We start from the raw sequence: 144,179 nt of genomic DNA, 5'->3' as shown, positions 1-144,179 counted from the left end.
AGTGTGTTTACAGAGACTGAAATCAGCAAAAGACAACAGCAAAGCTGATGCTTTAAACACAAAAATAAGGCATCATCATGAACCACTTTTACTCCCAAAAAAGTAAGCAGAGCCACAGCACTTATTTTTATGCTGTTAATCTGGGAATATTATTTATTTAGCTTTAGTTGATACAAATCTGTTCTGCTGAAATGCTAAATTGAGGATTATAGAAGTGGCTGGGAAATTAGATGTCATTATCTTCAGGTCTTGCTCTTTCTGCTCTGCAAGTGCAACCATCTGCAAACAACAGCCCTCTAACAAAGACTCTGATGATGCACACAAACAAGATAGATTAAAAAGTCTGAATGAGTGGATTCTAATGTTTTCTCCCAGGGTAGATCATGAACTGTGTGATCTAATTTTAGTGTAAAGGAATCTTCAGACACTGATGTCACACTGAGTCATCCAACCAAACCACCATGCCATTGTCAGATGATGTTGGTCTGCTTATTTAGCTATCTTCTTTTTATTTTTTTTTTTTGGTAGACATTGAATGCTAGAGCAATTGACATATTTGCTCTGGGTCTATAACAAGCACAAACTTCTGTTTTTACTGTCCTGGTGTGGCAGTATTACTGTGCTGTGAATGATTAATAGGCTAGATATACAAAAGGATATAGGTACCACATGTTTTAGCATTACTGTATGCTAACCTTATGTATGATGGATATTTCTCCCTCCCCAAGCCCAGTAACTGAGTGTTTAGGGCAGGCAAAAAAGGAAAACACAGGCTTAACACTACCAACTGCAGAGCATCTCAGGCACACAATGTTCACTGTCCCAAAGAAAAATGTACCACATGGAAGGAAGGTTTCTCAACTGAGGCATGGCTAGCTCTAGCTGGCCAGTTGAAGAATTGCTGGACCAAAGATGAGACACACTCTGGCTACCCTTTTTGCTGCTCCAAGAACAGTTTGTATGTTTTATGCCATCACTATTGACTTAATTAAAAAAAAAAAAAAAATTCCCTTCAGGCCATCCCTGAAAGAAAGGATTAGCTTCTAGAGCGAATCCTCTTCTAGGAGCTGCACCTAGATGGATTTACTCAGAGGCCTTAAATGAAATTATGTAGTTCCTGCATTGTGGATGACCTTTTTCCTGAAACAACTCATAGCTGTTCAGCCAGTAAAGATGAAGTGATTTGAAAACACAGAACTTTTGCATGTGAAGAGTAATTTAAAAAGAGAAGTATTTCTGCAATTCAAGGGTCTCCAGGTTGAAAATAGAGCTGGATAGGGAATTTTTAGGTGAATTGTTCATCTAAGCACCTGAATTCCATCATAATCCCATTTTGGTCTTTGTAGCCACTGTTTATGTGCGTCCAAATATGTTTCGAATGTGTCTTATGAAACTAGACTAGAAAGCATTCTGAGCACTGGACAGTAAAGGGACACATTTAAAAACATTTAGGGTCCCTTCTATCATGAGACAACATTGGTATATGTCTGCTATTAAACTGTTGTTTGTTCTCAATAATATAATAATTTTTTATCCCCTTCTACAATGTAATCACATGTAACAATATAATCTATTAACTATGTATGTAATTTCAGAATATCTTTCAGTACCTCACAGACACAGATTATGGTACAAGTTTACCATTGAATGATCCCCACAGACTTGAAGTCGGTCCAGCATCCATGTGTAAGACTCCTTATCCAGTCTTTGGATCTTTGCAGATGTTAACCTCATCCTGCTCCCTCTCTCTTGTAGAGAGACAGGAGCAGGACACTCAGTCTCTTGGACATTCAGTCGATACAGTAGCTTGCTCACAGACCCCAGTCTCCTGCAGTGCCTGGCTCCTTGACTGCCAGGCCTTTCAGGTTTGTGCTTTCTCACATCACTGGTTCTTATCCACCTTCCCACCCAATCCAACTTGAAGTTCTCTAGCACTCACACACCGACTCAGAACAGAGAGCACACCCACACCTAAGATCATTAGAAATATGATGTAGTAGGAATACAGGATAAGCCATGGTAATCAAGTGCAGAGTTCAGCTGCCTGTTTTCACTCAACCAGCCCCTTGTATCCCATTTTCTTTCTCTTTTCCCTCTTGATGCCTCCTTTTCCCACCCTTCAGTCCTTCCCCTATATGTCCAATAATAATTTTCACACAATCTCCAAATTATCTTCCCCTTGCATCTCATAATAAATCCTTTATCTACTTAGGCTTTAAATGTTAAAGTCTGCATGGAATTAAGGAGAAAGAATCCTTGAGGTGTCTTGGTGGATGTCACACCAGGGACAACAGTCTAGTTCTCCTTCTGTGGTCTTGGGAGCAGCCAATACAGTATGCTTCACAATCACATTAGATTACTCTTGATTCTCTGCTTAACACTGTTCGTTGAAGCTTAGTGAATTGATAGACTTCATGCACAAAGAAGTTAGTTTCTAGATTTTTTATTTTTTTTTTCAAAAGAAAAAGCTTAACTTCTGGCTGCCATCCTCTGTTGCCATGCTTAGGCTAACACCATGTCAGGGAAGCTGCTCTACTCATACTGGAAGAAGTGTGCAGTTGTGAAGACAGATCAATTACAGATGCAGGGCCCTTTAACCTCATTGATCAAGCCATACTCACCAGTCCAATTAACACAATTTACAACTTTTAGGTCCTTGTACTTCTAATTGCATCTTTCCTCGAGCAACTATTTTCAATTCTTCATCTTTGGATAAAGCAGTTAAATGATATAAGAAGATAGATATTTTTGGGGTCCTATTTTGAAGAAGCTGCCAATAAAGCTGTCTTTAACAGTAGTAGATTGACAACTGTTTGCATTGGCCTTTATTTGACATTGGATAATGCCTGAACAGGAATACCTGGCAGGGTGAGAAACAGGTGCAAGATTTTGGTTATCTATATTTTCACAAGCATGATGTGATCCCAGACTTTTTCAAGACAATATGTTCAGTTGCAGAAGCTCAGAGTGCATAAGGCCTTCTTTTTGATATGTGGTGGTGAGGCGGAGTGGCAAAGACACTGCTTCCTTCTGCACTGTATCTTCTTCAAGTTCCTCAAGAACCTCTGCATGTCTATGGATTTCAAGGCTCAAGAGAGAAGCTTCACAAGGAAACCTCCTCTTAGACACTTCATGGAGTTTGTCATTGTGTAAACCTAATTTATGTAATTGCTTTAATTAAAACTAAAATGATAACACTTGACACTGTCTCACACAGCATCCTCGTAGATAAGCCGAGGAAGTGTGGTCTTGATGATCAGGTAGCGAGATGGATTGTGAACTGGTTGAAAAGAAGTCAGAGAGTTGTGGTCAGTGGGACAGAATCTAGTTGGAGGTCTGTGACTAGTGGAGTCCCTCAGGGATCAGTACTGGGACCAGTACTGTTTACTATTTTCATCAATGACCTGGATGAGAGAACAGAGTGTGCCCTCATCAAAGTTTACAAATATGTTAAGAGCGAGTGTCAGGAGGATGGAGCCAGGCTTTTTTCAGTGATGTCCAGTGATAGGACAAGAGGCAATGGGTGCAAACTGGAGCATAGGAGGTCCCATGTAAATATCAGAAAAAACTTCTTTACTGTGAGAGTGACAGAGCACTGGAACAGGCTGCCCAGAGAGGCTGTGGAATCTGCTTCACTGGAGACATGCAAAACCCATTTGGACAAGTTCCTGTGTTATGTGCTCTAGGTGATCCTGCTCTGGCAGGGGGGTTGGACTAGATGATCTTTCGACGTCCCTTCCAACCCCTAAGATTCTGTGATTCTGTGATAAAGTGGCCATTTGTTAACTTTGGCAGAAAATTGTAAAGAGCCAAAATTTTTGAGAAGGCCATGTTCTGCTCTTTGAACTTTTTAAGTGACTGCTCATTTGCAGTCCACCAGGAGGGACACACACAGTGCAAGTAATAATCAGGTGAGAGTTTGGAAGTTGCTTCTCTAATACACATCTGTGTTTGTTAGATGCCCAGGAGAAACTGATGCTGTATTGCTATGCAGGCTGGATAGGGATTGTTATTCAAACAGAGCAATTAAACTTTCAGTCAGATTTAACTAAACCACCTCTTTATGCAAACAATAGATTTTTCTACAATAAGTAAACCACTCCATGAACTGATATATAGAAATATGTAGTCTGATACTTCACACTTATATAGAATAATTTACCAACTTACAGTAATAAACCACTGCAGTGCTAACAGATGGAAGGGTCATTTGCAGAACAAGAGAAGGCAAAATGACTTAAGAAATGTAAAAAATGATACCAAAACATAAAGAGGAATTTATTTGTCACCTTTTCCTTATGAAGCTACCAGATATTCAACCTTCTTTCTGACTTAGTTGACCCTTCAAAAATGCTGAAGAGGTATTCTTTTTAGTCTGCAATCCATAGCGTATCCAAACTGTGTATAATACCATTAACTATATGTTAACCTGCTGTTACTGTTTTAGTAAGTAACGTCATTGTAATAATGCTTAGCACTGTATAGGTTCAAGCCAGGTAGATCTGCTCTTGACATGCCTTCCTTGTAAGGTGGGTAAGTACTGTTATCCTGGTACCCTTGATGACATAGGTAAGGATTCTGAATCACTTAAGAACCATATTTTGTTTTAAACCTTTTTTTGTTTTTTAACATTGAGGGATGTGTCTTCCTGGTTTACAGTATTAAAAGTTGTGACAGGGATCAGGATCTAACCCCTGAGTGCTGTGAGCAGGGCTACACAGTGAGTCAGTGGAAAAGCTGATTCCCTGACTTCCCTCCCAGGGTTCATCTTGTATTTGCTGATATTCAACAACAAACCAGTTTAATTCCACAATTCTCGCTCTCTAGCTAACAAGATGTCTAAAGTACAGCATCAGTACTTCCCTTTTAGCCCACATTCTACAATGAGTACTAGACCCTGAAAATGAAATAATTGGTAATGATATGCACCTTACAAGAAAATAGACATTTCCTTCAGATTTAATGAGCCACTGAGTAGCTGCAGTAAACAAAAGCAAAAGTGCAGCTGGCAAATATGTGTTGCTCTATGGTTTAGTATAATGGAAAAGAATGACACACACACCTGCTTTGAGCTGTAGGCTTTGTCCAGTAAAGCTTTTGGTACCTCAGCAAGTCTGTTGTGCAGCAGCCTGCTTCTCTTCCGCACATGAGAAGGAAACCTTCCTACTTTGTGCACCTGTGCCCTGAGCAAGCCAAAAGAGGGGCAGACTCAGAAAACAACAACAAAAAAACCCCAACAAAACAATACAAACAAACAAAAAAACAACTCCCAAACATTCCCTGCAGGTTTTTGCTTGCACCCTGATATTTACAAAGTAGTATGCTCTAGTACTAATACTAATATTAAAAAAGTTATCCTCCAAAAGTCTTGTCATTGATTGACCGACATTCATTACTGGTAGATAAGAATGTGTCTACAGAAACAGTTTGAAATACATCTTTGAAATATTTTAATAATCTGTTAATTTTTTCTTTATTGGCCTACTGTGAAAAGAGAGAGCAAAAAGTGTGGGGGCTGCTTTTTTGTGCAGAATTTAGAAATTATTCAATGCCTTCAAGTTTCTTGCATTTCGGTTACACTTTAAGTGTGTCCTCCAGAGTTACCATCACAGAAAGCTATTTGCATTTATACCCTCTGACACCACAGAAACTATCTGATACATATTCTTCTTTCTCCCAGCTGGCTTACATTTATACTCCCTGTGTTTCTTGAAATGTACCATTGTAGGTCTCTAATTTTCATTACAACAGAGGGAAGCTGATCCCTCAAAGTCAGATTCTGCATTTGAGAAAAAGCTGGCAATTGTCACACTTCCTCAGTTCACCAGGTCTTTGGCATGGTGGCAGAGCAATTCTGAGCACTGCCTCTTAAACATACATTATTTCCAGTGTCTCATCAGCTGCATCACACTGAATACAAATTAATGGTAAATGCCAATCAGTGCTGGTTTATGGTTCCCCATGCTGCCATTATTGTCCCTCTGTGCTCTTACTGCTTTTTCATGTCCAACTGTATGCTCACCCACATTTTGCCTCATTCCCTTTGCACAAATGAGTAATGAAGGCATTTCTATTTTTGAATCTGGCAGCTCTGCTACGCACTGACTCTGTAAAAGTTCCATGGGAAAAATCAGAGTGGTTGTGTAAGTCTTTTTTTTTTTCTTCTATTTTTTTTCTTTTTTTTTTTCCTTATGGTTACAATTCTATCTGTGCAATACATAACTAGCTTATCCTATGGACAAAAGCTCATTTATTTATGCAGAGGTAATAGACTGAGTTGATTAAGTTTTGCCCCAGATCTATTAATATTAATTTTATTTAAATTCTCATCAGTTCTCCTCTCTTCAAGGTAAGAGAGTAGAATGAATGATTACTTAAAAGAAAGATATTAAAACAGGTTAGTCAGCAATTGTTCAGAACAAAGCCCTCTCTCAGCTAGACTTGCTCAAAGTCTTTCTATGCAACCATTGTTTGTTAAAAGTGATAAAAAGTAGCTGAGCTAAATTTTATTTCATTCTGAGAACCATATAAATCTTCTTTCATTATACACAATGTGTCTCAGGTAGGAGGCAGGTATATTTAAAAAAACAACAACAAAATGTTGTTTGCTGATTCCTTTTAATACTATTCTTTTAGATATTTGAGTTTACATTCAATGGTACTTACCCAGATCCTTGACAGGCTTACTGAAACTTACGGCCTCCAGTGGACTGAACATCATTACAAAACACAGATAGGTATAGTTGCTCCTTAAGCACTGTGCATGTATCTCCACTGCGAGGCTAAGCTCTGAGGCAACACTTACCTGCAGTTTCACCAGTCATAAAAATCTTTATCATAAAACAGGTCAGACATCTGACAAAAAAAACATTATTTTATTCGGATTTTGATCAGGGTCTGGATCACATATTCATTAATCACCCACCTTTAAGCTACTGAGCTCAGGAAATCTGCACAGAAGTCAAATAAAAAGAGGCAAGAAATCTTCACTTCTGAAGAACTGCTTTCCATAGAAGCAGTAGTTGTTTAAGTCTGGAACTTCTGTAAAGAGGAAGAAAGCATTTCTTGTAATCAAAGGAGCAGTCACAGAGATCTGTTTGTATCCAATCTATCCTTTCTGGGCTCCACTTGCAGAAATATGGTTCAATTGGACAGTGTGTTACGAAGTTTCATTGTTTCCTACAAAGTACAAAATATTCTGTGCAACTCCTTAATCTGCCATTTCTGAAGGTGTGAAGGCTATTCTCAAACCAGTGCTGAGTGTCAGCAGAGTGAATTGGAGTTGCATTAAGAATAGGGAGAACTACTGCTGTTATTGAAAACAAGACCTCGAAAGTGACCCCCAGAAATACAATCACTCCAAGAGCAACTAGTTCAAACAGTATAAAAAGCCAAGGCACATTTTGAGTTGTGACAAATTAAGTTTCTAAGCACCAGGAAAACAGCTTTCCTCAGGAACTGTTCCGGAAAAACTGCAACCAAAGACATCCTCATTTACAATAACTGTTCAGAATGGAACGTATTTAAATTGCCCATACAGCAAATTTGCAGTCCTGGAGCTATACAGAATTATTCAGCCCTTTTTATCTTTAATTTGTTATCTCAAAGGCTTGCCTATTCTATTTTGAAATTATTTTTGCAGCTAAGATGGAAAGAAGCTTGTTGGGCTGAATCTGTAACTCAGATGATTTCTGCATATAAATGTTCACAGTATATTTTTCTGATGCATGCTGCCCTAGCTGTTTCCTGGAACTGTGGCTGGAAACAGCCCTTTTATTGCTCATTTCTCACTGCTAAAACTCAATGAAATTCAATTATCACAAAAACAGTCAGTAGGCTTCAATTTTGCGTGTCCTGTTACTTTTAAAATTTGGAGTGCCTCCCGATTGCCGTCACAGCTATTGCATTGTCTAAATCAATTGCCATGGAATGCTCACTAAATTGAGAAATGTTGTTGTGAATGCATAAGAGGTCTCAAGTATCAACAGAACCAGATACAAACAGGGAGAAAATAAAAGGTAGGGGAATTTTTCATCTGCTACAAAACTTTATTCCTTTCTTTGATTTCCTTTGAGGATTCACCAAGGGACAAATAACACTTCAACCCTTCTGCCTGCATGTTTGTTTCAAAACTTGTTAAGCAGACAGAAGTACTGCTAAAGCAGTGAGTCAAAGACAGACAGTTACAAGTGGAAATTTTATGGCTTCAGGCCTGATAATTCTTTTTCAAACTCAAATACTGTGCTTTTGTTCCAGACTATATTTACACTTCAGGCCAGATTGTCTCTTCCATATTCGGGTGCTTATGGAGAAGCAAAAACTACAAGAGATTGATCATATGCTCAGGGATTATTTCCACTCTATTAAGGGGTTGGGATAGTTGGGCAAAAAAGCTCTGTTCTTTCAATACACATTTATCTAAAGGTAGAGTAAAGCATTTTGCCTCACTGAGAATATTGTGTTTCAGCCTAGCAGCTATGGAAGTGGTCTCTGTTCCTCTGGTTTTATCTGAACAAAGTCCTAAGAGGGCACAAACTCTCTGGCCAAAATCACAAGCTGTTGTTGCCTTTTATCAGCTGTAAGAGCATACAAGGGATTCCAAGAAGCCCGGTGCATTTGAAACTACAATTTTGTTTCCACAGTTATGCACATGCATTACTTTTTCTCAGTCATACAGCAAGTGGAAAATGTATGCACATGCAAATAAGAGAATTTGTTAAAAACTGGAGAAGATGAGGACCTTGTGTATCTTGGAGAGAAACATCCTAAGCTTCTTCTGTACAGCACAGAGGGAAACAAACACGATACCGCTCATCTAAAAGTATAAATCCAGTGTAGGTCAGATGAGTTGTACCCACAGAGGGCTCATTTCTCTCTAGTGACTATAGAGGGCAACTCTTCGACTAGCTCAGAAAAATGAAAAGATGCAATAGCTATGCAGACTGGACAGAAAAACCCAAACAAAAACAACCAAAATTCTCCCACCAATAAACAAAAAACAACAGTGAATTACCTAATTGAAAACTTGTTACACTGGAATTAAGTTGAAATGTTTTACAACATTTCAAGATTGTAGGCTCTTCTTCTATATCCTTCATGTTCAACTGAAAAATTGTTGTTCTTGATTATGAAGTTTTATCATCACATTTAAATGTATAGATCACTGTTGAACTTGTTCCTGTTAAAACTGAGTTAAAACTGAGTATTGCACTTTCTTCTCTGTAAGCAAATCCACAGCTCCACCTCTGAGGAGTATCAGGCCTCATATCCTCACATCTATGAATTCCTAACTAAAAGTTAACTAGTGTTTTTCTTTGGAAAACTCCAGGTCTACCATGAGATAGAGAAAGGACCTGGCTAGGAGGTGTAAGAGTGAATAAATGGTTATATCAGGCAGCAGCCATTTTTCTTCTATAAATTTGGTCATCTAGGTTCCCCAAAAAAGACAGTTCATCCTTTCTCAGTATAATTTCAACAGCTTTGCTGTTCTCTGTCTCGTAGATCAATTTACTTGTGCATGTTCTTTTCTGACATTTTCAGAGTTTAGCACGATTTTCAGTGCAGTTATAGCTGTGGGGTGCTGCAGGCAGGAGCAGAAACAATTGATGGAAGTAAGGGTAAGGACACTCTCCCTTATGTTGTCAACCAGTTGCCTTTAGGTCTGTTGGCTTCGGGAGGATCCTGCCTCACTTAAATTCAGAGGGACATGATTGAAGATGGTAAAAGGGGACAGATGTTGTAGATTGAGAGAGTAAAAAAGGAAGCTGGTAGTGGCAACTGAGGTAGAGGGAGTGTCCTAAAGAAGAGAGATGTGTATCCTGGTTTCTGGATGTGAAGCTGAGGCAGAGATGGATTGAGAAGCTGGAGTGGAAAGGCTGGAGTGATGATGATGTGCGGAAATAACAAAAAAAAAAAAAAAAGAAAAAGGGAGCAGATAGAAATAAAAAGAGGCAAGACATCCTTTGCGAAGAAAAAGAGATTTTAAATGGTTAGATGAGGAGAATGAGAACAGGAGGCCAAGGTGAATAAGTGACATGAGGAGTATCAGAGGCACGGTAGAACATAATGACTTACACTGCAAGAAAATTGAAAGGAAGCTTATGCTGACAAGACCATACTCCCCTGTCAGAGTATGAAGATTACAATAGTAAAGTCTTGCCTTTCCTCTGTTATCAAAACTCCTTATTTTCTAGTTATGGACTTAGAAGTCTGATATAATTCCCTGAGTTGGAAGAAGTATCTTTGCAGTAGATTTAATAATGCTGACCATGCTGGTGAGGAGTTGATATATGATCACACATAAGACATGGCACACATAAAAATCTTTAAAGAACTTTGTTCGCAAAATCAGCTGCTCAGATTTTACTAAATGTCAAGATTGAAATTGCCTGAGAAACTCTCATTATTTTCAATGGACAAGGCAGTCCTTCCTTGATTACTAGTGATTTCTTCCTGCATATTACAGTGTGTTGAGTAGATTTACTGATTTAGTTTAAGGTCATCAGAGAAAAGACTATTGTTTTCTGTAGGATCCCTTCTTCAGAAGATAAAGTATTGGAGTGTGGTAGTTTGTGGATTGGATAAATGGTAAGAGGAAAAGCAAGAATTTAGGCGTCAATTAAAGCAAAGGAATTCTTCCAGGATTACTGGACTCTATCCCTGATTTTGAGGGACAGAATTCCTAAGTCTGGAAAATTAATGTAAACCAAAATTAATCTTGTGTTACAAGAGCCATGTCTCTGCTCTCATTAACCTTATAGTGAGCCTAGTTGGACCAGAGATCAGCAGGTAATCTCACGTAGAGAAGCTAAACCCCTGCTTCATTTCTGCCATGAGACAAAAGAGGGTTTAGGTTATGTGTTATCTGCTTGTGTTAGTGAAATAAAAGCCCACCAGTTTTAGATACAAGGAAGAAATCATTGCAACTGCATAGGTGTTTAGCAGCAGCTTCTAAAAACAGTGGTAAGCCCTGGGGTTGGGAATAGACTCTAAGCTATTTCTGTGAGTACTTGTAAATAACCTTAGTGGGTGTTCACATAATGCCTTGTGTAATCAACTGTGAAGAAGTCTCAAGTTTTTCCTGCCAGGCCTTCTAACTTTACAAAGCTTCAGGTCTGGAGCAGTGTGTATAAACCTTCTTAGCAATCACACAGGGTGACAGATTTTCCCTGACGAGCAGGTGGTGTAATGAGCATCACTGGTCTATCATGTCCCAGAGGATCAAAAGGACAGAGAATCAGCAAAAATGTGCACCATAGAACTTGTGGAGTTTAAAGAGATAGCTACTCTATTTTTGAGAAGCTATATGTGCAAAGCTTATAGGCATGACTCTTATTAAAGCTTTATTTCAATAGACATCTTTCTATCAATTTTCAATCTAAGGAAGCCTAAAAACTGATACTTTCTGCTACCTGCCTTTGCCTCTCCCTCCTTACCCTGTTGCTGTGTCTGCTCCAGATACCCTGGCAGACATGGAGCTGGAACACTGCAAGCCCCTCATTGTACCTGCATGTAGCCCTGGTTCATACCGGTTACAAATGATTTTCACAAAGTCACGACGAAAAGGGCAAGGCTCAGAGTGATGAATGGGAAGATTGTGAAGAAACAGAATTCCTTTAATGAACTACGAGTCTTTCTAGGCCAGTTTTTTCAAATAGGTTTGTGCACTGTTGCATGTACTGGTTGGAAATTGTGACCTAATTAATTTTCACTGTGCCTGACAATGACTGCCTGTGATTACAAGTAGAATAACTCAGAGAGGTGTAGGCCTTTCATGAGTGCATATATGTATAGTCTTTGAATCTCTATGCACGAACCTGGCAACTGAAACTGCCTCGAAGCCTGAGATGTCATGTCATATGTTTGTTTTGTTAAATGTAGTAAACCTGATGGCATACTTGGGAAGTAAAAGTTGTCACATGCTCAAAGTGAGCGCCTTATTTTGTGAGAACATTTCGTATTTCTTTAAAACCAAGTAAGTATTCAAAGGTGAGAGATTACTGCTGTAAAATGATCTGATGTTCATTGGTACTCTGACTAAGGGAAGATGTTTTTCAGGCTGGTTTGTGTCTTTTCAATGATTTTATATCATCAGGTGTTGGAACCTAAAAAGGCAGGCATATGGGGAGAGCATGCCATTAGTATTGCCAAGGGTCTGCACTGGGGCAGCAGCTGAAGAAAAACCTTTCTCTGATCCATGTTGTATCAGCATGCAGTCCTAGGTAGCAATGTGCATACAGCACTTTCTTAGCATCTGCATATGGTCATAAGCTCATGACCTTTCTTTCCAGACACAGATCTAGCCTGTATTATCCCTGCTTGGAATGAAATATTTTTTTTTGTTTTCTCCATATGTTCAAAGACTAAAGCTCTATCCTTTAAATAGCACAGTTACTGTTATCTCTTTGCTAGCAGGTGCAAGAAACACTGGGTCATTATTCTGAACATATCCTCTTTCACCTGCTTTGGGGCATACAGGCATTCTGGCTGTCCCTTACACAGCTGTGTGAAGGATATAGCACAAACTAAGCTATAAGATCCTTTTTCAGTTCCGGACTTTATATGCCTTAGGGAGGATGTACAGGGATAAGAAATGGATATCACCACAAATACATTGCATCTAGACGGGTCAGATACCTTGAAATATTCAACAGATAATTGCTGTCATAAAAATCTGCATCTGCTATGCTACCATATTTCTACAGTTTTACTTGGATTCTTGGGAAAGACAAAGGGACAAAAAATGAAGCGTTTTGATGCAGATTTTGTAAAACTTTGAAAACCACCTCCAGAATGACCACATACAGGTAACAGATTAATAAATTTCTTATTTGGATTAGTATGACTGTTTCTTCTGTAGTCTAGCAAGCTCACTGCTGTAGGCTACACAAGGCTCCTCCCTTCTTTTACTTTAAGAGTTTCCAGTGTTTATGGTCAGCTACAGTAACTGAGATGTAAACGACCCTGAATGATTAGCGGAAGGGTTTTGAAGAGCCCTGGGCAAAGGACCTCCTTTCAGATAAATTAACTTCTAGTATTTACAGGCATGTGGTACCTCGGGAAAGGTCTAGTCTTTTTATCTGGCAGACTGCAGGGCAGCTGAAATGACTCAGACCTCCTTTGTACGACGATAAGTGTCCTGTTGTGCAAAACCAATGAGCTGAAAGGAAGAGAACAAGAAAAGGCTAAGAAACACCACAGAGAAGCTCCATTGTTAACTACTTGTCCAACCAGCATTTGGAAATGGCATCTAGGTAGGAGAGTTATAAACACTATTCAGACTTGAGGATTACATCACCACACACGGCTTTCCTTTGTGTCTCAGCTGCATTTCTCACCTTCGTGGCAATTCAGATCCTATTAGAAGGTGTATTTTGAATGTTATTCCCCTCAGTCAGGGAGTGTCTGCCTTGCTACTTCTTGGACATTTTCAAGATGCAAATGTCAGTACTTACAATGGCATTTTTTTTCTGGTAAATTGTCCTATACAAAGTGCTCTTATGTATCTAAATTACATATGCTTGTAAAGTACTCTTGGAAGGGATTAATTTTATGAATGAAGGATAACGGCATTTATCTTGCACATTATCCCAGGTGTTTATAATGTAACAAGGAAACTGCTGATTGATGTAACTTGTCCTGAAGCAAGACAACTTAGTTATGTAGGTGTCTAGAGCTCAGAAAAATCACAAGAGATCCTAAAACTGCATATTTTGGCTTCAGTTCAATAACAGTAAACATTTTTTTCCTGGCATGAAAAGTGCAAAAAAAAATCTAATTGATGTTATTTATAGGGTATTTTACTTTAAACTTGCCATAGATACATGTCTCTTGTAGTTTATGTGTTGTCTAGTGAAAACTTAATATGTATCTATTTAGTCAGAAGATCGAGAAGTCGACTTCCTTTAGCTATCTAGTGTGGGTAATCAGTAAGGCTGCTAAAGTTACCAGTTTTTTTCTCTACAACAGTGTCACCCAGAAGTGCTAATTCAGGTACAAATTAAAAAAATTTGGAAGTAGACGTATGTGTAGCTTTTGGACCTTTTGGAAGAGGGAAATGGAGAGATAGGTGTCTCATTCCTGATGAGATGTCAAGATTTGTCTTTGTGACCAATCCTGTGCTATCATCTGTCTGTCCCCATCCCATCCAACACAGCAGCTTTCTGATGGCTGATTCCTCCATAGTGTCAGGTACTGAGCTGTTCGGTTTCTCACCTTGTATTTGTAAAAAGATGATGGAATCTTCTTCTGAGCCCAACCCTTTATTTTTCTACTTTATGCTCTACAGATAGATGTTTCAGTATGTACTTGTCCCTCAGTGTCCTCCTCCCTGAAGTTAATAAAAACAGAGATCTCTACTGCAAATTCCACAGGTCTTCAGCAGAAATCTGCAAGATCTCATGCATGATCAGAAAATATTAAGCAAGCATTATATCCCTTGATATCATGAATGCATGTGAGTAATAACTTCTCATAAAGGGAGGAGTGAAGGGGAAATTCAAATGCTAATTGCTCGGTCACAATAATAGAGGACTGAAGTACTACCTGGTTTAGGAGGCAAGAAGGCCTAACTATAGAACCAGGTTAAACTGGCTGGAACTTGCCATGTCAGAGCAGAAACAATTCCATACAAAGGACCATAAACTCCCTTGTGGATAGGATGGGAAAAAAACACATTATTGCCTTGTAATAGTATGATTGCTGCTGGTGTAAGTGTACATAAGATATCAGCTCGTGCCGCATTTTTGCACACTGCCTGTAGAACCATGTGTGATGGTGGGGCTCTGCCTAGTGCATTGCTCATTAAATGTCTTTATACTCAAACATGAATGTGTTTTTAATTTACCTCAGGGGTTGTGACTAAAAAAATCCCCATTTTTTGCAATAATAATAAAAAAACCCACCTCTGTAATATATATTGCTGATTGACCTTGAAGGGAGTCTTTGATAAGCTTTAGAGAGCTCTTTCCTCTGAATGATTATGAGGTACTATCAGTATCAAACTCTTTAAGACCAACATTGTCAAATGGCTGAGTGTCAGCTTTTGGGGCCATATCTCTAGACTCTGAACTCAAAACTGTAATGGGTATGGAAAGGTGTATGGAGAACAGTTTATTGAAAAGCTACACTGAAATTCCCAGCCCTCATGGGACCATTGTCTTTTAACTGTCTTGATTATTCATGATCTGCCCTCATTGCTCTAAGTTTATCTTATTTCTTACGGCAGAAAAGAAATCTGTGTACTCTGTACTGCTGCTTAACACAACGTAGTCTAAGCAATTGTGCCCCGTTCTGCCAGTTTTCTGGAGTACAGACCCAAGAGTGATTGCTGAAAGGAAAACTTCCTGCATCACAGAAAAATCACAGGCCAGGCTCTCAGTCTCAAGATCTAAGTCCTACCCATGATGGCAAATGGAGAATCATGTGCATGGACTGTCATAACTAAAGTGGCTGTATCCCCCTCTTCTACATCGTCCTCCTCTCTGCCTCAATGATTTCCAGATATTTTATCCCCCTTCCTTCCTCATGGAGCCTGTGTTCTGTCAGTGCTGCCAAAAATCAAGTCTGGGACGATTAATCCAAATGTGGCTTGTAACAAGCTACATGCAAGCCTGAAAAGTCTTGCACCCTCAACACACTTGCATGCCCCATTGTCTTTTACAGCTATCCTACCAATCATAAAGTTTGTTCTGGCCACCACCACTTTTCTGAACAGCCATAAAGATTACTGGCAGCTACTGTGCAAGAATATATAGCTACAGAAGCCCCAAACAGAAAAGACATGTACTAGGTTTCAAAATATTCCCTCTGCTGCCCATGCATCCTTCAACTTCCTGCTCTTTTCCTCTCATCCCCATAGTGCAGTACATGAAGGTATTGTCTTACTCTCTTACTTAGCCTCTCGTGAATCTGGTCAGACCACAGCTCTCAGAACCACATAGAAAGTTCACAGCAAACACTCTTGCTCTCTTCTTTTGCCCTACTCGTGTTGTTATGCTCAAGCTCCTTTCATAAACCTTGTAGAAAAACACAGAAGGGACATGCACCTGTGAAGAAACAGAGAGCTAAAAAGACATAGAAAAGGTCTCAGTGACTAGGAAACAATTTTGCAGGCAGGCAGCTGTGATTGGACCTTTCCAAGAGAATACTCTTGCTGCTCTCTCTAAAAATGGCAGAGAGGTTATTTTCCATACTCCATTTCAATGTTCCCAAACCCACTTCCAAAGAATTCTTAGGTTCACCATTGCATAAATTGTAGTAATTCTGAAGAGAGAAGCTTGTTTGTGTTAATAGTCATTCTTCCTAACAGATGCTACCAAGACAAAAGAAACAGTATAATCTTCAGAAGTGCTCTTGATCTTTTAAAGAGTCTTGGAGCACCTTCTTTTCTTCTTCAAATAGCTGGAGTTTAAAGAATATGAAGATGATTCATTCATTGTGTTCAATACGCATATTTGTCTGTGAAAAAACTTGAGCTGGGCCACCTCCAAATTCATCACTGCAACAGGTCCAGCCTTCAGAAAGGAGTATCTTCTAAGGCTACTAGCTCTGTGGACAATTCTGTCTAGTAGTACTGCCTAAATTCCTGGTCAAACAGTCCATTAATTTGATTTAGTGATCAATTTGGAAGGATGTTTCCTTTGACTGGGTTCTCTACTTTTCAGAAAAATTCCTGGCTTCAGAGGGACACCTACCTTAGGGACTCTATGAAATGCATTTTGTGTGTGTATGTGTGTGAGGATTTATTTTAGGCACTGGCTCCTGAGTTTCTGTTTTGGTGGTTTCCCAGTTTCTGAGTATTCCAGGATGAACTAAAGACAGACACTCTTTGCAGTATCTTTGCAGTATCATACATGACTTCTGGAACATTAGATGGAATTAATATCAGGAAAGTACTGTTTGGGGGGTGCTTGCTTTAAGGATCTATTTTTGCCTATAACTTGAATGTATTATAAGAAAAAAAAAAAAAAAAGTGTAATAGAAAAAGAGAACGTGTTCTGCTGCTCCCAGGATAAAGCATATGTTACACAGTGGCAAGTATGTTATCTTTTGACTTGGTTCCTTGGGAAAGTCTTGTGGCTCTGAAAATCACACTGATCTTTTCAGCTCCCCTTGTGATGTAGCAGTCTCTGAGTATTTTGGAGTACTGTCCTCTTCTGCCTTGCCTGTTGATTACTTCAGAGCAGTGGGTGTCTGAATCCTCTAGCCAATAGCACTGAGAGGTATCCACAGAACATTCTAGTAAGCCTTGACAGTGGATTCTTTAGGGGAGCAATGAATATTTTGTTCTTGTGGCACTTGAGTGGAGCAGGTGAATGAGAGCTGACCAGCCTGGCATTTGACTGAAAGACTGATGCAGACAGGCACTGAAAGATATGTAAAAGGCTTCATTTTCCCTTCTTCCTAGCTTGTGCTAATGTGTGCTGGAAAACAACAATTAAAATAGTTTAATATGCCTTTGTTTGGAGAGGGGGAGAGGGCAAGTACACAGGAAATACCTGATAAAGATCACATAAAAAAATAATAATCTAGAAGACTGAAGATTAACAGGGGACCTTATGGGAGTTTATGGGATATCATACTCATCTTCTGCTCTTCTAAAACGTTCTGGGGCTTGCAATAGGGGTATGAAGGATGTGCCCCAGTCCAGATGGGAAGGTCTTTCTAATATCTTGAACTTTATCTGCCACCTTCAACGGGATTTCTAGTAGCCCTGGTACCCTGAGTAAGAAAATGTTCAGTATAAATATGTGTGGGCAACAGGACTGAACCCAAAATTTATAAAAATAAATGTGCCATTACTTTATAGATTATTTAAAAGCATGTGGTTTAGCCATAGTTTTAATAAAAAGTTTTTGTCTCTATATTGTCAAAAGAGAAATGCCTGTTTCTATCCATGTCATGCGCACTAACAACTACATGCATATACTATATAATTTTCTCCCATCTTTTATCCTCCAGCTTTACCTTCAGTGACTGCAAGAAAGTTCTGAGGGCTCAGTGCAAATGAAGTTCATATAAGGTAAGGAATATTTATTCAGTGTTATACTAGTTTCTGAGATGACAGTAATATTGCTTTTCTCCCAGAATCACAGTGTATTCATTGTAGACTGTATCAGAACAGGAATTTCATGAAAAAAATATCACCATCCAACTTTAGCATGCCAGCAGCAATCCCTAGTCTGGACACAGATCAGAGGTTGACACAGTGGTCAGATTCCTCAGATTTTGTACAATTTCTTCAGATGTCTCTTCTGGTGATTTATTTATCCAGATTTATTCTTTGATATAGATTTTTAATTTTAGCACTTTTATAATAGTTCTGATTTCCATGGTTGAAGAGAAACCTTAATTCAAACTATGATTCAATGTTTTTAATTAATTTGCTGGTTCTACCTTTTTGGATTAATTGCCTTGATTGAAGACATATTGCTTGCAAGAATAAAATTTAATTTATTTGCTCATCTTTACACAGTGAGAATCACAGAAGAGAAAGCCCATCCTTTGCAATGACTGCAGTCTGTTTAACTCTTCACAATTTAGCAAGTGGATAGTATTTAAGCAATTTTACATGCCTTCATATCCATGGCTAGTACCACGGTCTAGAGCTTGTAGTCATGATACAAATTCTGACACTGACTTACTTCATGGCCTTGCACAAGTCACTCTGGTTATGGCAGCAGGAGCAGCAGTGTTCCCTGGCTCTGAACCTGCTTGTGTGCACTAGTTATGTTCTGGGTAAAAACTGGGAAAATAGTTACATGTTTCTATCACTCTCATGCAGCCTTTGCTATCCTACACCTCTCTCCCACATGCTACTGGTGTCCCCTGAAAGAAAATTTTGTTAGGCAATCACAAGAAAATTATTGTTGACTGTAATCTTGTCCCTAATGTGAGCATAGTACCAACATCCCAGAAAATGCTGTCATTCACACTTGGGTTTTTTTTTCCAAATACAGCATTAAAATGGAATCAAATCTCTCTCTGTAGAATAGTAATGATCTACCTTGTCAGGGTAACATCTGTTTGTCACAGTTAAGGATTTCTCTTTACATATGTACAACTATATACATCACAGGAACTACTAATTTAACTAATTTGATATTAATTCAATTTTTATCTAAATATCACTAATTTTATGAGATTAAGATTTTTTAAAACATTTTATTCAAAATAATGTGCTAAAATGTTTGCATATTTGTCAAAAAATCTCTATTATAAAGAAAAATTGCAAATTAAAAGTCACATAAAGAAGAAATTCCAAAAGAATAACTTTCTCATCTCTCAAATAAAGGATATATTTTGATCATCTTTTTCCTTTTTGGGTCTCTTAATTACACAGCATGAAGGTAAGGAAAAGACTTTTTAAAAACTAAAAGCTCTTCTTCCATTTCTACTGTTCCACTTTTAAAATATTCCATTTATTGTTAACTTATTTCAGTATTGGATCTCACAATCATAAATAGCCTCTTGTGTTCTGTGTAACAACACAGACATTCCACTTACAAATGAAAGAAAATGTTTATTTTATTTACAACTTACACAGATAAAAATTCCATTTTCTGAACAACATCCTAGAAACTCAATTGTAGACCACAAATTCATGTCCCTTAGTCTAACATATTCATATTCCTCAGGCTAGCAAATTATTTATTTCCCTCTTTTTTTTCTTTTACCTTTTCTTCTCCTTATTGGTATTGTCATCGTTATTCCTTAAATTGCTGGGTGTTGTTGTTGTTGTTAATTGAAATTACCTCGGTATAGTATCATTGTTGTTTTCCATTATTCCTTATCATTATTATTGCTGTTATTGCTCTTTGAACCTCCTGCCCCAAACTGGTTTGTTTATTCCATTAATAAAACGTAGATTCGTAAATTCCAGTTGGGAGTTGGCTGCTTTTATTAGAAGCATGGGTGAGTATCAGACAAGTGTCTCACTCAAAAAGTCAGCGCTGAAGTTCACTGCTCCTCTGTGAGAGGCGAGCGCCGCGCACGGACCTCTGGGCCTATCCCGATAAATTAAAATCTCTCCAAAAAGGGACATAAGTAAGTTGCGGATCGTGACAGAGCCTTCCAGGATTACAGTCTTGTCTTAACCAAGACACAACAGGAGGGTACTGAAATGAAGAAAAATACAATGAGAAGTTGTAATTGTTGTCTTCTTAGGTAGAAAAACCACCCTAAAATGTATTTACTGCACTGGGAGAGGAGAGCTTGTTTGGAAACCTGTGTCCTTTTTAGGTGTTCGTGACTTCTACTCTGGGCTTGCTGATGGTGGTGAAAGTGCTAACCTGATGTCCCATATGGGTTAGCTGCCCTAACAGTGGCCTTCTGCCACTTCAAATAATGAAGCCAAAGTTGGGCTGATTTTACCATTTACCACTCCTGTCTCTTCACATCTATGTTCTAAATATTGCTTACATTTTAAATAAAAATAATTTTCTCAGGGAGGTCAGAGATATCCCTGGAGATATTAAAATAATAGAAAACATACAATATTTCCAGGAAGGCATCCAGCTGGGAGGGGCTTTTGCTTAATACTGAAATAAAGATTAAGAAATACCAGGTTTTGTGTGGAATTGACCTTGGCTAGCTGCTGAACACCCACCAAGATGCTCTATTGCTCCCCCTCCTGAACAGGACACTTGAAGGAAAATATGACCAAAGAAAGGCTCACATGTTGAGATAAGACAAGAAGATCATTCAGCAATTACTTTCACAAGCAAAACAGATGGTTTGGGGAAATTATTTTAATTTGTTGCCAATTAAACAGAGCAGGATAATGAGAAATAAATACAAATCTAAAAAAACCTGCCTTCCTCTCACCCCTCCTTTCTTCTAAGGCTCAATTTTACCAATGAAGTAAAAACCTCAATGAGGTTTGCAGTCAGTTCATTGCTGCAACTCCTTCCTCCTTACACTTTTTCTGTGGTCCATTATGGGGTCACTCCCATTTAAGTTCCTTAAAAACTGCTCCAACATGCATCCTTTCCATGGAGTGCAGCCTTTCATGAACAGACTGCTCCAGTGTAGGTCCACCACAGGGTCCCAAGTCCTTCCTGAAGACCTGCTCCTACATAGGTTCTTCTCCACAGGCCACAGGTCCTGAGGGTCACAGCCTCCTTTGAGTGCATCCACTTGCTCTGGCATGGGGTCCTCCATGGACTGCATGTGGATATCTGCTCCACCATGGGCTGCAAGGGAATTTCTGCTCCAGAGCCTGGAGCACCTCCTCCACGTCCTTTTTCACCTTGATGTCTGCAGAGTTGTTTCTCTCATGTGTTCTCACTCCTCTCTCTCAGCTGCTCTTGCACAGGTTTTTTTAACTCTTTCTTAAATATGTTACCAGGAAGGTGCTACCAGTCTTGCTGATGGACTCAGCTTTGGCCAGCAGTGGACTTGTCTTGGGCCCAGTTGGAATTGGCTCTGTCCAACTTGGAGGCAGCTTCTGGCATCTTCTCACAGAAGCCAACCTGCAGCCACCCCTGCTACCAAAACCCTTGCCATGTAAACCCAATATAACATAGAAAAGTAAATAAAATAGACTTGTTATGAAAAATATGCCATTATATTGATCCTCAGTGTATAAAGCCAGCCAAGCAGCTGCCCATAAGGATGCAAAAACTAGACAGGAAAGGAAGAACACATCAAAAGAGAAAGATATGCCATAAGCTGAGATCAAATGAAGTCAGTCATATGAAAATAAGGAAGGTATAAGGCTGAGCATACTAACACGACATAAAGGAAGACGTTTAGACATAGTAAGTAAAATGATCCAGTGAAGTCACAGAATTTTGTAGATACATCTAAAATTTACCAGTACATATGAAATTGACCTGCAGATGATTGACAACCATCAGGTACACAGAACACACAGAATACAGATACAGGTGTTCTAAACAGAGTACTGGAGGAAAAAAAAAAAAAAGTTTGTATTAATAATTTCATTTGAACAACACTTTGAGAACTTGTGAAGTCAAGTGTCAGAGATTTAGGATGCAAGTGCTTCTAACATTTGTTTGGAGAAAAGACAGGGCGTGAACTTACACAGTCTGAATGTGTTTTTTTGTTGCATTTGTTTTGTTTTGTTGTGGGTTTTTTGTTTGTTTGTTTGTTTTTTGTTTTGTTTTGTTTTGTTTCTGGGGTGTTTTTTGGTTTGGTTTGGTTTTTTAGGGTTTTTTGTGGAGCTTTTTTTTTGGCAAAGCTAATTCAGGTGTCAATACGTTCCCATTTTCTGTGGAGCAGTTTTTGCTGCCATGTTTTTGTTCCTCATGTGCAATATTACTGCTATCTAGAAGTGAGGCTGAAACACAGTTTTTCTGTACTTTTAAGACTTGATGTTGCTTGAAATGTAAAACCTTGTCCAATTGGCCAATCTAAGTTCTGCAAACTAATGTTACGTAGGATAGACATCCAAGATATTGAATATAAGAAATACAAAATTGATTCTGCAGTCTAGGAATGAGTCCATCTATTTTATACTATGAAATATTTTGGGATACTTCTATTATTGCAGTCTTTCTGTAACAGCAAAGTTCATTCTATTCCACTCTGCAGGTCTAAAGTAGCTGGAGTCTCCACTTGTAGAAATCTCAGCAGGAAAGAAAAGGTGAATTAATTCAATTTAATGGAAATAAGATTACATCTTTCATGACACAGATACTTTTAAAAACTTGTCACAGTTCGTGCTGGAAGGTGATGCAGAGATTAATACAATGGGATGCCACATGAGATGCATTCTAAAAAGGAGGTTCTCCTGCACAAAACATCTTTAAAAGCGTGCATTCAAGGAACATTTTGAAATCTCTGTTTTATGACTGCAGAGTTTATTTTAGTTAGAACAAAGGCTTGGGACTTTCTCTGAATCCTTATCTCTTGTGCTGAGTACTGGGCTGCCTGATATAACCTGCATGACGTGTTGTCTGAAGGATAATTGTGTGATTTTTACTGCCATAGTGGATCATAATATGCAGTCAGATTGTTGAGCCTACTTGAAATGATAAATGTGGAGTGTTCTTTGAAGTGCTTCAGCTGGGTTTGTCCCAGTTAACATCACATACTAGATAAACTTTTACAGACTGGTGCAAGTAAACTCAAACTTACAGGCTCTTTAAAAACTATGTTTTAGTGCTTGTGCAGTGTGTTTCAAAAGCCCAAGATGGTCCCTGGGTAATATCACTTTCCCTGAACTTTGCTTTCAGCCTGTTTTCTGAAGTAATTTCCATCAGGATATTCAGATTACACAGCATTAATAAATAAATTTAATTTAACATTAAACTCTACCCTGGTAAAACAGTAATTAAGAAATATGACACTAGTTTGTAATTCTCAGCTTTTCTGCAAGACAGTGTTGACTATTAGTTACCTTTATCTGCTCAATAAGTTAAAATTTCCATAATTTGAAAAAAAAGCTACATATTAAGAAAACTAATATAAACTTTAGGTCTAGGGGAGAAAAAAGACTCTACTGGAAAAGTACAAAAAGTTTACTAAAAACTTTTATTACTGAGGGAAGAGTATATAGTGCAGTACTTCTCTGATAGTTTTACTAAGTGAGCTGTTTCATCTCTGAAGTACTTAATAATTTTTATAGTTTGCAATTTTTTATCAATGTTGATACCTGAAATACTTCTGTCTTTAAATACTCTTTCTATACTCTTAAAATGCCTATGGAAAACTACATTATAATACCCTTGTTTCTGTTAGAGGAAAATTTATGCTTCAAGCGACTTTATGTCTATGTTTGTACTTCAAGGGCAAATGAAGCAATTTTAGCAACATTCCACCTATTTGCTGATAAGTTTGGTATTTTTGAACCCTCTCTGAGTGAAAATTTACAGTCTCACCATTCTTAGCCAGGACTCCTGTTTCAATGCTGTAGATATAATAACTTCAGGTTTTGTATAACCATAATAACAAGAGAGGCCCTATTGTATTTCAGTCTCACACAAAAAAAGACAAATGTGTATAAATATAGCCTAGAACTCTCTGACTAGCTGTTGGTCAAAACTACTCTTAAACATTTACATACATGGAGTTACACTTCCCGATTTTTTAAAAGAGCTCCAAGGTTTCTGTTTTCCATTACAGTATTAGTCAGTTCTAGCAATTAGGAAATCCTTGAACTTCTCTTTCTTTGTTCCCATTAGCAGGGAAGCAAGGTGACGTAAGTCAGGTATTTTATGGGGCATATATATATACTGTTCTTTTTCTGAGAATGGGTATTAATGCTCTTTCCCTCCAAACTTTTGGTTGCAAAGTACAGTATTTTCTTTGCCCATAGTCCAGTCATATCTTCCTTCCACCTTACCACAAGTTCCCAAGTTTGTGTGGGCATGAGTCATTGTCCATAAAGTTGAAGTGTTAGCACAGTCTCTGGTATAATTCTTTCTTAGGACAGGTTGCATTTTAGGCAGATGACAATTTACACCTAATCATTGCATGGTAGGGATGAGACACCATTCCTAAAGTAGTTTGGATGCTAGTTAGAGAGCTTACTGGATGGATGTCAAGTGTGTCAAAAAATAGTGTCTGACCAGTTTTGTTTATGGACACAGATGTATCTTATGAGTCCCAGTGGAGATCACGTCCAATGCAATAATTAGACAGCTGTCCTAGCCTACCAAGCAAAAGACATACAAACACACACACACACACACATATATATATCTGTATGTACACACAGTCTGTAGAGACCTGAGATCAGTCCATAGCTGGGGAAAAAAAACAAACAACAAATAATAATGGAAAAGAACGGAAACAACCAGGATCTTGGAAAAAAAAGCTGGAGATCTGCTTCCTGTTCCGAAGTCTCCAGCTGATAACCAGCATAAGAAGTATGCCTTGGTTTAAGGCATTGCAGACTGTTGAATTAAAGCCTGTTTAATTACAGCTAGTAAATCTGTTCTCTAGCCTTTGTGCCCATGACCATTCTGGCACATAAAACCTAGCATGGGTTAAGAGACTGAGGAACTATTACCTTGCACTACCTCAGCTGCTTCCAAGTAAAATATTTTTAATTTCCCCTCCACCTTCCTTAAAGGAGTTGTGTATCCCATGCTGGTCATTTTTAATAACCGTGTGATTGAGAACAGCAATTAACATGCTCTGATATAAAAATACCTTAAATCCTGGGTAAATCATGGAAACTATTCAACCTCAACCCTCTTTAGTCTAGAGTTTAACTATTTCTTCCATTTTAGGGACTGTTTTCTCATTTGCTATGAAACATATGACTCTTTCTTTTCTGATGCATTCCATAACCTTAGGTGTAAAGCATAGCAAAATTTGTATGTTCTTTAGAGTACAATTTACACTATAAGCTAAAATACACCATGTCTTCTAGAGAAGCATTTTACACTCATTTGTTTTCCAGTTCACTAAATAAATACTTCTGTATCATACAAAAACCCAGTTCTTTTCACTTTAAATGTTAACATATCTAAATGGTGGTATCAAACATCAGTAAAACACTCATAAATTATTTAAAAAATATCTCTCCTTTAAATGTCCTCCTTTCCATTTGCACAGCTAGCAAGGATTGGACACAGTCTCTCCAGTTAACAAAAGTAAGGGGTCTAAATCAGGCTTTGTCCATCCATAATCAGGAGAAAAGCAACTCTAGAGGGTGATTCATTCTCTCCTAAAATAAAGGGGATGAATCACCCTCTGGATCTGCCTTCTTCAGCCTTGATTGCAGAGGGAATCTTGATGACTGCTTTATAAAAAGACATGATTATGCAGTCATTTTAAATTAATATAAATTTAGGTTGTTGTCAAAACTGTGGCCTCACCTTGTTTCATTGTCTCTCCTTATTTCCATATCAGTTTTGGTGCCATGGGAGTGGGAGTTGGCAAATGATTGGTTATAAAACTGGGTATGGATATAGATATGGATATGAAAATTTTTTTTGGACCCAGCTAGATTTCATCCAATTATATTCACTGATTTGACTTCCACTGTGATTGCAAAAACTTAACACCAGCACAAACATTTCCAGGAGCCATAGCTGGCACTGCTGACTTTAAAGTTGCAGAAAAGCGCTGTCTTAGATTAAACTGACTGTGTAACCACAAACTCAGTCATTCAAATTATACACAAATACATTCAGATGGATTGAATCTTTTAATGGAAACAGTTCTGTTGCCTAACACCGGTGCCTAATGCCATATGGGAGCTTTTTTGGTAACTTTAGAAGTTTTCTTTTGATTTAAGATTTAGACCTTCTTTTACTCTTAAAGGTAGAATTTTAGCCATAGCTTCCACCAGGGAATTCATGAGAGGAAAGTGTCCCAAAATCTGTGGACTGTTGAGGTATAGGAAAAGAGCTCTTGCCAATCTGATTTTCTTTTATGTATCCTGCAAGCAATATGTATGTAAAGGCTCCAAAGAACCCCTTCCAGAATAAGCACTGCAGCCCTGGCTCAGGAATCAATTTCTTTACACATCTTCCATGGCTCATGTAAGCTCATGGTTGCATATAATACTTTTCCCTTTTTGATTCAATGAGGCACTTGTTGGGTTTTGTCTTCTGCCTCTTTTGATGATGAAGGATAGCATGTTCATAATGTTTGAAATAAAGTGTATTCTCAAGAGGCAAACTGTAAGAATGGAATTGCCAAAATGGTCACCTGAAATCTCAGCCCGTATCTAAACATATAAATGCAGAGGTCCCTAGCTGGGCTCATTGTTTTCAGGAACTGGGAAAGACAAATTTCAAGAACATTTGACAATTTTTTTCTCAGAATGCAGTTTTTCAATACTACCTGAAACGTGGTATAAATACATTATTTTTTTTTTTCAGGTGAGAGCATTAAAAATGAAACCTCAAGTTAAAATTATATGGGTTCTTTCTCAATATCTTTCTCACACACACAGGCACACAATGGATCAGACTGATTTAATTAAAACTTTTCTGAGAGGTGAAAACCTTACACTAAACTGAATGATGAATACTTTATACTGTAAAAAGTATGAAACTTCAAACATGGCTTTTCTTTCTCTGAGCCAGTTTGAGTCATAGAAACTTAGAAAACCATTTGGCATCTCAATATGTGACCAGGTGGAGGATCTCCAGTGCCACTGTAGCTATGCTACTTGATAAACTGCTGTCTTAAACTGCTGTCTCCTTTGGAAGTGCAAGCTGCAGTGACCAAGGCTCCTAATGCAACAAAAGGTGCTCTATTGGTTGCTCCCACAGAAACCGCTCATAAAAAGAGCATATTTCTATGTAGTACCACTCTTGTTTTTCAGAACAGACAAGCACAGTTATAATACTAAAGCAGAGCTGGAAAGACTTTTTCCTTCATGCAATTAACAGCAGCAAAAGGCCAAATCACTGCACGTGATTCTGGAAAGGAACACCCTTCCTTCTTTCTTCTCCTTAATAGCTCTGTATGCTTTTGTTTTTGGCTCTGTCTGATCTAAAGGGAACGAGTACCAAATAATAGAAACATTCACTGGGGAGCTCAAGGCAACAATCAAACAAGTAAAGCAAGCTTTTGGGCCAGGCTTATAAACAGGACTCATGCACTTCTTTGGTGCCTTATTCTGACACTCACTAGTCACATTCATTCACAAAATGCTGCTCAGGTGCTGTTGAATCTAGCAGAGCATCTAACTTTGTGCTTTTGAAGTTCCCCTAGCATTTACCTTTAGCTGCATAATCACCTAGTGACTAATTGCAGTTTACACCTTTGTTGTTAGAGAATTAAATAAACTAACGTTCCTCTGCTGGTCTCATCTATAAAACAGTCCTCATGTTGTCAGCCAAGATGAATACAGATCCTGTTTATTCCTAGAGCAGAACTGTTTTCTGTAAACTCACAGTAATAGAAATATTATAATGTCGATCTTTTCTCTAGAGACAAAGTTGGGAAAATTCCCTCTTAAAGCTGAAAACTTTAAAAGCAAACTAGCAAAAAAAAAATAACTTCACAAAGAAGAAGAATAGTGTGTTTTGTTTTGTTTTTTAATTAAAACCCAAAAATACATAAAGAATGACAGTAAAAACTGTTTACCTATTGGAAAAAATCATTAACTTCAGTTCAAAAAAATCTTTTCTATATTTTCAAAGATTTTTGGATCAGATAAGAAGAACAACAGAGTAGCAAACCCTCTCTCATCTATTCTTATCTCCATGACAGAGATGCTGATATCTGCTCCATCACATTTTAAAATATTACTAGCAGCAAGAATACAGATAGCAGTCTCAGTTCACATCAGAAGTACATTTTTTTCTGATGGAGCTGTGGAGGTATGCCTTATTCAATGTGGCTTCACTTTTTGAAAAAGGTTGTCTGAAAAGAAAATCCCATCAGAGAATGTTCACCTGGGGAATTCCTTACAGATTTCTTATTGCAAAGCCTTCCTCTTGGGCCTGTGGAAATTATCACACGAGGAGGACAATGTATTGCATGTAAGACCTTTTCCCCTGCTGCCATGGTGTAGTTACTTGTTTAGCAGGTTGTGAGAAGGTCTCTAGGTTTTCTACTCCACTTTGGTGAGACCCCATCTGCAATTCTGTGACCAACTCTCGAGTCCTCAGTGTGGGAAAGACATGGACACATTGGATTGGGTCCAGAAGAGGGCCACAAAAACAGTCAGAGGGCTGGAGCACCTCTCCTGTGAGGAAAGGCTGAGAGAGTTGGGGTTGTTCAGCCTGGGGAAGAGAAGGCTCCAGGCACACCTTATCACAGCTTTCCAGTCCTTAAAGCAGGCTTGTAAGAATCACAGAATCATGGAATGGTTTGGATTGGACCTTAAAACCAGATTGCTCAATGCCCCATCCAATCTGGTCTTGAACACTTCCAGGGTTGGGGCATTCATGACTTCCCTGGGCAACCTGTTCCAGTAAAGAATTTCTTCCTAATGTCTAACCTAAATCTCCCCTCTTTCAGTTTAAAGCCATTACCCCTTGTCCTGTTGCTACAAGCCCTTATAAAAAAGTCCCTCCTGAGCTTTGCTATAGCATGACTTCTTCAGCAAGGACTATAGTGACAGGACAAGGTTTAATGTTTTTAAACTAAAAGAGGGTAGATTTACACTAGATATATGGAAGACTTTTTTCACAATGAGGGTAGTGAAACACTGGCACGCGTTACCAAGAGAGGTGGTAGATGTCTCATCCCTGGAAGAATCCAAGCTCAGGTTGGACGGGGCTCTGAACATCCTGGTCTAATTAAAGATGTCCCTGCTTACTGCAGGGGGAATTGACTAGATGTCCTATAAATGTCTTTTCCAACCCAAACTACTCGATGATTTACAACCTGAACTTTGAAAATTGTTCTGCAAACTTAACCTAAATTTAAGCAAAAAGTGCTCAGGAAAGAGAGAATGACTTCCTACAAATCTGAGAGGTGGCAAAGAAGGGTGTAAAAAATTAATTTCTTGTAGCTTAATTGGCAAATACTGAATATGTATTCTTATTCTGTTCAGAGTTCAGGAGCATGATGAACTAGCACCCTAAATGTAGGTTTTGGGAAAAAAATGCTGAGTAAAGGTTCGATGTTCTAACATTTGTGAGTAATCCCTCAGCAACAGGCTGGGGTGAGCACTGGAAAAGCAAGACACTTCATGGGATCTTCCTGGTCTTTGCCATAGGGAATATTGCTAGATTGTTCTCAGATATGGTAGTTTTGTAAAAAACGTGGTTTTTTAAAAAATTATCTCTGTTTAAGTAATAAGCTCTGGAACAGGGACAATTATTTACATATATTTAGAGTCATCAATTATAAACATAAATATGGATATCATGGAATCACAAGATCACAGAATCGTTCTGTTTGGAAAAGACCTTTAAAATCATTGAAACCAACCACAACCTAACTCTGCCAATCATTAAATTAATGCTACCAGTTCCATTGCTTAAACTATGTTCCTGAGCACCATATGTATAGGTCTCTTAAATACCTCCCCTCAGCCTCCTTTAATCAAGACTAAACAACCTCAGTTCCCTCAGCCACCCTTAATGAGGCTTGTTCTCCAGACCTCTTATTAGCTTCGTTGCCTTTCTCTGGTCATGCTCCAGCACCTCAATGTCCTTTTTGTAGTGAGGGCCCCACAAACTAAACACTGTGCTTGAGGTGTGGACTCACCAGTGCTAAGTACAGGGGGACAATCACTTCCCTAGTCCTGCTGGCCACACTTTTTTCTGATGCAGCTGACATTCTTGGCCATCTGGGCACATTGCTAGCTCATATTCAGATGACTATCCACCAGTAACCCCAGGTCTTTTTCCTTTGGGCAGCTTTCCAGCCACTCTTCCCTAAGTCTGCAGCATTGCATGGGTTTGTTGTGATCCTCGTCCAGGTAAATGACATCCACAGTCCTTACCTCACCTATTAAATGGGTCACCTTGTCGTAGAATGAGATCAGGTTTGTAAAGCAGGACCTGCATTTCATGAACCCATGCTGATGGGGCCTGATCACCTGGTTGTCCTGCATGTGCTGCATGATGGCATTCAAGATGGTCTGCTCCATAATCTTCCCTGGCACCGAGGTCAGACTTACAGGCCTGTAGTTTTCTGGATCTTCTTTTCAACCCTTCTTGTGCTTAGGGTTCACATTTGCCAAACTCCAGTCTACTGAGACCTCTCTGGTTGCCTGGGACTGCTGATAAATTATGGAAAGTGGCTTGATGAGCACTTCTGCCAGCTCCCTCAATATCCTTGGGTATATCCCATCTGGCCCCATAGACTTCTGTGTGTCCAAGTGGTGCAGCAGTTTACTAACCATCTCCTCTTGGATTATAGGGGCTTCAAACTGCTCCATATCCCTATTTTCCAGCTTGGGGGACTGGGTATCCAGAGAACAACCGGTCCTATTACTAAAGACTGAAGCAAAGAAGGTGTTAAGTACCTCAGCCTGCTCCACATCTCTCATCACTATGTCTCCCCCTGCATTCATTAAGGGACAGAGTTTCTCCTTAGTCCTGCTTTTGTTATTAATATATTTATAGAAGATTTCTTGTCGTCTTTGACAGCTGCAGCCAGGTTGATTTCAAGTTGGGCTTTGGCTCTCCCAGCTGTCTCCCTGCATAGTCTCACAACATCCTTGTAGTCATCCTGAGTGGCCTGTCTCCTTTTCCAAAGGCCGTATAGTCTCCTATTTTTTTTTTTTTTTTCCTGAGTAATAGCCAGATGTCTTTATTTAGCCAGGAGTATCTTCTTCTCTACCAACCCCTCTTTCAGCACAAGGGAATAGCTCATTCCTTTAACACTTCCTTCTTGAAGAATGCCCAGCCTTTTTGGACACCTTTGCCCTTCAGGACTACCTCCCAAGGGACTCTGTCAACCAGTCTCTGAAACAGGTCAAAGTTTGCCTGCTGGAAATCCAAGGTGGCAGTTCTGCTGACCCTCCTCCTTATTTTTCCAAGGACAGAGAAATTTGTCATGGTTACTATGCCCAAGACAGCCTCTGACTATCACACTCTCCACAAGCCTATCCCTGCTGACAAACAGCAGGGCACCTTTCCTGGTAGGCTCCCCCACCAGCTGAGTCAGCAAGTTATCCTCCATAGACTCTAGGAATCTCTGGGACTGTTCTCTCTATGCTGTATTATGTTTCCAGCTGACATCTGGGAAGTTGAAGTCCCCAACAAGGACAAGGGCAAGTGATCGAGAGACTCCACTCAGTTGTCTAGAGAATACTTTGTCTCTTCATCCTGGTTAGGTGGTCTATAACAGACTCTCACCACAATATCTGCCTTGTTGGCCTTCCCCCTGATTCTTACCCATAAACATTCATTACTATTGTCAGCATCATTAACTTTGAGGCATTCATAGCACTCCCTAACATACAGGGCATGTCCACCACTCCTCCTTCCTTGCCTATCCCTTCTGAAGAGCTTGTATCCATTGATTACAGTCACGTGAGTCATCCCACCACGTTTCTGTGATGGTGACAATATCATAGTTTTCCTGCTGCACAAGAGTTGATATTATATTTTATTATATTATATTTTATTTATTTATTTTTAATTTAGATGATATCAGAAGTTTTTTCTAGGAAGGTTTTATCTGAAACTACACAGGAAAATAAAGAAAGGATAGTGTTACAAAAATATCTGTTTCCCAGCTGGGTGAAAGATATGGAGAACCAGACTAAGGCTTACATAATTGCAATATCTGAAGACCAAAAATCCTGGCAGGGATATAATAATTATTTTACCCAGAGGCCTTGAGCAGATATGGAAGGCTAAGTTTAGCAGCTATATGCATACAACTTACAGTAGGATCAAGACCTTTAGTGCCAAAATCCAGAGAGCTTCAGCAAAGAGAAAATGTTAATGGCAGAACATTTTTATAAAGCCATCAATACAGGTACAGCCTGTGAGTGCTATAATGCTCCATGTCCATCAATGTTGTGCTTTTTAATAATTTCTTATGGAAAAAAAGGATGCTGGAACTCACTCAAACCACATATAATAATTATTCTGCTTTTAATTTTGTTTGGAAAGTTAATGCATACATTTATGTAAATATCACCTCTTTTTAATTAATTTCACATTTCTTCTTTGAATCTATCCTCCACAGCTACGCTTCTGTTCAGCAGGGCCTACTCACATGTTTCAGGGCTGTCATCAGTTTTTCTAACTAACTGTTACATAGAAAAGATTATATCACTTTAAATTACCTTCCATAAAGTAATTATTTGATAACTGTGAAACAGAAAGAATTATTTCCTTATCTTTGGCTATTCTGGATCTCGGGTATTGTAAAAACAATCTTTGACTATTGTTCACTACTATTTCCAGCCACACATCACTAGGATTTCAACTTCTAGCAGTCACTGCTGGGGTATACAAAGGAAATAATCTGATAGTTAGAGGAAAGAAACCTCTTACAGAAAAGAACGTGTGCTGCCACAACAACATCAGATCCATCTGCTAATCTCACAGTACATGCAGCATAGGAGACAGCTTCCCTGAAGTCTGCAGATGACGGCAAGCTGAGTGGTCTTGTTGACACAAGTGAGTGATGGGATGCCACCCAGGAGGACCTGGACAAGCTCAAGAGTTAGGTTCATGTGAAACTTATGAGTTAGACAAGACCAACTGCAAGGTCCTGCACATGAGTCAGGGCAGCCCCTGGTATCAATACAGGCTAGGGGATGAAGGGATTGAGATCAGCTGGATGATGAAGGACTTGGGGATACTGGTGAGGTTGAAAAGATGGACATGAACCAGCAATGTGCACTTGCAGCCCAGAACACCATGTCCTGGGCTGCATCAAAAGAAGTGTGACCAGGAGGTCAAGGGAGGTGATTCTCCATTATACTCTGGTGACACCCCACCTGCAGTACTGTGCCCAGTTCTGGAGACCTCAGCACAGAAAAGATGAGGACTTGGTGGAACAGGTCCAGAGGAGGGCCACAAAAATGGTCAGAAGGCTGGAGCACCTCTCTTGTGAAGACAGGCTGAGAGAGTTAGGGTTGTACATCCAGGAGACTGGAAGGCTCCAGGAAGACCTTATAGCAGCCTTCCAGTATCTGAAGCAGGCCTATAAGAAAGATGAGAACAAACTTTTTAGCAGGGCCTGTAGTGACAGGGCAAGGATTCATGGTTTTAAACTAAAAGAAGCTACATTCAGACTAGATACAAGGAAGAATTTTTAACAATGACAGTGGTGAAACACTGGCACAGGTTACCCAGCGAGGGAGCAGATGCTTCATGCCTGGAATCATCCAAGGTCAGGTTGGATGGGGATCTGAGAAACCTTATCTAGGTGAAGATATTCCTGCTCACTGCAGGGGGCTGGGTCCCTTCCAACCCAAATCATTTTATAAGTCTATGAAATACGTAAGTCCCCACTACTTTGGTGAAAGAAGACTCTTCAGTAGCTGTCAGTATATCAGATTTTCTGGTGGAAATAGCTAAAATTCCACTGGTGCTGGTAGAACTAAACACAGACCTTTAATACCAGTACAGAGCTCAAAGGATGCTGTCCTTTTAGTTTCCTAACTCATGCATAATTCACTGTGTGGTTTGTAAACCAACCAACTCCTTTTTATACCTATACCAGGAAGTACACATTTGCTTTTTTGTCTTTTTCATTAGTAGTTACGTAACTACTTAAGTAAATATAGGCTAATGTTTATGTGCTAATGCCCTTAGAATAAGTTTGTAATCATTTGGACAATTTGGACAAATTATAAAGAGAAGAGATTTCCAAGACAATCAATTATTTCCTGAAAATTTTGTGAAAAGCTAGGGGATAGTAAAAAAACTCTCCATTCTGTTTTAAGGTATCCAGCAGCAACTGTAATCAGCATGCACAGAGATCTAGTCTAGCTATATAGCATGCTTTATGCCTTTCCCAGAAGGGTGCTTTTGAACTTAGTGAAATACAGAGGAATTTTCTTAAATGGGAAAATCTGAATGACTTATCCATCAGACTAAAAACCCCATATAATGTAATTTAAAAAATATTATTTCATCTGTATTTTGTTTTTCTTTTCCAAGTCAAGAACAATCTCTTCAACTCACATATGTTCCACCCATAAAATTTTTAGAAAATATAAATTACTAAGCTACACTTATATGACTTTTATCATGTGTCCTCAATATGTTTCATAATTGTTCACATCTTTTTGTATTACAACAAGACCAGTGAAATATTTAAAGAATTAGAAAGACAGTATTTCACCCATAAAACAACCAATAAACTTATCTGGCAGCATTATTAGTTAGCTAAAATTTTTAAAATAATATTTTTTTTTCTTTTTTCATCTGGCAGTTTTGGTTTTTGCTGCACTTAATTAATTTCAGCAAATTCTAATCTATCTATCTGTCTATCTATCTATCTATCTATCTATCTATCTATCTATCTATCTATCTATCTATCTATTTATTTATTTAAATAATGAGTCTGCAAGAGCTTTTTTGGCTTCATAGATTCATTAAAGGAAGCATCATATGAACTTTTCCTGTGTTCCATAACTTTCAAGCTGCCACTTTTAAACAGTTTTTTATAAGATCATGCTTTGCAGAATTTGAAGGATTTGAAGGCTTCATAATAAATACCCACAGTTTTATTGGTATTTGATTTTCAAACTTCAGTAATGACACACAGTTCACTTTTTGAAATGTTTAAAATTTTATTGCATAGAATACATATAGTGAAACCTTTTTTTCTGCAGAAAAGAATGACAAGATTATCAGAAACAACTAGAATTTTTAATAGAACTATTTGCTATTTTATCCTTAGTGTATTACTGTTCTTACAATTTTACATATGAAATTGAAATAGAATTCATCCTGGATGGTTACCAAGGGACTCCTTAAGTTGGACAACATGTGAATGTCTTTTCTTGTCCCAGTCCCTATTTGGAATTTAGAATGGTTTATACAGGTGCAGCTTTTGCATGAAAAATCATCCTACAAGACAAGTCTCAAATTCGACTATTTAATATAAATTAATTTGTACCAGATAAAAAAGGACCAGTATATCTGTGATAACAAAAGTCAGGATTTTTTTTTACATTTTGAAAGCAGAACAATCTTTCTTAAATTGAAAAAAAAATGGCAGTGGATGATATGAACACCAAAGACTGAAAACTAAAGTGAACCTGATTTCATCACTGTTTCTTTTTTTACTTTGGCAAACTGTTATTTATTTCCATCATATAAATTTCCTAATTAACTTCCTAATTAACTTTCTCTAAAACTTCATTTATTGCATACCTGAACTACTTCTGAAATTGGGCAATATGGATGAGCATATACTTGGGTGTATGAGTGCCACCTGAGCTCTTAAAGTAGGATTTAAGGGAAAGTTAGATGGCTTAGCCTAAGAAATAAATTCAGAAAGCTTCTGCTTGATGGGCTTTATCAGACTGAAGATGACTGGATTAATATAATTCCCTCTCTTTGAAGTGATACTTAGAGGATTAATTATGAGCCTAGCTTCTTCCTAACTTCCAGCACCATTCAGAAAGAAGTCCTAAACTCTGGAATGTAACATAGCTGTCAGTCTGACCACACCTAATGCAGGTGGGTACCACTACTCTCAGCACAAAGGAAGTTCACCAAAGAGGTATCCATTCCAATAAGGAGGCAAAAAAAGGCACTGATTTCCACCAATGGCCTATTGATTAGAGCACTTTACATGGGAGGGCTCTGTTACCTAAAATCCAGAGTGGAGTCAAACCCAAGCCTGTCATTTACTAGGAGGATGTCTTATCTCAAAGCTGTGCTATAGTGTAGATAAATGTAAAGCTGAGAGCTGGTACTGGGAAAAGCAGTCTGTAATTTAGTGACTAGGACATTCAGAGTCAGAAAGAAGAAAAGGAAAGGGGGCAGCCCAGGAATATATTTTGTACATTCACAAATATTTACTTAATTTAATCAATCATTGTTTGTCCTGAAATACATACCCAGACCAGCAACTAAGTGGAAGGGCACTACATTCTTGCCTTCAGATGGGAGTCCAAGGCACTGGATTATTTACAGAATCACAGAATCATAGAATGGTTCTGGTTGGAAAATACAATTAAGATCATCGAGTCCAACCATAACGTAACTTTATAAACCATTAACCTACTAACCATTAACCTAACTCTACCAAGTCCAGCACTTAAACCATGTCCCTAAGCATCACCTCTACATGGCTTTTCATCCCCTTCAGGCATAGTGATTCCACCATCTCCCTGGGCAGCCTGTGCCAGTGTTTGATAACCCTTTCAGTGAAGTAGTTTCTTCTAATATCCTATCTAAACCTCCCCTGGCACAACTTGAGCCCATTTTCTCTTGTTCTGTTACTTGTTCAGCCTCCTTTCCTCCAGGCTAAACAACACTGAACTATTGAGTCCTAGTCTGTTTTACAGTTCCTTTGTTCAATGCAGATTCTGTTTTAATCCATGCTAGGGCAAAGCTTTAGTAAAAGCATTCACTGTTGCCTTCTTTTCAGATTTTCCAGGAGAAAGCGATTTATGAATTGAAATCTCTCAGGTAATCCAGAATGAACTATTGAAATCCACTTTCCCCTACTCTGTAAAACAGACTGCGGAATATTCTGATTTGATTCCTGCTGGTACAGTATGCCTTGACACACCAAAACATGATGTAGAAAGTCTGACTATGGAAGACCATGCCATCAATCTAGGGAAGACTGTTCCAGGTTAATTACCTTTACTATTAAAAATGTGTGTTTTGAATTTATTTAGCTTCAGTTTCTAGCAATATACAGTTTTACTGGTAAATAAAAAAGCCTTTCAATGTAAATTTGTTTGCCACATGAATGCTTACAAACGGTGATTTTTAGTCATTACCTTTTTTTGGTAAGTTAAATAAACGGAGCTCCATGAGTCTTTTACTGTGTGACATGTTTTCAAATATTCTCACAGTTCTTTACTAAACCCTGGCTGTTTCTCAACATTAATCTGGAATTGTGGATGTTAGAAATGGTCAAGATATGTCCATGTCCTCCAAAGCAATACAAATTCTAAGGTACTATAATTCCTTTATTCCTATTCAGTATGTGTCTCTTTCTCTCATTCTGGAGGACAAACATCCAATATTTGCTGACTATCACCATTACCACCAAATTTTTCAGGATTTAAAGATATAACTTGTGCAGTGCATTTTTGCTTTAATTGTCTGAATGAGTAATTGTCCAGCTCACTAGACACACAATTTCAATGAGAATTGTGTTTCTAAATTGCCTTATTTTTTATTAAAAATTCAGTTGGTGTTTATTCGCCTCTTTTTTTACCAAAACAATTTTGAAAATCTGGAATGTTTTTCCACAGTAGAACTCATACTTTTCAATTCCCTTAGAAGAGATATGAGGTGCATGTTGTAAGGAAAAAAAAAAAAAAAAAGGAGAAAATTATATTAAACTTTTTAAAACCCACTTTCTACATTCTAGTAAATTGAGACTGGTAAGACTAATTCACAAGAGTGTTGTATCCAAATGTAATAGAAAATTCCTGGAACCCAGAAGTAGAACTCTTCACTCTCTTGTTTACTGCTCCTTGCAGATACTCATGCATTTTTCTGACAACAGGTTATTATGATCTTATTGAGCTGAGAATGTCTGCTAGAAGAGGACGACCTAATTCAGTACTAGAAGAAGCAATCTGAAACACAGTGTCCAGTAAAATCAATCAAGTCATAAAAATTTAATGGTATTAAAAATCTAAATACAAATTCAGAAAGTTTTTAATCATTATGTCAGAGCAAAAACATTTATCCATGTACTATTGACAAAGTAAACTTTTAAGTGCTTTTGATGGCATGTTAAATATTGATAGTATTATAGATTGAGGTGGTATATTTGAGGAGCCTTACAGAAATAGACCAGTTTAATATCCTCAGGTTCTTTTATTGTGGATAAGCTAATGGTGTGCAAGAAAAAAGTTTGTGGGTTTTTTAATACAGGTAGATATTGAGCATATTAAAAACAAGTCATACTGTCCCTGAGATACCCGTCTAAAGGGACAAACATCTATATTCTGCACTCTTATATTTCTCAGTGGAACCCCAAAATACTGTACTATACAGTGTTGTGTTTTTGAACGTGTCCTGATTCCAGCTGGAATGGAACTAGTTTTCTTCTTAGTAGCTAGAATAACTGTGTTTTGGATATAGTGTGGGATTTGGTGTGAGAAGAAGGTTCATAATATACTATTTTTTTTTGCCTTTTGCTGAGAAATCAAGGACTTTTTGGCTTCCTGTGCTTTGCTAGTGTTTAGGTGCACAGGAGGCCGGAAGCGAGCATAGCCAGGACAACTGAGCCTAACTGACCAAAGGGATGTTTCATACCATATGACATTATGCTCAGTATAGAAAGCTGGAAGAAAAAAAAGGAAGGGGGTAATGTTTGGCGAGATGGCGTTTGTCTTACCACGTAATGGTTACCTGTGATGAAGCCCTACTTTCCTGGAGATGGCTGAACACCTGTCTGCTGATGGGAAGCAGTGAATAAATTTCTTGTTTTGTTTTGCTTGTGTGTGCGGCTTTTACTTTACATTTTAAACTGTCTTTGGTTCAACTCATGAATTTTCTCAGTTTTACCATCCCAATTCTGCCCCCCATCCCACAGGGGGAGGGTGTGGTGTTGGGAAGGGGATGAGAAAGCAGCTGTGTGGTGCTTAGTTGCCAGCTGGGGTTAAACCACAACAGAGAGTATAACAGCTCTTTGCATTCAGAAGTGTCAAAAGGCAGAAAGTTGTTAAAGTAGCATCTCACCTTCTACCACTGAAATCAGAGTGAACAAAGAGCTGCTATGCTCTACAAACACTCCTGTCGAGTACAAACTGGTAATAACAGCCACAGACTTGATAAGAAGAATGAATTGGTGAAATATTATTCAGAATTTCTTTAAAGTTGGGACAAGGAGTGAAGAAAAGGAAGAAGTAGAGAGAGTGACTCATTTAGTGATACTTTCTGGACCAGTTGGTTAGAAACATCCTACAGGGGAAGGAAACAGGAGATCAAGTACCTGCCCTGAATTAAATTGTGCAGAGCTGAGCTTGGTTTTCTCTGCTTGTATTATTACTATTAAAAACCGACTGTTTTGGAATGGATTTATGATTTTTTTTAGAAAGTTGCCCAGTTTCATAATGTACCAGTCTGGAACAGCAGCATTTTATTGAAATTAATGAAGTCTAATGGATGAACAAACACTTCCAACTCTAATGCAAATTTCGGAGATAGAAAGATATCATTGTATTCTTCAGGCATATATTTCCATGTAAACATCAGAAAAAAACTTCTTTACTGTGAGAGTGACAGAGCACTGGAACAGGCTGCCCAGAGAGGTTGTGGAGTCTCCTTCACTGGAGACATTCAAAACCCGCCTGGACGCCTTCCTGTGTGATGTGCTCTAGGTGATCCTGCTCTGGCAGGGCGATTGGAATAGATGATCTTTTGAGGTCCCTTCCAACCCCTGAGATCTGGTGATTCTGTGATCCTCCATCACAGATAATTCAATCCTTCTGTATCTGTTCAGTCATGTTAGTACTGTATCCAGTAAAAGAAGACTGATCTGCACTCATTTTAAGGAGAAAAATAGTACTATTGCTTTTATTGCAATATTTAATAGGAATAATTTTGTTATAAACAATCAGAACTCTCAGGTGGGCTAAAGGCAAATGAAAGTGATAAGCTTGCTATTTATGAATTTAAAATATGGAATTATTGTTTGAAAACCTAATTATTGTCTAAATCATGTTAAAAACTTTTCTGCTTATTTTTGTACAGTAATAACATTGAAGGGTCTTTGCTATTAAAGTTTAAAAGGCAAATTGTCAAAAGCAATCAGGAACCCAGCAGCTCCTGGTTTGATACGAATATGAGAAGACAGATTGTTCAAAAATCTCATTTCCATTTAAACATATAAATGAACCAGGGCGATATTCCTAAGTATTCAACTCTCAGCATGTCCCACTGAGAAGAATGGATCTGTTGAATGCATGCTCTTGAGAACCAGACTGCTTCATTTAGATGCCTAAATGAGGGCTCAATTATTTTGACAGCAGTTACTTCTATAGAAGGAAGTAAGCCTCACAGTCCAACATATTGTCCTATTATAAAGGAGACACATTAATAGTAAGATTCTCATGCCACTGTGTTAATTAACTTCACTTGTAATTACTTGCATTCTGCTTATATAAAAGCAGGTGATAAAGTATTTAATGAAGAAAAAAAATGTCTTTAGAATTTCCCCAAAATGTGTTTGTTTTGTTGGTTGTTGTTTTTTGGTTTTTTTTCCTATTTAAAGTGAATTTCCTCTACGGTGACCCAATCTGCTGGGCCCCAAGGCTGGATTTCTAAGGCTATCTGAAATAGATTGAGTTATAAGCTCAGGGATACAAATTTATTTCTTTCTTCTTAACAGTGCACCTTTTAAGATTACTAAATATGCATATGCAATTCCTTACTGAACCTCTGTGGATTTACTGGAAACTGTTTATCTCCTTGAAAATGCATTTGTAGCTTCACAGGTTTTTAGAGCAAAATTATTTTAGTCTAATGGCTTGTATATCACCCATAGAAACACTTCTCCAAGTCACTACTGCTTTGGACACGTCTATTCAGAGTTCTGTTGAAGGCAAGTTCTCAGTGGCCCAGAGTTCTGTTACACTTCTGTGCCTTTAAAACTATGAGTGGCAGTTCCTACAGTGGAAGTATTAGACATATGTGACTGACAGCAAAACAGCCATAAAAGATTTCTTCTTGAATAGAGGGAGCATGAGAACCTCAAAGGATTTTAAGGGTATGAACAGAAATGCTAAATTTCTGCTGTTTTCCCTGCCTTCCATCTTGAAATACTAGAAAAGATTCCTTGTCTCAGAGAACCCTTTTCATCTTCAATTACTCACTAAGATCTGCCTTGAGGAATGGGATATAGAATTTGCCTTGAGAATCTGCATTCATATTGCCTCAGCTGGTGAGATAAATTACACCAAGTGAAACAAATTATTTCTGCATGTCCATTTGCTTTGATTTTTCACACTACACCCATCTTCCCATATCAGGAAGGCATCACTACCTAGCACTAACTGATTTTGGCTCTGGACTGAATGGGAAGACAGACAAGTTGAGTCAGTAATTCTAGTCTATTCTGTGCACTTCTTCACAGAGCTCAGAGGAAAAAAAATGAAGTTCCCAATGGAGCGTTCTATTTACCCAGATCAACTCTTGCTTAGCTTTTTCAAGCATAAATCTCTGTGGGTGTAAATATATATCTTAAAATCACAGCAAACTACTCAAATATTTTTTTTGAAAATTAGACATTAACCATTACGGCAAATAAAATCATGATGAATGTAAGCTTGAGGATATGCATTTTTAAATGAACAGTAAAATTTAAAAAAGAGAAATAAGGCTGATTGGAAAAGTCTCCATTTGTGCATTAATTTAAAATAATTCCATGCAGTCCAACACCCTTTAGAAAATTTTCCCTGTCTTCTCACCTCTTTATCAGATAAAGGAGGAAAGTAGTGGAGAAAATTTTCAAGATAAGACTGTACATTCTGTATATTTCACAGCTGCATAAGGATGAATGGAATCTTTCTCTGATATTTTCTTGTATTTTACTTTTTCGGTGTTGCTATTATCTGATGTATGTACCATGAACAGTCATGTAAAATATAGACAACTGAATTTAAATAATGACATCTTAATGCAAAGAGTTGTGTTTTTTTCTCTCTTCTTGGAGGTTTTTTTTTGTTTGTTTTGGTTTGTTTTGTGTTTGTTTTTTTTTTTTACTTTCTATTTTACTGTTGTCACATCATTAAGATTTTACTCAGAACCTAGTGAACTAGAAATCTGCAAAAAAAGTTAACAAGAGTGATTTGTCTCTTGGAGCTGTCATATCTGATAATACGTGAGAAGAATGCTGAATCAAAACATTTAGGACCACTCATAATTATTTTTAGAAATACCAACATTTTGCCTGTCAGTCTCTCTCATTCATACTGTTTGACTATGTCCCTTCTCAAAAACCTGGATAAAGCTCATGGTATTTAGATCCTTTGCCTCTCTCTCATATACTTGTTTACCTAAAAAGATGCTTGATTTGTTGCATTAAACACCTAGACATCCACATGGGCTTCACCTTTTAGAATACAGAGGGCTTCATGTTTTTCTTCTTACTTTTTGTTATTTGAAATCTGTATTGTTTTACAGCCTCCTGACAAGTTTATAGGAGGCTCTGCAGAAACAGGGCTCTAATGCATCCAAAAGAAGAAGCTTTTAGAGAACAGTAGTCAGGGTGAACTAGCCTAGATACAGCCTATATAGCCATACCAGTGGATTTTTGCACTGTGTGGAAATTAATTGATAAGAGGGTACAGTGAACAGGCGGTGGAAGGAAACAAGCAATGGCAAGGATGAGGCAGGCAGTGGAAAACAAACAGTTCTGAGCTAACATTAACAAAAATGGCAAATCCACACAGAGCAACAGAATAGACATGAAGATAGACCACCCCAGGACATGAGCTGGCTCACCCAGAACCAGCTTGAATTAACACCCCATGGAGCAAAATTAAACTACAGCCTTGTTTATCTACCCACAGACAACTGAGAGTTTGCTATAGTTTTTTTTTGGTAAATATAATCATGGAAAGAAAAGGGAAAAGACTCTGGAAATGCATCCCACAGCTTCCTTTCACAGCTGAATGAGTGGAAAACAAAAACTGAAAATCTGGATAGAGCTCTGAAACATTATAGCTCAGCAAATCACATGCTTCCAGGTGAGAAAAATCAGCCCAGGTTTTTGTAAGAGGTAGTTACAATACTTATAGCATTATTATTCACAGTGTTTGTTATCTACCAAAAGATAATTTTCCAAGGTTTGTTGGAGTGACTGGGATTTTTCAGGTTGTCTTTAGTGAGATTTGGATCAGCTCTATACACAAATACCAGAAACACAGACATTCATGGATGTACAAATCGTAGAGTCATTAAGGTTGGAAAAGTCCTTCAACATCATCAAGTCCAACCATCAGCCCTACACTCCCATGACCACTAAACTGTCTCCTGAAGCACCACATCTACCTGTTTTTTGAACATCTCCAGGGACAGTGCCTCCATCACCTTCCTGGGCAGCCAGTTCCAATGCCTCACCACTCTTTCAGTGATCAAATTTTTCCTAGTATCTGATCTGACTCTAGTCATACATAACTTTGTCATGATTGGTGTAAAATTCTCTTCCTTTGCTTTTAAAGGTATAGAGTAGGGAAAATTCAGGGCACATGTCCAGTGGGAGTCTCTCTCCCCACAGGAGGCATGGACCAGGATGCTCTTTCACCAATCATCCCACACCTTCTCATGATGGGGGCTCCAGAACAGGACACTTTATTCCAGGTGGGGTCTCACGAGAGCCTAGTAAAGGGGGAGAATCACCCCCCTTGACCTGCTGACCAAGCTTCTTTTAATGCAGCCCAGGACACGGTTGGTTTTCTGGACTGCAAACACATTGCTGGCTCATGTTGAGCTTCTTGTCCACTGTCACCAAGTCCTTCTCCTCCAGACTGTTTTATCCTGTTATTCTCTGCCCAGCCTGTATTTGTGCTTGGGATCACCCTGACTCACATGCAAGACCTTGCACTTAGCCTGGTTGAACTTCATGCAGTTTGCATGAGCCCACTTCTCAAGACTGTCAAGGTTCCTCTGAATGGCATCCCTTCCCTTCAGCATGTTGACCTCAGCACAGAGTTTGGTGCTGCTGGCAAACTTGCTGAAGGTGCACTCAATTCCATTGTCCATGTTAACAACAAAGAAGTTAAACAGCACTGGCCCAAGTACTGACCCTTGAGGCACAACACTAGTCACAGGTCTCCAGCTGTTCATCAAGCTGTTGATCACCACTCACAGTGAGACCATCTAGCTAGTTCCTTACCCAAAAAGTGGTCCATCCAGTGAATCTTTGTCATTCCAGTTCTGATACCAGGATGTCGTGCAGGACAGAGTCAAAGGCTTTGCACAGGTAGATGATGACATTTGCTCTTTCCTTTTCCACTGATGCCGTGACCTCCTTGTAGAAGGCCACCAAATTAGTCAGACAGGATTTTCCCTTGGTGAAGCCATGTTGGCCGTCACAAATCACCCCTTGGTTTTCCAAATGCCTTAGCAGAGCCTTCAGGAGGATCTGCTCCATGATCTTGCCAGGCACAGAGGTCAATGGTTCTCCAGGAATTCCTTTATTCCCTTCTTGAAAACTGAGGTTATGTTTCCCCTTTTCCAGTCAGTGGGAATTTTACCAGACTGCCAAGACTTTCCAGTTGCAGCTTTGCAACTTCACTGGCCAGTTCCTTCAGGAGCCATGGATGAATCCCATTGGGACCCATGGACTTTTACACCATCCACAGTATGCCTTTGTCTTTTCTAACTTGGATGGTGTGACCAGTGCTTTTGCTGGTGAAGACTGAGGCAAAGTAGTTACTGAGTACCTCAGCTTTCTCCGTATCCTGCATGACCAGGTCTCCAGTTTCTTTCTGAAGTGGACCCACATTTTCCCTCGTCTTCCTCTTGTTGCTGACATGCCTGCAGAAGCTTTTCTTGTTGTTCTCTAACATCTGTGGCCATGTTCAGTTCTATCTGTGCTTTGGCCTCCCTCACCTGACCCCTTTCTTCTCTGACAACTTGTCTGTTCTCCCCCCAGGATACCTGTCCCTACTTCCAATCTCTATACCTTGTTTTTACATTTAACTGTGTCCACGAGCGCCTTGCACATCCATACCAACGTCCTGGCACTCCTGCCTGCCTTTCTTCTGTCCTATGTCGGGACACACAGGGGTAAGATCACCCCCCTGGTCCTGCTGGCCACACTATTCGTGATGTAGGCCAGGATGCAGTTGGCCTTCTTGGCCATGTTCTTCTTCTCATGTTCAGCCAGCTGTCAATCAACACCCCAGGTATCTCTCTGCTGGGCAGCTTTACAGCCACTCTTCCCCAAGCCTGTAGAGCTGCTACAGCTACAGATAACAAATGTGAAAAATACATTGTTTTCAAACCCCTGAAGTTATTTTCTTTTTATCTTGTCACTGACCTCTGGATTTTCTATCTCTCAGTTTTTCTTTAGGTTTCCAGAGATTATCTCCAATCTTTTGAGGATGTTCTGATGTGAAACACCTTTCTCATGAAACTTGAAATTCAGCTTGATGTGTGTTCCACAACATAAAAACCATTCAGCCAGCACCTGTGTACTTACTTGCGCAATTAATGACTTCATAGTTTAGCACCATTCTACCATCTTGTAGATAGACAACTTAGTTTTATAGGCAAAAAATAAATTCATTCATGTGTGACTCACATCTAAATATGCATTGGCATAAAAGTAATCTCTTGCCCTCTTCCAGAAAAAAAAACACAGTTTTTACAGGTTAAACCTTTCTCAAAATCCTGTATATCTGATTTATTCTTAATAAAGCTAAATAAATTAACAGAATTTCTATCATTCAGTTTGGTGACATTAATCCTTGTGCAAAGTCTCAGAACCAAAATACACTGAAATAACTCTAGTGCCAACCACACATAGGGAAATGTGCAGTCCTTCACTTTCTTATCCACATATTCCTGTTCTTTAGAGCATATGGTCTTAAAACTACTTTATCTACTCACTTTCCTCTGCTGCTGTATTGTCATGTGCCTGATATCCTTCCACACACTCCTAGCTAAAACTATTTTGACTTCTTTTCTTCCTTTTTGCTAACGCAAAAGAGCTGTACTGAAGGTAGTTAAATGTGGTCTCATTAGTGTTCCTCACTTACTATTCAGTGCTACATATTTGTGCTCTGAAGTTGCCCCAGTGTCTCTGAAACAGTCTTGCTGAACAAGGAAAAGAAAAACCGCAAGACTACCAGTGTTCTTGAATGATTTTTTCAGAGGAGCAACACTTCATCCTGCCTATTCCTGGCAACAGCAACCATTCCTTTTGCTTGCAAGTGGATGTACTGCTGCTCTCTCTACCAGTATGATGATTTTTTTCTACTGATTTGGTTAGCCTTAATCTGACCTCCCTTCTCTTTTACCTCTGATGCCAATTACTTCAAGCATTTTTGGAATGGACTATACTGGAAAAAATATGCCAACTAGGAAAAAAAAATGATGTTTCCAACTACCTTCCCCACATGCTTCTAACAAAAGCAGGTATTTGTTCCACTCTAGTTCCTGGGTTGATCTGTGCTTGGCACTGTTAGCATTGCCATTAGCATCTGCTTGACCATATGAGACTTTCAGCTAAGTAATAACTGAGACAACCTGAGCTAGTTTATGTTGAAAACACCAGTTTCTTCTTTAGTACTACGAGATGAAACACTGAATTACTTGCAAACCTATGGCCTAATTCTACACCTTGGAACTCAGCAAAAGTTTTTTCATGGAAAGAAATAGCTTAGGCCCAATAACAATCTCCTATAAAGTTTATTTATATATGCATGTACTACATAAACCGTGTTTCTGTTATGTTTGCTTTCAAGTTCTTGTAGAACCATGGCTTTTATGGAGGGATTTTTCTTTTATTTTCTGCTTATCTTTCTGTTTCTTTTGTGAAACTATTAAATTCACTCTCTGCTTGTTGTCTATTTCATGTTTGTTTGAGGCCTACAGAATTATTGAGATTTTTCCCTTAAATATTGTATTCCAAGTCACTTCAGTATCTCTCTCAGCCATGGAAATAAGCACAGAAAGCTGAAATACTTGCCAGTGTGTGACTGAATCTTTTCAGAAATATGATATTTGCTTAGTGTAATTTTTATTAAAGCAAGAGAGATGGAAGAACATAAATTAGGCAGGTCAAGCTAGGTTACAGCTAAATGCGTCTGTCTGCTTTTTCTTTGTGAATTAATTTCTCTCTCGCATGGCTTCCAAGAAATCCTTAGATTCTAGGTGCTCATACTTTTTGTGCAGGGCTATCTAAGTATTTGTCTGCAAACATAAATGCAGAGAACCTCTGGGACAGACTTGAAAAGTATGCTTGCCCTCCCTTTTTGGTATAGAAATTGATCTGTGCTTCTTGAAGTCTGTCAACTCTTCCCCTTTTAGTCTAGTACACCCTTCCAATTTATGCTGTATTTTGAACATATTTCCTGACCTGCTGATCTTTTGCAGCAATACCTTCAAAGCTTGGAACGTTCAAGGGGCAATAACTAGTCCAGGCAGCTTTGGTGCTGACACTACATTTGTCTTTATTACACCCTTGTATCTTGCTTTCATGTATCTTTTGTTTCACAAAATATAACACATATGTTGAGAAAAGGCAGAGCATCAGCAGGTGTAGCTTTCAAATCCAAGCATGATTGAGAGAATAAAGGGTGGCATTAGAGAAGATGTTAAGATGAACCATATCTTCTTTAATTCACACGTTTCCTTCATCTAGACATTTATGTGTTGTTTTCTGTACTTGTGTACACTCTGGATATCACAGTAAGACAGAGGTTCTGGTGCTGTTGCCAGGCTTTTTATCATCAGTATGATTGTTCCAGCTCCCTCATGTATGTGGCCACAGAGGAGTTTCAGCCCAGGCAGAATACATTTATTTCACTATAAGAGAAAAATACATGTTGCACTCCAACTTCTTAGAAAATTATTCTTCTTCCATTATATTATCTGGTTAAAACCTTGTATGGAAGAAGTTTTACACATTAGAGTATGAAGTACCAGAGGATGTAGCATATCTGGGTTCAGGACCTTCCTGCTACATCTAGGTAGGGAGATGTCAGGGCAATATCTAAAGACATTACCCTAACTATCAAACAATAAACTCTGCTATACTCAGAGGCAGAGACTTTCTATCCCTCCGTCTGAAGTCTGGGTCACTGGTGACCAGGATGTAAAGAATTAAGAATCTAGACAAAGAGCAGTGGAGTCGCCTCAGCATCAAAAACCGAGTCACTGGTGACCAGGAAAGTAGTTTGTATAATTCCAAGTCTGAAGGTGACCGTGAATCCTTGCTGAATGCCACAACTGCAAGACTGTTATGCAGAAGATGGATGTAACAATGGGATGTTTATCTTTTTAGGACACTCAGTGGGATTTATGTATATTTTACTTAGATTATACTACAATGCATTCAAAACAGCTTTGAGAAGGAACTGTGGTAGGGCACATGTTTGCTTTCCTAGAAAAGACACTTCTGAAAACATGAGTATAACTATAAACTCTGGTTAGGCAATTTCTGAATTATGAAAGAAAGTGTCTTTGATTTTATTGTGCTCAGGTTAAGCAGTCCTGTTAAATAGGTAGACTGAATGATACTCTGGGGTGTATGAGGCTTTGGGTATCAGAATCCCCCTTTTGCTTCCAATTTGATAAATATAATCTCTCTTTTGTTACTAACAATTTTTAGCTCTAATTTTAATTTATACATGAAGAGAGTAATAATAGGAAACTCTGGCACATATGGAACAGCTTTGATCTTTGATATCTCTGAACGTTTAAAATCTGTTGCAGGGTTTCTTACACAGGCTAGAATTGCAGTGTTCAAAATATAGGAGAGCCATAGATTTATACAGTGATGTGATTATATTCATGTTTCAGAGTGCTAAATTCCTCCTAGGTGCTCTTTGGTTTGGATATTTCAAATTTTAAGTAAGAATGTGCTGTGGAATAGTGGAGAAGAGGTAGGTTATGTAGGGTGACTTGGCAAAATCCTCCAAATCTTCTTTTTTGAAAATATTTAGTATTGTTTTAGGAATGTATTTTGAAATTACTATTTTTATGACATCATCTTCTATTCTATTAAATGTTAATAGGGTTTTAACAAAAATTATTGTGAAGTAGAAGTATTTCTTCTACCATGAAAAAGTTTCTCATACAAAACTCATCATTAAATGACAGGGTACAGTATACTAATGATGTGATATTAAAAAAAACATAAGAAATTTACCTGGAATAATAGAAAACTTTATTTGGAATCAAGAATATAATGGGATTTTTTTTGTTGTTCAGCAGATTCCAGAGAAGAATTTAGTTCTCCAGCTGACTTCAGTTTCAGGTTATTGATTATTGTAAGACATCATATATCATCAGTGTTAACGGAAAGAAATACCTCAGAGAGAAACTCAAGTCCGGTAATCCCTCGTACATAAGCACTGCCTAGCAGGTGAAGCACATTCATAGGAGTGAATGTGACAGCACTTGGCTCAACATCACTTAACCTTTCATAATTCACAGAATCACAGAATGGTTTGTGTTTGAGGAGACCTTAAAGCCCATCAACCTTCAACCCCCCTACCATGGGCAAGGACACTTCCCACTAGACCAGTTGCCCCATTCAACCTGGCCTTGAACATCTTCAGGGAGGGGGCATCTGCAACTTCATGGGGCAAACTGTTCCAGTGTCTCAACACCATCATTGTAAAAAATGTATTCCTAATAACTAATCTAAATCTATCCTCTTCCAGTCTAAAACCATTCCCCCTTGTCCTATCACTGCATGCCCTCTCCAGTCTACCTGTAGGCCCTGCTCAAATACTGGAAAACTTCTACAATATCTCCTAGCACTTCCTAGCACTGAAGTGAAATAAAAGATATAGCAATGTTTTTTCTACTCTCTTTTTATGGTCATCCACTGCTCGTCACCTTCCTACCCAGGTCAGCTGTTGAGCTGATTGTATGTCTGCCCTTGAGTGATTACATTACAAAGGTACCAAGGGATGGATACCATCTATCAAATCCGTTTATGGTATCCAGGAATGGTTGTCATCTATGCCTCAAAAAGCAGATTGCATTAAATGCAGGTTATAACATCAACCTTCTAGGATAGGCTCTGCTGCCAACTTGATGGGATCAGACAACTGCACAGAAATTGAGGAAGTACTGTGTTACTATAATTTTTGCAGTATACTACTTCCTTATACTTCCTTTTTCATTCCAACTGACATTTGCTAAACTGTGAATCACTATCTCCATTGATGAATTTAGGTAAAAATCCCTTATATTTTGGCTAGTTCTGATAAGTATTTTGCACAGGACACATGAGATCTTGAGCCTGTCCTCTATGGCAGAGAGGTGGACCACCAAGAAGGCCATCAAACTAAAATGACTGAATGTTGAAACATTTCATGAATCTACTTCAGAAGAATAATGAGAAAAAAACCCTGCCAGTGCAAGCAGGACAGCTGTTGGTGCAGGCACTGAGAACCAAGATCTCTGTCTGAAGATGCTTGCCAAGTAAAGAAAGACTGTCTTTAAAGATGTTGATCTTTCATAAAGGAGACCAAAAGGTAGATGAAAAGTAGGGTCAGTAAATGGAATAACGTATTTTCTATTCAATTTTTTCATCATTCATCTACCTCAGGATCCAGTGACAGAACAACCATTGCTCTTCAGTCTATGGTGTTTTAAGTTGCCGTATCTTTCTATTACATGATCCCAGTCAACATTTTTGGCTGTAGATTCAGATGCACAAAAAAATAGCCTGATTTCCAGCAGTGCTGGGTAACCATAGTTTCTATTGGGAGCCTGACATGACATATCTTGTGGCTGTAAAACAAGGACAGAAGAGGACAAGGTATAAATGGAATGTATGGCTCACCTTTCACTGCCTAGCAGCTATATGATAGTATGAGACTGTTGATGGTTGTCTTATAAGGAACATAAGGGGACCACATCATTTATTTATGCTGTAGTAAAAAATTTTAAAACTCCTCTCAGAACTATTTGTATAAAACTATGGACTTCTCTTTTTGTTTTTGAGGAATGAGTCACAGTTTTGAGAGAGTTTGATAAAGGTGACCTAGGTACTTTAAATAATGACTGTTATTCAGATTTTCTTTCTCCCATCCTTATGTCAATATTTTGCTAAATGTACTGTATAATTGTGTACTTGTTCTGGTTTGAGCCAGAATAGATCCAACATTCTTTCTAGTGATTTTACATTTCTGTTAGGTCTCTTCTAAGTAGCTGCATTTTCTGAAATTAACAGCATGTTTTTCAGTCAGTGTCTGCTTCTAGGAATGGTAATGCTTGATTATTATAGTTACTTCTGTAGAATGGTGTGCAGAACCAAGGCCACTCCTTGCTTCTGGAAAACATCTTATGCTCCAGAACCAGAAAGGAGTAAAGTGGTCACACCTGCAACCCTCCTTTGGGGAGGAGAGGACCAGACAGACGACCAAAGTTGACCAAATTATGTATTCCATCCCATATGCATCATACGGGATATAAATTTGCAGGATCATGAGGGTCAAGCTCTCTTCATCCATGGCCGGTGTTCTGGGAGGATTCTGTCAGTTGTCAACGTTTGTCATCTGCCTTTCATCCCTATCTGTGTCTTTCTGAATCTGTGTGTTCCTGCATCCAGCTCCTGTCTGCTGCTAGCTCCAGGAATTGAGTCTGGGACTTTTCCAGCATCTGACATGAGCATCATGTCACCATGACATGAGAGGGGGAGGGGTGTGCAATAGTGGTTTTGTATATATTTGTACTTATTTAATAATTTTCTTTTTCATCACTGTTTCACTAAAGCTGGGTGGTTTAGCTTCCAACCCCTGAGTATCTCCCCTATTCTGTCTCCCTTCCCCGCTAGGGGGAGGGAAAGCGGTTAACACAGAGAACCTGTCATTCATTTAATTGCTGTCCCAGTGTAAAACCATGACAATACTATTAATTGTAACTAGGAGGGACAGGAAGAACACAAAAACCAGTAAACTTCCTTAAGATAAAGGGATATTTTTGTAGTGTTTGTATGTAAAAAATATTCTGAATACATTAAAATAAAAAAAAAAATTGAAATAAAAATAAATATTTTAGGCATTTTAAAGCTTTTACTCTAGGGTCCTCAATTACACAGTTACTGTTGTCATAATTTATTTATTTTTTTTCGTTTGGTCTGAGGGAATGAATGCTTATATTCCTCAACACATTGAGCCCTTCGATAAATAATCAATTTTAAAATATGTCTTAACAACATTTACTTAGGAAAGGTAATTAATTATTGAATATCTGGAGTAAAAAATAAATGGAAAGTAGGGGGGAAAAGAGCAGTTACAGATTACATGGTGTTCTGTTTCTATAAGCCATACTCTGTGTGTGTTTAGACGAATTAACTGAATGTGATGTGACAAACAATGTATCCTTATCATACTAAGCTCAACTGAGGAATGCCTGAAATTGAAAAAAATGCAAAGAATGAAAGGAGCCATGGTGAAAATGCCATACTGAATCTTTTCTGTAGAATTCCATCTTAAGCACCGAAGTGTTGATTGAAGAATATTATTAGATGTTGCATGAATTTATGATAAATCAAGTGAAAGGTTGCTCCCAGCTTTAGATATTGACCAAAGGAAAGATCAGAGACAACTTCATCAAGTCCACCTTCCTTACTTTGTGGAATGCTGTTACTTCACCTTTCTTCTAGGATTACTTACTACCTGTGCACAGCCAGGCAGACTGACAGGAATCACAGAGAATCACATAGAATGGTTGGGACTGGAAGGGACTTTTGGAGATCATCTGGTCCAATCTTCCTGCTTAAGCAGGGCTACCCAGAGCTGGTGGCCCAGGAATGTGCCCAGCATTTTTTTTTACTTTTATCTCCAAGTGTGGAGACTTCATAATCTCTGGGCAACTTCTGTCAGTGATCAGTCACAGTCACAGTGAAAATGTGTTTCCCCATGTTCAGAAAGGACCTCCTGTGTTTTATTTTGTGTCCATTGCCTCTTGTCATATCAATGGGCACCACTGAAAAGAGCCTGTCTCTGGGTGCTTTACACCCTTCTTTTCAGGTACTAACATACATCAATAAAACCCCCCCTGAGTCTTCTTTTCTCTAGGTTAAACAGTTGTGGCTTTTCCAGCCTTTCTTTAAGAGAAATGCTCCTAAGTTTTCTCCTTTTCACTCTCTGATTCATCTTGCATCTCGTTGCTTGTGTACAGATTTTTCAGGCATGCTGCTTCTTCTGCATCAATTATTTTAAAACCCAAGCAGATTTTCGCTCAAATGAAATTCTTGCAGAAGTGCCACTGACATCTCTTCCAACTTCTTCTTTTCTGTAACCTCTGCCCTTTCATTTAAAATCCCATTAAATTGTTCTTTTCTTTGAACATCGTTCTGTTTCAGATGGATGACTTATAGGCCTCTGGATCTCTGCATGGTGTTACTAGTCTCTAGGAAAGGTGTTAGGATGATTCAACACTTCCAGATCTATGTGATACTAATTATGTTTACAAGTATAACCAACTACTGGCCTCTATGGTTATGTGGCAATAGTTGCCAAGAGGATGGTTCATTTAATTCAATATGCCAGAAATTATTTTAAAACAATAAAAAGGATAATATTCGCACTGGGATAAACTAGCGTCACATTTCTCATACATATGGACTACCTAGTGGGAGGAAGATGAAGCTATTTTTTAATCTTTGCATTCCTTGTTCAGTTCAGATCATTGGAAGGCACCATTTAGTATTCTGACCAGTGTTTGTATTGCTCTGTTTCCCTACATTAAGTGGTACTCCTGCCTCTCAGCTACTCCAGACTCCAAACAGCATTGTCTCTTGTTTTATGGTGTCTTATAGACAGCCTGTATTTACCCACTGGCCTCAGACAGTTTTAGTGTACATCATTATAACACTGTCATATTTCTCTGTTTATCAGTGTTGCTAGGATTACATCGTGGCTGGCTCCACAGTCCATCTGGAACCAAATTGGTCATTGATCTAATATTGCAGTTTATCAGTGTTGCTTGCATTACATTGCAGATGATTCTGTGTTCCAGCTGGAATTGAATTGGTGGTTAATCTAATAGCATCATTGCAAATGTGGCAGTTGAATAGTTGCCTCCTTCTGCTGTTTCTGTGCACTGGATGTCTTTACATTTGCTAGAGCCAAACAGCAGATATCTTTTTCAATTGAGATCTTGTCTCTTGAATCACTGCTTGTATTTCCTTGTTGTTTTTTTTAATTATTATTTTTTTATTATTATTTGGAAGTCACTTTAGGAAAAAAAGGGTTTTTTTTTTTCAAAAACTTAAAGTCAAGGCTCAAAGGCAAGTTCACCTTCTTTCCTTGTTATTCTTTCCTTCATTTCATCTAATATTAATAATTCAAAAGTGACTTGCTAAAGTAAAATTTTAAAACTTGTTGTCAGGGGGAAGAGATAGGCATTTTTAGAAAGCTGTTGGTCCCACTTGTCTTTGATTTAGACTGAAATGATTCAATCAATAGAGGAACCTATTTTCTTCACCAACTACAGAAGACCAGTTTAGAGTACACCTAATTTTTAGGTGGCTAAAATTTGATGTGGTTCTCTGTTCTGTTTCTTCGGCTCCTTTCATTAGCCTATATATTTATTGTAAAACACAAGCTGCTTAGGTTTGTTGCTCTTGCTGGGCAGTTCAGTCTGCCCTGCTCTGGCAAAGCTTTCTCTGTTTCTCAAGTATACCTTACACCAGTGAAAATTCCTCCTACTCCCTACTCCCCTCATAAAGAAGCTTAGCCTTCATTTTCTCATTTTTATTCACTGTACCAAATTGTTTTTGGCATGGTATTTTGCACAGAAATTTGGCTTTTCTTGAAGCTCAGGTTATGGCATTCTCTTTGCTTGCTTCGCTTCTGGATGCTGCATTGTCTGTGTGTTCATCTTAATGTTCTGTCAAGGCCATCAGTACAAGTCCAGACTAGTTCCTTTTTAAGGTAAAGTATTGGAGAACAGCTCTGCAACCACATCTGCACATTGTGTGCTTCCTCTAGACTCATGCCTCCTGAAAGCTGTGCACCTGCATGAGCCCTCCGTGGTACAGCCAGTCTTGCCTTTATGGGGAAGCAAAGACTGGGCCACTCTGCTCTGGGCTGGGAGACAACAGAAACACTGTTTCCCTACCCTGGTAATCTGTTGAAACATTTCAAGCCTGTAAACGAAGCAAGAATACACAGAATAAGAACAAGGCTGAATACAGATTTATCCTGCATAGTGCAGGTGAAGCCTTATCAAAATGGCATTACATAGCCAGTTAGTCTAATGGACTAGAATTGTTTTCTAAATGGAATGGTAGTTTCTGTTTCCTTAAATTTTTTATGTGCTTGATTCCTCTTGCAAAGAAATCCAGAAAGAAAAAATGAAACGAACTAGAATTTTCTTCTCCGTCTTAGTTAAGGAACTGAAATAATGCATTTTTGGCATATCAAGATTGTTTTTTACATAATCTCAAGATCTCAAGCTGTTTCTTCCTCCTGCTGACAAAGCAGCGTCTTTTGGGAATGATGCTGAGTGTTTGAATAATCTGGTGTTGCAATAAATAAGACTGACATGTATTTGTTCAAATTCTCAAATTTTAATTTTTTTTTCTGTACTTTGTTCCTGTGCATAGGGAAAATGTTCTAATTATAAATAGATCATGCTGGCTTCCCTCCTCTTTTTTTTCCTAACCTTTTCATAAGTCTGTTATTGCCTTTTATAAAGTTTTAATATTAGCCAGGCAGGGAGAAATATTTATCTTGGTCTCTTATGCCTCATCTATTTTTATTTTTCTATTTATTGTTCACTGTTCATTAGAAGATGTTATTTATCTCTACTGTGGGAAGCCTTCCCAGTACACCAATGGATATGGTAATCACTACTATCAGGAATCCACAGGAAAAAAATAAGTCTAAAATGGCTAACATTTTCTATTAGATCATTTTGGTAGTTGCTTTCAAATAATACCTTAATTTATCTTTAATTATAATATACATTTGATACTGGAGGATTCAGAACTCCCTTCAAATACAAATGCTTTAGAAGGGTAATGTGAATAATTCCACCTATGTGAATCCAGTGTAATCTTCTTATTAGCAAAGTGGGCAAACAGGTCTTTAATCATTATGAAAAAAATAATAGAGTCTGGCTAAACAATTTTTTTCCTTGACTTGGAGACCACTTAACAGGTGAGCTTGTTAAAAGATGTGTGCCACTATGGAACAGTAAGAATGAAATACTGCCCCAATAATAGTAAGTAAAAACTCTCAAAACCCTCAATAGTCTAAAGATATAAATTTTTAACCAAGCTGGTAACTGTTCCAAAAATGAATATAGTCTAGTCTACACTGGGAGTTGGGAAAATGTGGGTTTTTTATAGGTTTGGTCTCCTGTCGTCAAAGAACATGCTGACAGCTGAACATCTCTTTCAGTACCCACAAATGACTCAGCACAGAGATGGGAATTATCACTTCTACTAAGTCAACACAAAAAGATAAAATAAGTCAACCTGACTGTTTTGAAGTACATCACAAGATCAAAAAGTTTTCTTCAAAGTACAGGTGGAAGCTGAGAGACTTTCCTGTTTCTGACCATAGTTTTCTCACTCTGTGTTGCTGCAAATAATGCCCTGTCCCGTAAAAGAGGGAGAAAGGCAGGAGAGACAGGTTTGTCCATTTTCTTTTGGCAATCTGAAAGACATTCAGGGTTTCTAGAGAACGGTAATCCCATTTTATCTGCCACCAGCACTGGAGTGCTCAGAAATGTCCTAATAAGAATCTCATTTCTTTCAGAGGACCGCATCTCACTTGTTTGCTGGCTTCTTTGTAGCACATACCTGAACACAATAGTTCACTGTGGAACAATGACACAGTCCAGTGCAACTCCAAAATGAGTTATTGCCCTTAAAAATAAAACAATTTGAACATAATCTAAGTGGTGCATTGCACATAGTGGTGGAAGGAGCTCACAAATGGTGAAGAAAGGGATCTGCATAGCTGCAACCTCACTGCATGGCAGGAGGTCAGCTTCCATGACTCTCTGCCCCTCTTCAGCCATCCCTTGGTATAACTGGTTGCCACATTGTGCCACGCAGATCCTGAGGTAAAAGAAGCAAATCTATGTTTGGAGTTGTCTCTGCAAAGTAACTTAGCATGGAAATATGCTTACTTATTCATGTGCTTAATGTAGTTACCATTTAGGTAATAACCTAAGATCTGTGTAACTTGGGAACAACGCACAGGCTGATTAACCCTTTATTTTTTGCTAAGCCTAGGACACTTCTTTATCAGCACAACCTATACAAAGAAAATGGAAGAAATGAAGTATTACAATGGCAATTCTAGCTGGGATGAAAGTCCCTGAATTTTTCTTTAATGGCAGCTATTTTGCTATGAAGGGGTTCCACCCTGTTACTTTAAAATGAAAACCATTCACAACTGAAATAAATTAACATTGGCATATGAGCAGCTTGGGGAACAACAACAAACCAAATGAAAAAGAACAAGCTGCCTGTTATGTGAAAGAAAAAAACCACAAACCACCAAGAAATCCATTTGCAGAAGTAAAAGCATTCAAGGCAGCAAAATAATCAGGCTAATGGAAAAAAAAACCAAACAACCCACAACAGATGAATGTATTAGTGGAAGATGAGGATGTAATTCACAAGTAAGATAAAATTTTTAAGAAGGTGGATCAATATACATAAACTCTAACATCACAAAGTAGGATAACCTCAAAATTGTGAATAAACCAAAAGAAATAGGAAAATGTCCAGAAAAAAATAAAATTAGGAAGAAAAGTTAACAGTCAAAAAAGAATATTGTTAATGAGAAGACATAGTGAAAAAAGTCACTGTTATTGTGAAAAGGCTTAAGTTAAAAAGAATTACTTTTTTTTTTTTTTTTTTTTAATTTCATAATGCACTTAATTCAGCCTTTTGTTCCAAGATGAAAGCCTTCAAGATAACAGAAAGGAGCTATTCCTATGTCTGCAGTGTGACTATTCCATTCAAACCAGTAAACTGAAAGCAACCTGTCACCTTCTCTTAAATCTCTCTAACTCTGGGTAAAACACACACACAGTGAAGCAGGAGGCAGGGGCACTGCTTAGGACCTACACACATGCCTTGGGGCTTGAGGATTTCACGGCCAGGAAAAAGCAGTGGGATGCTGGGAAAAAGGTCTCCATACTCAGGCCATTTAGACTTACTGGGAAGACAAATACCAGTGGAAAATGCTACTTGTGTGAAAAAAAGCAACCCTGCAATGAGCCAGTTTTCTTGTCACTTCAATTTTAAAGACAGCACTTGTGTAGTCTGATTGTTTCACTGGGTGACTAATCATGATGTTAATGTTGTTAACTTCAGGTCTGGGAAAAGTGAGCACACATCACAGGTTTAGTGTACACTGGGTTGATTTTTCTAGCTAGGTACTGAACAGATATGTGATTATATGATATTACATCAATCATACTATAATGATTATTTTTGTATATTTCATACAAACTAAAGCAATGGAAGAATCAAACTTTGGCAAAGCCCAGAATTTACCTTAATGAGTGGCCTTGGAGAAATCTGGTAACTGTCATCCTTAAAGTATATTGGTAAAATAAGTCTAAATTTCTGCTCTGAAGAATTGCAGTCATCCTATGTTCAGAGTAACACTGGCACCCAGAGCTCACAGTTTATTTGATTGGTGTCAGCGAGGGCTGCAGGTGCTCAGGGTCTTGTCTGGCACCACTGAGAACACAGTCCTCTCAACAAATTGATGCTGTGAGGAGTTAATGATTTCTTCTCATGACCAGAAAACTACACCCCACTGTCACTATAGCAATAATTCACACCCCCCCTCACATATTCAAAACTAGCCCAGCTAGCAAGAGTGCCATGACCACATGTATCTGTACAATACAACTATTTTGAAGATGTACTTATTGGTATAGCATTTCAATAAAAAAAATGAATTAATCAGATTAGATTGAGGAAAAAAAAGAAAAAAAAAAAAGAAAAATAAAGAAGGCAGAACAGCAATCTACTGAATAATTATCTGTTCCATAACATTACACTTAATATTGTCCCTCTGGTGACTTATTTCCACTATTTCTGTCTCCCTACCTGATGTTAAAGGACTATATACAGCTTTTGCCTGTCTTTTGGTCTCATGGAACAGTATCTCTACTATATCTACCTCCATTGGATAAACTAACCTTGGGATTTCTGATTGCTGTGTGAATTGAAAAGTGCTTTACTACATTTCTCTGCAATACGTGTACCTCTTCCTGAGGTCCTAATTTTACACTTAATTGCAGCATTATACTGCAGCATTTTATAGCTATATATGATGTAATAAATAAATATATAATCTGAAGAGTTATAAATGATTACTTCAGTGATTTTGTAAGTGGGAAATTCCTGGAATTATATTCGGTGATTGAAACTGTATATAGAAAAGAGAAGCCTTTTAAACACATTTTTAAAATGTGGTACACAGGATTTGAAGGGTAAATAAAGTCAAACCCACAATGTTTTCCCCTATCAGACTTGTTGAGAAGAATAAATATAAAACCAGCATAAATCCAGTGTGGCACCAAGATTCTATTTCTCTACAGGAAACCATAGTTAAGGTTCTCTGTGATTTTTCCTTCATCCTTAGAGAGAAAGGACTTTGGATGAATCTTTCAAAAAAATACCAGATTTTTTACCAATTTGAATACAAAACAGAAGTTGTTAGGAACTTAATGATAACATAAATTTTTCTGGGAGGAATACAGGACGGAAAAAAAAAAACAAAACAACAAAAAAAAGAGGAATTACTTGTTTTATAAGGAAAAATGGAAACAGAGTTAATTTCAGTTACAGACAGATGAACAAACTTCTCTTACAAATAAAGACACCTGTAGTGCTAGCTGGTGGTCTGTGTAGCTGTTCTCCTACCTTGCATTTTTACATGTTGATAGGTATCTCCACGTCCTCTTTAAGTAGATCGTTCTTCCTCCTAGGTTAATGATTCTCCTCCATTTCCAGAGAGCTGTTGGCTGGCTATACTGTAATCCCCAAATCAAATTAATTCACTAATCGTTGGTTTTAAAATAAATAACTGAAATAAACTTGAAATGTTCAAGGTTTCAGAGAAAGCCAAGAAGCAATGGTTCAGAAACTGTTTCCTCTGCTGTTTTCATATTACATTTGGTTGGCAATAATTGGTTGCATGTTGTCTCCCAGAATTGGATGAATTTGTCTATGCAGTTGTTTTTTTTTCTTCACTAAGTGACTTGATGCGCTTGTGGTTTTTTTCTACATAGACTCTCAATTAAAAATCATTTTAGTGGATAAATCAGTATATTATTTTTGTTATGTAGCATACACAATACTGCAATAACAGTTCAGATGACATAATTTACTAAAAAAGAGATATTCAAAGCTTGATGACTTCAAATTAAAGCCGAGTGCTTAAATAACCTTTGCACTTAGGAAAATCACCCCCAAAATCAGTTCATACCGAAGAATGTATTTTACGTGGCAGTCTGGCTTTAAAATCTGTATAAAAATATGAGCTTTAATGTAATGCCTAATGAAAGACATACATTGGAGAAATCAAAGTCAATTTATTATTTCATATGTAGATATTTCTTTTTCAGGATATTCAAATCAGAAAGAAATAACTGTATACCAGGCTGTTTAAATACTCCATAACACTGTGATGTCCTCAAATTTCTTACAACATAAAAGAAGTAGGATAAATGCAAGATGGAAAGATAAAAGCTAACTGAAGTAAGATAATGTTGTTTATTTAAAGCTACCAACTGAATCCATTTAAGGTAGCTGTGAAAAAATTAAATAAATGCAATAAAGAGTCTGCTAAGCTGAAAGAGATAATAACATTTATCAGTCAAGTTTACCAGAACAATTTTTTTTGCTGCTTCCACTGTTGTAGAGATGGAGGAACTCTGAGGAAAATACCAAATCTTAGCAACATATTTGAACAATAAATACAGAAATCTATAGGTAGTTGAGGATATTTAGCTTGTAAGAGTTTAAAAGCAGATCTGGCTTAGTCCAGTCTCTGGACGGGTGCCTTACTGGAAATCTTAATTACTGTGGGCAAGAACAAAGGACTGGATCAACTCTACAAAGTGCTTCTGTACTCGCCGAGTTAATAGATGAAAGAACAGGGCAGAACGTGCAAGGAGTGAAAAATGACTGTGATTCAGGCACTGTGAAAAGCACTAGCTAACAGGGAGGTATCAGGTTGAAAAGTTGGAAGGATAGAAAAGAAAACTTTCATTTTGTCACCATTTTGTTCTCATTCTTAAACCTCAGAACATCAAGAGTTGGAAGCCTAAGTGTATTATGCAAAAACCCTAACAAACACATGCAGTTTCTTCAAAGTCATAGAGGAAACCAGAGACAGACAGATTGGATATTGAAAATAAAATATTCTATCTACAATCAAGGCTCTATTCCTTTTAGCTATTCCACTGTCTATGCATTGAGGGGATTCCTGTATAAGCATTTGTTCAAGGTCTCTTGTTGTTTACTCTAATTGTGTTTGTGTTTTTTTGTTTGTTTGTTTTTTAATTTTCAGGAAGGCAACCTAAACAAGCAGTAACACTTACAGAGAAGTGACATTGATCTGTAAGTATTTCAGGGTATTTTTACCAAGAGACACAGCATAAACCCTATAGACTACAGTAATGAATGGGGAAACTTCTCTCTATAAACTCAAAACAGCTGCAATTCTACTGATGGCTGAAAGGGAAAAAAGTCTGAAAAAGACTTTAGAGAAACATTAAAGTGGGAGAGGGGGGAATGGGACAACTTGAAATGCAGCTTCTGAAGGATCAATTGATTTGAATGTGAATAGTGAAAAGGAGCCATGTGAGTATTATACATTTTCTGTATGCTAGGAAGGTATTTTTTTTTCTCTGAGATGCAATCAGGCTTTCTAATTTCCTTTATTTATTTATTTAAATTTATAATGGAGAGCAAGTCCTGATTTTAAATGAACAACTTGATGAAAATCTGATGTCTGTATTCAAAACAGTAAACTTTTCTGTTGTTGTTTTAGTAAATATTCATGCTCTTGAGTTTTTCTTGTCAAGAAGACTGCAAGTCTGAGTTGCAACAATCCTATCTGAAGTAGGTCAACAGGGAATTAAGTGATGTCCAGGTTGGCTGGAACTCACCTGACTAGCTGGTAGTTCGTAAGTGCTGTGAAAAATGTTTGTTGCTGAAAGGATGTTGTGTAGAGCCAAAAGAATCTGGTGTTAAAGATATGAGAAAAGTGCTAATGGTGGTGATTTTGTGGTCTGGATTTACAAATACTGGCAAAGCAGATTTTCACAACGGTTGGAATCTCACAAAAAGCAGTAGTAGAAGTCCCCCCCCACCTCCTGCAAATCAAGAAAAATGCTTTAAGCAAAGCAAATTCAGGAAGAATCCTGGCAGATTAAGAGTATACCCCATGTTACAAGGAGAATCTCTCTAATATTATTAACAACCCAAATTGTCCACTTTTCAATCACCTAAAGGGAAATGTGTTTGGGGCCTTTATTACTGAACAGTTCTCTGAAAGGATATGAATTTTTGTGGGAAACAATGTGTTTGTCCACACTTATTCAGCAGTCCTTGTGTGGACACCTGCTGCAGTTCCAATTCAACGGCAACTGCACCTGTCACATGAACCTTAAATCTTTCATCATGCACAGGTAGCAGTTGATTTCACACTGAAGATTAGCAGTTATATTGATCTGAACAAAAAAAAAAATTGTTTGTTACTCATATACAGTCAAATTAAATGAAAAAGAGGGAAAGTCTTTATTTTGATGTTAAATGCAGAGACTAGAGTTGCTAAAAAGTGTTTGCATATTCCCCTAAGACACCTTCTGACACAGTAATTTTTCTGGTGGCGTCAGCATGAAACATGCACAACAATTGGGAAAAAGTTGTCAATTCCTTTGCTTCAGAAGATTCAACTGACACATCTGAAGCATGAGGAAGCTTAAACACCTGCTCAAAGATTGGAAGAATCAAAGGGAAATCAATGCAACACTTTGTTTTGTACTTTCAATTCCTGAGAAAGTGTGTGATATTCAGACAAAAAAAAAAAGGCAGTGATTCTCCTGACCCACAAAGTAAATGAGATCATCTTGAGCAAGATAAATAGAAACATGGATGCAAATTATTGTTTTTCTGATGCTGAGGCAACTGTAAAAGCAGTGTCATTTAAAACTATGTAGTAGAAATGAATAATTTCTCCTCCACTTTGGAAACAAATCTGTTACAACCAGACCTAAAAATATTTCAAGAAAGCTGTTTGGAGCTTCTTTGAAGTGCAAAGTATTGGGTGCGAGGGAAAACTCAAATGTCAGAGATTTGAGTCACACAAACTGCTAATGAAAATATATTTATATGATGTCAGAAAATTATAAGCAAACTTAATCTCTACACAACACAAGATGTGGAAAGCAGAAGCGATATACTATTGAAAATACAAACAGCAGCCGTATCCCAAGCATAGTAGCCTGGTATTTTGTGCCTGATCTATGTCTCCTACACAGAGAAGCACTTTGCATTAATTTAGTTTTGTTTAGAAAAATTCTAGGCAAAAGATGAATTTCTGCTTCAATATGAACATCTGAATTTGTTTTGCTTCAGTAAAGACAACTGTGAAAATGACAAAAGTAATGATTCTGGTAGTCACAGAGACAAGAGTCAGATGAAACTGATTTCAGTAAAGGCTTGGAGAATTCCACTCTCTATTTCCATAAATATTTTGTGCTTTCACAGATCTTACTACTTTATTTTGAGGCTAAATTATGTAAACATGTATGAAGACTGCAATTAAACTTGAACATTTTTTCTTTACAAGATTTGCAGCTAGATTTATAGATAGGGAAGACCAAGTTATGGAAGGAAGTATGAAAAGCAGTGAAAAAATATCAGAAGCAATAAATGCCAGCATGGATAGCACCAAATACATGCCAATTTTAGATGTCAATTTTCATTAAAACTCAAGCTGAATGCTAGTCATGATTGACAATTTCTATCATCAGTTCTAAAAATTCACATAACTTTATCTGATAGTCATCAGTATGAAAAGTAATGCATATTAGGTTATTACTTGCATCTGAAATGCCATTCAGGGATGTTCCAGAAATAAGGGGCAGGCAACTGGCTGAGTTGTGTGGATCCAAGTGTTAGAGCCACACTTTTCCCCTGAATTAAGATATAGTCAGATGTGTGAAATTATTTTGTCTTCCAATTCATATTTGGAGAAACAGCAAGTAAAAAGCTTGAGTTCATAACTGTTCATAGTCACATGTGAAGGACCAGACATATTCTCTGGATAAAAGCCTAGACCTCATGCAATGCTGCAATAGCAAGTCCCAATTTCCTTTTAATTGCTGAGTATTTTTATTACAGTTTTGTACACTACTTTCAATGGTATCCCCAAAATACACTGAAGAAGTATTTGCAGCTACTGAATGTAATTTAAAACAACAAAGGAACAATTCCCTCACATTCCCTGGCTCTTTCCAGCCTACCCTGATCAAGAAACATTCTCTTTTCTGACCCCATTATCCCTGAGGTTTTGCTTTATAATGAGGAAGTATGAATTGCAAAAATGTTAAGTGAGTCCCCATAACAATATGGCTTTTCTATGCAGTTTTAATATGTTCCACAGGCCCTTATCAGACAGCTGTATCAACTGCTGGTATGACTGGCCCATAACTTCACCAAATAATACATTGTCACAGCTCACTGAAAGGGTTAAAAAGTATCTGTGCAATTGGGGCTAACATCACTGCAGAGCTGAACTATGAAAGAGCACCACGGAGAGCAGAAGAGCACATTAGTCCCAAATGACAGCTTACTTTATAGTATTAATGAACAACAGCAAGGGAATCCCATCCCTTCCTTTCTGTACTTCATTAGAGGAACCCTTAAAAGGCTAGATGCAGAGACAAGAGCTTAAAGAACTTGTACCTTTGTTATATTTTAAAAAAAAAGCCAAATATATTGCTGATTCTCTGTTCTGATTACAGTTTACTGATAATAAAATCTGACTTTAAAGCACAGGTAGAGGGAAGTAAGAGTAAAAATTACCAGTTAGTAAATATTGTTAAGAAATTTCTGTTCAGAAATTTCACCCTCTGGGTGAAAAACCTGTTCCTGATATGCAACCTAAACCTCCCCTGATTCAGCTTCCTGCCATTTCCCCGAGTCCTGTCACTGGTCACAGGAGTGAGGAGATCAGTACCTCCCCGTCTCCTCCCCTCATGAGGAAGCCATAGACTGCAGTGTGGTCATCCCTCAGCCTCTTCTCCAAGCTGAATAACCCAAGTCACCTCAGCTGCCCCTCATAAGTCATGAGAAAACACAACTTAGAGACCTACCTTTCCTGTGTAATCAATGAAGATCTTTGGCAAGGAGGTACTGGCACATTCTATGCATGACGATTTGAACTCTTCATCTCTAGAGTTAGGAACCTCAGTTCACTTGATAACACAAGTTCTTCTCCTGCGGATGAAGCTTTTCAAAGAAGAGCTCATTTATTTTGAAAGAGCACCAAACATTTGTAATCCACAGGTTTTTGTAATGTTCCACTAGCTCACATGTCGTCAGGCATCAGTGTGTAGTATTCTGTTATTTCTAGTATGGAAGAAGTACAAAGACTGTTAGGAATAACCTCTTGAAATTGCTTCTCAAAAAATGCTGATTGACAGACTGAGGTGTTTTAAAAGAAACTGTGTCACAAAAAATCTCAACTGAAAATTATTAAGTGTTTTCTTCTGAAAGAGATTGTAATAGTTTGCGTACATTTTTACGCTTAATATGGTAATAAATAAAAAAGGCACCTGTTGTCTATCAAAGACGACATTAAACATCTGTTTTCCACATACCTTATGCATCGTTGATTTGAAGTGTTAGTAACACAAAGCAAACAAATGTGGTTTAAGTCAAGGTTTAAACTAGTTTTTCATCTCAGTGCTGCTGTACCAACTTCACAGCTAATTTAGCAATTTTACAGTAATTTTAAAATACTTTCCCTCTTCATTCTGGAGTTATTTGAACGAAACCCACCAACACTGCCGAGCTGCTATCTACAGTGTAGGTGTTAGGCCTTCACAGTTTTTCAAATTCAACTAAATTTAATAGCTAATTTAGCACCTGAACTTTTGGGATTCCAGAGAAATTGCTGATATCCGGCTCTCCCAAAAGCAGCTGTAACTCTCAGGCAAGATTTTCCAAAAGTATTTATTCTAAGTTGTGAATACACATTGGGGAAGTTTCTCCACGGGTTTTTTTTCCCCTGAAAATCCCAATTATTTCTTCCCCTGATGCAATTTTGACACCTCCAACAATGATGAGATTTATGGTGTTGGCTGACTACTGGTGCTCTAACTTCCATGTTAGCTAACTCATTCTACGGGAGGTCTTAAATAACAAATATATTAACAAGTCAGAATTGTGAGGCCTTGTCGCTTCTAGACGCCTATCATGACATCTTCTCTACAGATAGTGTGAGGAGAGAGAGACACACAAGGCCAGAGTGATCTCTCAGATAAATTGGGCATTACATCTAATTTTTAATGCTTGCAGAGTTTCAACCTCTCCCTCTGATTGAACTTAACAGTTCATTTAATGGTGTAACTAAAATTAGATCCCAGTGTTTCTACCCATTCTTTAACATTTGATTTTACACTTTAACTGCTATACCCTTTTTACTTTTCCCACGATCTATAAATTTTTTATATTTTCTTCTCCCACCTTATTCTGGTTCTGCCTTTCTATGCAATCACTCCAGATTTTCTTCCTGTCTGGAAATAATATATCCTGAAATATTCTTCTGCCTTCTTCTGCAGTGAGAATAAACTACTAAACCCTTTCTCTCAACTGCAACATCCACAGAGTCCATCTTCAAAAAAGCCTCAAATCTTCATTCCTTTCCCATAACTTAAAAATTCTTGTTCTACCAGTTTTGTAATATTTAATTATATTTTTCATGTTATTATTTTCTTTTCTACTTACTTGCTTTCTCTGATACCTTATTCTGTCTAAAAACTGTTTAGGTTATAAATGGTGTTGTGTCATTTAACTCACTTCATCCCGTGGCTGTGGCCCATCACATCCATCCTCTCCTAAACTATGTACAACCTCACCCATTTTCTTCTGCAATTTTGATTCTTCCTCACTCCGCTGGTATATTCCATCTGGTTTCAAGTACCTTGCCAATGTATAATTTTGCATTTGTTTTCTGTTGTTTCCTTTTCATAGCACTGAGCCTGAGCTGCATGTAGATGACCTCTTTACTGTCACTGTGGTCCCTCCCTCCTAGGAGGTGGATTTTTCTGTTTGCTCTTTCTTTTTCTCTCTCACTCATGACACAACCAGTGCCACTTACTTTGCTGCTCTCCCTCTCTACTCTGAGCTCTCTAGGAGTTCTCTAATGTTCTCTCTCTTTCTTTGTTCACAGTTTTGTTGGCCAGAATCAGATAACGTGCTTTTTTCCTTCCCTCAACAAGTCTACTCTGCTGTGACAGCAGGTAAAGGCATTGTAAAACCAGCATTGCATTAGCCCCCTCAAGGAATGCTTTAAATGCTCTTTCACTCAGCTGCTCAAACCAGCCTGATGAGGCAATGAGAGTCAGCTGGTGGCAAAGTGAAGGATGATTTTTTTTTACTTGTAGTTGGGACATTGAGGAGGGTAAAAACCAAGATATGGCTACTTTGCTTAACTGACATCCCTTTGAGGAATTACAGGAATTCAGGAATAACATGAAAAGAAGGTTACACTTAAAGCACTGTGCTGAAGTGACTTTAGCTGTGAGGTGTTCCCTTACTGAATAATCATCATTGAAGACACATTAGCAAATTTTTAAACACACTTTTGTAACAAAGAGCTAAAATACTTATTGTGGTAAAGGATTAACTTTTAAATGTCTAGATCTTCCTTCAACTCCTGCTTCAAGTTGTTATTTCTAATGCAAATAATTTCCAGCAATAGAAATTAGAGTTTACCCAGTTCAAATTGAAGATATAATTTCAGTATGAGGATGAATACATCACTCAGAATAATGGATATTGAAGACGTGTGCTAAACAACCTTAGCTGCAAAACAGAAAGACCCTGCTGCCTTGAGGTGTCAGCTGTCACTGGGCAGAAGAGGCACTGATCTGATAGCAAGAGTTGAGTTTATAAGGAAGGAATAAAAGTCTCAGTCCTCTGATGCAAATGTCTCAATGAACCCTGGGTTCACCAACTCACCAACTGCTGATCCTTGAGGAGGAAGACCGAAGTTTCAGCTGTGTGTTAGGAGTTTGCATTTAGTCAATAAAGCAGTTAATGATGATTTCTCCAGACAGCCCAACAATATATCCTAGCTCTGTTCCAGATGAACCACTTCCCAGATAACTTAGCTCTCACAGCCAGATGATATTTACCCTTGGCAAACACTGTTAAATAATGCCCAAAAGGAAGTTCTAACTGCAACAGCACACTGCCAGTATTTTATCAAGATATTATCACAAAAGTGTCCTTCCTTACCTGAGCTAGTAGATGTTTAGCTACCCATGTAAGTACAAGGGTTTATTTATTCCTTCTGAGGATCTGATAACCATAAGCAGGTGTTGGTTGCAGTCTGCTGAAATGTGCATGCTTTCTTCTGGTAAATTGAGTGGTACCACATTGTTCATTAACCAGAACTTGTAGAAAATAGGAGAAGCAAGTAGGCACAGAAGAAAATGGATTGATTTCATGCTCCAAGAAAGGGTCTTAAAATACTAGGCAACAGCTCTTACTCTGAGAGTCCTGTACCCATGGTACAATGGAAACAGTGATTTGTGGCCTCGCACTTGTCCCGTTTCAAAGTGTTTTATCAAAAGTAGAGGGAGCCAACTCTGCTATTTTTCACTGAGTAGGAGGTAGGAACAGAAAAATGCAATAGAAAAATTGCTGTTTCTGTGCAGAGTTCATTCATAAAGTACTACAGAAAAATAAAAAGCCATTGATTCCACATCACACTGAGTAAGATTTGACATCTCTTGCAACTCTGATTATCAAAGCACTCCACTGGGCAAAAGGCATTTCCTTGTGAGTGTCATAACAGGATAAGCATCTGTTTTCTCATCTTGATTCCATCCACAAACTGCTAAAAAGAAGAATATATAATAATTACAATTATTTTGAATTAAGTTCATCAAACAGATGCCTTCAAAGAAAAGGCAAACACCTGTATGGCTTAAAAAAATTAAGAAAAAAATTCACCCCCTCTGCCTCCATGATCTAATAGACTGGTGCTTACCATTTTGCCTAGAGCATTATTGTAAGATTATTCACCCTTTGATTGCTTCTTGACTTCTTAAAGTGTTCCTCCCGTGAATAAAGTATTACAAGAACAAGACAGGAGGTATAATTGATACAGCATCCTACTACTGTCGTGGTTCCTTGTTTCACTCCTGCCTGGCTTGCCAATAATGTCATGGTTTGTGACAACACAACAACAAAAGAAGCAGCCCCATGGCCACTCACTCAACTCTGCCCCCCACCCCCACTCCACACACACACTCTGGGACGAGGACGACAAAGCTCCTGGGTTGAGACAAAGGACAAGGAAGGTTCTTCATCGATTAAGGTCCCGGGCAAAACAGACTCGGGGAAAAAATATTAATTAAATTTCTCACTAATCAAACACACACAGGACACAGACAACACAAAGAGCAGGGCTTGTAAATGTTACAACCTCCCTCCCTTCTTCCTGGGCCCAAATCACTTTGTTCCCAGTTTCTTTCCCTCCTTCCCGCCAGCAGCACAGGGGGACAGGGGATGGGGTTTAAAGTCAGTTCACAGGCTGGTGGTTCTTCCCTCACCATCCTCCTCAGGAAGAAGGATTCCTTACAGTCCTTCCCTGCTACCCCACGGGGTCCCTCCCATGGGAGAGAGTCCTCCACGAACCTCTCCTTCATGAGTCCTTCCCACGAGGTCCGGAGCTGCTCCAGCCTGGGCTTCCCACAGAGTCATGGGCTGCTTCGGGAATAAACTCCCCAGGCGCCGGCATCTTCCAAAGCTGCATAATCAGAGTCCACTGGCAGCAAATCCACTGGCCACAAAATCCAAGTCCCCTGGCCACGTTCACCCCTCCTGGTGCCTTCAGGGAATGTTCTACCACATTCCTCCATGAGTGCAGGGGGACAGCTGCCATCTCGCCATGGGTTGCAGGGAAACTTCTGCTTGGGCATCTTCTTCCCCTTCCTCACCAACCACCAGCACCGCTCTCCTCCTCCAGCACAGCTCTTCTTCCTTAAGTGCTTCTTTGCTCAGGTGTTATACCTGTTCTTTTCTGTGTTTAATTGCTGAGGTGCATCTAATGGCTCTTTGGCTGGTTTTGGAGCTGGGGCAGCTTCTCAGCTTCTTACCAGAGCCACTCCTGAGGTCCTTCCCCCTGTACCAAAAAACCCACCAAACCAAACCAGAACAACTACACTGTTTCACATGAAGAAGTCATGCATTTTCCATGCCTTACACAGTTCCAGTCACTGACTTTACTCTGGATTATTTACAGTCAACATCAGGATTTAAAGAGAAAACCACTTCATTGAGACATCTAGCGATATTTCATCTTTAATTATAATCACAAACTAAATGCCACAAAATACAGCCAGATTTTCTGAGCAAGTACAATATGTATGGACAAAAGGATACTCAGAAGAAATCAGAAAACAGAAAAAAAAAATCATGGCTCTTTAGACTGTTTAATATTGGGTTAGTCTGATTGCTGAAGTTACCTCTACACTTTGGAAGTCTCCCACTTATTTGGGAACATCTGGCATGCTTCTAAACATTGACTTACATTTCTAGTTATTTTAGTAGTGAATGTATGTTTTCAGTTCTTGTAATACTTTACTCATGGGAGGAACACTTTAAAAGTCAAGAAGTAATCAAAGGGTGAATAATCTTACAACAACACTCAATGCAAAATGGTAAGCACTTGTCTATGATGTTAGAGAGGCAGAGGGATGATTTTTTTCCCCTCATTTGTTTAAGCCATACAGGCGTTCTTTGCCTTTTCTTTGAAGGCATTTTGTCCTTTTCAGAAAAAGTGAAAAAGACATTTTCTTTTCCATTACCTTCCCCAAACTAAACAGAACAGGCAAACCATATCAGGAAAATTAATGCAAAATTATTGAAGATGTCAAATGGTACAGAAAAACAATAGAAAATATAGTCACAACAGAATTAACTCCTATGTGTAACTAAAAAAAAAAGAGAAGAGACTTCTCTCCCTTGCCCCTACTACCTGGATGAGAGATAGACACATATATTTGCTTTCTGTTTTGTATCAGAGGAAGCTTTTAAATAATTAAATATTTTGGAATAGAAAGGGTGAAAAACAGGGTTTTCAGAGCAGCCACAAAATGCATATTGGTTTATGGAGACATGTTGCCTCTTCAGGAGTCTTCTAAACTTTTATTTATTTATTTATTTATTTATTTTTATGCAAGGAACATAGTGTTACTGCTAACATTGCAAAATGTTCCTAGTTTTTAAATCCCAGCTTTTGGCATCTTCTCACAGAAGCCACCCCTGCAGGCCCCCCCGCTACAAAAACTTTGCCACGTAAACCCAATACAACAACCTACTATACTCAGCTCTCCATTGTCTATTATTAAGTAGAATGCTGAATGCAGCAGAAGAATATCAAACAAAGCAATGATTCAGCAGAGAAAGTAAGCACATTTGTAAGTTATTGGGACTATTCAAGGACATAAAAGACACGTATATGCATAAAAGCCATGAGACAGAAGTTCTTGAATATATGTTTCACCTTGGCTAAGTGTAACATAAATTGTATAATGATTCCTGTGTGGATAAATTAAGAAAAAAATATTATTAGTACATTTTAATACCCTAGATTATTTTTACTGTTTATTGATTGAGTTCCCAAAATATTATACTCTTATTCATAATAGAAGAATGAAATAAGAAAATAAAAAACACACAGCAGTTTATTAAGCTATTGGTACTATATAATTTTTAAACAGAATTCTATTCTTAATTTAAATCACAATTACCTTTGCCAGTGCTGCACTGTCAACCTGAAAAAAACTAGCTGAATTTTGGCAGTAATCCAGCTATTGGATCTTGTGACTTAAGTTAGCTGTGGAGTTCATTTATGTTCCAAGGGTCTTATTCACAAATCTTTAATGAAATCCCTATGCCAAAACTGTAAAGAATGTATTTATTTTTCTTGCCATTTGTCAGGGTCAAAGAACAAGTTTCTGAAAAACTTGAGGCTTTCTAAAACATTCAGGATGCCAAGTTCTTTGGCTTCAGACTTGCACAAGTGAAGCCAGAAAATAGATGGATCTGGCACTTTCAAAATTGCTTAAAAATAGAAATATTACAAAAGTTGCACACATGTGCAATAATTATACTTGTTCTGACAGCAGAAACAGCCTGTACATTGTACTTTTTTTCTTCCTTTTTTCCTTCTTTAAAGACATAAGCTCAGTCAACCCTCCCAATTGTAGATACCTAACTCAGACAGCTCTTTCTTGCCTTCAGAACAGCAAACTGGATCAGCTTCTATACAATGAAATCTCGCTGTGCTGAAAGTCAGTTATTGAAAAAGCAGTGAACATTAGCCTCTTGCTGCCTCTCATGCTTACACATCTATTTCTGCCAAAATAATTTTCCACATTCCAAAGTTCCAGTTTCCTTTGTTTTGTAACTGAGATTGCTCATTCCCAATGGCAAAACCCAGACATTTATCCAAGTAATGTGAACTTGCATTAACAACCTACCAGCTGTAGGAATGCCTGAAATGGTGAAATCTTTTCTGTCACGAAGGAGGAGAAGCATCCTTGTTCTCCGTAGGCATTTGTGATCAGTCATCATTTAATGCCTGGAGTTCATGTCAATGAACTCTGGGTCTTGACAGTATTTGTGTGGCAACTTGACCAACTAGGTTTTTAAGTTAAATAAAAAGATGAATTCAAAGGTGTGTTCTGATCCCCTGAATGAGCTCCACAGTGAGCTCCACATTTACACTTCATTTACATACTTTTATTAGTGTCTCAAGGATAAGTGCACAGTTCTACACAATGTTTTCTGCTGAGGGAATGAAGGAAGTAGCAAACCATTTGTTGTGGACCAAAATGTATTAGATCGTGAAAGGCATGGTCAGAACAGTAACACCATTTTCCTCTTTCCTTTTACCATGCTGAAATATCTTTCCTTGAATGTTTGACTTCTGTGGTTTGGGAGAAACATAGCAAGAGGAGAATACTACTGAAGAGATACATTCTGCTCCATGGCAAAATCTTTCTGGAATTCTTTAGCAAATACTCCCATCTGTTTTCGTAATAAAATATAGAAATAATTAACATACATATCTCACCACCTCCAAACTGAAAGCCTATTAATCACTAAAATACAGTTGTCTGATATTCGTGCAATGCTACAATGAATTGAGGCTGGGCATATTTTCATGATGCATCCAGTTCTGATTTCATCTGTGCATTTTTCACCTGTCCCTTCATAAGTTAAAGTACATGCTACTAATGCTGCTTTTTTGCTGTTTACCATTTACATTACTGAAATGTCTGAATTTTTAAAAAGTTTGGTTCCCTCTTGTGCTAGGTGCAGTACACACAACTAGTAAGTAATAACCTGCTCACAAAGATACTATTGCAAAGTTGTATATTATCATCCAGGAAGAGCTTTTCTGAAACTACAGAAACAGAAGTGATAGGGGTTGGGAAAAATGAAACAGGTTATAAATAGTAATTAATAATGACTTTACTCACAGAGTATTTCTGTGGGTATTTTAAGCAGGAAAAAAAGCAAACTTTGACATGACTGTATGGAAATATCAGGATTATACTTTGTCACATATGACCAAGCAGCTTCAATCAGGGTGTCTAGTACTGAAATGAGAATAGTCCATGGGTGAAGAAAAATAGGTTGAAGGTGAACAAAAGTGTCAAACTGAAAAAGACGACCTATTGAAGAGTGAAGTTGTGAAGAGCTGCAGCCCATGGGAAGGACTCACATGGGAGAAGTTCATGGAGGACTGCCTCCTGTGGGAGGGATCCCTTGCTGGATCAGGGAAAGAGAGAGGAGGAAGGAGTGGAAGAGACAAAGAGTTATGAACTGATGAGAACCTCCCTTCCTCACCCACCTCTGCCGTGACAGAGAAGGTGGTAGAGAAGTCAGGAGTGAAACTGATGTGGTAGAGAAGTCCAGGGTGAGGGGAAGGTGTTTATAGATTAGTACTTACTTCGCATTATCCTACTCTGTTATTAATTTGCAATACATTACATTAATTTCCCCACTATGAGTCTCTTTTGTCCATGATGGTAACTGGTAAGTGGTCTCCTTGCCCATATCTTTCTCCCTCTGTCCTGTTGAGAAGGCAGAATGCTAGAGTAGCTTGGTGGGTATCTGGTGGGCAGCCAGGGTCAACTGACTACACCTGCAGTTAATCCTAAATTAGGTACCTTTCAGAGATCCTAGGAATCAGTGCTTCAGTGTGCTGGTTTGGGCTGGGCTAGAGTTAACACAGCACGTGCAGTTATGTAACCCTTCTAGTGCTGCCTTTAGCTTGATTATTGCAGTCCATCTTGTCAGATTGATGATTCACAAGTACCGCTTCTCATCTTGAGTATTGTAATGCCATAGAAGTGGAGTAACATTTTAGGAAGTTCCAACTAGTGTAAAATACTCCAGCACCTTTTATCCACAGCACAAACAGTCAGAAACATTGTCAAGTTTATCCTTTCTGACCTCTTTTGCTTCCCCAGAGTTTATAAAATCAAACCAAGGTCTTTGTTCTTACTATAAAAGCTCTCCATGACCTGCACCAAGGCTATCTAATACTGCCATCAAGAGCCCCAAAGTCAATGCTTTTTTTCTGGTACAGTGGAAATGAATACAGTGAAGAGAATTTATGTGGAAAATAGAATTTTACACTGGCTGGTAGGACTGTGGAATAAACTCTCCAGAAACTTTAAACCTCATCAGTCTCAGTGGCTGCTGGACAAATTGTGGTGTTAATTGTACACCTAAACAATGTTTGTATATTCAAAACATCTGCTTCTATATGCAAACCCCATGGAAGATTGTCTTTGTGACTGAAATACTTAAAGGAAAATGGCTGGATTTTACATATATTTTTATGAGAAGATAATGTTTGGATGAAATAAAAAAATCTAAATTTAAAATTTGAACTACTACATCTATCTACAATATTCTGTCACTGAATAGTGATAGGTACATATATTACTGACCTGGCATTATGCAGTATTACTGTTACAGATATTTTAAAAGTAATGTTCTATTTATTTAAAAAAAAATGTTAACATGAAAATAGTATCAGAAAACCATCATGATGGTTTCAGCTGGACATTAGAATATGTACACAACTGATTCTAGTCCTCTGGTTTTCTGGTCTGTGAGAATCCTAATCAAAAAATGAATACATACTGTTACATTTTCTGCACAAATAGTGAAGAATTGCATCCCAAGGATGATTCTCTCAAAAGATTTTTTTTAAAAATTAAAACATCAACTATTTTGTAATTTTTAAAACAATTTTATCTTGCACCACATAGCTTCTATTGCTTTTAGTGCTAGGATGATGAAAATAAAATCAGAGTATATGGCTTGATTGACACAGCCTTCTTCAAATCAAATGAAGTTATGAGAGCTGAAGTAGAAATTATTGAATTATAAAGATGACTAGTAAAAAACAGCCAGCCAGGCTGAAAGGCAACAATCCAACAAAGTAGTTAAGCACATGTTTAATGTTAATTTCAGTGGATTTACCCACAAACTTGGTTTGTAATGCCCTGTGTATTCTGGTCCTGATCCAGCAATACCACCTATTCATACGCTTAGAGAATGTATATGCTTAAGACATCTTCAGTTGAATACTTTGATGGTCCATGCTCAGAATTAAGTGTGTGCTCAAATTTTTTTTTTTGCTGCAGATGAATGACATAATCTTTTTTAGCAGAGAATATTGGAATTTTGCACAACAAATGAAAGAAACAAAACTTGGAATAGTCTGATAACCACCATTAAAATTACCACACTAATTTGAAATTTAAAATTCAAAATATTACACTGATGAATGGGTTTGCCTGCCAATGTTTTTTGGCATAGACTAGGATGTCAAAGTTTTTTTATGCACATGGGTATTATGTAAACATTGTTTATTGTACTAATAAAAATATAATATCTATGAAGATTCAGTGACTGTAACAACAGTACAGAGCAGTGACAAACTATTGCTAATGGAAACCATCTACTAACAGTCTTCTATACTATGAACCATTTTTAGTGAGTCCCAGATGGTTTATTTAATCTCACAAAGATGGTGAAGATTGTTCATGAGCTTCTGGGAGGCTTGTTATCAGATAACATATTTGAGGGATTTTATGGATGTGCTTCAGTAATTCTACTGACAAGCCCAGTCTGTGAGGATAAGGGAACAAACTCTCTTGAACAGTTATTGTTGTTCCTGTGTCTTCTCTTTCTGTAGAAACCACTTTCTTAAACTTAATGCAGTAAATTTCTTATGTAACATTTGATTTGTTGTTAAGTAATTTTGGTAACACTTATGTCCACAGTTTGCCCTAATCATAAGGCTGTGTGCTATAGCAACTGCCATCTCCCCTACTGTATGAAGATTTGGCAAAATTTATTAATCTCTAGAGAGCTGTTATAAAAAAAACCAACAAATGAAACAAATAAAACCTCAGAATGTAAATTGAAATAAAAATTGCAATTTGCCATAGGTAATAGTGGCCAGCAAATGGACCTTTGGCTAAGTATCTCCAGTTTCTCAACAAAATTATTTTTCTGTTTTCACTTTGTACAGAGCCAATTTAGGAATCAGGTGATGTAAAAACCATGAGTTTCAATTTGATGCCTGCCTCCTCACAGCTATTTTCTGGGTCTTGGAGCACTATGAATTGTGTCTAGGAAGGATGTAGAGACAGAGAAGTCTTTAGTGACAACAGCCACTCTCTATCAGAAAAAACTCATTTGGATATGAGCCATAAGACAGTGTAAAGGAGTCTTCTGTCATCTACCGTGGGTTGTTCTTATCCTCTTCTACTCAGCAGACGCCACCTAAAGCAAATAAGGAACATTTCCAAAAGTGCCATGCTGTGCCTTTACTAAAAGAACCTAAGCCACAGATATGTTCAAGGGCAGGTTGGATGAGGCTCTGAGCAGCCTGTTCTAGTGGGAGGTGTCCCTGCCCATGCAGGGGAGTTGGAATTTGATGATTTTAAGGTCCCCTCCAACTCAAAAAATTCTGTGTGATTATTTGCATGCAGTTACAGAACTGGTGTTTTTTCTACTACCTTTTAGTTTCTGTAAGCATCAGGCTGTTCCCACTGTTAGGTCTATTTTTATTGTGATGGCACATAGGCCATAAAGACAGCATGAGGAAAAGTCAGCGTATACAGGATGAGAGGAAATAAACTACATTTCACTAAAAAAAATTAAACTCATGCACTTGTGACACCAGTTTAGAAAGAAACCTAGTAAAAAAGTGTAGTTATGCAGTATTCCATGGATATAGTGCTGGGAGCAATACTGTACACAGTGCGGAAATCAATACAACTGATTTGGGATTGAAAAGTGATGCTGAATAAAGTTATCAAGGTAGCTTACAAACAGCCTGCAGAGACTAGGGAAGTAACTGACACAGCACATATTTGAAAAGAGTGAAGAAGTCAAAAGCCTAGTGGAAAAGTACCACCTCCACATTGTTAACCCTGAAGACATTCTCATTTTGGCTTTATGAGATTATTTTTTTTTAACAGACAATAATAAAAACATTAGGTCTCTAAAAAATTTCTACAAACATTAGCAATTCTCTTAGGGTCTAGGACAACTCTCCTCCACCAGCTGTCCACTGGGACATATTTATGTCAGGACATCTCTATGCTGGGACATCTCTGCATTGGGACATCTCTACACTGGAATGACTCTCCATGCGTTGGCAGTCGACACAGGTCCATGCCAGTGTCCCGGAGTAGAGAGTTGTTTGGTGTAGAGATGTTCCAGTGGAGAGCTGGCAGAGGAGAATTGTCCATTCCTGTTCTCCTAGACTGAAGAAGATACACGTGATTACACACCAGCTACTTTTTAACTGGCCAGATAAGGTGTTTGAATTATTTGAGCTTTTGCTTTCCCAATACATGTTAGCTCCTTCACAGTATGGTGGTTTTACTGATTAGCTGATGAGAGTAGAATATACACTACTCTTAATTCACAGTAAATATTAAGTAAAAAATGCAAAGGTTCCTTATGGAACAGAAAACTGATTTAACAGAGAAGCTGCTATGCAGCTCCTGAGCTGTGAAAGAACCTTCCTTGCCTTTCATACACCTAAGTTAAGAAGCCAGAGGTTTCATCAGGTTGAGACAGGGAAGGAGCTGAATGTAGAGACGATGCCTGCTTTTGTAAGAAACATATAGGCATGTGTAAGCCTTACAACAGGAAAAAGATTCTCAGAAATATCCAGGGAAGTACTTTGTGGTTCACTCTGGTAAGAAGCTTGGAAATAAGAAATACTAGACCTTTTTCTGAATAGAAAAAGCCTTGAAATTATGAACAATTACAGAGCTTAATTCTATTTAATTAACACTGACATCAAGCTCTTCTGTTCTTTTTCAAAAAGTGTTTACTTTTAAATGTATTAATCACTTGCTTCCAACCTACACATAAACTGGCAAATTAACAGATTAAAAAATTGATCAGTGAATATCAGCCAAACAAGCAGTTCCCCTCCACCCCTATATTCAGAGGTGCAAAGGAAAACTGTTTAATGAAACTTAAGCAGCAAGAGGGCTATTTGCAGTCTCTCCCTGATCACGTACCCTTTCTCTGCTTTGGCAAGCATGGAACACAGGATTACAAAGGAAGACATCTCAGAGAAATCTTTCTTTTGTTATTATTCCACATCAAGAATACCTTAATATGTAGTTGGTTGTTTTGTTTTGTGTTTGTTTTCCCTTGAGAAAAATACTAGGGAAGAAGAGTGACAAGGGAAGAGAATGAGATACTGCTAAGCCAGAAGAGATTTGGGTTTTTAAATCTGTCAGATACACAAAATGAAGTCCTCTGCTCTGATTTTAGACCAAGAATTTTAATCTCCCAGGTGAGTGCCTTGAGTGTAGCCTGTCATCAATTATTGGACTGAGAAGGAAGATATTACAGTGTGCATTAGTGATTGGAAACTTACTGCTCCACAGATGTAAGCAAGTTTTAAATAACAAATAATAATAATAAAAAAAAGGCAAGAAATTTCATTAATCACAAAAACCTTGCCACAAAACTATTTCCAGTGCAATGTGTAAGTCTTTGTGGTCTTGCAGGTTCTTTATCCTAACTTATCTTTAAATCTTCACCCTCTTTATCTTTATTCTCCTCTGTTTCCATTTCACTATATGTACTTTGTGCAAAACCTTACCAGTATTTTGTTAACTGAGTGTATTATTGTTTGCTATTGTTTTGCTTTGTGCGTTACCCTGAGATGCTATGTGCATTCCTACACATCTTTGTAAACCTAAATCTCATCATTCTTATCTGTCAAGGGAACTATATAGCCACTGATAGTAAACAGGTAAATATTGTATTATAGGAAAACAGATAGTATAGAGATAGCAATTACACTGGACTCTTGTAGATATTTCTGATTTTTTGTTGTTGTTTGGTTGGTTAGTTGGTTTTGTTTGTTTAGTTTGGGTTTTGCTTTTATTTTTTTTTTAATTAAAGATGCATTTATAAAATCATAGAATCATAGAATAATAGAATCCTAGGGGTTGGAAGGGACCTCGAAAGATCATCTAGTCCAACCCCCCCTGCTAGAGCAGGGTCACCTAGAGCACATCACACAAGAACGCATCCAGGTGGGTTTTGAATGTCTCCAGTGAAGGAGACTCCACAACCTCTCTGGGCAGCCTGTTCCAGTGCTCTGTCACTCTCACAGTAAAAAAATTTTTTCGTATATTCACCTTGAACCTCCTATGCTCCAATTTCCACCCATTACCCCTTGTCCTATCACTGGTCATCACTGAGAAAAGCCTAACTCCATCTCCCTGACACTCACCCCTTACGTATTTGTAAACATTGATGAGGTCACCCCTCAGTCTCCTTTTCTCCAAGCTAAAGAGACCCAGCTCCCTCAGCCTCTCCTCATAAGGGAGATGTTCTACTCCCTTAATCATCTTTGTAGCTCTGCGCTGGACTCTCTCAAGCAGATCCCTGTCCTTCTTGAACTGAGGGGCCCAGAACTGGACACAATACTCCAGATGCGGCCTCACCAATGCAGAATAAAGAGGTAGGAGAACCTCTCTTGACCTACTAACCACACCCTTTCTAATGCACCCCAGGATGCCGTTGGCCTTCTTGGCCACAAGGGCACATTGCTGGCTCATGGTCATCCTCCTGTCTACCCGGATTCCCAGGTCCCTTTCTCCTACACTGCTCTCCAGCAGGTCAGCCCCCAACCTGTACTGGTGCATGGTGTTTTTCTTCCCCAAATGCAGAACTCTACACTTGCCCTTGTTGAACTTCATCATGTTTCTCCCCGCCCAACTCTCCAGCCTGTCTAAGTCTCGCTGAATGGCAGCACAGCCTTCTGGTGTGTCAGCCACTCCTCCCAGCTTAGTGTCATCAGCAAACTTGCTGAGGGTACATTCTATACCCTCATCCAGGTCGTTGATGAAGATGTTGAACAACACCGGTCCCAGTACCGACCCCTGAGGGACTCCACTGGTCACACACCTCCAACCAGATTCTGCCCCATTGACTACAACTCTCTGACTCCTTCCTTTCAACCAGTTCTTGATCCATCTCACTACCTGATCACCAAACCCATACCTGATCAACTTATCTACAAGGATGCTGTGGGAGACAGTGTCAAATGCTTTACTGAAATCAAGGTATACCACATCTACTGCTCTACCATCATCTATCCACCTAGTAATTTCCTCATAGAAGGCTATGAGGTTAGTCAAACATGATTTACCCTTGATAAAACCATGCTGACTGCTCCTGATGACCCCCATATCCTTGATATGCCTGGAGATAGTGACAAGAACAAGTTGTTCCATCACCTTTCCAGGGATGGAGGTGAGGCTGACCGCTCTATGGTTACCCGGGTCCTCCTTCTTGCCCTTCTTGTAGACTGGTGTGACATTTGCTATCCTCCAGTCCTCAGGCACCTCTCCTGTTACCCATGACTTACCAAAGATGATGGAGAGTGGCCTAGCAATGACCTCCGCCAGCTCCCTCAGCACCCTTGGGTGCATTCCATCCGGACCCATCGATTTATGGATGTCCAGATTACTCAACTGATCCCTAACCCAATCCTCATCTACCATGGCACACTCCTCCTCTATCTTGACTCCTTCTGGGGCTATATGAAACTGGGGCTCATGGGGAAATCCTGCAGGAGTAAAGACAGAGGCAAAGAAGGCGTTCAGCACCTCTGCCTTCTTTATATCCTCTGTCACCAGGGCTCCCACCTCATTCATCAGAGGGCCAATATTGCCACTAGTGTTAGATTTGTTAGCTATGTATTTGAAAAAGCCCTTTCTATTATCCTTAACCTGACTTGCAAGGTTAAGTTCCAAAGAGGCCTTAGCTTTCCTAATTGCCTCCCTACATCCTCTGACAACAGACCTATATTCCTCCCAAGTGACCAGCCCCTCCTTCCATGATCTGTAGATTTTCCTCTTCCACTTGAGTTTGCCCAGTAGTTCCTTTTTTAACCATGCAGGTCTCCTAGCTCCCTTACTAGATTTCCTAACCCTTGGGATGCTCTGATCCTGTGCTTGCAAGAAGTGGTCCTTGAATGTTGACCAGCTATCTTGAGCCCCTTTACCTTCTAGCACCCTGTCCCATGGGATTTCCCTTAACAGTTGATTAAGGAGGCCAAAGTTTGCCTTGTGGAAGTCCAGGGTTCTGATCCTGCTGGGTATTCTGTTCCTTCCACACAGGATCCTGAACTCCACCATCTCATGATCACTGCAGCCAAGGCTGCCATTGACCACCACTGCTTCAACAAGGCCCTCCTTGTTAGTTAATACAAGATCCAGGAGCGCTCCTCTTCTAGTTGGCTTGTCCACCATTTGCATTAAGAAGTTATCATCAATGTACTGGAGGAACCTCCTAGACTGTGAAAGGCTGGCTGTGTAAGTCTTCCAGCAGATATCGGGGTAGTTAAAATCTCCCATGAGGACTAGGGCCTGTAGTTGTGAGGCTGCTTTCAACTGCCTGTAGAAAGCCTCATCAACTTCCTCATCTTGATCTGGAGGTCTGTAGTAGACCCCCACAACTGTATCACCCACACCAGCCTGCCCCTTAATTCTTACCCACAGACTTTCAACTTGCCCCTCATCTGCCCCTGCACAAAACTCAATACATTCTAGTTGCTCTCTCACATAAAGAGCAACTCCACCACCTCGCTTCCCCGCCCTATCTTTCCTAAAAAGCACATAACCATCCATGACCACATTCCAGTCATGTGAGCTGTCCCACCATGTCTCTGTTATTGCTACCAGATCATAACCCTTAGCCCGTACACAGACCTCTAACTCTTCCTGCTTATTCCCCATACTGCGTGCATTAGCATACAGGCATTTCAGGAAGCAAACAGAGCACTCTGGTGGGACCAAATCCTCCTCAGACCACCTGCCTTCGGGCCCTGGTGTGTTCCTCTTGGGCTTGTCCCTAACCAACTCAGTTTTCTCCCCTTCCCCCATCATGCCTAGTTTAAAGCCCTCTCGATGAGCCCTGCTAAGTCCTGCCCCAAAAGCCTCTTCCCCCTCTGGGACAAGTGCATCCCACCTGCCACCAGCAGGCCAGGTGTCTCATATATCAGCCCATGATCAAAAAAACCAAAACCCTGTCTTTGGCACCAGTCTCTTAGCCATTCGTTGACCTGTAACCTCTTCCTATTTACCTCCCCACCCATTCTTGCAGGAGGAATGGAGGCAAACACTACTTGCGCCCCAGACCCCCTAATTAGCCGTCCCAGGGCCCTGAAGTCTCTCTTCATTGCCCTTACGTTTCGTGTAATGATTTCATCACTGCCAACCTGAAAAATCAGCAGTGGGTAATAATCGGAGGACTCTACAAGATTAGGGAGTTTCCTTTTAACATCCCTAATCCGAGCCCCAGGGAGGCAACAGACCTCCCTGTGGGATGGGTCCGGTCGACAGATGGGCCCTTCTGTTCCCCTCAGAAGGGAGTCACCCACCACAATTACTCTCCTTTCCTTCTTGATTGAAGAAGTCCTAAGGACTCGGGGTGACTGACGAGTCCTAGGTGCTTCATTAGATAAGTCTACTCCTTCAACTTCATTTTCCTGTCCCTGAATTTCTAAGGCCTCATATCTATTGTTCAAGGGCAATTGGGAGGGCGGAAGAGGTTGGGAGGATTTTTTCTTGCCTCTACGAGGTCGGACCTCCTTCCATTCCTTGATATCTCTTAAGTCCTCTGCTTCTGTCTGGTGACAGGAGGGGAGGGGGTCCGTCGCTTTCTCAACCTCCTCAACCTCTTGCATCTGCCCCTGCCTCAGGGTACAACTCCACCAATCTATTTCTCTCTCACATTCTCTAATGGTCCGTAGTCTTTCAACCCCCTCTGTCAGGTCAACCACCTGCCTGAGGAGATCGTTTACTTGTTCACACCGCACACATGTGTTCTCACTGTCTCCCTCCGATACCAGTGCCAGGCTCAGGCATTCACTGCAGCCAGAGACCTGCACAGCTGCGTGCCCGCTTGGGAGCTCCGTCTGAGTCCCCACATTCTTCTTCACTATGGTTTTCGGGCCCGTTGCAACCATGATCCATCTAGCTACTAGTTTGCCTGTCTTGCTATGAGGCACCCACTGCTCCCTGCCTGCCCTCGCGCCTGCCCTCGCGCCTGCCTTCGCGCCACTTCCTGTGATGGCCGCTGCCGCTCTCTGCTCTGCGCTGCCGTGTGCTCAGAGGAGGCTGCCAAATGGCTGCTTTTTAAACCTTGCCGCCGTTCACAGCCACGCCTCCTGCCACGTCAGCCTCCCTTTTCTCTCAGGATTCCCGCTCAGACTCGGGTCTCCTGGCTCTCTCTTGGCTCTGCCCCGGCTTCACCGTCTCCAGGAAGCCCGGCTCCCTCTCAAATCCTCAGCAATTTAAAGGAACAGCTCCCACCGCTGCCGGTGCCACTGCCGCTCTCTTTGTCATTTACTTTTTTTTTTTACTTTTTTTGTCATTTACTTTGTCATTTACTTTTTTTCTAAAAGTACTTTCTAAAGGTGACTATTGCTAAATACCTATTGAAATGTTACCACACCAGTTCACCAAAAAAACCCAAATCCTCTTTGTAGCCCCTCTATTTTCAGAGAAGAGAACAAGTAAGTAGTCAGTAGACAGACAGCAGAGTTACACAAGTACTGATGCTGCTTTTTGCTGAAGTCAATCCGGCCTGGTTTCTCAACAGAAATTTGGCTCAAGTCATGGCAGAGGACAGAACAGCGCCTGCGGTTTCTCTGACAAGGCATAATACTTACTTCTCATCCTTGGGCTGAGTTTTTTGGATGAAATCGTACTTGGAAGCTATCAGAAGGCTTGTCCTGAAAGACTGGGCATGGACAAGATAACAGAGGACATGGGATGGGACATAGAACCATGGACTACAGTCTTACACAGATGCTGTTAGTGCTTTCAAATTCTTTCAATGCAAGCTGTGAATGATTTGTTTCTGTGAAGTATTCCTTACATCAGTTTATAGAGTTTAAGAGGAATGAACTGTCATCAAACATAGTGAATATTGGCAGTGGAATGGCAAATAAATGTTTATTGGAATGACTGATATTCTCCATGAGCAGCCAGGCATGGACCTCAAATGACTTACTGAAGTAAGAATGGGTTTTTCTGCCAACTCAAGGTTCTCTGAGAATTTAAAATTACTTGGGAATAAAATAATGACCTAGCTAAACATGGGAAAGAAGGTCCACCAGTCATATCCCAAATTATAGGATGACAGAGTGATAAATAGTCAAGCAATAAAAAACTGGTACAGTTTAGGAAGGGTTGTCCTTACCATCTTTCCCCATATCCTTTTTCTTTGATACCACTCTGTTCTCAAATTGGTTAATAATTCCTAGTGGTTACACATCATTTTTTTTTTTAATTGAAAACCTCAACTACCACATCATTGATGGGGCATCTGACAGAAAACTGCAATATACTGAAAGGCAAAATACAATTGAGAGAGCGGAGCTGTTATCACGGAATTGTCATGGTTGGAAAGGACCTCTAATATCACTGAGTTCATCCATCAAGACCGAAAAAAAACCTACAACCTTGGCCACAAGAGCATGTCCTGAAGTACCAAATCTACATGGCTTGTGAAGTTATGGTGATGTTTGTTCATCAAACGTCATTTATCTGACTAACTTAAGGATGGATTTAATGTTTGATGGCCCAACACACAGTGTCTGTGTTAAGAGATATCTGTGCTATGTGTGTTATGCTAGAAGAAAGATTCAGTGCAGATGGCTAGCCAAGTACTGGTTCCCAGAAAAAAAGGAGAGTGCAGACAGAGAGATCCCGATCTATAACAAAGTGCTAATCTTATTAGCTCTGGCTGGCAGATCATAAGCCACAGGGAAAGGGTTTCACTGCCTCAGGATACCTGTAAGGATACCTGGGTTACAAGGACAAGTGGTTTGTAACAGTATCTGTTTAACTGTTGTTCAGCAAAAATACAAACAAGAAACAGGAAAATAAAATAATCAAACACACATATACACAAATTCTAATGAGCAGCAGATCATGGAGACAATGAGAAAGATCAGAGCTCTCCAGTCACTGGCTGATGGGCCACTGAAGAAACCTACCACACAGGTGAGTGTCAATCAGAACTTTATAGCTCATGAGAAGGCAACAGGGTTATCATGGGTCTGATGTGAAAAATCAAACCTACTGTAGGATATTTGAGGGGGATTTTGTTGGGTGCAAAACTTGTTCTGGGGTGTTTTAAAAGAATTGTAGGAATGTGCAAATCTTATACAGGCTGTAGAGAAAGAGCCAAATGTGGAGAAAGAGGAGCCTCACAGTAGATCAGGGAATAAGAGAGAATAAGAGGCTATTTGTGTGCAAATGAGCTGATTTGCACTCTTATCTGACTAAGGCTTGCATCTGATTATTAAAGTCTATCCTGTCTTCTACTAAACTGTATTTTCTTTATATATTTTTTTTTAATTATAAGGAGGAGACCAGAGTCTGGGAAGACCTAAGGTCATAGCTGAAGACAGGACAGGAGACCTAGGCTCTGTATGTAGATTATGAACAGATAGGGTTTGGGATAGGGTTTGAAAGATGCATGGTAATGTGTGCTTGCAAATCAAGAAAGTGCATGTATCTTTCACTGAAGAATGAAGTGCCTCACTATTGGCTGGACCTCAGAGTAGAAAACAGCAGCCTCCATTTAACAGACCAAGAAGAGAAATTCCCTGAATCTTACTAGAAATACTTTTTCCTATGTATTCATCACGATTTAAAAAAAATTGATCAAAGGACTTCAGCATTCCATAATGAGGTTATATGTTAATGCAATAGATAAAGACAAAGGCATAATTTTTATTAATACATATATTAAAATAAATTATAGATGCAGCCTGCCATGCAAACTGACTTCAGTGGCTCTGTTTTGCTTTGAGCCTGAGGCAAAAAGAGTTCTCCTTCAGGGGAGCAGTCCCTCTATGTGTCCAGCCACTGGCTTGTACAGCACATTGTTTTATATTTGTTGCTTCTCATGTACTCAAGTGAGGCTCCTTGGGGGCTAACACGGCACAGCTGTTTTCTAAACCTGCTTGTATTCCTCACCTTGGAGTTCAGAGCTGGGAAAATGTGAAAAATGCAAATCCCATCAAAAGGGGAGGAAGGTAAACTGGCAATCACACACTGGGTTTTTTGTTGGCTTGTTTATTTTTGGGAGAGGTCTGTATTTGGAGACTGACAGTGTCTGTCCACCAAAAAATGCTGCACAGCCATCTCTCCAGCTTTGCCTTGTACTGATTTTTCAACTAACACACCAGACTTGGATATATTTCTAATGAAAATAGAGTTTTGCCATTTACTTTAGTCATAAAATGGGAGAAATGTATATTAGCATATATTTCCCTGAGGGACAGGAAGTATGTATTATCAGATCATCAAAGATGAGCTCACTAGGCATGTATGCCTTAAAACATTCATTTGGACAGTGTAAATTGCACAAATGAACACAATTATCGCAGCTATCTAGTGATAACACAGTTAAAGAGTATGCTGTTGTATGGCAAGTTTCCTTTGACTAATAATAGTTATTGTTCTATTATTTCACTTAATTGAATTAAAATGAAGGGATTTGCTGATGTGATTTAATATTAGGCTTTTAATTTGCATTTGCTTTGCAAAACTGTCATGAAAATTTACTAGTAGAGGAAAAAAATCCATTAACACTACTCTTTACAATAGTGACCAGTAAAACCAATAATACTTAGTTATTTTAATCAACTTTTAAAGATGGCCCATTTAATCTGAATGACGAGAATTTGAAAAGGCAGATTTAGATAATGCTTTGTTTAAAGTCAAGGCAGGCTCCATCAGGGAAATTTCAGATGCAGATTTCAAGTACTACAAAGTCATAGACATAGTTTTTGCTATGAATTTAAATTTGACTGTTTTTTAAACTACTCAAGACTGAAAGCAAACACTGGAAAATTAAGAAATAAATTAAAGTGTAAGCTAGAAAATGCATTGGATTGCAAGGATCCCAAATGAAATTAAAGACTAGTTTGACAACTAGGATTTTCAGGGACTTTTGCCACTAACGATTTCACTGTTTATGGCACTATTTGTGCCAAAGATATCTGCTAGTTACAATGGGGGATCCCATGGCTGTAATTGTGTACTTTGTAGTGCAGCTTGGCTTTATGTGATTTTGTATTTATTCCAAAAGAAAACAGGACGAATAGGATTCCTCACAAAAAGGAATCTGTTTGGGGTTCCAGTCACATGTCCTGGAAGAAACAGATATAATTTTGATAATTTCAGAGTTTCTTCATAAATACACAATGGTTAGAGATGCAAAAGACCTCTTGAATCATTAAATTCTTCTTGCAAAACAGAGATGTTACCTTGAGGAGGCATCCATTGCCAGCTTACACAAAATGAGAACTCATACATATGATGTATGTTCTTCATCTGCATATATACATATATACATGTCTGGCCACATAGGTTAGCCACAACAGACATGCTCAGAACTCACACAGACACAGGCAGCACCAATGGCCCCATCCTGTTTCCCCTCTCTGGCTGAGCAGGATGGAGGTCCAGAGGTGGGAATATACATGTACACCTGTACCTGTGCTGGGCTAAGACAGCAGATGGCCCCAGATCCCATCCCCTGGCACCTGGGCATGTGAACCTCCAACACTGCAGCCCCACTCCACCTGCTGGTGCTCAGACCTACACACACACATATATTCATATACACAGCTGATCAGGACTCCTCTGATCCTCAGTAGACACGTCCCACAGTCTCATCCTTGAAGAAAGGACTGTAGCTGCCTGTACAAGTCACCTGCTCACTACTTCATCCAGTCAAGCCTTCATCTCCGCTTGCACACTTGCACTGGCTTCTGATGCTGCACTGCAGCCAGACAGGGTCTGGCTCTGGTCTCACCTGCGGCTGGCACTTGGTGTCACCCACAGGAGTCTCCCCAGTCACTGGCCCCCAGGCTCATACACTCTTGGGCCCATGGTCCAGCCCAGCTGCTGGGACCTCAACCCACACTTGCCCTAGGCTGGCACCACCCACCTGTGGGCCCCTATGACTCCTGTAGAGGAATGGCCAGGCAGGCCATTATTCACACATGACCAGTTCTGTTTTTCCCCTTGTTCCTCTATTTTACCACAGCTGTTCTTCCCCAAATAATCTAAATTAATCCCTTTCATTCCGTATATTTTTTAATTAATGGTAGACAAAGCACAACCTCAAAGGTAAGCCATTCTGAAGAAGCAACATGTCAAGATATTTCTTTTTTATTTAATACGAAAATTACAAACTTAATAATACAAATATCCTATAATTCTCTTCAGCCATAAAATGTCCTACACTGAGCCTACTGAGATCAGAAACAAATTATCTGTTTTAATCAGTTGTCCATATTGTAAAATATTTTCTATGCTGCTTTAGTGCTAAAGACACTTCTTCCAGAAAACACGTCCATGAGTGTCACGCTGCCAACTTTGAGAAGATGTTTTCACAGTATTGTTCAACTATAAGAATTTAGGGAAATTCCTATTAATTTCAAAGATAACAGCTAAAATGACTGAAGTTAAGCCAGCATCTGGCTGCAGACATTGGGCCATAACATAGTAAGATTCCTTGAAAACACTCGAACTGCAGGAAAACTTGTTTGTTTCTGATGTACAGTCACGTATCTTCCCAGAAGAAAACTATTGTGAAAGGCAAAATACATATCATAGAGATGAGGAACAATTTTCAAAGACATCCATATTTTTTACATGTGATTTTTCACACACAAGGAACACTCTGAGGGCAACAGCATGTGTCCAGCTAGCTGCAGACACAATATTATATTTTCCCACAATAAAACCAGAATCTCTGAAAATATTTTTTTCTCTGTGTGCCACCAGGAAGCCATGTTACTGAATCTAGTAAATCTACTGAGTTTCTTTAGAGAGCTCTTCAGGAAAATCATCAAAATATAATCTTAAACAGCCTTCTCTGTCTGAGCCTTCCTCTGTCCTTGATGTATTTTTGCTTTGAGACAAACATCAGGTTTGTCTTTGCTTCCTTGCTCTCTGGTGCTAAACTCTTCGAATCTTGTTTATTTTCATTGCTGTCTCACAATCTTCTATCAATCTTATGATGACATTTTGAAATCCACTAAAATAATTTTCAGAACTGTTATAAGACCACACAAAATGAGGGCAGGGTGCGTAAGTTTGTTTTTTTTTTGGTTGTTTGTTTGTTGTGTGGTTTTTAAAAAATTTTGGTTTTGTATCACCTGAGATATTTTTTTTTCTTTCACAGAAACGGATACTGAGGACAACAGCTAAACTGAAGTTTATTTCTTTGTCTGGAACTGACTCTGGAAATGCAGTCAGAACGAATATATCTTTAATTGCTACCAGGAATGCAAAATATCCTTCTGGAGGTATTTCGTCTCTGTATGAAACAGCACGGATGCTGCTAGCAGGAGATCCTCTGTTTTCAGGTGCATCAACAGGGATATTCGGCAAATATTCTGCCTTCTCTGCCTCTTTTCTAACAAGAGGTTTTGCACACATTTTCATCCAAGCACGCATGAATAAAGAGACTTATAATTTAATGAATTTATAATAGCAATAGAGATAGATGTTTGTGAAAAAGGCATAAATACTAGATAGAAGAGAGGATAACCTGAATTTAATTCATATGGGACACTTTTGAAAATGCTGTAACTGCATGTAATTGTCCCAGAATTTTAAGTGTTTATTTTTTTAAATATATGCATCCCAGATTTACAAGATATTGAATACTTGCCACCTTAAGCATTTTGTGGTTTTTTTTTGTTTTAAGGGTCTGTAATCTGATTCTCTGGTTATGATGGCCCATGACTTCACCTTCATTGCCACTTGAGAGCTGGAGTATTGCTTTTTTCAACACTATTGTCACTTAATTCACATGAAAACTCATGGAGCTCCTTCAGTGTTATTACACAGAATAAGCTGCCTAGATCAGTAGAAAAGATTTAAGTAGTATATCACCCAAATTTCGATAGGTGTGATGTTTATCTGTAAAGGTTACAAAGTACTTAAAGACAGAGGCATGGAGTTGTATTTCATGCTGTCAGGACATAGCCTCATATTGTTCACACTGATCATATTCAACCTTATGAATAAGCTGCTAAAAAAGAATTTGTTTTATGTGCATTCAAAATGCATTCCATGTAATCAAAATTAGCTGGCTAATGTATCAATTCTGTGATAGAACACTATTTGGCAAGTAGAAAGCTTCAGGGAATATCCTGCAGTTTCACAAGTGGAAATGGATGAAAGTGAAAACTGAAAATACATTCTGTTAACCAAGTATATGCCTTTAGGATGTAATCTGGCAAACCTCTTATTCTAGTCCTTCTTCTTTTTTAGTTTTCATTTGACTCAATCCCATCCCCAATAAAGTCCAATTAAGTCCATTCAAATCATGTGTAACAGTGTAATGAGTGTGGGGTTTGAAGGAGAAGTAAAAACATTGCATAAAATAAAGTGCAACTCAAGTGTGTTACAAGTGAAAGCCAAAAAAGAAATAATCAGCAAAAATAAGCCCTGTTTATAATTTAGCAAGAAGTCCATATTTTAAAAAGTTAACATCTTAGGAAAAAAAAATATGAAGTCAAGAAATCCAGAAATAATTTTTAATGAAGTTCCCATATAGGCAAATCTGAGCATTCATATTCCAAACATCTTTTCTGAACTTTCTTGTTCAAAGCCTCTACATGTTCAATGTTGCCTCATATTAAATATTATTCTGGAAAGAAGATGGCAGGTTCCACACTTTAGTTAATTTTCAAAGTATGTATGCCCTTCATTAGAACAACTTTAGAAATTAATTGCATTTTTTGCTGATGTAAATCATTCATTCTTCACTTGTTTAACTTCACATCATTTTGCAGATCACTGCAGTCCATGGCTTGAACCCCAAAATATACTAGTGGCAATCCAGTTACTAAAAGTAATATCATGTGTTGGAATCCTAGTAATAGAAAACTCAACAACTCATGCTTATCAATAAGGTAGACAGAAGGAGCCTCCACAGTGGAAGAGAATCAGCTGAGCAATTGCATGGCTCAAACAGTCCTGAGCCAAAAGTCTGGTAGCCTATGATTGATCAACAGCAACTGATCATTAAGCATACCCCGTAAGATAATATCCAGGGGTTTGTTAAGAAAAGGGTAAAGCCATAAAGAAGTTTAAAAATTCTAGTCAACCTTCCTTTCCTCTCACCATAAACAACTTGTTTGCCCTGCATCCCAGTAGCTGCAGATCTGTTGAGGCAACAACACTTGGAACTGTACATTCAGGCTATATGTCTTTCAGGGCTTTCTACTTCAGATTAATATGTTTCTGACAGAGAACTGACATCGTGTTTGCAGCTGGATCACAGGTTCTGTATTTCTGGAGCACATTTGCAAGTACATGTCTATCCAAAAGGAAGTCCGGTTTGTGAGATCTTGGTTTGCTCCCAGCGTGAATGAATGCACAGGAAGTGGAAATGGCTGGGAGAGTCAGTTGAAAAATGTCCTTGTGATCTAAAGAAAAAAATCTAATGCAAATGTACTCTTAATGCTGCAGGAGATAAATCCTGTCAGAAGAAGGGCATCTTGATTCGGTTCACACCTTTGCCTGATCCAAATTTGTAGCCCCCTTAAAAAAGGTAGTCTGAACCAGTAGTTCAAAGAGAAGACATTTTAATTCTTGTTTATCAGGGCAATTTCAGTCTGCACACCCAATTCAAAATGCATGGAGCAGGGACTGGACTTAAGAACACTAATGTTTGAGGTGAGGCTAGTAAATTAAATACTCACTGTGCAAGAACATTCATTGCTCATATGAATCAAGCAGTAGGGGTGGTTTTTTTTGTTTGTTTTAATGTCCTAACCATATCATTGAATTACTCTCAATAAATATCTAAGTATGCTACACAAGGGGGATTATCTTCAGTAGGACAGACTGAGAGCAAGCCACTGCAGAACATCCGAAGGAATGGTGTCTAGGCTCCTCAGGCTTCATCTACAAGTGAGAAGAGTATTCCCAAATTCAGGTACAGTTTATAATTTAATGGCTCAACCACTTTATTGCCAGAGTGGAGGTGAACTCAAATTCTCTTATGCACAAAAACATTTGAACCCAAGTCCCTTCTATAGATGGGGCTGTACACCACCTGGAGTACTCTGTGCAATTCTGGAGCCCTCAACACAAGAGGGACCTGTTGGAATGAGTCCAGAGAAGCACCACAAAAATTATCAGAGAGCTGGAGCATGTCTGCTATGAAGACAGGCTGAGAGAATTGGGACTGTTCAGCCTGGAGAAGAGAAGGCTCCAGGGAGACCTTAGAGCAACCTTCCAGTACCTGAAGGGGCTTACAGGAAAACTGGGGATGCATTGTTTACAAGGGTGTGTAATGATAGGATGAGGGGCAATGTTCTTAAACTCGAGCAGGGTAGATTTAGATTAGACATTAGGAAGAAGTTCTCTACCATGAGGGTGGTGAAGCACTGGAACAGGTTGCCCAGAGAGGTGGTGGAAGCCTCATCTCTGGAAACATTCAAGGTCAGGCTTGACCAGGCTCTGAGCAACCTGATCTAGTCAAAAAGGTCCCTGAGCACTGCAGGGAGGGCTGTGCTAGATGACCTTTAAAGGTTCCTTTAAAGGGGGACCTTTTAAAAAAGGTACTTCCTGCTCCCACTTCTCCATCTCCTTTGCTTTTTGCACATGCTTTTCAGTATGATAGAAGTAATTATTTTCCACAATAATTTGAATGTTAAAATAAAACAACAACAAACAAAAAGTGAAGGTGATGGTTTTACCTCTACTCAATCCTAATGAAACTGGGTTTGTTCAGAAACCTTTTTCCTCATAATTACGATCAATATCAAGGCAAGGAAGGCATGTGGGGGAGCTAAATATTATAGCGTATGATTTTACTTATCTTATTGACAGGAGGAATGCAATGAAGTAATCAACAACCAAATCAAGTCACCATGTCCGTATGCATTATGGATGACATACCTGGAATTTAATTATATTAAGAAAAATTGCTATTGTACTTTCATTACCATTTTAATAAATGATCATTAAAATGTGTTGCAGTTCTGTATAATTTGTATTTTAATATTTTAAATTTCACCATCTTTTTAGAAGCCTCAGAGCATTCTTAACTAAGAAGGTAAGTCTAATTTTGCATTTCTGCATAATAGGATGAATATTAACATACTATACTAATACTCTGGGATTGTAGAGCCTTCATACTTTCCACATCCCGTGCCTTTTTCTCTTAATAAATATACAAAAAGTCATCTTACTGGTCTGTTTGAAATCTCTTCTTAACACTTTTTTTTTTTCTGAAATGCCTTCAAAAACCCAGGGAAATTACTAAAGAATAAATGTGCTGTGAGCTCGGTTTTCCATGGGACTCATGTAATTATCCTTATACTATGTATTTTATACTGTGTCAAATCTTCTCATCTAACACAACAGTTATGGAAACAGATTTTGCCTAGAGGGTTTCCAGAGTGTTAAAACTTCTTCCAGTACAGGGCACCTGTGGCAAGACCAGCCCCACTGTGACCAGCAGGCTGGTAGGGTAACTGTGGTCACACTCTTTTCCTCACATGAAGTTAGAGCTCCTCCCTGTGTACCCTTATCTGGTCATGTCCTCTGCCACTTCCATGAGTGTCAGAAGCAAGAAGACAATCCAGATACATACAGGGTAAGAAGCCAGTAAGAAGCTGTGGTTCTTCTCTGGCAATTCGGAAGTGCCAATGCTCTGACAAGACTGTACAAGGAAGGGTTTAACGGGGAGGTAAAAACTTCCTGGATACTACTACAGAGCTATTATGTGTGCACTGGGTGCCTCCTCATGGGTTTCCGTATGACAATGAGAACTCTGTCCCTCAAGAGCAAAATAATACTTGCTCACCCCTACTGCTCACTTGCTTTCTTACACATCTCAGACAATTGCTAAAAGCAGTATCCATGAACCTTCTTCCCCAGTGAATTCGAGTTCCCATTAAAGGTAGATTGATCAGATTTGCAATATATTTCATGAAAAGAAAATACGTCTTGCAAATGTAGTACGTATAGTAAGGTTCTTAGCTGCATCTATTGAATGCAATAACACTAACAATGCTGTATATGTTAACACATCATTAATTCTTTGTTGAAAGTTCAAAGGAATTTTAATAAAAATATATTTTGCTTTTTAACTAAAGAAATGCATTATTCTATATTTACATATATGTAATAATTTCTGAGAAAGATTATCTCTGAGAACAGCCAGTACTTGTTCTAAAATACAAAATTAAAGACTATAGAATATAAATAGCATTGGTACAAGATTACAGTCCAGAAAAATGAAGAAGTTTTGACATAATATTTCCAAATCACAGTAAACTCCAATTTATGCCACAAAATAGAATCTTTCTTCAGATATTTTCTTGTCATTGGTGAAGAACTATTGTTCATGATTTTTTTTCCCCTCAGAAGTGCAAACTTCTTCATGTCAGTGATTATGCTTGCTTTGCACAGTAGAGGACAGCATGAATATTTTTCTTTTACTGCTGACTCTATCCACATTTTGCCTGATACGCTTTTCCAACTTCACCTTCATCTTCTGCACCCTGTGAACATAAAAGATAAAAAATGTGAGGGAGCTGAAGAAACTGAAGCGATCACACAGGTTTGCTTCCTGTGCTCAAAGTAGTATTGTCACTCATCTCTCATATACACATGGGGTTCAAATGAAACTGTATGATCACATTAAAAAATGCAAGTGCACATTTTGACTTACAGTGACTGTTCTTAAGGTATACTAATCGCAATTAAAGGTAACATTTGACACAAATAAAGGGACTGGAATATGCCTCCAAAAATCTCTGGGACATGCACATTTTTTGTACTGATGATGATTGTTCTTCCAAAACAATTGTATTCTGCAACTATCCATTTTAATGTCTTATGCAAAAAATAAACAATTACATTTTGCATGAGAGAAAGTATTACTCTTTTGATGACACTCAGTTTGATACCCTAAAGGTTTTATTTTGTCTTCATATTTTAAAGTGCAAGCAGAATTAATATTTTATTTTTTTAACCACCCAAACATGTTTTCTTTCTCATAATAAAAGAAGTAGAGGTCTCTGTCAGTATATATTTTGGCACTGGTTTCTACAGCAGTGTTTATTAGTGTACTGCTTAACACAGGCATTCTTATTGTGTCCATGTATGTGTGTTTGTATGCCTGCGATAGAGACTTTTTCTTTCTGTTTCTCTTTTCTCTCTCTCTTTCTGACAAGCTGAGCAGAAGGATCTCTTTTTTCAACAGGCTGCCACTCTCAAGAGGGCATAAAATCTGCATTTCCTTTCATCTATCTGGATTAGTGGATTATCCTGCAGTCTGCTTGGTGTCTGAGATGCTTTATATCCTTCATCTCTGAGATCTTAAAACTAATATAACAACAACAGGTGTGTCTCTAAGATTTGGCATGTGTTGGAGAGTGAATGGTTTTATTATATGGCTGATCACTATCTTAAAAATCACTTTTTTTTTTTTTTTTTTTTTTTTTTACAGAGATGTCATTCTGGCAACCAACAGTATCGTAATAAGGAAGTCATGCTTTTTATTTTTGCTTCATTTTGTGATAAAAGCATATCAAACAACAAAGTTGGAAACCTGCCCCTATTATTTGATCCAGTTTCAGAAGGAAGGAAGGAGGGATGGGGGACATGAGAAGAAAAGAAGGGAATTAATTAGAACAGAAGGAACTGTGTGTGAAGAGGAGGGTTTGTACGATGATCTCAAGTGCAATCCTGGAATATGAAGCAAAATATAATTTTTAAAAACCCAAACTTTTGAAGGAGGTGTTGTTCCAATTACTTGCCTGTCAACATCCAAATTCTAAACTATTTCAAACATACCAAAACTAAATATCTTTACCTTGTCAACATCCCCACTCCACAAACAGAAACACAAAGGCATCTGGAAGAGCAGCTGAGGCATCATACCAGTCCCCTTGCCAGGTATACATCTTTCACCCTCATGGAAAGAGCTTCACTGAAACTATGCCAGGTTTGTTGGACCAGGTGTTTGGTAGTACTGTGCTTTTTCCTGCAGGTATTTCAGCACATGAAAAAGACCAGAGACAGTGAGCAAACAAACAAAAATAAATAAACCTAAGATAAAAATATAGATGAAAAAAAAAAATTTCACCTACTGAACAGTATTGTAGAGCCCTATTACAATGCTGGCTCTCAGGAAGGCTGAAACATTTCAGCATTGTGTGTTGTTTTAGGTAGGAACTTTCTTTCTCCAGGTCTTTCATTTCTAATCCAAACCCTTCCTTTGTTTTTATTTGAAGTTGCTAATCTATTTTATCAGTAATTGATTCTGACATCTATCACAGAATACAAGAGTCAGTGAATTTCTTATCTAGGATGCCTAAATAACTTATTCCTCTATTTATTTTTTTTTTATAACCTCTAATGATTCTTAATCTTTTCAGAGTGCTCTAATACCTATTTCATCTTTTCTGTATGTACTTTTTGATAAAGATCTAGATACTCCTCATGCCCTGCATCTGGAGCCTGAGATTCATACAGCATCTAATGTATGTCCTGGCCCTGTCTGTGATGGTGAGCTTCATTTGTAATGGCATAGGTTGAAACTATGAGATCCTTTTTCACTTTTTTTTTTGTTTATGATAGTGCCAGAAATGTATGAAGAATTTTTAGGCAGTCAAGATTATATTGTCACTACCCAAAGACGATCATGCAGTTTAAAGGGAGCAGAGCTCAGAGGAGAAAAAGAACACGGGGATATTTGTACATATCTTCTAGTTCTCTGAGTGAGTATCCAAGCTTTAGTATTCTGTATTCTTAAGCTAGGAATAAAATAAATAATAAATACATAATGATAAACAATAAAAGCTGTCTTGTAATTATGCTCATGCATTTTCAAGTTTGTTTTTTGTTCCACTTTGCATTTTTTGTTCCTTGAAACATATATTAATTTTTTATTCTCCTCTATATCAAATGGAAAATTATAATAAATGTTTTGGAAACGGATTTAGATGTTGATGCTAAAAGACACTTAATTACTTGTGCAAATATCAAAATGGTCTGAGCATAACTGAAGCACATATTAAGTTTTCATTAGGAGCACACTCAAGAACAGAGAATTTCTGAAGATGTTGGTTGTACAAGTCAAACTAAATAAAAGTAGTTGATGGGCAATGAAAAACTCATTTTTTAAGGATGACAAAACCAGAAACCATGAGTTTTAAAGCTGAAAATAGATTGCTACAGCATGGGCATAATATAACATGGACAGCAGCCTAGACAAGGAAAAAAGACTCAAGCAAGCAAAATGAAGGAGAACTAGCTGTAAGTAAGTCTTTATAATTATATCCCAAACTGAAACAAACAATAAGATATTTGCAATAATAATAATTAATAATAATAATAATAATAATAATAATAATAATAATAATAATAATAATAATAATAAAAAAAAAAAGACAGGGAAAGAACTGAAACACTAAGAATGAGAAAAGGTGTCCATCAGTATAGCTTGAGTTAGCAATTCAAATCAGGAAAGAAAAGAGCTAGAAAGTCTGTCCCCTTCTTTGAGACAGTCCTGAAGCATGGACCAATGGCAAGGGAATAAAAATATACACTGAGGTCAAGTAGGCTATGAAGAGGAAATAGTCATCCACTGCAGCTGTGGAATTTAACACTTGGCAAAGCCCTGTGTCACTCAAAAGAAAAATGGCTTAAATAGCCTGAAAGTTTCTACCTAGCAAGATGGTTTGTAAAGTCAGTATTACATATCTTGACTAAAATAATGTAGCTCAAACATTTAATTTCCTATTACGCATTTCCTTGACATTGCTTCAATGTAGTCCCCAATTCTGGGCTGAGATCAGTGGTAGAACCTTGAAAACACTGTAGTGTTGTGATAGAAGTAACCATGAAAAGGCCCATTTAAAAAAAACACAGAATACTCACACTCACTATTTTCCTTTTTGAACTATGAGCTTTATTTGGCCATTGTTAAAAGTTCGCATTATATTTTATAGATTTATAATTAATTCCAAATATTACATAAGGAGAAGTTATTAAATTTGGAGGTAGGTGCTCCCTTCAGAGAACTGCATGGAAGAAAAAAGACGCTCATATTGTGCGAAAAAGGTAGCTGTTATTAGGTTAACAAATGTCTGATCCTAGATACTGCCAACAGCTTTAATCCAACACTGGGACCTACAAACTATGCTGCGTGGCCTGACTATAGCTACCAACTGTTCCTCTTTCATTGAATCATAGAATCATAGCATCATAGAATCACAGACTCGTAGAATCACAGAATTATCATAGAATCGTAGATTGGTTTGGGTTGGAAGGAACCTTACAAATCATCTGGTAACAATACCCCTGTATGAGCAGGGACACCTTCCACTAGACCAGATTGCTCAGAACCCCTTCCAACCTGGCCTTAAACACTTCCAGGGAAGGGTCATCCACAGCTTCTCTGGGCAAACAGTTTCAGTGACTTACAACCCTGACAGGAAAAAATTTCTTCCCAATATCTAATCTAAATCTACCTCCTCCTTCAGCTTAAACCTTTATCCTTCATCCTATCACTACACGGAAAAAGTCTCTCTCCAGCCAGGCCCTCTTCAGATACTGGAAGGCTGCTGCAAGGTCTTCCTGGAGCCTTCCCTTTCTTTTCCAGGCGTATAAACTCAGACTCTCTCAGCCTGTCTTCATAGGAGAGGTGCTCCAGCCCTCTTATAATCTTTGTGGCCCTCCTCCAGACTCACTCCAACAGCTCCATGACATTCTTGTGTTGGGGGCCCAGAGCTGGTTGTAGTACTTTAGGTGGGGTCTCCTGAGAGTGAAGAAGTGGAGCAGAATTATCTCCTTTGACCTGCTGGCTACACTTCTTTTGATGCAGCACAGGACACAGTTGGCTTTCTGGGCTGCAAGCACACATTGCTGGCTCATGTTGAGCTTCTCATCAATCAAAATCCCCGAGTTCTCCTCAGGGCTGTTCTCAATTGATTCTCCACCCAGCCTGTATTTGTGCTTTAATCTTACTAGCATAACAGAAAGAGCATGCTAAGTCAACAAAGGATAAGAAAGCTATTTTACATTCTCTAGGCTTACGAAAGGTATCTCCTGGAAGGTAAAGGTTTTTCCTTAAAAATGCTAATTATTTACAAACCTAGCTGATGTATCTCAGTAAGGTTTAACACACAAAGCAGCACGTTTTCATGCACAGGACATGACTTGAATTTTAGAGAGACTTAATGGTGGTGCTGGAAGCTCCTGCAGCAAGTTTTCAAGCACTAATATGTCCACAATGTTAGTGTGTTCAGAGCAATTCAAAGAAAGTTTCAGGAGTAGCTAACAGAGTATCATGATAGCTCAACTTTAGAACCCGGAGTTTCAAACTTGCAAAGTTTAAAACATTTTGGTTTTTTTAGTTTAAAAATAATGTTTCATTCTACACAGTTTCCTTTGTCATGTTTAATACTTTCTCCTTGGAACCAAACATTCTAATAAATGAAAAATCCCTTTTATTTCAAATTCAGGATAAAATTATCAATGAAAATATTTTAAATTAAATAATTTAATATCAATATATAAGTTAGGTATACAAAAAAATCAGCAAAATCACAAATCTATTTTAATTCATAAAGTTTTACTTTAAGGCCTTTCCCAAGTCAATGTTTTCCACATAAGTATTCCCTACTTCATAAGTATGATGTACATTCCCTTTTTCTTGCTATGTGACCTTGTGTATGTTCAATTTAACCTTACCATCTCTTTACCAAATGAAGTATAGTAATATTTATTACTAAACTGCCTTTACTACTATTTACTGCTTTACCAATGTTTGTGTCACCTACAAGTTTATCTGCATTGATTTTTAATTTTCTTCAAGAACATTGATAAAGACACTGAACAACACAGGTCCCAGATGGATGCACATAGCAGGAGAGTCTGTAAACTATGAGCACTCTGTAAGTACTTACAGTAAACTATAATTGCTCAGCTAATCAGTTTTTAATATATCGAATATGGAGTTTGTGAATTTTGTACAGTGCCATATTTACAGTTGTTTGTTATGGCACTTTAAGACAAATATCTTTTGTTCTATCTTTAGTTGTATTATAAAGTCCTAGTTACTATTCTAAGCCAAATGCAAGCTCACAAAAAAAGATACTATTTGCTTAAGAAGAGGTGCTAATCAAAAAAACGTTACTAATTGTCGTTAATTATGCCACTATCTTTACTGATTTTACTCTCTATTGGTGTGTAAGATAAAAGCCAAGCTACCCTAGCAGTGCTTTCCAAGTTCTTGACCTTTCTTAAATTTGAGTGCAATAAAATACCAGTTGTTCTAATGCTTTGAACAAGTAGCAGAGGACTGGAAGGAATACCCTCGACCAGTTCCAGCTGTCACAGGCAATCAAACTGTGCAGTGCTTCTGTACCCGTATTGATCACCAGCTAAAAACCAATTTGGTTCTTTGTTCTCATTACTTTCATTAGAGATTTCTGGCAAAATTTCCCCATAGCCAACTTGTGTATCCTTGCTTTTAGGCCAACATCATAATTTATTGTCAATGGTCACAGATAGGAAACCCTGTTTCTTAAAATATAACCCCTGTTCCTTAAAATGGACGTACTATCTAATAGAGGTAGTCACTGGTACATGTGGAAAACAGCTCAACAAATCATGAAGGGTAATTTGGGTTTCACTGCAGCTTGAGAATTACAGTACAAGCAAGTTTCAAGCTCTTAATTTGAAGTGTTCATTTATCATGATTTGTATACACATCTCACTGGGATTTTAGGAAAGTTATGCGTTATTTGGGGTACAACAGGAGCTCTCTGTTAAGTACTGCACTAGTTGGAACAGTCAGCAATAATCCTGTTTTGAACCATAACTGTGAGATATTACTTCAACATATGGACATTAAAAAACTTTTCAGAATACACTTGTGAAGAGATATGGACTTGTATTATAAAGCATTAATTTTGGACAACAAACAACTCTGAGATGGCTACCAGCATTCCCTAAATAAGAGCTGGAATTCAGAACCTTAACAAACCTGGCAGACCTTTCAGTAATCTAGACAGTTCAAAATGTCACAAAAAGATAAGTGAAGGGTATTGAATTGCTCTAGGCAGCAAGAAAGTACCCACGTGGTACTTGTAGCCAGAGGTCTTCTAATATTAGGTGTCTGATGAGGTCAGTCTTTTCTAATATAAGCTTCAGACAAGGAGAAAATAAACTCACTTTGACCCACTATGGCATCATTTTCCCCAGGACCAGATCATTCACTAAGAATGCAAAACAACTGGCTTCTTCCTTCACCCGGTTTAATCTGAAAGGGGTTGGTTTCATGTCTCATAGGAGAGTGACATAGTTACTGGCCTTTTGGTGAGACTCCTAAGTGAAATATGCTCCATTTCCTAAAGATATGTAGCATTTGGATGAATAAATAATAAAAAGATCAAGTGGTTATCACCAGTGCATGGGATAAGGTAACAGCAACTCACTCAGGATGAAGCATCGATGAATTTGACTGTCTTCCATGGTTTTCAGTAATTGACACACACACACAAAAGAAATGTCTCCAACAAAAGGATGAATACTTTTGTCCCAGTGTACCGAGTACTCTGACAGTTAGTAAAACTTTGCCAGCAAACAACGGAAGATAGGAACAGCGAGGGATGGATTTAACATCAGTTCTTGTATCTCATTTTATTTTTTACTATGGTGACAGTGTGCAACTGTGGATGGAGATTAGGCCAGAAACAAATTTCCAAGGACTTCAACAAAAAGTTGGGAAACCTGTTCTCTGTTGTGCGAAAGGCTGTTTGAGACAGATGTTTTGTGGTTGGCTGCCTGGACTCTGGTGGCACTTCTCAGCAGTGGCACTTCAGGCACCATGCAGCATTTTACTAATATAAATTTATCTGATAAAAGACTGAGTCCTGGGCTAGATGGCATCTGATTTAGCGTTCTAGTTTTAAACCATCAGGAAGAATTTTTCCTATCCTTCTCTCTACTACTCTGTAATTGACCAAGTTGTCCGCATTTATATGAATAATAGAATACCTGAATGTTTCAGGGATGTATTTTCTTTCTGTTTCTCTTTGTCATTTTTTTGTTTATCCTGTGACATCTGGATAAAATGTAACTTGGAAAAAAAAGTGAATCAACACTTCTGGAAGCCTCTCTACCTGGAGATACTGTTTCAGAAAAGTTTGATTCAGCACTGTGGGGTTTTGAATGTCAGGATGAATATTTTATAAAATCTTTTTACTCAAATATGGTTACATCTAGAAAAAAAAAATAAAATTCAGCACAATGTTAAACAGTTTTTCATTGTATTTTATGCACTGCTGTTCAAGAATTTGAGGCATGAGCAGTCAATGGAAGCTGATGGTACTGCTTTGCAGGGCTAAGCGCGTTATTAATTGCATAACAACATACGACCCTATTATCACACAACCCTGTATCACACAATTATCAGTATAATTGTATACAATTCTAATATGAAGAAGTATATGAATTATAACTGATATAAACTGGCATAGGTTCAGGGATAATGAATCTTTTTGGAGGGTCTCATAATATAATATGCTCAGAAGCATTTGACAGAGGTGTCTGCATCATGGTAATAAATTAACTCTGAGGTACCCAACACAGCAATAACAGAATATTCTTATTTATGCATGTTTAGGACCTCACATATTTTATTTTTCTGTTGCATTTTTTTTTCTGCTTTGTAGTTGTTGGTGTGGTTTTTTCTGATCACTTTAGCTATTCTGTAATCCAGATTGTCCTTGGTATTTCCAGAATATTTTTTTAAAAATTAGCACTCTTTCTGAACCATTCACTTTACAAAAAAGAGTTTGGAAACTGAGAACCCATGTGGCCCTCACTCTCATGAAATATTCATAGTGATTTTGACATAATGATAATTGGACCACAGAGATATGAAAAGTTTTTCTTACTGTAGTTCTCTCTAGGACTAGAAATGATTGCTGCTAGTTTGATATATCTTTGTTTAGTTAAATTACATGGAAGTCCTAAGAAGTAAAAGTGGAAATAAGGTGCAACTTTTTTACAGTAAGGATAATTTATACTGAAACAAATTGTCTGAAGATGCAATAAGTGCAATGACCACTTAGAAAATTGCTCTATTCCAGCTACAAATTGGTACATTTACTAAAAAAAATAGTAGACTTATAGGCTAGTAGAACTAGCTTATGGTTAGTCTTGGGCTGATGAAAAAGTTGTTCGTATCTATTTTGGACAAAGAATCGGAGACTTTCAGAAAATACACCTACAAATATTGCAGTGGGAATTTGTATAATTTATATTGAAATCGTGTAAATACAAAAAACATTAAAGAAAAATCCCTAGCAGCATATGCATCTATAGTCATGTCCTAAAGCTTAGTTCCCCTTTTTTAAAGTAGTCTGGAGAAATAGGTTGACGTCATGATGCACCAAAAGTCACTTCTGGTGTCTGTGCTTTAAGAAAGGTTGGTACCTGAAAGGCTTTATGAACTGATAATGGCCTGCTACTTAGTAACTTCCAAACTAAACAAAAGTTGTAAATATAGCTTCACTGGTTAGCATCAGCTACAGGAAAATACTTATGAAGAAACATATATTCATGGGGGGAGGGAAGAGGACAGGGCTGTTTTTTTTGGTGGTGTTTTATTTTTGTGGTGGGTTTTTTTGTTGTTTTGGTTTTTGTTGTTGTTGGGTTTGGTTGGTTTTTGTTTGCTTGGTTTTTGGCTATTTTTATTTGAAGAAATGCAGAAGAAATTCTGCTATTTCTGAAAATTTTTCCTAGGAATTCAATATTCCTGATTTCAGAACTGTAAGAAATGGAAAGCTCTGATTCTTAGGCCTTGTGTTCATTAGGAAATGTGTGAATCTAAACCCGTATATCTGTACTTCCAAAGCTTCCTATACTAGAGTGAAAAGTCACTTATTTCAGAATAGGAGCCTCCACTCAACTAAACTAAAACGGCCAGTTCAACAGTAGTGTTATCATTATGTCACTATAAAAGCTTCCTAGGCATACAAGCAGTTTTCTGGTTATATATACAGTTTCCTTGAAGCAAGTGCTTAATCTATGACCTATCTAATCCTCCAGACACAACAGAAATTTGCAGAAGACACTGTCATAGCAGTTTCCTTTTGGCTGTATGTGGCCCTTTCACATTTGCTGTGGTGCAGGCTTTCTCCCAGATCCCTGGGCTGTGTGTTTGCTCTCTTTAGCAGAGAAGTTTACGAAGCCAAATTAATTCTACATGTTCACTGATAGTCTCCGGACAGAACAGCTTATTTATCAGCCTGTCTCTGCTATGCACGGAGTATGGTGTATAGATCCCTGAGCTAGCAGAGTTGCAACTCAGTACATTTGCACAGTGCAGATCAGCTCCATGGCTGACCTAGCAGGCTCTGCTTTGCAGCTCTCTTTATTAGCTTGAATGCACTGCTGCACAAACGTGGCTGAGCCTGCAGTCAGACCCAAGCCGATTCACAGCCAGTCAGCGTAGGAAGCTCTGCACCATGCACTCCTTGCTTCTGGTCATGGTTATCATCATCAGTCTTGGGTCAGATATGCTCTTGCCTTTGAAGACCTTTGAAAACCTTTTACCATTGAAAACCTCTGTTTTCTAATTCAGGTATGGACCAATGTTTCAGCTAGGTAGAGACTAGTATTTCTTGGAACCTTTGATATTTGAAAATGTCACCAATAGTTAGTTTTTAATTAAAGTGACCACTTCATAGCAGGGATTATTATGCAGTGTTACTTTGTTTGCATCTTCAGTGCAATATTTTTACTATTAATCCACTGGCAGCCATTCTGTTAAAATGAGAGAGCTTCTTTGACACAGAACACAGAAAAGTACAATAGCAGCTGCTTCTCAGCATGATTTAAAAGCTGAATTTTAATGTGAATTTAAATTTATAATTTCTAGGAAACCTGGACAACAGAAGGTTAAAACTAGAAAGACATACTCTCTCTGCATAATTAAAGCCACCTATTCCTTTCCAATCTACATAAAATCCATAATTGCATGCAAATTATGTGATTTTCAACCGTTTGTAGAATCTGCTCCTATAATTAAATGCAGCACAACAATGTTTTTAAGAGCTCAAAGACATCACTATGAATCATATGCATCCTGCAGAGCCCCATTATCACAATCAGTATTCAGAGGACAACAATTTTGCAGTAAACATTGTAGTTTGATACAATGGATCAGGCGTGAATAATTTAAAGAACTGTGGCAAGACCCTGTTGATTGCTTCTCTTAACATTATAAAAAATAATGGTAACACAGGCCTTTGTTAAGGGTGTGAATCCCTGGGGAGGTGGCATTTAATATGATTGTAAAGGAATAAGCTGGCATTGGCCCAGTCTGTGAGTGTTCCTGCTCAAAACGTCTAAAATGAAGATAGCTGATGAGAATCATGTTAAACACAAAGTAGTTCATGCCATAGGGTTGAGAAAGAATCATCATGCTCCAAGTCAACAGGACGGAAAAGGGACAAGTTAATCCAGTTACATCTTTTCTTAGTTATTCCAAGGAAAAGCAAATGTATTCACAACCAGTTTATGATGCACTTCCCTAATAAATGCAATCTGATAAAATGAAATAAATCCATGATGTCATTAGCTGAGTTGTGCTTAATGAAGTTGGGTTGTATGAAACATTAACCTCAATACTGAATCCATTTCCTTGGACTAGGAAATATACATTTATCATTTCAGTACATTTACTCTGAAAATTCCAATCATGAGGCCTTATCACCATAATCATCATGTCCTGATAAATCTACATATATTAACATTTTGATCAATGTCATCATTAAGCTCTGACTATGAAGAAATTCTATCACTTGACAACATGGAAGAAGTTAAATGTATTCCTTGACAACCTGGGGTCTTTGTCAATCAATTGTAAAAACTTCTCTGATGGACAACTGTCAAACTGTGAATGGAAATAACATTACTTCTGTTACCAACTTTGTTCCGCTACTATTTCTGCTACAGAGGTCTGTACATGAAAGTGGTTTCTGTGATGCTCCTGTTTGCACAATAAAAGGTATAGAAACTTTCATTGGTAATGAAGAGTATTGCCAGAAACTACATTTTGTTTCTGTGTTTAGGTTTTTTCTTTTCTTTGTTTGTTTGTTTGCTGGTTTTTTAGTTGTTGGTTTTTTAGCTGTTGTTTTTTGCTTTTTAATTTGGACTGTGCTATTCAAAATTTGGAAAAGATTCAAGCCTGCTGCCTAACACTGAAGTATTTTTCTGCATGAAGTACCCTTATTTATTAAAATCTGATAGGATATGTTATTAGCAAATATTATTTATATTTTAGCTCTTGGACCTAGAGAAATGTTTCTGATTTTATGAACTTAGAAACTGAATCTCCTAAAATTAAAGCAGAAAAATGTGCATGACTTCCAATGAACAAGGTGACATTCTCCGCTGAGGAAAATTAAGTGTTGTAAACATTACTAAAGGGAAATACCAGAACACTGGAAGTTCTGTTCCTAATATTAGGCTACTCTGTGCACCTAATGGTGCAGAAAATATGGGACAAATCATATTTGGAGCTTTGCAGAAGAGAGCAGAAGAAACATTTCTCAGAACTGGCCTATAAAGAGGGCTCAAAATGAAATGACTGCAGAGAGAAAGATGATTATGGGAGTGTTATTGCACAAATAAATGCTTGAATACTCCTGTATCTTAATTTTCTAAATTTCCACTGAAGTACAGCTGTAGAATTTCAGTCTAATGGTTTAATAAGACACCAGCATACTAATTTGTTTTATACAGGGAAACTGGTCTGATGAAAGAAATTAGCACTCAGCTATAAGTAAGTAAATGCCAGTGTTCAAGTATTAAGTAAGCTCTATAAAACTTTATAGTGGCAGACAGTGAAGTTTATTTATTAATTGGCCTAATTTAAATTATCTTGTGTCAATTTAATTTTCTTTACAGTTTAATAATAATATTACAATTAAGAGATCATTAAAACTGGAATTTAAAAGAGGATGTTTGGCTTGAACAAATAATTGACAGCAGAAACAACAAAGCGTGATTAATAAAAAAAGTGCCTGTTCTTTGTGCTTAAAAAAAAAGGAGGCCGTAAACATAATTTCAAACTTCTTGCATTAATTCAACACCTTTTGCTAAAATCAAAATACAAAGTCACTACTAGGGACAAAGGTGTAGATCAGAACTTACAGACTCTAAGTAATTCAGCCTGTCAGTGACACTTGTTTCAGATTTGTGCATTGACCTGTAATGAAAAAAATTACTTGTAGGCAATTTCAATCTTAAAATTACAGCTCAGTTTGCCATGTAAACTTTTTGAATACTAGGTGAGTCATACAAGAGGCAAAAATGTCTTTCCATCAGCTGATTAAGGTTTAATTAATTAAAAAATATCTAGGTGAATTTTTAAAGGTGAGATTTTTAATACTATAAACTGAAAACAGAGGAAATTTTCAAATACAAGAACCACCTGTTTTTGAAATTGATTATAACATTACTCATCTGTTTTTCAGTTTCAAATAAAATGTATCCCTTGGTGTAAACTGATAACATTTTACACTTTTTCTAAGCTGAGAAAAATTCTTGCATTATCTGCAAACTTTCACATTCTCTAGAAACAGAGAAATTCCAGTAATCACCGCCACAAAGTCAGGGTAGGAACAGAGACTTCCTGGAGATCTGTCTTCCCTGACAGTGACTACAACTCCAGCTGAGTTTTGTAGCACTTCTCTTGACAGCCTATTAGTAGCTGTAGAAAAAATGTCAATAACAGTCACAACACAGTTGTTATGTTATTTAAATGAAAAACAAATGTTCTTTACAGTTCTACTAGTAGTTTGTTCCATCAACTCTTAGCTAAGCAACCAGTATTTTGAGAAGATTTTGTTGTCACTGTTAATGTCCCCAAACATATGGTTTTCCCAAGCTATAATTACAATTTAACAGTGGTAAAACAACATGGCAACTACCATGGGACACAACCTTACAGATCTTCATGCTACAAATTAAGCCAGCAGTAATTACATTAACATAGCCAGAAGCAGCCAATCCATTTTCTTACATAAAATCAAATGCTGAAGTATGTAGTTTCAGGATAACAATTTTAACAGTCATTTACATAGTGTGTAATGAATTCTATCAAGTGTTTATAACACTCCTACTGAAGTATTTTAAAAAATATTAAGCATCTCTTAATCACTGTAATCTTCAATATCTATCAGTTTATATTTTAAAAATCAAGAGCATAACATGCCTTGGTTCTATTTTATAGGCAAAGCTGATATCTGTACTACACGTGCTTCATGACACAGTAAGTTATCACAAGTTATCACAAGTGGCCCCATTAATCATTCTTACCAGACAGCCCATCCCAACACTTAGCATAGTCATATTTTAAAGCATTCAATCTCTGTTCATTCCTTCTATATGAAAAGTACTGTCTGTTGTCTAGAACCATAGGTTCATTACCATTTTAGTAGAAATTGCTGGGCAAAATATGCAAGGTGAGGGACTACTCCAGAAAAAGGCATTCTAAGTTCATTTGAATTTCTGTTCAGTGGAATTTGAGTGGAGCTGAACGTTCTGCATATGCAGCTCATATGTATTATCATTAATAAATTTATTAATTTAAAAAGGCCATTATCACAGAGCTGCAGGTTATCGTGAGCTTAAATTGAAGCATATGATTAAATCCTAGTAACTTCAAAGCACAAAACAGCAACAAAAAGAATTGCTATCATGTTTAACTTCTATTACACTTTCTAAGGAAAATATAATATTGAAAATTTCCATATTGGATATAAAATATTTTGTCTCCTGGCAAGGACAAAAAAAATAAAAAGTACATTTATTTTATCAGGCATATGATATCTACTGTGAGTAGTTTAGCTTTACAATTTCATTTAAAAAGTCTCCTGCAATTCTGCCTCTTTAAATATGATTTAAAAATAAAAATTGTGTCAGAGTAGCAGTATTTATAAAAAATTTTTAAAACTAAAAATTTTGTCATGTAGTGGTATTTCCAGTAGTATCTGTAGAACATCAAATACAGAACTAGCTGAGACAATCGTAGGATTCTAAACAGTTTATGCATGGATTGCAGGCCTTACATCTGTTTCTAAACTCTTAGTCAATATTTTGCCTTTATGAATAGTACTTATGTAGAATAAAATTGCATTGCAACCTGTCCAAATTCCTTTGAAAACATCATTTGTTAAAAAAACCATTCAATTAAAAGTGTATTGTTTATGACATTTTTATTTGTGACCTTGTTCTGCCTTCAGTATGAAAAAAGTGATTCTGTCCTCTTCCTGTTTTTCTTTACATTACCACTGGTGAGGGGTCTAGAGAGCAAGTCCTATGAGGAGAGGCTGAGGGAACTGGGATTGTTTAGTTTGAAGAAGAGGAGGCTGAGGGGAGACCTCGTTGCTCTCTACAGCTACTTTAAAGGAGGGAGTAGTGAGGCAGGCATTGACTTCTTCTCCCAAGTGAATAACAACAGGACCAGAGGAAATGACTTGAAGTTGTAGCAGGAGAGGTTTAAACTAGATATTAGGAAAAAATTCTTTACTGAAAGAGTGGTCAGGCACAGGTTGCCCAGGGAGCTGGTTGATTCACCATCCCTGGAGGTATTCAAGAAATGTGTAGATGTGGCACTTGAGGGCATGCTCTAGTGGTTGAGGTTGTGGGGGGTTTTGTGGATGTGTGTGGGTTGTTTGGTTTGGTTTGGGTTTTTTGTATGTTGGTGGTTGGACTCAGTGATCTCAGAGGCCCTTTCCAACCATGATGATTCTGTGATTCTCTGATTCCCTTTCTCCTTTTTTAAACTTTCTCCTTGTTCATTGGTAAAAGGAGAAGATAAAGAAGGAAGAAACCTTAACCTTTATATTAAACCTTTTAGGTTAAAAGGCCATGCTAACATGAGGTTAAAATGAAGCTGATACTTGATTTTATTTTATTTTTCTTATTTTCTAAACCGTAATTTCTGTATGAAAGCTGAATAAATGAAATTATATGAAGTATTAAATCTGGATAAGAATAAATTTTAAAACATGCATGTTCTTATGAGACAGAGTGAAACAGTGCACCTCACAAGCATGAATATAGTGTCTATTCCTCTGTTATTGTGCCAATAAAGAACAACTCTCTTATCAGACTGGAGTACGAATTGGATTAAATGTGTATTATAATGAATAATGATAACTTTATCATTATGAACTCAATTTGGCCATAGTTATTGCCAAATGCATCAAGTGGCACCCTCCAGCTACCTTAAAAACCAGGGAGATGGAGGAAAGCAACAGGAAAAGCAGCAAGAGAGAGAGCTGCCCTAGTCTGAAATCACCATCACTGCAATATTTCTTTGAGCTTCTGTGCTTCTTCGTAAATTGCATGATAATCTCACAACTTTCAGTAGTAAAATACTTCAGAAAAAAAAGAGACAGGAAAGATTTAGGAAAAATTAGATAATGTGAGAAGCAGAGTAACTAAGACATCAGAATCGCTTAACACATTCACACATCTGGGAGTTTTTTAGAAATAATACCGCTATAGGCCTATCGAGTGTAGTGCATGTTCAGGGAGAGAATAATAGAATATTGGCCTGCTCACTCTTATTTAGGTGTCTGATCTAAGATAAACAGGTGGATTCCCTCTGTTAATGAAGGCAAATAAGTCTATGTCAGTGGACAACGCAAACCATTCAAAAACAGGTATGGAAGATGTATGCTGTGAGTACCCCTGTATGTACCATCTGCATTGTCTACAGAGTAAATTAGTACTGAGTTTATAACATATGATTAACCTTTCCAAGGCTGAAGAGAAGAGAAATGCATCCTAGTTATATTGTGCCTATTGCAACAACATATTAACCACAGTTAAAATCCTTGAAACTTATGATATTTATTGTTATAAATTCTATGTATATGTGACCCAGTTCAGTGACAGGCAGACTGTGTCTCTTGACACTTGAGAAGTTAAACAGTTAAGTGTATAGTGAAATAATTTGCTGCATCAGGACCTTGACATTGTTTGCTCCTTCTTCTAGGAAGTCAGATAATGCAGAATTCAATCTCAAAAAAGCATAGTTCTTAGGAATGAAATATAGGAAGAAATCTAGTTGCAAAATACCTAGGTTATAATATAAGATGATTTTGCAATTGGAGACTGTGAGTTACACTTTAGACCTATTTTGAGCCACTATATTTTAATTATATAGCCAAGGTGTGGAGCTCCACACACATACACATAAGCTTGCTTGTGTTTTCTACACCTTGGATTAAAAGAATTCTTCTATCTCTGAAACCTATTTTACCATTGCTCAGTGTGTAGGTACCATACTGTGACCGAATTGTTTATTTAAACAGCTACAACTGAGGCTTAATTCCCCACAGACATAGCTTGTAAAAACAAACACTTAGATGTGAAAGTAACTCGGTGTTCTACACAGCACTGGTGAAAGGAGCTGGAGGAGGTAGCTTTGGAATGTGTTGTGCTTCTTCAAAGTACAGCCATTTGCAAGTATTGTTGTGAAAACATTGGCTGAACTTGTAAAAAGAAAATAAACTCAGGCTTCTGCTCTGGCCTAGAGGTATGCATTGAAGTTTTGTTTTCCCTTACAAGTTATAGGAGAAATGCTAAGAAATAGCAAATCTTTACTCAGAATTTAGCCAAAGTATTAAATGCTAAAAAGAGGCAGGCTGAAAATAGGTAACAGGCACCACTTAAAACATTTACACTGTTCCCTCTGTTGCTTCATTTCCAAGCTTAACGTGTAGCTCAGGAGCTCTCAGCTCTGTTGTTCTTCGGTTTTGTTTTTGCCTTTTTTTTTTCTTTTTTTTTTTTTAACTGGCTGCATCTGGAATAAATTAAACACACAGTCTTGTGTCCTTCTTAAATCTATATTTCAGCGAAATTACTCCATATTGCCCATGTAGATAGATTTACTTCACAGATTTATTATCTGTAAATACTCATAACTCATTCTTCACTTATGGTTTACTACAAATTTTTACTATGACATTGCAGCAAGAGTGTTTTCTTCAGGAGCTAAGAATAACTTATCAAATATTGTTAGAGTTTTATTACACATTGATAACAACAAGATTTTTTGACAGAAGAGAATAAAGTTATAAAATTGCAAACATATTTATTTTATGATTTTCCATAATTTTATGTCTTCTTTGAGACAAAAAGACTACTTAATTATTTTTATATATTTATCTGTTTTTATTCCTGGAGACTTTAAATTGTTCCATTGACAAAATAGTGGTCTAAGAACTTTGATGACTGAACTGGAGATAAAAACTTCATATTTTTTAAATGGAATTTTGAAAATCTAACTAAAATATTTCCAGTTAAAGCATGTGATTAAACTTAAATACTGATGAAAACACTGACAACACTAGAAAAAATCTTTTATTTATAAAGATGAAAAAATTACTCATGCAAAAAAAGCAAACTAATAGCATAGTCTTTTAAAGTTAAGCACATAAGTTAATATCAAAAGAGGAACTTTCAAATGCTGAGTAATAAGAATAAAAATTTGGGATATATTTTTACCCAGTAATAAATATCTGTGAACATCTTGTAAAAAAGCATTGAATGAAAATAGCTTTGCTTTTTTTTTTTTTTTTTTTTAAGCAGTTAGCTTGATTACAAACGTATATATTTTTCTATTATTCATCTGACAAAATCAGCTGTGTAGTGTCCAGTGAAGAACAGACAATTTCTTAGTGCAACTAAGTCTGAAATTAGTTTTCTCTATGGCTTCATCTGAGACAAAGCAAACTGTATGAAAATCTCAGAATGAAACACTGAATTTCCCCAGGCAGTCAGGCTATATTTTCTACTCATGTCCAAACCCCCCTTTTTAACCAATATTCCTCAGCGGAGTGTTTAAAACCAATCAGGCTTTGCCAGACAGAAATAATTTGCTTGCATCCTCCCAGAGGACTGCTCTGGAAAGATTTTCTGGAGCATATCTCAGGAGTCTGGCAACACAGTAGATGCTGGTGATCACAACTACTTCCTATTGACACAAGCCTGGTGAAGGCTTATGCCACAATTTCTCATTTCTTTAATTATGCAGTAATTGAAAGGCTCATCTGAGAGAAAGGTGTGCCAGATTAATTTTTTCTCCTGGTGTGAAGGGACTGAAACACAGCCTCCACTTTAACCTTAAAAACAACACTACCTGATAACTTTGATCACTTTTTTAGGAACTGCTCAAATGTTCCAGATAGACGGACACAAAGTGAAGATTGCATGGGCAAGCAGGCAAGAGGGAAGTAGACAAACCCACAAGCTCTTTATTACAATTTGTGGCTAAAGACGGTGACACAGGGTTTTGAATTCCTGAAAGAAAGGGTCAACAGACCACCTGTGCCTATGCTTTGCCTACATTTCATGGCAGTGGCTGGTGGGGAAAATGCTGCTGCACCATCCTGTGGATGGTGTCATTTAGACTGGTTTTGCATCTGCTCAAAATGTGGGTGGGTGCCCTAAGGCAGATGTGCTGTACCTCTCCATTTGCTTCATACTTGGGGGTCGCTTTCGCTTCCAGAGAGGCCTGTGGATTCTGAGTGGAGGACCATCTTTCTCCATATGTTTGCGCAATGCCTGAGATAGCAAAATGGCAGAATATTTGAGGTTGGAAGAGACCTCTGGAGATCATCTGGACCAATGTCCTGCTCAAGCAGATGCACCTAGAGCCAGTTACCCAGGCCTCCACACTGGCAACATGTGCGGGTGCTCAGTCATAGCCACTGTAAAAAAATGTTTCCTGATGTTCAAACAGCAACTTCTATTTGTACCTATTGCCTCTTGTCGTATCACTGGCCACCACTGAAAAGAGCCTGGTTTCCTTTTCATTGCACCCTCCCTTCAGGTATTTATAGACATTGATAAGATCTCCTCTAAACCTTCTCTTGTCTAGGCTAAACAGTCTCAAACGAAGAGGCACATGTATGTCATGGTATAGTGATGTCCTCCGTAAACCCCATGGTCTTTAGTCAAGTCCCTGTTCAATGAGCTGCACTTTCCACATACTTCTATACTAAGGCTACAACAAGATTATAGGAAAAGATGGTACAGAGAGTACAGGTGCCTACTTTTGAGTTCTTTCACACAACTAGCTCTTAAAATTAAGCTACATTACACTGTATTAGGAACCAAAACCTCTTTTTAGATCTATCTTTTCATGTTTGTTCATTTGTTTTAAGAGGCAACCTACTAAAAGATTAAGATATTCAAAGAGGTAGTTAAAATGTGCCAAGAAGTAGCAAGGGGATTGTTTAGAGATACTTCAGTAAAGGTAGAGACCAAGTGTATAGTGGTTAACACAACCACAACTACAGACTAAAAAGGGCACTCTTCCACAGAGCCAAAGTAATCTTATTTTGAAGTAGAAGCACATTATGCGGTAAGCAGCAGTAAGTTGCAAGATAAAAGAAGCTATTAAAGATAAAGGAAGTCATGTCCCATTAAAAAAAATAATAAAATAAACACAAAAAATGCAAATACTGGTGAGTTAAATGTAAAAATACAACACAGCAGGTCATAATAGATTCTGATTAAAAACTTGTGGAAGGCCGGAAACCTAATATTAAATTCTTTTTAAACAGATCAGAAAGAGGAAGCTTGCTGGACACTATGTAGAGTCAACAGGTGATCAAAATGCAAAGGAATGCAAAAGAAGATAAGGTTGTAGAAGAAAAGCGAAATCACTTCCTTGCACCTATGTTCACAACTGAGGACATAAAGGAGGTACCCAGGCCAGAAGCCTTGTCTGTGAGCAACTTACTGGAGGATTTGCCTGAAATTCAAGTGTCATTAGAAAAGATTTTATAATAAACCAGTGAAAAGAACAGTAAAAACTTGATAGACTCAGATGGTATTCTTTGAAGTTTTAAACATATTGACCTATTTAAACATATTGACCTTAAGTATATTGACCTATTTAACTGTGGTGTGTGTGTTATCTGTTAAAATTGCTTCACCAGAGAAGGATCAGCAAGTGACAACTATACAGGTAATTACAAAAGAATATTCTAAAATAAAAATCCCAGGCCTGCAGACAAAGAAAACTGTTCTCTACAGTGGAAAAACAAAACCAAACCAAACAAAAAAAAACCCAAACAAAACAAGCAAAACACAAAACAAAAAAAAACACAACAAAAACAAAACTAGAGGAAAGTGTAATAGACAACAAATGGTGCATAGACACACACATACAATTACAGCAATATGTGATATGCTGGGGGAGAACTAAGCATTGGCTTTTGAAGAACGGAGTCACATCTGACAAATCTACTAGAAATCTTTAAAGGAGCCATTGTGTGGAAGAGCGAGAGTCATCAAATTGCTACAGGCTATTACAATACCCTGAAGAAAAATTGATTTGGCATGGGATAAAAGGGAAGTTCATCAGAAGTATGAATGACCATTTCAAAGAGTAGAATTAAAAAGGAGGAATAAGTGGTTGGTAAGTAAAGATGACTGAAGCCATTAATAGAAACATAGGAATCAATGCTAGGATCTCATCAATGTTTACAAATATGTTAAGGGGGAGTGTCAGGATGATGGAGCCAGGCTTTTTTCAGTGATGTCTAGCAATAGGACAAGGGGCAATGGGTGCAAACTGGAACATAGGAGGTTCCACGTAAACATCAGAAAAAACTTCTTTACCGTGAGGGTGACAGAGCACTGGAACAGGCTGCCCAGAGAGGTTGTGGAGTCTCCTTTGCTGGAGACATTCAAAACCCACCTGGACGCCTTCCTGTGTGATGTGCTCTAGGTGACCCTGCTCTGGCAGGGGGATTGGACGAGATGACCTTTGAGGTCCCTTCCAACCCCTGAGATTCTGTGATTCTGTGATCTGCTACTCAGTTTATTCATCAATGATTGTTAAAGAGGTGTAAATGAGATGACAAAGATTTCTAACAATACTAAGCTATTTGGACTAGTAAAAAATGAATATTGAGTAAAAAAAGTCACAAATTAATCATCTGATGGCAAGTGAATGAGAAAGAAAATGGCAAAATAAAGTGTGTGTTTATTAAAACAAATTTATTTGTATGAGGAAGACCTGCCCTTATTTCAAATATATAATTATACAATCTGGACTATGAAAAGGTTTCCAATGTGAAGTCAATACTTTTTATGCAAACATCAGCTTTGTGCTCAGTAATTATCAAAGAAGCGAGTAAAAAGTAATACATTATTAGAAAATAAATGCCTGACTGAACAAGAAACATTATTATGTGGTTATACAATCCACAGTGTGCCCATATCTTGATTACTGTTCTGGTTAGGCAATTTCAAAAAAGATATAGTTGAGCTGCAGGAGATGCAGAGAAGAGTGAATGAATTTATAACAGGAGCAAATAAACAGACAAAGGCTCTTCAGCCTTGAAAAGACATTAAAGAGGTCTTTAAGAACGTAGAATAACCTGAAGAAAGTATATAGAAAACAATTATTTCCTGATCCTTGTATTATGAAAAATAATGGAAATTAAATGAAATTATGAAGTAGAGAGTCTAAAACAAGCAAAAGAAGGTACATATCCCTGACATGTATTATTTAACTTTGGAATTTATTCCAATCAGTTGTTATAAATGCCAAAATTTTTCATAGCACAAAAAGTAATTGGACAAATTCATGAAAGTTTAACTTCTAAAAGAATATTTAATACAAAGTTATAACCAGCAGTTCAGAAATTCAATTCTGGAGAAATCTTACTATATGCATGTTATGTTCTTTCTTCTGCCTTTCTTTAGACATTTGTATGGGCTCCATACAAATGTTTTGACTTTTTCTGATTTTATGCAGCATAGCTGTTTCTACTTCATCATCCTCTTACGTTGTTTGATTATCAGAACCTGTTCCTTACATATTACATGGTGACTAAGAAGATGAAAGCATTAAAAAAACAGAAGAGAAAAAAGGCTGAGTAGTGCAAAAAATTAAGACCAGTACATCAGTTTGACTTTCTAACATGACCACATCTTGACAATACATACTGAGTTAGTATAGTTGCTGAAGAGCTGAAAAAACCTAATGCAGTCCCTTAAATATATCAAAGTGCTGTCTTTAAAGTAGGATAATTTAAATACTGTATTTCATCCCAGATCTATTTTCCCCTCTGTAGATATATTTTCATGTCCAGGAGCTTGATGAGCAATGTTCAAATAATTATTGAAACTGTTTTGATTTTGCTGCACCTCCTCCCCATCAGTCCCTCCCTCTTTTTCAAGATTGCCTTTACAATTGCCAAATAAATTTTCAATCAATATTTAAGTATAGATTCCACACAGCTCCAGGAGACGATGTATTAAGAATATTTACTTCTAGCAGGGAATAAAAATGGACTATTTCTCTAGATACACTGAATTTATTACATCCTCAGCACCAATTTTTAGACTTGATTTTTTCATTCTCATAACACTTTTTTTGGCTCTAAAATCTAATCAAGGCTTTGCAAGTGTATGAGCGAGGGCTCCTCAAGCAGAGCTCAAGTAATATCAGTGTTGTTGTCTGCATCTGATTCAAGAAAATGTAGCTTCAGTTCATAGCTCATTCTTTTTACACCTGTCTGCATCAGATTGCACTTGTACCTGGGTACAACACTGGTTGAACTAACATCATGTCTTCAGCTCACTTCATGCTACTTAATGTCAAGTGTTACTATTAAAGAAGTACCAGCTGGAGGCTGGGGCAAGTGTTGAAGTGGTTTCCAAATTTTCAGATCGCAGCAGAAATGTGCTCATTTTCCATACATGGTGTGTTTTGACCTAAAATGCAGGCATTGTGGGTATTAAGTCCACCTACTCAGGGCAAGCATTTATTAATTTAATTCTCTATTGCATGGGGTTCATGTAGTCAAAATTTCTGAAGCATTTTAAGGTGTGTTGAGAAATAAAACTCATGCTGTCTAACCTGACAGATTCCCTTGACAATTTTAGGTCTTATCTGGAATTTATTGCACTAGAAGGAATGATTTCTATTTTTTAAGATGCTTTATACTGACGCAATCATTAGTAACAGCACTATATCCTCATGTGTCCAGACATGAATGGGTAGAAACTCAATTTATTTCCTATTCAGCTTCTGTATATAGCAGAACACTGTGATTTATTTGGTATGTATAACCACATGCTTTAAAACTACTTTATATGGAAAGATCAACAGCTATCTGTCATTTGGAATTTCTGTGTATTGTGGAATGTGCCTGATTTACAGAATCATAGACATACCTTGGTTGGAAAAGACCTTCAAGATCACCAAGTCCAACCATCAAGCTAACACTGACAAGTCCTTTAATAAAACCGTATCCTTAAGTACTATGTCTACATGACTCTTAAATAGCTCCAGGAATGGTGACTCCACGACCTCACTGGGCAGCCTGTTACGATGCCTGATAACCCTTTTGAAGAAGAAATTCTTCCTAACACCCAGTCTTAACTTCCCCTCATGCAACTTCAGGCTTTTACCTCTTGTTCTATCACTTGTAACTTTATTGAACAGACCAATCCCCACCTTTTTACAGCCCCCTTTCAGGTAGTTGTAGAGAGCCATAAGGTCTCCCCTTCTTTTCTCTGGGGTAAACAACCTCAGATCCCTCAGCCACTCTTTGTAAGGCATGTGCTGCAAACCCTTCATCAGCTTCATTGCCCTTCTTTGGACTTGCTCTGGTAGCTTGTTGTCCTTTCTGTACTGAGGGGCCCAGAAGTGAACACAGTATTCGAGGTGCAGCCTCACCAGTGCCAAGCACAGGGACAGGATCACCTCCATGGTCCTGCTGGTCACACTACTCCTGATGCAGGCCTGGAGGTTATTGACCCTCTTGGCCACCTGGGCACACTGCTAGCTCATGTTCAGCTGGCTGTCAATCAGCACCCCCAGATCCTTCTCTGCTGGGCAGCTCTCCAGGCACTTCTCAAGCCTGTAGCACTTCTGGGGGTTGTGGTGACCAAAGTGCAGGATCCAACATTTGACCTTATTGAAACTCATGCAATTGACCTCAGTCCATTGATCAAGCCTGTCTAGATCCCTTTGTAGAGCCTCCCTTCCCTCAGGCAGATCAACACTTCTACCCAGGTTAGTGTAATCTGCAAATATACTAAGAGTGCACTCCAGATCATTGATAAAGGTGTTAAAGAGTGGTGGCCCCAGCGCTGAGCCCTAGGGAACCCCACTCCTGACCACCTGCCAACTGGGTTTAACTCCATTGACCACAACTCTTTGGACTTGGTCATCCAGCCAGTTTTTAACCCAGCAGAGTATATGCACATCAGTTCATGTCTGTAAAGAACTGTGAAAATGCAGAATACTTTAGATATGCTACTTTGATCAATGTATGACTCCGTGACTGGTGCCATACGCAGGGCTTTAGGTTTTTCCATCATGGGCTGCTATACGAGACACCTGGCCTGCTGGTGGCAGGTGGGATGCACCTGTCCCAGAGGGGCAAAAGGCTTTTGGGGCAGGAGTTAGCAGGGCTCATTGACAGGGCTTTAAACTAGATATGAAGGGGGAAGGGGAGATAACTGGGCCTCTTAGGGACACACCCAAGAGAAACATGCCAGGGCTTGAGGGATGATGGACTAGGGAGGATTCTCACTCTGTTCCATTTGAGAGAAAGGAGAGATGTTTAGAAATCATGGAAGCACCTGAGAAGAGTCTGGCTGGAAATGGAGCCCACAGTGGAAAAAAAGTGTTGGAATCATTAGCTCATCTGAAGTGCATCTATAGCAATGCACACAGTATGAGCAACAAAGAGGGGGTGCTTGAAGCCATGATACACCAGGAAAACTATGACATAGTGGCTGTCACAGAAATGTGGTGGGATGCATCACATGACTGGAGTGCCACAATCAATGGCTACAAGCTCTTCAGGAGGGATAGAAAGGGAAGGAGAGGGGGTGGAGTGGCCCTGTGTGTTAGAGAATGCTATGAGAGCTTGGAAATCAAGTATAGTCACGATGAGGTTGAGAGTGTTTGGGTTAGGTTAAGGACCAATAAAGCTGATATCGCTGTGGGAGTCTGCTATAGACCTTCCAACCAAAGCAGTGAGGTGGATGAAGCTTTCTCTAAGCAGTTGGGAGAAATCTCCCAGTCACTTGCTGTTGTTCTTGTGGGGGACTTCAACCTCCCAGACATCTGCTGGGAATACACCACAGCAGAGAGGGAACATTCCAAGAGGTTCCTGGAATGTGTGGAAGATAACTTCCTCACACAGCTGATAAGTGGGATGGTGCCCTCCTGGACTTGCTTCTGGTGAACAGGAAAGATCTTGTGGGGGACGTAAAAGTTGTAGACTGTCTAGGACACAGCGATCACGAGATGATTTGAGTGTTAGATCCTTTGAGAAACAAGGAGAGGGGTTAGTAAAACTGACATCTTAGACATCTGGAGGGCAAACTTTGACCTGCTCAGAAGACTGCTTGACAAAGTCCCTTGGGAGGCTGCCTTGAAGGATAAAGGCATCCAGGAACACTGGACATACTTCAAGAAAGAAGTTTTAAAGGCACAAGACCATGCTGTCCCCATGTGCCAAAAAAACAGTAAGCGGGGTAGGAGACCAGCCTGGCTAAACAGGGGCCTTTGGCTGGACTTTCCTTTGGAAGAGGGGACAGGTCACTCATGAAGTCTATAAAGATGAAGTGAACCTATGCAGGGTGAAAATTAGGAGAGCCAAAGCACAGCTAGAACTCAAACTAGCTACAGCTGTTAGGGATAAAAAAAAATGTTTCTGTAAGTTCATTAACAGCAAAAGGAGGATTAGGGAAAATCTCCATCCTTTATTGGATGCAAAGTGAATCTTAGTAACAAAGGATGAGGAAAAGGCTGAGGTGCTCAATACCTACATTGCCTCAGTCTTCAACAGTGAAACTAGATGTTCCATGGATACACAGCCACATGAGCTAAGAGGCAGGGAGGAGATGCAGAATGAGGTCATCACAAATAAAAAGGAAGTCAGAGACCCCCAGACACCACTTAGACACACACAAGTCGATGGGACCGGATGGTTTACATCCAAGGGTGCTGAAAGAGTTGGCAGACGTGATCACCAGGCTACTTTACATTATTTATCTGAAGTCCTGGCTAACTGGGGAGGTCCCAATGGACAGGAGGGTAGCAAATGTAACACCCATCTATAAGAAAGGCAGAAAGAAGGATCTGGGAAACTATAGACCTGTCAGTCTGACCTTGATACCAGGGAAGGTCATGGAGCAGATCATCTTGAGTGTTTTTAGAAGACATACAGAGGATAACCAGGGGATCAGGCCCAGTCAGCATGGGTTTATGAAAGGCAAGTCCTGCCAGATGAACCTGATCTCCTTTTGTAACTTGATGACCTGACTATTGGACAAGAGAAAGGCTGTGGATATTGTCTATCTGGACCTCCAAAAAGCATTTGACACAGTTCCCCACAGAACTCTCATAAAAAAACAACTGGCTGCTCATGGCCTGGATGAGCACACGATCTGTTGGATCAAGCACTGGCTGGACAGCTGGGCCCAAAGAGTGGTGGTCAATGGAGTCAAATCCAGCTGGCGGCCAGTCACAAGTGGTGTTCCTCAGGGCTCAGTGTTGGGACCGTTTCTGTTTAACATCTTCATTGATGATCTGGATTAGGACACAGAGTGTATCATCAGTAAGTTTGCAGGTGACACCAAGCTGGGCGGGAGTGTTGATCTGCATGAGGATAGGGAGGCACTACAGAGAGACTTGGATAGATTGGATCATTTGGCTAATGTTAATGGTCTGGGCTTTAACAAGGCCAAGTGCCAGGTCCTTCACTTGGGCCACAACAATCCCATGCAACGCTACAGGCTTGGGGAAGTGTGGCTGGAAAGCTGTCTGGCAGAAAAGGACCTGGGGGTTCTAATTGACAAGAGGCTGAATATGAGCCAGCAGTGTGCCCAGGTGGCCAAGAAAGCCAATGGCATCCTGGCTTGTATTAGAAATAGTGTGACCAGCAGAACTAGAGAGGCGACTGTCCCCCTGTACTCAGCATTGGTGAGGCCACACCTGGAGTATCGAGTCCAGTTTTGGGCACCTCAATTCAGGGGAGATCTCGAGGTGCTGGAGCGAGTACAGAGGACGGCAATGAAGCTGGTGAAGGGCCTAGAGAATAAATCTTATGAAGAACACTTGAAGGAGCTGGGAATGTTTAGTTTGAGAAAGAGGAGGCTGAGGGGAGACCTAATCAGTCTCTCCAACTTCCTGAAAGGTCATTGTAGGGAGGTTGGTGCTGGTCTCTTTTCACAGGTAATTAGCAACAGCACAAGAGGGATTGGCTTCAAGCTGCAACAGGGGAGGTTTAGGCTGGACATTAGGAAAAAACTTTTCACAGAAAGAGTGCTTAGATGCTTGAATAGGCTGCCCAGGGAGGTGGTTGAGTCACCATCCCTGGATGTGTTTAAGGGTCGTTTAGATGTGGTGTTGGTGGATGTGGTTTAGGGGAGAACTTTGCAGAGTAGGGATGATGGTTGGACTGGGTGATCCCAAGGGTCTTTTCCAACCTGAATAGTTCCATGATTCTATGATTCTGTGAATAACAGTATTTGACTAGTACCTTCAATTCTAATCTACACAGGTCCTAGGGCATGGTCATTCATTTAAAACAGGCACTGAGACATATGCATAGGCAAAAGGGGCATCTCTGCTAGATGTGCACTCTAGTGGAATTTTAGTACATAGCTCAGTGACTAAACTTTAGGACGGAGTTCAGTCCACCTAATTTAAGAATTTCTTTGCCAAGGGGCTTAACCTGTAGGAGAGAAGAAAAGGCCTCTGAGGACCCAGTCTTCTTCTAAATATAGATCCTTAACTGGAAAATTAGAGACTGTGAGGATAGGTAGACCAGTGCAGCAGAGCATGTCTGAAGACATCCATACACTGGTGCTCTATTGGTCCTTTGAGCCTTTTATTTGGAATAAATGTGGTTTTTAATTAGACCAATTAGAGTCCTGTTGGCTCATAAACAGAAAATGTCTTTATTTCCTAAATATGTTTAGTATATAGTCTAGATTACAGTCAGACTCTAAGATTACTTCTAACAGTAATAAGGCTTCTCCAGAGACCTTAATAAAAGCTAAGGCCTGTACACCTAACTGGATGAATACGGAGCTCAAGGCAGGAAATGCCTTCCAGAGTAGGTGTCTGTAATTAGGTTCAGTCCCTTAGAATGCTGTCAACTAATTAAGAAGGTATCTAATTAATTTTGTATAAGATATTAGGATAACAGGTAGACTGGATTGCCATGTAGCTATTAGACACCTAAATCCCAGTTTAGTGAAAGTTTGGTTAGATTTTATTCTCCATTTTGGTGTGTGTGAACCTTTTATTGCTTAAGCAATTGAACAGTTTTGTGTATTGCTCAAGTGGATTTATGGACTTAAATTTTGTTTTAGTCACTCCAAACTTATTCTGGATATGGCTATCAGCAACTTATGACCCGTAGTTTTCCAAGGTTTTTGGACTCATATATGAAATGTGTTTAAAAAGCTAAGTTGGGAGCTCAGGGAGGGAAAATTTGGGGAGACCTGGTAGGCATTCAGAAATAGTTTGTTGTACTGATACCTCACTACTTTGTTGATCTCAAACTGGTGTAGCCTGAGAAAGACTGGAAAGGAGTCATATAGGAACCAGGGCAAGAATTATTAGCAACATGAACACAGGAAGGTGATCAAGAGGGTGTTTGGTGGATCTAAAAAGTACTGCATGTCATGAGGCTGAACATCAATGTTTCAGCTTTTCCTTGTTGTGAAATATTTTCCACTGTTGCAAAAAAGACACAGACCATGCAGGATTACATAAAAAGAACTGCAGCTCGCCAGACCTGTGAAGTCTGCTCTACGCAGAAGTGGAAAAGTTCCAGCTGGCATTTTCTAGTTTTGGAAAAGGTGTTTTAAGAAGTTGTTGGACCTTCTGAAAATAATCGTCAGTATATCAGTGAGTATGATCAGACATCTAAAAAACAAAACCTGCAAGGAAAGCATGAACAAATGGAAATTATTTAGAAGAATGAAAAAAAGCTTTCAGGGAGATAACAGTCCACAAGTATGTGAAAGACTGGAGTAATGAGGAAGGAAGTGCCCTCTTTTGCACATTGATGCTGAATAACAGAAGAAGCAATGGGCTTAATTTGCAATATTGAAGCAAGGAACAGTAAGGAAGGTTAATGTTTCCACTACTGAAGGTCTTTGAGAATAGATAAGGGAAACATCTGGTGAGAATGATATAAAAATAGCCAAGCCTGCCTGGAGGTCAAGTTCAATTTGACCACCTTGTGTGGTTGTTGTTTCTATTATCCATGAATTAATCTAATTTGACAACATAATTATGTCATTCTTTTTTTTGTTTGTTGTGTGTTTGTTTGTTTACATCAAGTTATAGACACTCTGTTCCTTTTAAATGCCTGTATTGAATGGCTGTTTTTGGCAATTTGTTTCACAGATTTTTAGAATATTTGAGAAAGCCTAACGGAATAGAAATTATTATTAATTCTGTGTGTGTAAGTCTCTAAAACAAGAATTATATGAGGAGATAGAGAGTAAGATGTAAATAAGGCTGAGTTATATAGGTAATAAAGAAGTATACTGACAGTCTAACCACCTCTAGCAGACAAAATGTTGTCTTGTCTCAATAGTGTGTCCTCCAAAGACCATTTCAGTTTTCATCTGTTTTCAGTACCTCACCCAGCAGGTTTCCCCTTACCTTACTTATTGCTTTTTTTTTCAATGCTTTTGTTTACATTTTCAAACACCAAACCAATGCAGAAAATATATGTGGAGGATAGTTAGCTCCCCTGAACATTTTTTTTATAAGTTTCAGCCACAGTAGCCATATTCTAAAATGTGATAGGGAATAAAACATAGCTCTAGGATAAAACCTTCAAACAGATTTTCTTTCAAGAAGCCCTGGTTTGAAATTGGACTTCAGCAGCAGGAGAATGGGGAGTCTTCAGCAAGATACCTTTTGGCCTGTTCTGTTAGTATCCAGCAAAATCTAATCTAGCTATAATTCTCTGAAGAAGAACTCTGCTCACATTCTCAGTGAATATTTGCTAAAAATGAGTAGCTGCATTCTCCATAGAGTCCTGAGCCTTGTTCTTCTTCCTGTATCTCCAAGAACTTTTTCTGCAGTTACCACTGAGGGCTGCTACAGGCCATGTATAGGTAGGTACCTAAAAAGAGTTAGCACTGGATTTTCTCAGGGATTCCTCCAGGACTCGTGAAAGAAAAATCTGTCTGACAAAAAATTACATAGACTAATGTGAATTCAGACAGCCTCATCAAAGTTTGTATGTTGAACTAAGTGGTCTTGTTCCCAGAAACTTGCAATAGCAATTTAGGGACTGACGGCTAATTCTGGAGAGAGAAACCTGTATGGAATTGATATTTGTTAGCAGTCTTGAAAGACGACCAGAAATTGAGATTTGAAAAGAGAAATTGGAGACCTGAGTTTCTGTAGCATTGCTTGTCTTCTCTTGCTGTGTTTTGGTCACTTCCAGCTGCTTTTACAATGGGCACATGTTGATAAACTGTTCAGGATATTTTACTATCTGTCTGAAATGTCCTCAGAGGAGTCATACAATGGACAACTTTGTAAACACCTGTTCTTGAGTCAGAAATTCCTTCCTCCATAAGGGGAATTAGTAAAAGCTCTCTGTGAAGTTAATAATTTCTTCCCTGCCAGTGAAGTAAAGAATGCTGGTGACTGTCGAAATGGATATAGAAAAATACTCCAAAAAAATTAATCTTACTTTTGTGGGAAGGAATTTTGCTGTTAAAATATTTTTGTTTCTATCATTTCAGAGAATGCACTACCCTCAAAGCTCAACATGCATTCAACTTTAACTGAAGGAGAAGAACGAGCAAATATAATTTAAAGCACAACAGCCTGTTTTTTTTTCTCTAAGACTTCTGGACTTGGCTGAATTTTCCATTTTTTATTTTGCTTAACAGTAAACCTGACAGCAGTACAACATGAAGCACAGAGTAAATATTCTCTCTGTTCAGTGGTCAGAGATTTTCCATCACATCCATCTTGTACAACTATAGCAACATCTCTACAATGGCTGTATCAGCCCATATTCCAACAATCTATAAGAGTTGTTTTAGTGTTTTTAAGATATATGGGGCACAAACCACTACATCACAAACATGTTTTATACAAAGAAAGTCTATTTAGATTAGTATTACTATATGAAGTGAGCTTTAGCAATGTAGGCTATGGAATTTATAGCTCTATTAGAGAAGACTCTTTTTGATGGAGTAATGCAGGGGCAATGGGAAATAGAATTTTAACAACCCACAGAACCCACATGTTGTTTTGTGTGTAACAGGGCTGTCACTTCTTAGTCTCATGAAGTTTGATGGTTCTGTTGAGTGTTCAGGTCTGAGAAATACCCTTTTTCTATTGAAATACCTTTTACAGAGGGCTCAACTACCTAAATTTGAAGTGCTTAAAAAATCATCACATCCTCATCTGTCTTGCACAAATATTGTAATCTGTTCTTTCCATTAAAAATAAAATACATATTTTCAGGATTAAATTTTATATTGTTATAAAAATCATTACTTGTGTCATCACACAGGGACAACTGGTTGCTTTCCTACATCCTTTCATGCCCAAAGTGAAATATTAATGTTCTTTGTCTAGAAACCAATAATAATTCTCTGTTGTTGCATGGAAGGTGATTGACGATTTGACCTTAACTGAGATATGCCAGGTTTAGAATGAAATAGATTTGCAGCCTCACAGTTAGATGGTAAAAACCTGTTACACAAATATGACACACAACAGTGCTCCTGACCCAAAGCTGAGTGTGTCTTGCCAAGAAAAGCGGGTGCCATTAGAAAAACATGTAGGTATTACTGTAGACAGGTATATATTTTTTGCTGTGCAATCCTAAATCAAACTTAAGTCTGTCTTCATTGCAAAAGATTTATAATCAGACAGAAGAAAGGTTTTTGATTTATATGAACTTCTGTAAAAAGATATGACCATTCCAAGGGTCAGCAAATGCATGCAAAGTCAGATCAGTATAGCTCTCCTGGCATTAACTTGAAAATCAGCAGAGGTAGAAAACTGGGCTGTTTCTGACTTCTTCCGAATGAAGATTTTTTCAGTGTTGTGAAAATACAAGACCACTGCTGTACCTCCACTGCAAGAGTTCGAGTAGCTGTTAAAGATGTGCCTCAAGCCTAATTTACAAGCTACAGATTTATTGTATCAGGTGCTATTAACCTAACCAAAAAAGCCTAGCATGCTCATAAAGCACTCTGGACTCAAATGACTTCCTGCAGGGTAAGTTATTTGATCAATAATATAATATTTTGAAGGATCAGGACAGCGTCTCTTTGAGTCAATTGTTCCCTCCCTAACTATGCCCAGAGTTCACAGGAGCTAAATGTGGTATAAAATGCTGCTCATTCAGAATCTCATTTAAATTCCTAATAGCTAGATAACCGCTTAAATTAAAAAAAAAAAAAAAAAAAAGTAGATTATTTTGTAGTTTTAGTGTAAGCAGACTCTTACTAGGGCTTTGAATCACCTTGTCTGCTTTTTCTTATCACCTCTCTGACACAAGACTGGCAGAAGGAATGTGTTTCTGTACTCTTCTAAGATTATTATGATTGTCCTAATGCAAATCCACCTTCATTGGTGATGCCAGCTTGTGTGGTCATCTGTGAGCTAGCATACCTGATATCCAGCCCATGCTCCTTTCTGCTGTACAGCTGTTCTCTCCGGCAGATGCTTGAACTCTGGCTTTAATGAGTCATCCTACATCAAGAAGTTCTCCTTCAAGTTATGTATCAAGTGAAAGACCACTAGTTTTCATCAGTATACTGAGAAGAAAACATAGTTTTTTAAAAAAATATGCATGACCCCCTGGAGACAGATCAGCATTTCTGAAAGTAATTGTTGCATCAACAGCTACAGTTAACATTAACTTCGGTTTATCCTGCAAATTGCAATGTGCAGGAGGATTATCTTCTGAGGTTATCAGTGTTTTGTAGATTTTGTAACATGAAGCTGTGACGGAGGGACTAGGTTCAAACTTTTGGGGTATTTATGAAATATCTGCTTTTATAGCTGTAGATCACACTGGAAAATATCCAGAATCTTTCAGGTCCTTGCCTATGTCCTACTTTGAGTGAGTGCTGGAAGGGGAGCAGCTTTCTGTTACTGGTCAGAACAAATCCCCTTTCACTCCATATTACACTGTGTCTGTTCATTAACTTCTTCTTCCACCTTAGGGAACCTACGGGAGTTGCCATCTCTGATCATAACCAAACTCTGCTCAGCTGTTCACCTTATACTTCATATGATGCTTGTATTCCAGCCATCAACAGAGTTTGTTATCCTGAGCTGCATCACAGAGCACGTGTACCACTTCTGAAACTGCCACTGGTCTTTTCCTGCTCTAATCACCCAGCAGGAGATACCAGGCACTGTTTGTGCTGATGGCTGTCAGGGCACTTGCTGACTGACTTCCTCACCGCAGGTGGGAGAAGTTTTACTTACTTTAGCTCATGGAATTGGAGAGCACCTATTTCTTGCCCCAGTTAGCAACAGCCTTTGCAGGGCTGTTATATCTATGAATACACCTAAGAGGCATTGTTTTTATTCTTGTCAGAGTGCTCAAAAAGTTTTTATTGAAATAGAGACCAGAATGAATTTTTTAGTCTGGCATTTCAGGATGTATTTAGTTGAACATGGAGGCTGAAATATTGTGTTTTCTGGAATTGTAAATTGTGATGTTAATATAACTGACAGTCATTGTAACTGGCCTCCCTGGGGACCTTTACAGGCCTTGCATATTAATTTTGACAGAGGCACACCCTTTCCACAAAATGTTAAGCTGAATAATATTCTTATGGTAAGAGCTAATAATTTATTTTGTTTGGGTTTTTTTTTATATTCTGCATTCATTAAATTTTTATAGTGTAACCATAATTGTTTCAGATGAAAAATCATCAGCCAATGCATGACATACACATCGATGACACACAGTTTTAATTTACAAAAACAATCTCACAGCCTTGCATTACAAGACCAGACAACATGTACCAGCAGTAGGAACAGTCAGTTCTTCAAATCTAGATGTTGTCTTGCCCTTCATAGGACATCACAGGGACTGAGCTAAGTTTGGTTCTCATAAAAGGTGTCAGAGTTCTCTATAAATAGGATTTGCCTTTTCCCTCATCATTGATTTTCAAACAGATGGCAAAAAAAAAAAAAAAAAAAAAAAAAGCTAGAATATAGCAAAATTTTAATGTTCACAGCAGGAAGTAATGTAAGTAATAAGTATTGTTAATAATACAAGCTGTCAGTTTTTTGCTGGGATGGACTATAACATGTTTCTTTAATGTGTTAGCAATGTTAAGAAAACATCCAGAATATCCTTCCCTTTTGAAAAAATACATGTGTTAAGCCAAATAATTCAGGTAAATCTGAAGACTTATAATTCATCAGAAGAAAAATCAGTATTAGACATCTCTGCAGTAGGCAAGCGCCAGCAAAGTGAAACCAAATTTACAATTAAGAAAACTGCTCATTAAAGAAGACATGGCAGAATTAATAAATTTTTTTTTCCCTTGTTTTTGCTTCTGTGAGACCAAACCTATTTTTTCATTGTTTTACTGTATTCTCTGAGAAATAAAAATTGAAATAAATTGTAAGATAATGAACTTTGTCCTTTAAAAAAGAGACAATGAGTTCAGATAATAACTCTAACACTGTCTCTTGAAGAGAGATTTTGCAGATCAGTAGCTCCAAAGCTATTATTGTCTCACTATGATTAATTACGGTTGTCTTGTGTCAATCAGGACTCACTAAAATGCAGTTTAAACAAATCTAATTTATATGAATAATTTAGGTTTGTCATTTCACAAGTTGCTGAAAAATAAAATGTTCAGAATGTAAGACAAGTCACTCTAATATAGTCACTAAAGGTGTCCTTTCATGATAAACCTATCTTAGGGAAGGTTCTTACTCTGTCACACTTTACTCTGCCTTCATGATGAACCTCATGTGCTTCAGAAGCTATGTATGGCCAGTGTTAAGCTATGTGCAAGCCCCAGTTACTGTATTTACTCCTGGGGAAGGCTTAGCCCAGGCTCTCAGTAGGCAGTGCTACCTCACTCACTAACTGTCAGTTAGGTTTCTTATAACTGGGCAGCTTAGGGCATGGGTGGAGTAAAGAAATATCAATATACATAATTGTGTAACGAACCCCATGTTAATGAACTGCCAGAGTGGCAAGGAGTGTATGCAGCATTCCACTGTTTACTAAAATTTTCCAGCAGATTTTAGACTTGTTTTTAAATTGATCTTGCATATGTTGAAATTAAAATTTCTAGAATTGATTTTTAATAAATTGTTTTTAAAAAATTTATTTTTCAAGAGACACAAGGCATTTAATTTTATTTCCTCCCCATCAGCTTTAAATTTTCTAAGAAACCGGACAGTCCAGTGCCAAGAATTTTCAGAAAGTTCATGATTTCCAGTAGGGTTAGATTAAAGAAAGAGCTCTGGTGTTTCTAAGAAGGAAACTGACTGCACTGGGATGTGTGTGGAATTCCACTCCTCTCCTGTGGTGAAGTTCAGAAATTATGTAGGTCCACCTGGCAAGCTCCATAGTTTTAATTTTTTACATCATACCCTTTAAAAGTATAAAATCACTGGTTTGTGTCTTTTTATGAAAACAGTTGGCACAAAAAGCCACTCCTTGTTTTGAGAAGCAGACATGGAAAATAAGATACTTTTATTTACTGTGTTCTTTGGCTTTAATACACCTTACCCTAAAACTTCTCTGCTCTGGAAAGCACCCTAGTGGCTAGGGTAGAGAGCAAGTTGAAAGAATAAACTCTCCTTCCTTCTTTCTGTGCAACTGCAAGGCAAGAAATGGATTACAAGATTTATAAGGAGAAAAATGTGAGAGAGGAAAATCTGGGAATAAAGAAGATACTGACAACACACATCAGAGTGGAGGTCTTCAGGTTTTTTTCCTAGTTCTAGGATTATACTTGTGTTTTTTATTAATTTTGTATAAGTGGAGAAAAACACTAGAGCAGATGACTAACCTGTAGGTTAACTCACAGCACCAGGTAGCTCATGGGAGCAAAGTAACTTAATCCTTCAAGCCTCAAGTTGAAACATCAAGTTACTTGGGTATGTGCTCTATTCATCAGGATACCTTTCAAGCAGATCCATTTAAAAAAGAAAGGTCACAAACAAGCATAAGTGCATTAAGTGATCAGCCCTATCATTGTTTGCCAGTTTTGCTCAGAACATGTGTTTTGGGATCTTCAAGGGAACAAGGAAGAACATGAAACAAAACTGAATTGAGACTGATCTGAGACAGAGACCAGATGCTTCTGCTGATACAGCTCTTGGACTGCAAAGGACCTGACAGGCCTGCATGGAGGCAGGAGGCAAAATGAGTTTAGGAATTTAACCTTTTAAGAGTTAAAAAGTGGCTAAATGTACCTAAGACTTTTTGTGACACCTTTATAGGATTGAGTCTAGATATATAGGATCACCCTGCCTCACTAAGGTCATCCCCGTTATTTCTTCTGATTTCACTAAGAGAAGGATAAATTCCAAATAGGAATGGAATGTGATGTCTTTTAAATGTAAAGCCACACCACTCTCACCTCACAGATGTTACGTTAGATATTAGTCCTCATCATCATCATCATCGAATCATCATAGAATGCTTTGGGTTAGGAGGGACCTGTAAGATCATCTAATTCCATCTCCCCTGCATGGGTAGGGACACCTCCCACTACACTAGGTTGCTCAAAGCCCCATCCAACCTGGTCTTGAACACTTCCAGGGAGGGGGCAGCCACAACCTTGGTGCCATTGGCCCTTGGTGAAGTCATGGTGGTTGCCACCAACTACCTCCATGTTTTCCATGTGCCTTGCCAGAGCCTTCAGGATGATCTGCTCCAGGATCTTGCTGGGCACAGAGGTGGGACTGAATGGCCAGTAGTTCCCTGGGTCTTCTTTTATGTTTCCACTTTTCCAGTCAGTGGGAACTTCACCAGACTGCCATGACTTTTCAAATGTGATGGAAAGCAGCGTTGCAACTTCATCTGCCAGCTCCCTTAGGAGCTGTGGATGGATCTTGTCAGGTCCCATGGCCTTGTGTGTTTTCAGGTTCTTTAGATGGTCTTGAACCTGTGCTTCTCTTACAGTAGGGGAATCTTCTTTCTCTCAGTCTCTGCCTTTGCATTCTGTGACTTGGACAGTATGGCCAGAGCCCTTGCCAGTGAAGACTGAGGAAAAAAGTAATTCAGGACCTCAGCCTTCTCCATATCCTGCATGACGGGGTCTCCTGTTTCCTTCTGCCTCTTATCACTGATGTACTTGTAGAAACCCTTCTTGTTAACCTTGATGTCCCTGGCCAGGTTTAATTCTGTCTGGGCTTTAGTTTTCCTAACCTGATCCCTGGCTTCTCAGACAACTTCTGTGTATTTCTCCCAGGCTACCTGTCCCTGTTTCCACCCTCTGAAGACTTTCTTTTTTATCTAAGAGTGTACAGGAGCTCTTTGTTCATCCATGCAGGTCTCCTGGCATTCTTGCCTGCTTTCCTCTTGCTTGGGATGCATTGTTCCTGGGCTTGGAGGAGGTAATCTTTGAATACTGACCAGCTTTCTTGGGCTCCTCTCCCCTCCAAGATTTTATCCCATGATACCCTACCAAGCAGATCCCTGAAGAGGCCAAAATCTGCTCTCCTGAAGTCCAGGGTAGTGAGCTTGCTGCACACACTCCTTGTTGCCCTCAGAATCCAGAATTTCATAATTTTATGGTCAGTGCAGCCAAGTCTGCCCTTAAGCTTCATATTGCCCACCAGTCCATCCTTGTTGGTCAAAACAAGGTCCAGCATAGGACCTTTTCCCTTCGGCTCCTCTACCACTTAGAAAAGGAAGTTGTTATCAATGCATTCCAGGAACTTCCTGGATTGCTGGTGCCTTGCTGTGTTGTCCCTCCAGCAGATGTCAGGGTGATAAAAATCCCCCATGAGAATCATAGCCTGTGAACGGGAAGCTTCACCTATCAGTCTGTAGAGTGCCTCATCCTCTTGGTCATCCTGGTCAGGAGGCCTATAGCAGACTCCCACTGTGATATCACCAGTCTTTGTCTTCCCTTTAACCCTGACCCATAAGCTCTCTATCACCTCCTCATCCATCCCCAGGTGGAGCTCCATGGAGTCCAGCTGATTGCTGATGTAAAGGGTGACATTTCCTCCTCTTCTCCCCTGCCTGTCTCTCCTAAAAAGCTTACACCTGTCAGTTCCCACACTCGTCATAGGACCATGTCATAGCCCTGCAGGCTTGTACATATTTCCACACATTTGCAGCTTCTCCTGCTTATTTCCCATGCTGTGTGCATTTGCATAGAGGCATTTTAGTTGGGCCCCCATTGAAGCTGCTCACTGCCCAGGGTTTCATCACCCTTCATTTCAGTTATACAAAATTTCAGGTAGTCCAAGCAATCTTACTAATCCCAAGTCTAAAGGAAAAGGTTTACCAATTTGGAGCTGTTAGCACTGGTCACCACAAACCCTTGTACTTTAATCTCCTCATAATATAAAAATTAAAGTTCCCTCCTTACTATTTTTGTGTCTTATTTTTAAACATGGATAAAGCAAGCATGTTCTACCCTGAATATTGATACAGACATTATGTATAACAGCTGGTTGTCTGTACAGATTACCTTTTAATATTAAAAGTTTACCATAAGTATTTTTCATTTTATGTTGTTTCTTCTCACATGTACTTCTTTTTACAGATGCATCAATCATTCTTAATAAACAGAAGGTGGGCTGCCAAAAGCATCTGCTATAAATAAGATTCATTGTGCAAGTGTCATATACTTCTTTATATATGAGGTAATAGTTTCTTGGTTCTTTCATAGTTTTATTAGATTTTTGTTTTTCTTGTGCATTCAAGATCAGTATTTCCTGATAAACATAAAGAGGAATAAAAACCATTGGGTAAGATTAACTCCAACAGTGTCAAGAATTACTCTCTCTTGTATTAGCAGCTAATGAGATTCAAGAATTACTCTCTCTTGTATTAGCAGCTAATGAGATTCCTTGCATAAATTTCTAACATGAGAATAATGATCTAATAACAAAACAATCCTTTTAATAGACTGTTTATGCAATCACAAAAATGTAAGTTTGATTTGACTGGACAACTGAGAACACACAAAAAATATTTCAGCTATTTTTAAAACTAGAGATATTTTGCATCATATTTCACAGTGAAATATTCTTTAGGTATTCTTGACATGAAGAATTGTACTCCTACGTGTTGTACTTTGCTGTACTTTCTGTGTGCTGCTGCAGTATTTTGTTCTTTGTGTTTCAAGTTTCTATGAAACATTCATCTTAGACTATAGAATTATGAAGCTTTGCATACCAAAAATAGTATTTCAGTTCCTAAAAGTGGTGTTCCAGGCTTCAAGATCCATGAGACTTATCCAGTAGAATACGTATGTGTCCATGCTTCATGAAAGCGCAGATCATCCTGCACTGTGAATTTTGGTCTCCAACAGCTCATTACATAATGAAACAGGGTACAACTGCTTATGCACATTTGAGTTTCCTTCCAAAGTCAGACCCTGGTCAGATAGGTACCCACAGTGGAAGTTCATGCAAAAATATGTGTTGCATGCACCACTGATTCAATTAATTCGTTTGGTGAAGACGCAGTAGTGCTACCAACACCTAATATCTTCATAACGCCTCACCAAACCAAGAGGAATTAATGTGAGAAAGAAAGAGAGGAAGAGAGAAAGAAAGAGAGGGAGAGGAAGAGAGGAAGAGAGGAAAAGAGAAAAAGAGAGAGAGAGAGAAAGAGAGAAAGAGAGGAAGGAAGGAAGGAAGGAAGGAAGGAAGGAAGGAAGGAAGGAAGGAAGGAAGGAAGGAAGGAAGGAAGGAAGGAAGGAAGGAAGGAAGGAAGGAAGGAAGGAAGGAAGGAAGGAAGGAAGGAAGGAAGGAAGGATCAATATGTAATTGGTAAAGTAATAAGCAAAAGCAAAGCTTTACAACCTTCTTCATGTTTTAAATATTTCATTCTTGTCAGCTGCTGATTCCACTGGGGGTAAGGATATGCTTCCCACACTCCAGATACTTTAACCAGTTTTGTAATAATACATTTCACTCAGATTCAGTGAGGAGATGCTATGATTCTTGGAGGGATCTGCATATATTATCCTGTGATTTTATGGTGCAGATGGGTGCAGTAAAAATTACGAGAACTATTAATGATAGCTTTTTAAAAGTCTGGTTTGATATACCCTTAAATAATACTCAAAAAGATGGAATTAAGCTGTGCTGCCACATGAGACTAAAAAGACTTGCAGAAGCAGGATTCAGTATGAGATAGAACATGAGAAAATGTCTCACTTCAAAGGGTAATGGAGAGAAACTTATAGAGATTTGGTTCAAGAAAACAGGTGGAGAATGAATCATCGATTATACCTAAGACTTTGCAAGTAATCATTAAAGCTTTCAAGTGTATGCTTACTTATACAGGAAATCATCCATATATATATATTTAAAGAACAAAAAACCCACTGCCATGTCACATTTTGACTTTCAGTTATTAAGTATTAAAAATATTTCATGTGAGCAAAAGTTTCCAGGAAAACTTCCTTCCTTTGCTCCTAAAACACAATGTGAACTCAGGCAAGTCCTTCACACTAAATGATAATATTTTCCTATTTTCACTAGGAAAAATTTAGACTTTTCTACTGCATTCTGGTGTTCTTTAATGAAAATTTATCACTAAAAGGTCAGATATCAGTAAACCAAATAAAAAAAAACAACTTTGGCACAAAATAATTTACTAGAAATATATTTTATTTTCAGCATTCCCTCAAGTGTATTTCTGAGTTGGTTCTGTAGCATCAAATTTATATTATTATTCTGCATTTTAAGATATTGCCATTTGGAAGTTGCAGGAGATATGGAATACGTAGGCAACCACATTAGCATATTTTTCCTTGTTCCTGGAAGATATTAGAAGGATGTTTTGGCCAGTAGAAAGTCTATGAATTTATTGTGCATGGAAGAAACAGACATTAGCAAAAATTTGGTTTTTTGTTAAGATTTTCATTTTTTATTCATCATTCATAAAAATAATTCACAATTTATGTTCGTATCTTTCATTTGAAGACTTCAAAAACCCCAAAATAATCCAAATCACCCCACATTCTTTCTGCTCAAAACATCAGATACATTGTCCTGCATTTCATGATCACTGCACTAGACTATCGCAACCTGTCTGGATAAATCCATGGCTTCTGCAGAATAAAAGGTTAACAAGAACTGAAGAATTGCTTTTCTGTTGTTTCATGAAAGTTCTCCCACCTGCTGCAGCACACAGACATGGATTCAATCTAGTTATATCAAAAACGCTACAGTTCTTAGAAAAATTACACTATATATGAGACCAAGAAAAATGAGTACTTTAAAGCTAGTAAATATAGAACAGAAAAATTATAACTTGCATAGTGCATAATCTCTGCTTGTCACCAAGATTCTAACAGTGAACTAACTGCTTATGTAGGTTAGCATGAAATCTGATGTGCAGTAACCAGCCAGAAGGAAAGGGAGCATGAAATAAAATATTTGTTGTAATTTCTTGGTTTATGGTATATGTTTATTCACAATATAACTCAGATGCTCTGCTTAAAGCAGCAATAAATATTAAAAACTAACAAAAAATGAATAATGTGCCCAAACCAATAATTTTAATTTTGCTTTGTGTTGAGACTTTCTAATACTTCTGAAGACTCATCTACCTGACTGACAGCCATATGCTGAAGGTCTGCTTCAGCATCAAACTCTATGAAAACTGGAAAACAGCTGAAGAAAAAGCTGGACACAGCAAGAACTTTAAATCACAGTCTTTACAGATTCTTCTGTTCATCAGCTCATCTGAGGTAGAAGTGTAAACTACCACTTCAGCAGCTTGAACTCTTTTCAGTGTTACAATGGTACCATTTATGAAAAGACCATATCTTTTAAATAACAGATGAGTGTCACTTGTTGGCTGTCAAGCACAGAAGACAGTCATAGTACTGAATAACACCAAGGCTCAATCTCCTTTCTCTTTTTGCTTTTCTATCACTACTAAGAAAAAAAGAATGCCATTGAATAATCAAGAGATCTTCTAAAGACTGAGGAAGTAAATAGTTTGCAATTTAGCTTTAGTGGGCAATTTTAGTACCTGTGTTTGTCTAATTCTACTGAAAACAAAAAATCTCAGCCTGATTACTGTTCATGGAAGCTTGGTATCATCACCCTGAAAATTTCACCTAGTAAGAAGTAAACAACAAGTTTGATATGAGTGACCAAAATATGAAACTTGTAGCAATTTTTCAATATGATTGCTATAAAAACTGGATTGAAATCAGTATTTTCCAAACTTATTCCAAAGTGGCTATTTAAAAACCAAATCCCATACTTGGCAACACAGAAAGAGAATTCTTCCCAAATTAAGTAAATCCCCATATCTTTTCAGCTATAAAATAAAATGTTTATCTTTTTATATCTCATCAGCATCCTGCCATGAACTGAGGAAAGTGAATATTTTATTCAGTAATTGCTATGTACCAGCAATTCTTAGTTCCCACACTGTGAACCTCACTGGCTACAGGAGGGCCAGCTCCAGGTTCTGGTGCCAGGGCAGAGAACCCTGCACCACAGCTTCAAGCTTGATGTGGCAGAGCAAGAAACCAGGCTTGGATTCATGACAAGACACTGGGGGTGCTAAATTTGGCAGAAAGATCTGTGCATTTGTACAGCTTAGTGCCCCAGGTCTGTAGGTCACTGAAGCATGAAGCTCCACAATCCCTAACATCCCTCATTATTACAGGTAGAGAAACTGGAAAAGACATGAAGCAGCTTGCTCCAGGGCCACAGAAAAGTTTAGAGCCAAAACATAAATACAGTTATCTGAGTCCTGTGGTAGTGACTGGACTATGGACACCACTCACCACTGTACCAGTGTAAGGTATTCCATGTTCAGTTCTTAGCAGGTTTTCTCTCAGCTAAATAGAACTGTCAAACCCACCATAAGTAAAAACTTTCTACTCAAGATCTGGCTGTCCAAGATCTGCTCTGTCTTGATCTCTTCTGTTTGAGACATGTTTTCGTGTCAACACTACTGGAAGAAGGAAAGTAATAAACGTATTAAGTAAAGATGTTGATCCTGAAGTGCACACAATTCTACCAAAATGATAATGAGGAGGGTAAGCCAGGTTGCACGTTCATCTTTGAAAGATATATAAAACCACCAAATCACAGAATCATCATGGTAGGAAAGGATCGCTAAGATCAAAGATGACTGAGTCCAACAATCAACACAAAAACCCAAACCAAACAAAAAACCCCCTCAAACAAAAAACCCAAACCAAACAAAAAACCCCAACAACAAATAATCTTGGCCACTAGACCTTGTTCTGGAGTACAAAATCTACACAGCTTTTGAATACCTCCAAGGGTGGTGACTCAACTGCTTCCCTGGGCAGGCTGTTCCAGTGCCTGACCACTCTTTCATTAAAGATGTTCTTCCTAATATCCAATCTAAATCTCCCTGCTTCAATTCAAGCCATTTCATTTAATCTTATTGTTATTTACTTGGGAAAACAGTCCAACACCCACCTCACTACAATCAGCTCCCTTTCTAAGCAGTCATTAATGCCACATGGCACTGTGCCAAGGAATGCAGCAGTCTGGCCATTTTTTTTCCATGACCCAACATTTTCTGAGCTACTTGAACCATCTGCTTACAGGTTCAGTCAAGGGCAAAGGGGTAGACACCTGAGACATCCGAGACATCAATTGTGAAGTGAAGTGGAAACAATCCACGCAACATAAGAAATTTAATACAGACTGTCTCGTTCATAAAGCTGCAGCATTCAGAGTTTGTCTCCCAAGTGCTTGTCAAAATATTTTCAGTTGGGTCAACATATGAGCAAACACCATAAAGTTTTTAAAACAAATGTCTTCAGAGTTTTAAGGGTTTTAAAAGAAAGTAAATCAATCACTTGTAAAGCACAAAGAGCCTTCTATCCAAAACATTTTCTTTTTTCAAGATTTGGTATATGGTTTATAGTCACAAGTGTGTGTATGTATAGCAGTGCCCCTATGCTGAAACAAAAACTTGTCACAATGCATGGGAATTTCTCCAGTAACAGTAAATGACAGGTGAGCTTTGAATTTGGCAGTATTTTAAAACCAGAGTAAACAAAAACTATATAGCTATTTATATAAACTTAGATTAAGATAAATAGTTGTTGAAATATTTGTCTGAAGCAAAGTTTATTTGGGTTTTCATTGTATCAGATATTAAAGTTAATTCAGTGAGCTAGGGCTTTGGGAGAGCATATTAATGCTATTTAAAATTATTTGCCTTAGTATTAACATCAGATAGAATAAACTATCATACGTAATACACAAAGATTCAGAGATAATTTCTCACTATTTTCTAAATGGTGTTTGAAACACCATTGAAACACCAGATAATATAATGGAAGTTTTTAAGTGAATACCTGAAGTTCTCATGTTATAATCTTGGATATCAATTTATTTTAGCTATATCTGATTTTTGAAACAATGGCTTCTGACAGTGTCCTTTGCCATTTTATAACCAGCTTCTGTTGCAGGCAACTGAAATAAATACAATTTCTTTCTTCTTGCTAAATTCAGTTAGCTTACAAGCTTGAATTGCCTTTAAGTTTCTCTTCTTTGCTTCTTCCTCTCTTATTATACCAATATGTTTTTCCCTTGAGTGTTTCCTCTCACTGCTATAAGACAATGTCTCTGCTCTGTAAAACCTAACACTAATATTGTGTATCTGTTAATTTTCTCTTTCCATTAACCTTTTCCCATCTCTTCAATATACATTTATGCACTAGACTATGCTTTTAAGAATTACTATAGTCTGTCTATGATTCTCCCAGTAATTAAATGTTAAATTAAGCTTTTAGGCTACCTTTAATCTAGCAGGAACATCATAATGTGTGCTGCATTTAACAATAACATCTGTAGCTTGGCTGTACTTTTGTCTTTATACCAAAAGTTGCATTCTGCAATGTGTAATGTATGAAAAACAACAAGCTAACTTTAGCAGACAAAGCTAATGCAGTACACAGTATTTAAAACACTGTGATTGACCTTTTTTTGCATCTGGCAGGTTAGCCAGATTCCAGTTTTATCTGGGCTTTTCCCATAAGGAAAATAAGCTAGTGATAGAAGTATGGAGTTCTTTCTTGGTGCCTATTTCCTATGAAAGTATACAACCATTTTCCTGGAACACAGCAGAAACCAAACAAAGGGGCTTCCTTTATGTCATGCTTCTCCAGCAACAGTGCTTGTCTCTCTCAGGAATACTTTTTTGGGAGGACAGCCTCTTCCTGTTCCTTGGCCTTTCTGCACTGACTGTACTGGCAGGGAGAGCACACCTTAATTCAAGATTCAGTTTTCATAAGTAGAAGACAGAAAGCTCTGTCTGGAGAGGCAGAGTTCAGGTCTGAGTTGCCCCTTCTGAAAAGCCCATCTGTGCACTCAGACGACAGCCAGAGGGAGACTTGGGTCTGTAGGTCATGTGAATTTGGATTCTAACAACTGGTAGTGTGAGATAGCATAACAATATGTGTGAAGCCTTGTCTCTTTGTATCAGATTTGTCTATCTGCAAAAACCAGGAGTTAGTGAGATTGATGACTTCACATGAATTGGTTCTTCTCAGTCACACCATCTCTCTGACTTGTGATACCTCCTTTATCCAAGGTAACTCACACTACCTACATAAAAAAATTCCCAAATAAGAAAGAAATTGTCTTTAACCTGTTGGCTTCAGAAATCTAACTTATACGATGCACTCTTAAAAAGCAGCATTGGTACAATCAAGGGGACACCACTGTGTAGAGGCAGGAGCTGGCAGCCACAGGAATTACACTGGAGGAAAAACTGAACCAGATTTGCCATTGAATCCAGTTTGTCACCAAACAACAGTCTGAAGCTGATCTCTAACAGAGATCATTCACACAGTCTCATGTGCTTTAAATTATCCACAATAAATTCATACCTGTAGCTATTTGTCTTCATTTTCCAGAGTGTCCTGATACAAATAAGTTTTCGTTATATCAGACTAAGCTGCAAAATGAGAAATATTTTACAAACATGGTTCAAGGGTGTCCTATAATGATTTTGAAAAAAACGCGGGGAAATCTTACTTTCATAGAAAGTATATTAAAAAATGAGAGTTTAAAAGAAAAAAAAAGGAAGTTGAAAAGAAACTGCCTAAACTAATTAAAAATCAGTAACCATATTTGTACATTAACAGGAATGGTAAAAGGAACTACAGGTGACTGGGAAGCTAACTGATACATTACGAATTTGCTTTTTTGGTAAGATATTCACTAAATTATAATTAACCCATCAATAAGCAACTTAAATATGCTTAAATAATTCTAATGCATATAAATTCAGGGCTGGGGTATCACATGGTCATCTAGTCCATTTCACTGCTTCAGGGTGATGCAACATTTCAATATGAAGGAAATAAGTTATTAAAAAAATACACAGCATTCATTTTTCAAAATTTTTCTCCTGAGATGGCTGTGGTGATGCATTAGTTATATATTCTCCACAATAAATCTGGGGAGGAAGACACAAAATTTTAGAGCTTGAATATAGCAGATCTAGGAAAGTAATTCCTCCCCTCTACTCTGCTTTCATGATACCTCTCCTGGAGTATCGCATCCAGCTCTTCAGCTCCCAACACAAGAAAGATATGGAGCTGTGGAAGTGAGTCCAGAGAAGAGCCACGAAGATGATCAGAGCACCTCTTCAATGAAGACAGGCTGAAAGAGTTGGGGTTGTTCAGTCTGAAGAAGAGAAGGCTCTGGGGAGACCTTATAGGTGCCTTCCAGTACAAAGGGGGCCTACAAGAAAGCTTGGGAGGGATTCTTTACAAGGGCAGATAGTGATATTATGAGGGGGAACAGTTTCAAACTGAAAAAGGGATTTAGGTTAGATATTAAAAAGAAATTATTTCCTGTGAGGGTGGTGAGACACTGGAACAGTTTGTCCAGGGAAGCCGTGGCTGCCCCCTCTCTGGAAGTCTTCAAGGACAGGCTGGGTGGGACTTTGAGCAACCTTGTCTAGTGGAAGGTTGGGAGGGATGGATCTAGATGGATCAGAATCATAGAATCATAGAATCTTAGGGGTTGGAAGGGACCTCGAAAGATCATCTAGTCCAACCCCCCCTGCTAGAGCAGGGTCACCTAGAGCACATCACACAAGAACGCATCCAGGTGGGTTTTGAATGTCTCCAGTGAAGGAGACTCCACAACCTCCCTGGGCAGCCTGTTCCAGTGCTCTGTCACTCTCACAGTAAAAAAAATTTTTCGTATATTCACCTTGAACCTCCTATGCTCCAATTTCCACCCATTACCCCTTGTCCTATCACTGGTCATCACTGAGAAAAGCCTAACTCCATCTCCCTGACACTCACCCCTTACGTATTTGTAAACATTAATGAGGTCACCCCTCAGTCTCCTTTTCTCCAAGCTAAAGAGACCCAGCTCCCTCAGCCTCTCCTCATAAGGGAGATGTTCTACTCCCTTAATCATCTTTGTAGCTCTGCGCTGGACTCTTTCCAGCAGTTCCCTGTCCTTGAACTGAGGGGCCCAGAACTGGACACAATACTCCAGATGCGGCCTCACCAATGCAGAATAGAGGGGGAAGAGAACCTCTCTTGACCTACTAACCACACCCTTTCTAATACACCCCAGGATGCCATTGGCCTTCTTAGCCACAAGGGCACATTGTTGGCTCATGGTCATCCTCCTGTCTACCAGGACCCCCAGGTCCCTTTCACCTACACTGCTCTCCAGCAGGTCAGCCCCCAACCTGTACTGGTGCATGACATTTTTCTTCCCCAAATGCAGAACTCTACACTTGCCCTTGTTGAACTTCATCATGTTTCTCCCCGCCCAACTCTCCAGCCTGTCTAAGTCCCTCTGAATGGCAGCACAGCCTTCTG

This window comes from Apus apus, chromosome 3, assembly GCF_020740795.1.
Source record: "Apus apus isolate bApuApu2 chromosome 3, bApuApu2.pri.cur, whole genome shotgun sequence".
NCBI classification, from domain to species: Eukaryota; Metazoa; Chordata; class Aves; order Apodiformes; family Apodidae; genus Apus; species Apus apus.
This window is presented reverse-complemented; position numbering follows the sequence as displayed.